Consider the following 115,925-nt stretch of genomic DNA (forward strand, 5'->3'; position numbering starts at 1 on the left):
TTGTGGCAGTTCCTGTTTGGCCTGTGCTTTGCAAAGTGTCCTGAATGGAGACACCATCACATGAAGCATCAGGAGAGTAACACTTGGGACACCAGTGCAGGCATTTCAGACAGCAGGATGCCAAATTTTCAGAAGAATAAGAAAATACATGTCCTGTTCTGCAGACAAACCCATTGTAAGACTGTTACCTCTGTTTGGCTTTCCAGAGAGAAAACTAGATCTCCAGACAGACTAAGCCCACGATGAATTTAAGTTTCTTGCTATGTATGGAAAGCAAAACTGACCTGATCACACACAGCTCAAAGTGCTGATCTTAGTGATATTCTCTTTTTCCAAGTACAGGCTATAGTTTGTTATATTTTTTTTTTTTTTCGCAGAATGTCAAATTATACACTTACTCACTGGTGTAAATAACACACACTGGAAAGAAAAACAAGAGAGAGGAAGAGACTCAGCTTGGAAAAAGAACCACCAATTTTCATTTCAAATGTAGCTGAACAGAAGACATGAGAGGGAATAGATTAATGATTACAACTGCTAAACCAGGACTTCACTATAAAGTTATCATGTCCAGATGTTGTTTTTGCCTTTGACAGGTTTTGAGGTTTTACTTACAAAAATACAGACATACATCTAGTCTAAGGGCATCTACATGCATTTAAAATGCCTGTAATACCATTAAGAAACTGACCTTTATGCATTGTGCACTCCCATTCACCTGCAAAATGAGGAATATGGTGATGGGGTTAAAAATGTTTGTTTAAACAAAGAATATATAGTTTACCAGTAGTATTAACATATGCATTCAGTTTATGCATTATAGTTTACAAGTAGTATTAACAGATGCATTCAGTGGTTATTCCAGGAACACTCTGCAGTAGTTTTTATACCTACAAATTGTAATAGTGCCCCAGATGATGAGTTCAAATCCATGCATAATTGGTGTATATTAGATGTGTATTGCTGACACTTCTTAATGTATGCTGTATCTTTTAAAAGTTCATTGCTGTTGGAAGCTTTTAAAAACAAAAGTCTCTTAAAAATGGACTTTTTCCCTTGAAAGTATTGCATATATCTGATTACTGTGCTGCCAAGCTGAAATACTCCCTCCATCTTCTATTCCAAAACAGATGGCAAATAACGAGCACCTTGGAATATTCTCCACTTACAGTACTCAGCTTGCGGTTAAGGACTTTCCAGCTTTCTGGGTTAGCACCACATCTCTAGAAAACTGCTAGGAAAAGGAGCACCAGCACAGCTGACATAATTCAGCCTCAAACCAACCTTCCCATACTTAATAGCTCCTCCTGTCCAGCTGAAACATCTCAGATTGAATTTGGCATAAGAGCAAAGGGATGTGTTTAGGAGCAGAAGACCCTAAAGTGGTCAGAGGTTCCAAAGGCAGTGGAAGCACTATAGCTGCTGAGACACTGAATGTAAAAAGGGATGGTCTTACCTTTTTTTCCCCCCAGTTCCCCACAATTCAGACATTTAGATTTAGTTACAACTCAACTGGGAGAGGAGACAAAGTGGCAAGATTTTTCTTAATGTTTCTGCAAGTTTACCAATGTTGCAATACTCCACAGTAAATGTCTACCCTGAAAAGATGTGCTAAGCAGTTTAACTCACTGAGTTTAATTGCTAAGCAGTTAAACTCACAATCCCTATTAATGAAACTGTTATTCTGTGACATATATAATTACTGATTAATTATCCCTTATTTTAACAAGTGTCTGTAGGCCAGAGGCTTTCTTTTTCAAACTAAAATTATTTTACAAAAAAATTTTCTTCAGAATGTTAAACAACTGAAGCTATACCTTCTTTAATGTCTTTTGTTAACCTTGCTTGTTTCTTTAGAAAAATAATAAACTACTGTCTCAATTCAACTTTTTAAATCATGCTATTTCCATGTCAGTTCAAAAGTATCAAACATATAATACACATTAATTTCAGCCTTCCTTAGATTTGCTTCTTAGAACAGTGGTGATGGGATACTCACTTCTCCTGTAGTCAGACTGCCACCATGGGTTAACTTTAACTCCAAACGCCAATTTCCAAAACTCTCCCCTTAGGCTAGCAGGGTGATACAACTTCAGCAAAGTTAGTTCTGGAGAAAAAATGAATTGCAGAGGCTTTGGAGGAATTGTCATTGTCTTGTTTAGAACAACATATAGGAATAAAATGAAACCATAACTTTGGTTTACAAAGTATAGCTTTTATTTTACAAACTGCTTAAATGAGTTTTCAAATATAGATTTTAAAAAGTCATGAGTGTTTCAATATATACATTCTGAAATAACATTATCACATTTACATTTGAAATACTTATTGCTAATATGCTAATATTTTTTGTATTTTACCAAGTGTTACCTATTAAGAACATTTTTAAGTGTTCAATAGTAATTAACCCATCATTGAAATACCATCTCTCAACATTCTCTAGTGCATATATGCTTTTGTAAGGATTCAGGAATTATTCTGATTTACAGGTTATGGAGAGCATAAATATGTCTGCCAGGCTGAAACAGGAACCATGCTTAACTTACACGAAAAAAAAACCCAAAAAACCAGTTAACCTACTGAAGTGGCACAAATAACTAAGAGAGAAGGTATTGATTCAGTCATAAAGGCTAACAAACTTATACACTTGGAGATTCAGTTTTAGTCTTCTCTTAGTCACAGCAAGAATGTGAAACACCAGAAAGTTAATGACTGCATGGCACACAGCATTCTGGTATAATCACAACAGTCTGGGGAATTCAAACAGATTGCAAAGGATTTCACATGGAACAAACTGTAATAAAGAAGATCCTTTAATGAAATGTAATTTTTGAGTCACTGAGTACATCAAGTAATTTTGAGGAGAATCTTCAGGGCACATCAGGCATTTCTTTATATGGTTCCTGAATGAGTGCCTCAAGAGGTGCCAAGATAGTTTTATTCTTATACAACCTGAATTTTAGCTTCTTTGCTGAAATTATCAGCAAAGGCACCAAACTGGAGGTGATTTCTCATCCTAAGCAAACTGTTCAGCCACAGCTTCTATCGAGTAAGGCCAATGAAGTCAGAAAATGGTTTCAACTCACCCACATAGCAGAATCTCACAAGTAGTGAGATTCTATTAATGATCTCCCAGTCCCTTGCTTTTTGCCCAGTGTCATTTTCAAACCAACCTTGCCACGTTTGTACCTTTCTACAACACCGCAATCTAAACTGGATAAATCAACCCTTCAAGAGTAGGAGTTCCTTTAACAGCTTCATACAGACTCTAATGTGGCACTGAATAGCAGTACATGCTTTGAAAATAGATTCAAAATGGGTTTTAATATATTTTTCACTTGTATTTTAGTTCTTCTCAATCTGAGTATCACTGATTTGCAATCACCATAAGAGAGCTGACTTATATGTACTTCTTGTTGCATCACTGCAAACACAGGATATTGCAAAAAAGGTACAGTTTTTCAGTGAAGCACTTTCATTTTCCAAAGTTAATTTACCTTTAAGTTGTGAGGCAGAAAGAAGGCAACGTAGGTTAAATGTGTTACATAGAAAATCTAACAATGACCAGAATGCAGTTTTAGAGACATGGAGGTTTAGAGTTGTGGAATTCTTAGAGCCCTACAAAGTAATTTCAGCAGAACCAGAAATGAATCTGACATGATGCAGCATAAAAACTGCAAGGATCTCATGAGTAATTTTCATGGGGGAAGGGTTCAGGTTGAAACATGCTGCCTGTTCAAACTTTCCAGAACAGAACATGGAGGATCTTAGTTCTTAAAAACGCCATCAGACAAACCATATCATCCGTGTGATCCACACAAAACCATTGTCTGCCAAAGCTCCAAACACATGAGCACGCAACAAAGGTCTCCAAAGGCTGGAATCAGTCTCTTCAGTCACTGAATGAAGATTCACTATCAGAACTGTCTTCTGCTTTGCCATCATCTCCCCAGGCAGGCACAGGGGCATCTGGGGTCCTGCAGGCAACAAAAACATTCTGTGCTGTAAATCCAGCTGAGAGCACAAGCAGCTCAGCACGTAACACCACTGTCCTTGCACGACAACTGCAGGCACTTTATTGCCACAACATTTAACACATCAACTGTTTATGGCTCACAAACTCACACCTTTGTGGTATTGCTTCACCTACAACTGGAAGGCAAACACTAGAAACTGTAACTCACTAGACATCAAAACTCTGTAGACACCAGTTTGAATGCACGCCTTTGATGCCATCAGAAATGATGACAGATCGTTAAGAAGTGGCAAACACTTGTAGAAAGAGTTGAAAGCAGGCAATAATGATTAATTCAATTTTTTTTTTCAATCTTCAGAGGTTGTTGGGCTGAAAGGAACATTCTGTACACCATTGAGCAGTGTAAATAGTACACGAAAAAAATAAGACAGGAAATGAACAATATTGTATCCAACTAAAACTACAGGGATAATTTAGTGAAGCAAAAAAGAATTACTCAGAGTGGAATTTGGCTAGAACATTGGGTTAAATTTGACATGCAAGAGCAGCCATGGGATTTTTATTGACTACAAATGATCAGACCTCTTGTATTTAGTTTTAAAGTGCATATTTAGGATGGATCTTAACACTGTGGCAAAATGTTTGCTTGGGGAATCTACTGGAAATGAAGGTGAGAGAAGCAAGCCATCTAAAGACTAATATTACTGCCTGAAGATGCTGGCTCTCCATGGGCTCTCCCTTCTAAGTATGTAATGAATTTGACATTCAAGCAATACAGAGCCTGATAAAGGCTGAAAGCAAGGTAGTAAATACAAACATAATTATACTTGGGGGAAAATGACATTCAGAGAACCTCACTTCCTGTATGACAGTTAACATCTCTTGGATAAAATACTGCATTTTAAAGTAAGCTGACAGTTGTATTAATCATCCTGTTCTTATTTATCTTGGGAGTATAGAATTTCTTTTCCAACATTAGTTCTGTTTAGTATAATTCCTCTGTTGGGAATCCCTTAGGTAACTTTAAAGTGTTCCTAAACATTTTTGGTGCAAAGATGAGAAGTGTGTGAAAGAACTGCAGAAGAGCCTTTTCCCTCCCTCCTGCACACCTCTAAAACAAATGAAGAAAGCATTTGCTTTCTCATGCAAATACCACTTCACAATATTATTCCTTGTTGCCATGGTAATGAGAAAACAGAAGAGCTGTGCAAAGACGTGATCTGCAGAGACCAGTGCAAAACCTCTCATTTATCAAGAAGAGGAAGATGATGCTGAATTCCTTTAGCTCATGAGAGCAGGACAAACTCTTCTGGAATGGAAGATAGGCAAAAGAGGAAGAAACAAAATAAGAAATAACAAAATAAGAAACAAAATAAGAAAAAAATTAAAGCTAGGTAAATTGGGAGCTTGATAGAACAGGCAGTTACCAAACGCTGTAAAAAGTTGAGAGGTGGAAAAGCCAAAAGGAGAGTGTAGAGATAATATTGTATCATTAGAATTAGCACACCTACAGCCACAAATAAGCCATGCTCAGCCAATGGCAAGGAGCTGGGGCAGTCTGCAGTAAGGGACTGAGCACACAGCCATGTATGTGTACATTTTCCTAATTTTCTCTGGGACTGAGTGAGCAGACCTAAGGAAGCTGAAGATCCAAGAAATGCAGTGTGAATGGCAAGACACATATGAAAGAAGAAGCCTACAGTATCATGACAAGCAAGAAAATTGAAAAGTCACCCCTGATAGCTTGTTTCACATTATGCACCTTGCCAAATAATTAGCTTTCTTTAACCAGTTTTCAAGCATTTTAAAGAAAATCTGACTAAGCATCACTGTTGCACAGATCTCTGAAGATGGATTTTGAGATCTAACCCCAAACATATTCTGTGAGCCTCAATCCACAGTAATAACATTTCTGTCTTAATGCAAAATAGGCAGTCCGAAAGCAGACACTTTTTAAAAAACAGATTTTGAAATTTTAACCTATTATCTTTTTGTTTTATCTACTATAAAAATCCACCCAAACATGAAGAAATAGCAGCATTTATAGAAAGGTATGGACTTGAAAGCACAGCAAAAAATACAATACTTCTAACACACATACAGAAAACCCATGTTTGCTAAACCTATCTCCAACTTACACAGGGTCTTTTTTTATGTCTTATTCAATTAGTAAAGAAAACAACTGAGGAATAACTACTTTAGGCTTATCGAGACTAGGAAGTAACTGGGAGCTAAAGTGACTCATGATATGATGATACTTCAGGTTTATTTTATTTAACAAGTAGCAAGTTTCAGAATAAGCCTTTACAAAATGTAAAAGGACTTAACTGGAAATGAAAAATGGACTTTTTAATACCCTGACAGTTTCTGAAAAGAATGCAAAAATACTTCAAACATTTTGGTGTCTATAATGTAAGAATGATAGCTAATACTTTAATCAGTTTAACAAATTCTGTGAAATAATACAGTAGAACTAAATTAATTGTCAACTGTAAAGTAAGACTGAAATTAACGTTTATGGCCAGACAAGAAGCTTTGAAAGTTACTATCTATTCTCAGTAGTCTTCACATCAGATTAAATCAATCAACAGCCAAAATTTTGAACTGCTGACTTCAATTTACGCTGTCGGTTTTGAAGTCAAGTTGTACACTACATCTGCTGAAGGAAACTGGAAACAACTGTGTTGTCCCTTAAGCAGTCAAAAAAATAAGACTGAGTTTGTTCTTACTACTCTACAATAATGACATTTTCTTATTGGAGTGTTGAAAACAAGTATCTGGGAAAAAAACACACAGGGCACTGCAAATGGCTACTGACCTTTTATTTGAGTCCTCATTGCTAAATGCACATTGTCAGATGCTAGCTTGTCACTGCTAAGCTCAGAACACCTTAAACAACCTTTTCTAAGCACATGTTTGTCCAAGTTTTTTAAACACATAGTTGCACTGCAGCCCTACTGGGAGTCACAAATTACTTACTCGAGAAGATCTGGATTTAGCCCCTCAGAAATCATTTTGTTTCGTATTGCCATTACAGGAACACCCTGTGTAGCAGAAGGAAGAATAATATAAAACTACTGGACACAAACAGGTGAGTTAAATAACACAGGTACTTTTAAACCACACTTTCATATAAATTTATGCATGTCGCTTGTCAAACAACAGCATGGAACATTAATCTCAGGTTCCATCAATATGAACCTAGAAGCAAGAAATGATTGAGATTAAAGGCCCTTTAAATCCATCTTATATTTATGGTAAAACATCTGGAGAAAGTTGCAGGGAGAGAAGAATCAAGACGGATAGATATATTTGCAATCTTGCACACAAAATTATGAAGCTGACATTATCTGCATGGGTAAGAACGTGGAGAAAGCACAAAGTAGCACAAAGAAAGCAGAGAAATTGTGCTAGGAAAGACTTGGGCATGCTGAAGGTATACCCAAGAGAGAGGAGAAAACCAGGGAAGTGCATCTGCTACCACTCCAGAAGGATCTCGTAAGGCAGTGCTAAAAGCTGGAGAAGTCTAAAAAGCATGGGGAAAAAGGCAAACAGGACATGGGAACAGAAGCACAATTTAAAAGTGAATTCTCTGAATACAGCTGCTTGTGCAGTCAGGCTTGAATCTTCTGTGACTTGTGGACAGATTTCAGCCAAATACGTACATGTTTAAAAACTTTGTTCCCTTCACTGCAAGTCCAGCTTCTGCACTTTATTTTATTCATCAACACCTAAACATCATCTTATCTTGGATCACATATCCAAGACCCACGTCCTCTCACGAGATACATTCCAACAAACTGCTCTTATGTTTCCACTATAGTTGCTCAAAGGCAACTTGTTGCTTTGCCATCTCCTGTTGGAAACCATCTGGATCACTCCATGCCAATACAGGATATGGGAAAAAACCCCAAACCATATGAGGATACAATTTCTGATTTGAAAGGGACAAAGTTACGGGTGGTCTATGAAATTCTAAATGAAAAGTGGTGTAGGGCTAGTATCTTTTGTCCAAAAGCAAGTAAAATAGTGCTAAAATAAAGGGCAGACATGACTAATGTTCCAGATAAAGATGTGATTCTAGTGACAGCTCCAAGGTATGAATCACAATGAAGCTTGTGCATGTGCATTGTGGAACAGCACACACACAGGTACATAGCTGTAGCAATCTATCAGAAATAATGCCAAAAAAGGTCATTCAAGCAGCTGCAATGTAATACCTTGAAATAAAAGAATATCTCATTACTTCACAACTGATGTGCATTACACAGGTGAATATTTTGAATATTTATTTGAGTATTTCATGACGGTTTAAAAATTCAGTTATTCTAGTAAAAATCTGGACACCAGGGATCGTGTGTCTACACACCATCTTCTACTAATGTACTAACTTTTCCCCTGCTTCACTGCTCTTAGGGTACTTTCCCCCACCTCAGAAGTCACTGCTGAGTTGTTTATGCATCAATTCAAACCAGGTGAAAACAGAATTGAGTCAGATCAGGCAGAATTCATATTTCATTTCAATCAAAGGGCATTTGGTATAGGACTTCTAAGAATAGGTTGGTTTTATGTTCACACTTGGTGTATGTTTTATTCTAACACTGTGTGCATTAAAATCTGCGAGAAAAAAGAAATCCTCTCAGTACCCTCATATATCACAGATCCACAACTAATCTGAAGTTTAATCAAAATGCTCTTTAGACTTCTTATCTGAAGGAAAACAATTAAGATTGTACCTATATCTGTTTATAATATAATCAGGGCATTACAATTACTTTATCTTTCATGCTTCCTAAATTTTAATCTGCAAATATGGTACTGCTTTTGTGTGATTTCTTGGAATATTGTTGTAAATTTTAAAAAGTAAGAATTTAGTATCCTCAACTGCACTCCACCAAAATGAGTTTGTCACAATTTCATGGAAGAGCTACTTTTACTTTAGAATGGTTCTCTTTTATACTACAAACATTGTGAGTAATAAATAATCAGCTCAAACAAATCTTCAGCTAGAAACTTAATTTGGGCAAATAAATGACGCTAACTGAAATACTTGACCGGACAAGGAGACAAGTTTGGCAAATACAAAAACACACATTAATTTGTAGTATGTTAGTTTGACTTTCCTACCACACTGTTTACAACTGGCAGTGGAGTCACCAGGAACTGCCAGTACACAGGAGAAATGTGGAAAGTGAGATCTCACTCCTCTAGCAGTCACAAAAAAAAAAAAAAAATTCAAAGTAATTAGACCATCCAGCACTTTCAAATACACTTTGAAGTCTGGCATTAAATCAATACAGTAACATAGTGTTCTACTCTCTGCTACTATCCCACTGCTAGGTTTTCCAAATGGTTTGTAATGAGCTACCCATAAAGTTCCAATTTGTGATTCAAGTGAAAAATAAGGTTTGGAACACCATTCAAGGGATGAAGCAGACCAATTGTAATAATTTCTCTGAAGACTGAGTGAAACCATGAAGTTAGTTTTAACATAAGCAACATTTTATTAATACTATGACATAGTAATACTTTCCAGAATTATAGTATGTATTTTAGAGGAAAATTTCCACTGACAAATTGAAAATAAATGGAAATAAACTCTTTGTTTCCAATCTCATTTTTATGTTTGTGGATGTGAAATGACCTCTTAAAAATATCACAAATAGTCTCCCATTCACTTTCTCATTCCTTCATTAGATTTCACACATGTTAATATTGAGATTACAACCATTTATTTCCTAATTATCTGTAGCACAGACCACAGATAAAGACGTTAACAAAACCTGCATCATGAATAACAGTAAACTGGAGTGAAACCAGATAATGAACCAATCCTTGTATCTCTATTTTGGTCCTTACAGAAATAGCAAGTACTCCTGTTCTGGACTATACTTGCAAAGCTGTATTTTGTACCCTACAGTAAAATCTGGCTGTAATCAGTCTGTATGCAGGGAATGACTCCAATTTGCCAGGACAACTCCACTCTCAGTGGCATCTTCTGTGCCTCCGGCTAATACCACTTTGCATTTACACATTTCACACCTTCAGTTCACAAGTCTACCAGCAGAATTCTGTAGAAAGATCTTGCCAGAAGCTGTCTGAGGGAATATATTATATTAATTCATTTATTAGAGAAGATGTGCTAGAATATTATGATGTTATCCTACCTTAAAGATTACTGTTGCAATATATGTTTTCAGATAGTTAAGGTTCACTTACCGCTGTGTGGTACATTCCACCAAAAAATAACATGCTAGCCAAAGAATGACATGAGAACTGACTTACCACTTGTACCATTTTCAGGTATCTGGCATATCTTGGATCCTTGGCCACAGTTGTGACATTTTCTGTTACTACCTCTGTTTTCTGCAACCCTTCTTCTTGTGTATTGTTCTGCTGTATGTGAAGAACAAACCCTTTAATGGTTAGGTGCAGACACCACAGCCATGGAGAGATTCCAAACAATAAAACTGGGTATTTTAAGATAAAGTGCAACTCTTCCTCATCAAGATTTTTCTGATCCACACTCACAAAATTAGACGTTTCCTAGATGTATGAAATCACAAATCCAGGTCTTTTGTTGTTCACTGTTACAAGACTGTCTTTCTACTTTTAGATACAATTTAAAGTTATTGAACAACACATAAAAAACCAAAAAGACCCTAATAATCCTGTTAAGATGCATTTAACAAAATATCACAGAATTAAATGTAAATGGTCTTTTAATAAAAAATATTTATAAGAAGTATACCTATAAATCTCCCCCAGCAGTCCAATGCCTTTTTTCCTCAAAATGTTTGATTCCCTGACAAAGGTTTCATACATATCATGTAACTTCTAAACTATACTTTTGAGTATGTATCATTACTCAAAGGATAATGTAACAAAATCAAAGATTCCTTGAAAGTATTTAATTTAAATGAAATGAAAAATGACAAGAAGTTCTAGTATTTTCAAAAGAACACAGAAAACTGTGTTTTTTCTACAAAACTAACCACCTGAAAGTGTGAAATATATGAACTTTATATACTTAAATATACTTTATATACTTCCATATCTGAGAGGAGGGACATTTTAAAGAAAATGAACTCATGGTGAGTCATTCTCTAATGTGGCTGGAACATGCAATGCTGTCCAGTGTCTCCCCTACTGCTGCCTGCAAATCAGAGTTGCAACCTTTGACAGGCAGGCAAAAGCAGCAGAGTGCTCCAGCTACTGCTTTTCCACAGCAACTTCCACCAAATAAGGGAATGAGCAGAGATGAGAATTGAGGATTCCATGAGAAGCAACTGTAAGGGCAAACCAGGAAAAGAACTGTATCTACAAATGGGCCTGAAAGCCTCACTTAGTTAAGTGATGATCATGGGATTCAAATGTCTGGGTTAAAAAATCAACCAACCACACACATTAAATTCCCCAAAATGACAAGAAGTTAGTTGCAGGGGTAGTATTTTAATGCTGATTGCTACTAATAAGCTGGCCTTTACTGTACATGGAGGATAATATACAGAAAACCTTCAATGTAATAAACTCTTTAGAATTAAGCATGCTAAAAATTCCAATTTGAGCTAAAAGCTCACATTCTGAAGAAAGGAGAAAAGAGTTGCAATGATGTGATTTGAATTGTTATTTTCATTCATGACCTTCCCAGCACCCTGATGCAATTCCTGTTCATATTTTAGTGTGAGTGAAGAAAAGGAAGGAGAAATTTAGCACAAGATTTGAGTTAGTTCTAATTATTTAAGTCACATAGTTAATAACGGGTTTAGCTTTTTTTGTTTTAAGTCACTTTTTAAAACAGTGCCAGTAGAGAAAAGCCTACTCTTAGACTTTTACAGTTGACTGCTCACTTCCAATAGAATTACTTCTTCTATCTCCTGCAGATAACATTAAAAACTTGACCTGGAGAGCTCTATTCCTCCAAGGTATGAGTTATGCTTCATTACTTACTCCAGGCTGAGGTGATCCAGCTGTCTGTTGATCTGTAGCAGCCTTTGCCACAGGACCATTTGTAACACTGTTCACATTTGCACTGGACACTTCAAATTTGACATCTTCTAGGCCAGGAATTGAGGATAACTGAATGCAAAAAACATCATCAAATAAGCAATAAGCACTTCATAAGACTACATGTACAACAAAATCTGCAGCACCCTGCTTACCATTTATTGTCCAGGTAGGTTTTATATTAGTAAAATTGTAACTTTCTGCCGCTAGTTTTGGTATTTTGATAGGGGGAAAAAATATTTCTATCCAGCTGCCTTCTACAATAAAAACTTTCACAGTTAACACAGGGCTGCAGAGCAGGAAAGGCTTCCACACCTTCCCAGCATTTTGCTACTGCATTTATCAACCACAAGAGAGCCATGCAATCTCTGCTACTTTCCCTACAGTGAAAGAAATCATGGCAAGAACAGCTCTATCACCTAACAGATGGGAGACCGGTTACAAATTTTTGGATTTTCTACATCTTTCACTTTTTTTAAGGAAATGATGTGAGTGGATATTAAACACACCACAAATCTATTTGAAGGAAATTCTATTTAACATGATTATGAAGAATTCTGCAAAAATCATCAATTCAGATCATTACTAAATATTTTGAAATAAATAAGAGCTAGCAAGCTCTGTTTGTATTATTATATTATTTTTCCCCACAAAGATCTTAATGAACGCTTTCAAAATATCCCAACCTTGCTCCCAGAAAAGCCAACTGAAATTGCCTCCATCATTATTGAAAGATGAACTTATTAAAATTTTATAGTGCCTGATTGATTTACTTTGGGATCTTGTTGGGTTTTTTTTTCCTAGTAAATGATATACTACATTTCCTATCTAAGGCCACAGATTATATCTTTTTGTTGTTTCAGCTAAAGAAGATAAACTAATTTACATTAGCTCAGATCCAGTTCAGGTCACATTTCAATATCAGAAGGATTTACAAGGCTTCTCTCTAGTTACTTATATCAGCTGAAGTCCTTACAGTCCAGTAACATACAAAGATACTTTTATTTTACAAAGGGGGAAAAAGTTTCCTTATTAGCATTTGTATGGCAAAAAGTGTTCCTTTCCTGTTCCATATCCTTAACAACCTCAAATTTTCCACTAGGTACTGTTGTTTCCTTTCTTCTGTATCAACTACATATTCAAATGTTACACAGTAGAAGTAGTAAGGCATTAACTAGGAGAGTTAAAGAGAGAATTTTTTTTTGATATCAGGCTCCTTCAAATCATTATGAAAACTTATTTGCTCAATTCAGACTCTAAAAAGGAAGCTAGTTCACATAATCTAGGAGGCTGTCAATATTACAAGATGAAGTCTATATCCATACAAACCTTTGCATCCAGAATATTGAGCGTGGTTTCAATTTGTTGGATACGGAGAGAGAGTGCTGACAATTTCTACAACAGAAAACAATTAGGATGTGAAAACACTCCCCTATGCACTTGGACATATAAAAGAGTTTTCAGCTAGTTAAAAAAAATCACTTTTATTAGCTTCTCCCTGCTGAAGGCAGAGTACAGCATAAATGAGATGATCACATTATTAAATGAATGAAGCAATGACAACTCTTTTTAGAACAGTAGCTACAGCAGTACAAACTTTAAATAATTTTACTCTGCAGTTGGTTTTCCCATATAATGACAGAAATGAAGACAGACTCTTTACAAAAGAAAGCCAAAGTAAATAGGGTATTACTTTGGGCAACTGGAGAATAATGGTAGACACATTGTACTCTCCCAGTTACTGAAAGATCTTTCTTCAAAACTTTTTCCAAATGTGGAAGATGAAAAGAGATAATGTCTGTGAATGTAACTGAGCAAATACAGAGAGAAAATCTGATAATTAATACAGCAGGTGATTCAATAGTCCTATACAGTCAAAATCCACAATGAATCAGAACTAATCAGACACTTTATATGCTCCAGGTGCACCTCAATCAAATTGTGACTTTTTTTAAAATACAACTTAAGTTTTTCTAAATTACTCCATAAGAACTGCCAGTCTTTTAACTAATCACTACCATACTCCACCAGACCTGTCCAAGTGAAGTTGGCTAGAGTGCTGGCTGGCAGATACGTACCATTCTGACAGTTTTCTGGCACCTTGGCAAGATTCTGCCTGGCTCTGAAGCAGAACTTTAACACCCTAAGAAAATGGCAGTTCTGCCAATATGCTAGAAAAAGCAGGAGACTGACAGGAGTTAGTCCTTTTGGATAGAGCACTGACTTGTTTACAGATGGTCCTTTGTTCACGAAGAGGAGTCAGCTCCTATTGGAAGGAACTATGTGTTCTACATTTAATTGGATAAGGGGGAGGAAAGATGTACAAAAGACAATTATGCAATTTTATGGGTCTATTTGACTAGACAAGAGCCAAGAAATTTAGAGTTAAGGATGGTGTCAGCTCTAATTTTGAGTTTCTTGGCTTCTGTTGACTTACACTGCGACCTTTCACATTAAAAACACTTCTGTACTTCATGAATACGAAAAACTTCTCAAGGAGTATATAAAGCAACTATTTAGTCCTTGAGTAACAGCACATTTTGGTTAACTAATAATTTTTTTACTAGGCAGACTTCACAGTGCTGCTGCGTGCTCAAGGTGGCTTTAAATACAGGTGTTCTGATTTCCACAGGGCCCACGGAAGAGGGAATTCTGATATCAGGTGACGACTGACTCTTGGACAACTGACAACAGCATCATCAGGCAGTCACACCGTCCCACCTATCAAGTTACAAGAAAAAACCTAGGAAAAATGACTTTTTTCCTCTGAAGCTCCATATATTCATGTAATAGCCAAATCTCATACTTGTCACGTGTCTGGCTCTAAACTTCACCAACAAATAACAGAATTTCTCAGATTACATGGCTTAGTCTAATTGGATTTGACTGCTGCTCTGGCTCAGCTGGCTAGAGCTGTACAGCATTCTTTGTTGAATAAACTAATGAAAAAATACAAAAAACCTCTAAAGACAGAAAGGTTACCCTCAAAGCCACATTAGAAAACACCCTTTTTACAAGGAGGACTCTTGTCCTGTTCAGTGGACAATTCTAATCTTGTTGGTCTGGTGTATTTCCATTGACTCTAAAGTCATCATATAAACTTACTAATCCTAAATGTTTTTATTTTTCTCTCTTTTTGCAGGAAACTGAAGTTAAAGGCTTCATGTTCTATACTAATCACTTGCCAAAAATGTCCTTTTTTCAACATAAAAACTATTTACATTCAGTGCTTAGCCTATGACTCTCTTAAATTAAAGGTGATAAAATCAGAAGTTAAGTTTTGATGGACCACAAGAACATGGCATCCTTCTTTCATAACAACATCAGAGCCAGAGATGAAGCTGCTCAGAATAAATTCCCTGTATCAAGAAGTTCAAAGACTGTTCCAACTGCAAAAGTTTAAGAAAACAGTGGATGGAGTGTGGCACAATCAGGAGTTCACATAGATCCCTTGGGGAAAAATTCTGTCTTAAGCACTTACTAAAGAGAAACCTTCAACAGAAAGCAGACTACATTTTTGGTTTACGCTACCAGTATTACTGCATCAAAAACGTTTAAATGAATGGTTCCCATTACTTGAAATTCTTTTAATTGTATCAAGGGCCAGCTGGGAAAATAATAAACATACCTCTTCACAAACAGTAGAAAAGCGATTGAGAAACTGCACTGTGTGAACCACAAACTGGTTTAGAAATGCTACAGTTCTTTTTTGCTGAATAGCAGGAACCTGCATTAAAAAAGGTAAGAAAATTAGGTTACACATCAATGACAAGTTTCACATTTGGATTGAAATATCTGTTAAAATGCACATTTTTAAGAAGATATTATTTGGAAATCTGTCTTAAGTGTGCCTGCTATGAATGCATACATACACAAACCATTTTCTAATACACATATGCACTCATACAAATCCTTCGCTACTAAAAATCTACTAACACAACAGCAGAGAATTTACAGGACACAGAAAAGGCAACAAGACCTAAGAAATGAAGGATTGTTATCTTAAAGAAAACACCTTCAGATGAAATGGTGAATATTCCTGAAAATCAGAAGGAAAAACAATCTTGGCCAGCCATACTAATACTCAGTTACAACTAATGCCATGATCAAAACTGAAGTGTAGTGATGTTGCTGTCTAAGTATTTAGTGGCTACCCTACTGGTTCTCATTTGCACGTCCAGACTACCCTAAAATGACCAAAAGTTATCCTCCAAATCAGTTTCAATGCTCACATACTTTTTAGACTAAAATGTAGAATCCTATGTTTGCCAACAAGAATGGTGAATGGTGGTCATACTGTAACACAGAGTTGGCATTTTTATTTAAACCATTACAGAAGAGTGGATTCAGGAATTTGTATGCAAAAGTTTCTGTATAAAATTTTAGTGCCTCAGGGTTAATAACCTTGGACAATTGCTTTAAGTCTTAACCTTCGCAAAGGAAATCAGCCTATGAAATTGCCATTGATTTAAGTGGAAGATTTACAAGGAATATTATTGGCAGCCAAGATTCTGCTGCACTTTTCTGGTGAATACAGTGACCCTCTGGTCTTCAGCTCTTCTTTAGCTGCTGATTTATCATTGCATTCAATACACAATTCACTATGGCCATCCTAAGACTTCCTGGCTTTTTGTGAGACTTTTGTTGCTACTATCTTGAGCCTTCAGCCTGTGCACTGTACAACAGCATCTGCTGAACTTCAATTCTGTGGTTCCAAAATTTGCTAAGCAGAAATTTGCATGTGCTTATGACTTCAGCAGAAATCTGTGGGGTGGCACAGAGCATGGAAGAAACACTGGGTGAACTGGAACTGTCCTGTCTTTACGCTCTCTATTGAGAAAACTAAGTTTAAAAAGAAAATTTCTGCAACATTTAAAGAAACTAATACGCAGCTTTGCACAGGATTTGCCTCCCAGATCGATGTTTGAGATGGCTTAGTCTTTAAATACGAAGTTATCGCAGAACTTGCAGGAAAACAGCTGGAGACACAGAGAAGGACGAGAGCTCGCTCGGCACCGGCTGCGAGGGCGGCGCCGTCCCCGCACGGGGAGCTCCCCTCGCCCGCTGCCACCGGGCCGGGCCGGAGCCGGGGGGACGCGGGGCTCGCCCAGCACCAGGGCCAGCGCAGCCGGGCAGGAGCAGCGGCAGCCCCGGAGCGCCGGGCGAGCGCAGCCCGTACCTTGGTGAGGTCAATGCCGGAGCCCACGATGGGCAGCCCGTCCTCGTCCATGCTGCCGGGCCGGGCCGGGCCGGGCCGGGCGCTGCCCCGCTCCGCAGCTCGGCCGCGCTCCGCAGCCTCGGCCCGGAAACAAACCCCGAGCGCCGCGGGGCGGGGCGCGCCCGCTGCCCGCGCTTCCTCCTGGGAAACGCAGTCCCGGAACGCTGCCCTCACGGCCGGCTGTGCCCCGGGATAAACCCCGGGGATAAAACCCGAGCTCCTGGGCTGCCTTCTTTGGCACCCGCTTTTTTTGCATTTTTTTTTTGCATTTTGCGATGCAAGTGGCGGCAGCCGCTGAGGGGCCCGGCCATGCCAGTGGGGGCCTGACACCCAGCTCTCCACAGGCCTCAGGACAGGGCCCTGCATGGTGGTGTTTGGAAAGTGTCGTCCCCGGCGGTTAAACGCCAAGGAAATAATGAGAAAAGCCAGTGAAGGAACTGTTCCTGTGCTCATACGCATAATTTGAGTGGGGAAGTGCCACACTTTGGATGTGGGGAGTCAAAATAAGGAGCCCTGAATGGCTCTGGGTTCTTCCAAAATAGACAAATTTGGGGTGATCTGGAGTCCTGTTTACAGCAGCAAATCCAAAGAGACTGTAGTGGATTCCCATATTTAGTGGAAATTTTCCATGGTTACATCTAAATACTGCTGCATTTTATGAATCCTCCTAAATTCAGGGCAGTTAAGAAACCATCATAGTCTTAGGCTGTCAGGTGGAAACTTCTCTTGTGATGAGATAATAAAGACACACTAATTACTGCAATACTTTGAAGACTCGATCCCAAATGTACTATGCTAATTTTGGCTTAAAATTTACCAGAATTCTCAGTTTACTTCCAAATCATCACACTTTTCCAAATTTGTAGAATACAAATCCATATAGAGAATCAATGGTAGCTGTACACAGAGCACAGTTCTGTTACTCCAGTTGCCATAAAATTCTCAATTATTTACTGAAGCAGCTTTTTTGCTTTATTACTTTCACAATGTATTTATTACTAACCTGCTGTCATATGCACATCATTATTACTCTCTTACTAAGATGGTATAACAAAGTTTTTTTGTCCATGCTAATTGAATTATTGAACATCTTCTGATTCATACTCTGCTTTGGAGCACTGACATATTGTTGGCTCAGTTTCTCACCTCTCTCAAAGGATGAGCAGCAGACTAACCTACAAAATTCAGTGGGTTTAGCTTTCAATCCCTAGCTTACAGGAGTTGTGCAAATTTGTGTTGGGCAACAGAGCTGTTTATTTGAGTTATTTTGCCACTAATTTGAGTTGTGTATAATTACCTTAAAATTCCAACTAAATTATATGCAAGAAGAATTAACCTCATTTATCATTAAGTGTCTATAATAAATTTTTTCCAGGCAATGGCACTGAAAATTAATGTAAATGCATAGCCAATCTTATCTGAATGTCTTGGTCTGTAAAGCTGGATAAGAAATCTCCCAAGAATATGCTATTTTATGAACTTTCTGGTACTTCCTGCTTTTAATTTGCACAAAAATACTGCACAGAAAAGTGCAACACAGCACTTTTTCCTCCCAGCTGGAGTTAGGAAATGCAGGGTATAAAAAGTGAAAAACAGAAAGGAGGAAATTATCCAAATTTCCCAAAACCTCTTAAAAAAGTTTACATTGAACTAACTTGTTCAGCTGTAAATTCAAATGCCTGAACTTCCAAGTAGAGGATTTATAAAATATAATCGAGTGTTAACATCCAGATTTATAGTGTGTATGATTTGAAAATGTATTTTTTACCAGCACCCATGCTGGATGATAAATGTCAGGCTGAGGAATAAGTACTGTACAGTATGTGACTGCTGGCAGTTTTACCCTATGCATGTGGACATATATATATACTGTCATTTAAAGGCCCTGTTCTGTAGCTCCACCTTCCAGTGAAGGAAAAGAGATTAAAGAGTGTTTGTTACCAAAATGAAGTTTGGTTGAACATTAGTACTTTGAAGATGTCAGCTTTCCAGATGCTGAGGCTAGCTTGGAGTGGAAAAGCTGTGTGTACAGAAAACTGATCAGAGCTGTATCTTCATCACTGGTAAAAAATATCTGACTTGTGATGAGGGTACACAGGAAAGTAAAGGCAAGAACACAGGTTTCAAAGCATTGAAACGGATCTGCTCCATGTATTGCACAGAATCAGAGCCTCAGGTCAACTGCAAAACAAAACTGCACAAGCTGAGAAAAACTGGGACGTGCTACTGAAGCTTACAATGTTCATATGCATCTCTAGTGCTTATATTCTGTTACAGGTCCCAGGACACCACATTCAGGTTAGAATCAGCCCAGAACTCAAATAGCTATACAACTGAGAGACAAGTTAAACAGAAACAAAAAGCTGATCCAAAAAAATTTCCAGACATGGTGACACCTGATCCTCCACAAGGGGCAATAGTTGTTTTTAATAAGGTGGTCCAATGAACAGCTGAAAAGATCAGTGTGGATTAACATTTCCTTGATTTCGCATGGAGTCTTCTAAAGCCATGCTTGCAAAGGGTATTCTAGTAAAATTTTCTCTATGAAACTGATATTGCCTCAATGATTTTTCTCTATTCTGAATTTAAGCAATGCCCCCCCCCCAATCTCAATAATCTGTAAGTGTGCCAGAATTTGTACAATTCTTGCAAACAGTTCTGAAAATTATCAACCCTTCACAGTTAAATAGACTAAGAAATACAAATGTTAGGTATTATGTAGGTTTCTTAAAAAAAAAAAAAGAAAATGGAAACTAAATTATATATGTTTTGCAGTTCTCTGAAAATAGTTTGTCAAGTTTCAGTTTTCCAAGTACTGTGCTGAGGCAATATGAGAGGATTAACTAATTATTTTGTTCTGTACAAAAGAACATGGAGAACATGCTAAAAACATTAACTGCTCATTTATTTATTTATTTATTTAAGTATTCATATTACTTCTTTCCAGTATAAAATGAAGAGCCTTGAACTTGGCAAGATCATTCCTGGGTAAACAGTTTTAAGTAGTCCTTAAATACAGAGTATGAAAAGAAAACATCCTGGTTTCTGAATTAACTACAGAACAAAAGAATTTCTGTTCTTTGCCCTCCTGGCTCTTAAGCAATTCTAAACCAAAAAAGTCTCACTCAAGAGTGCACCTGCACATACCCTTGCATATTGCCCTTGTCTGTATGGGTCCTGAGTATATTGGATATATTCTGCACAGGCAGGAGTTGTGTGAAATTTGCTCTGAGGACAGAAAACTGCATGTTTGTTTCAGTTCCACTACACACCAAAAGGATAACGGTGCCTCAGGCCAATCCTTCCTCCCAGAGCCACAAAGATTTTTAGCTACAAGTGAATTAAACCTCCCCTTAAGGCTGCTATCTCTGGTCAGACAATGGATAAACAGAGCACTGTTACCTTGAAATACCTGCTTATTTTGCAGTTTAGGCACACACCAGTCCACCAGAACTTATAAGGAACTTCATATTTATTTTAGGTAAATTTTGGTGCCAGCTGGAAAGCAAAAGTAAGTTCTCAAGGATAAAGGATTATGAGAAATATAATATGGCCTTAGGTTTCAAAAGGTGACTGTAACTTCACTTATTGATGTCCTACTTCTGAACTGCTTTTATGTGTCCCACATAAATAGGAACAACCAAATGAATATTTTAAAATCTAACTACAGCTAATGAGGAGGGCTACAATGCTGTAAGGAGCTGTTACACTAGTGAAACATCCTGACATCTCTTCACTTGCAAAAGTAGGCAAAAAAGATACTTAAGACAGGAGTTGTCTCTGTCTTCTTTTACTTCTGTTCTGGGTCTTGTGTGGGAATGACAGGAAAAATATGTTTCTAGAAAGCAGAATGCCTTTGATTTTGCTGTAAAAACTGGAAATAAAAGGCTGCAAGCAGAAAAAAAAAAACCTCACTATGCGTTTTGACAGGCCTAAAGTAAATCCCTCTGTTGTCTTTAGAGAAATAAAACTGCTTCAAATGATCATTCTGATTTTACCATTAGCTTCTTCACTGGTAGTGGTAACTAGTTTATTCAAAAACATCCAGGAACAACATTTCATCACAGTACACTACTGCATGTTTGTTCTTATAAGACAGTCATGGTTGGCAAAGTTAATATAGAGAGGTGTTCTTTCTGTAGGTACTCTGCACAATATCAGGTATTTGAGCTCTATTAACTGAGTGAGATTATCAGACTGACATGCTGGGACACAAAATCTCTTTATAAACTCCTGAAAAAATTCATTTCACACCAAATACCATGTTTAAAAAGTACATTTTATTCTAATAGAAATAACCAAGAAGTATGACAACCAGTTTTTCAAAAGCTCTTGTACTTGCAAGCTAAAAATCAAACACAAGTGATTTATATCTTGCTTGCTTCTTTCTTCTGTTGTCCAAGTGAAAACCATCACAAAGAGTAAATTTCTTTATTTTACTAGAAAAAAGGCATTATGCTGTCAAGCTTCATATTGAAGGCAAATGCTTATTTTACATTTCAGTAACCCAGAAGAAAATTTTATGGTCTCCTCCAACTGCACATAATGGAAGAGTTCTGTGCCACGTCAAACCAGATCCTACAGCTGCAGTTCCAGTAAGGATGGGCTATAAAAAATAAAGAGAGAGAGAAAAATATCAATACAACTTCCCTTATAAATGATTTCTAAACTGTAGATATCAAATTGCATAGACAAAAAAAACCCACCACAGATTAAGTACTCCTTAACAAATATAGTTAAAATACAACAGAAATTCTACTGAAAAATGTGAATCCCTGCTACATAGTTCCAGTAGCTGCTTACAACATTTAAGTAACATACAGCAAAATATTCCGTAATAACAAATAGTTTCAACTCTTTACATTAGCATAAACACTATTATTATAAAGGCACGATATCAAACTTAGAAACCTTTTACAATGAAATTACTTCTCTTATTTCAATGTATTCATAACTAGTATGTTTGGAGGTAATATTTTTACTATAGGAATTGCAAATACATACTGACTTCAGCAAAACTAAAATATTTCCTATGCTTTGCATTTCCATTAATGATTTAAAATATAATTGGTTAAAACCATAAAAATATACCACTAGGTGTTTTTAACCTCCTAAGAACTAGAAATATTGCCAGATTAATTAAATATCAGGTTAAAGGTGTTCTTCTTCCCCTTAGAACTGATATGGCAAACCAAGCTAAAACATATAGATCAAGCAGCTTATAAACTAGCAGTTTAAGTATGCACCAATTTTTTTTTTCTTTAGCATGAATGCCACAAACCAAAATAAAATAAAACGGGTACACCGGAACAGCAGTTCTGAATGGTTTGGGCTAGTTTTTAATTGGAGCTTTAAGTAACATGAATCTGATCTGAGGAGAACAGATGCAACTCCAGTCAAAAATTCACCTGGGGGTGTCCTAAATGATGAACCAGCAATTGAGTAGTTGTCTTTCCTGGATATCCAGTGGTTGCAAACAGATTTTCATTCGCTCGGGACCACCTATGAATAAAATGAATCCACCTATGAATAAAATGACTGTTCTTTCCAAATACCCCTGTCATAGTAGCAGAAGTGCACACAAAGTGGAGTTCTCTCCCTTGGGACTAACTGTGAAGATGTCACGTATTCTACTAACAGCAGAGAAACAGATTTAGTGAATTAACTTGTAAATGATTCCCTACCCACAGCCCCATATGCACAGTGTTGTAAAACAAACAAACAAAAAAGTATCACATGAATGCTACACATATATACTAAACGTGGGTCATTCACAAATTTCAGAAAGTTTATACACCCACTCCCCCTAAAAATTACTTAAGTGAGATACAACCAGGTTACTAAACTCACAACTGTTTCATAGATATAGACTTAAATAGATAAACCCCATAAAATCAAGACAACATTTATACCTGAATAATCTGGCTCGGTCAACATGGACAGGTCTCTTATCCTGTGGATAACTAAAACAGACATTCAAGGTAAAAAACTGCTCTGCAAACAACTACAGCTCATACTATAAGCACTAAAAGTACAGTGAAATACACACTGTCTACTCTCTGTGAAGCAGTTGAGGGAAAACCAGAGCATTCCTGCAGTTTTAATCTCATTTTGGAGTAGGAAAACTGAAGTAGTTGTCCAGTTTATTATGGATCAATAGTTACCTACTTATGACTTGGAATGAAATTTTAACAAACACATACAGTGAGAGGCAAACGGCAGTGAGATACTATCTCGAATGGACAAAAAGACAATGTAACATTTTTAACATAAAATATTGATAAAGAGGAAAAAAAGAATACCAGGGAATTGTTTGTATCAATATCATAACTGCTGATAATTGTTCATTTATTTAGCTTATTTATTGGGCCTACAAAGATGAGTAAGGGACTGGAGCATCTCTTACAAGGAAAGGCTGGAGGAGCTGTGCCTGTTCAGCCTCGAGAAGAGATGGCTGAGAGGGGACCTCATCAATGTCCATCAGTATCTGGAGGGGGGTGTCAAGGGGATGGAGCCAGGCTCTGCTCCCTGCTGCAAGCAATAGGATGAGAGGCAGTGGGCACAAACTGATGCAATGGAAGTTCCTGAACATGAGGAAGAAATTCTTTACTCTGCAAGTAACCGGGCACTGGAACAGTGTGCAGAGAGGGTGTGGAGTCTCCCTCACTGAAGATATTCACAATCCTGTGCCTTGTGCTCTAGGATGACCCTGCTTGAGCAGGTAGGTCAGACCAGCTGACACACAGTGGTCCCTTCCAGCCTGACCCATTTGTGATTCTGTAACAGCCATGCTTTATTAGCCAAGTACCTGCATTTCCTCATGAGGAGAATAAAGACACCTATGCCATGGGCATAAAAATACCTGGAGCGAGTGATATCCCAGATCAGCCAATCACTTCCAGCAACTGCTCCAATTTTAAAAGTATTTTTTAAACACCAGTCTGCTGACATCAGTGGTGTTTGTTCACACTCCAGGGAGAGAATGGCCTGCTGTGTAATCAGGTCATAGAATCGTATTGTCCCATTCTTCTCTGCCACCATCAGCTGTTAAAAGAAATTAATAGTATGTGGTAAACTTAGCATGCAATGGAAATTAATTTTTTTTCTACTCTATAGAAAACCTAGAATATATTCAAACAAATATTAATAATACTTAATATTACTTAATTAATAAATGAAGTACAATTCTTCACTTCATACCAGAAAACTTTCTCTTGGACACTCTGTAACCAATAAATAAAAACCACTTTATACTACTGCTACACTGTTATACATAATGATTACATTATATGATTTCTATGTGTCTATAGATATCTAGGTGTATAATTTTGGTGGTTAGAAACACCAGTTCACAGCCACCAAAGCACTGTGCTTTCATACAGCAAGAAGTTATTATTTTAACATTCAGCAGTTTCTGTTCTGAGCCCAAAGAACTGACTGACACACAGTGCAGTAAAAAAGAAAGGGTTCTCAAGCACTGGAACAGAGATGCCTGGGGAAGTGGTGGAGTCACCATCCCTGGAGGTGTTCAAGAAATGACTGTATATGGCACTTAGTACTGTGGTTTATTTGATGGTTATGATGGTGTTCAATCAAAGGTTGGACTTGAGGATCTTAGAGGTCTTTCCTAACCTAAATGATCCTATCATTCTAAGCAAAGTATTAATTAGTATGGCTGTAGAATCTGTAGAACCACTCTTACTGATATTGAACATCTCTTACTTCATCCTATATACAGTTAGCAACATATTTTATCTCAACTTTTTCCATTACAGCAGTACACTCAAGCAGTTGTTTTTTAAGTACTGTAGAAAGAGCTTCCTGATTCAATTATAGAATCATAGAAGGATTGGGTTGGAAGGGAACTTAAAAATCCTCTAATTCCAATCCTCTGACATGGGCAGGGACACTCCCTACAAGGCCAGATCGCTCAGGGCTCCATCCAGCCTGGTCTTGAACACTTTGGGCAACCCGTTCCAATGCCCAGATGATGACACGAGATTTTTGTTAATGAAGAGAAATGGTTTTCAGATACTCATGAACAATAATTAAGAAAGGCAAAGAAGCATAGAAAAATACTCCAGTAATACCAGTTTGTTTGGAAAAACAGAACTGTCACCAAAACATGCTTTCCTGCAAACTAAAGGTCATGGTGCAGTAAGCATTTTGACCTGCAATAAGCTTTTCAGCAAGAACTAAATCTATCAAGTTTTATGAGTGTTGGAATGGGCTTTTCTTTAAAAAAAAAAAAAAAAAAAAAAACAACCAAAAAATCCTGTGCCTGTCTCTGATAATGGTCACAGAAAAGACATGCTAATAATAACTAAGACTGGCATAACATTGCAGTATTTTTGGGAAAATCTATTAATTTTGTTGTGCTAAAAAGTTGCCCAGTAGCAAACAGCAGCTAACCCATTAAATTTTGATGCCACCTGAATCAACAGTTTTCTTAGTTAACAGTTTCCTTTCTTACTAAGGACAGATATTGATATTGGTGGAAAGTGTGATGAGATTAGAGATCCTCCTTCCCTACTGCTGTGTAAATATTTTGATATCTTATTTGACTGCTTTTCTCTGTTTTAAGTATGTGTTTTTGTGGTAACCAGAACAACCACATTTATCTGCTTAAGGCAGTTATTGATAGGCACAATAGTAGTAATAAATCCAAGACTGCAGGGACTAGACCATTAATGAAACTGGATACTTACCAGCTGATTAATCCTCCTCAGTACAGTAACAACATAAGTATAAAATCACAGCCTATTGATTTGATTTTTCAGAACATATTTCATACACTTCAAGCAAGAGCAACAACAAAAATGTCTCTTGTTAACTTCAAACAGATACTTTTCAAAGCTTGGCAAGTTCTATAAAGAGTCTGTATTATTGGTGAACTGTGTTACCATGACTGAGAAAACTTGAGCTCTTCTCTGGTAACTGTCAGTTAATATGCAATCAGCAGAATAGTTATCAACGAATGATGTACCTAATCAAGAAGGAATATTTCTGATGGGAGGAGTAAGGGACTGAGGGTAAAATGACAAGAATGGCAATGAGAATTAATTCACAGTCTCTTCACATTAGTAGATCCAACCAATATCCAGTTACAGTGTAAACTAGGTCCTCAAACTTTAATGTTACTACAGCATCAAAGATTCACACTTTAGGTGTGTCCCCCCTCCTGTTATTTTAAAGGTGGTGAGGGAGAAAACCACAACCTTAAAAGCCTCCTCAGGATGCCAGCAAACACTCATTCCAGAAGAACGTAAAACAAAATGGGCCTTCTCATTTCCTTCCAAATCCCAGACCCTGGGGAGAAAAGAAAGAAAGAAAGAAAAAAAAAAAGTAAAGTACTAAACTATTGCCATTTGACTGCAAATACATTAACTTCCAGTGCCTCAATATGTTCACAGAGGAAGTGACCGAATGAAATAGTGTTCATGCTGTATCACTTGAAGAAGTCATCGCAAGTGGCCAGTGCTGCAGATAGTGTATTTTAACACTGATGAGCAAGGCAGAGCCTCTGTTTAACTATTCAAATGATTTGACATTTTAAGTTATCTAGACATGAAATCTCAGTGAGATGTTCCCATTTTTTCATAAGTCAACACTACAGCCTTGTACTATACCATAAAGAGCAGTGGGGCAGTACAAAGCAGGAATGTCAGTGTTGGTTCAGTTGATACAAGCAACCTAAAATGAGGTACCAAACAACTTAAATCATCCATGTTGTCATGTAAAGGGCAAGACCCTTTATTAAACTATTTTGGCTGCCTAATATAACAGTTTCCAGTATTTCCTGGTAAGACAAGACTGAGTAATGGAAATATAAGAAACCAGAAATGAAGCTAAAGCAAACAGAAGGATCTATGGCAGAGGTAACACTAACCAGTAAAGGGTCCTGGAGAGCTTTCAACAGGTAAGTTGCATGTGCCAGTTTTACCTTTTCCTTTGGAAACACCTAAAATACATATCTGGCAGCTATAAAAAATTAAATAATCAGTATTTGGCCAATATGGATGGACAGGAAAGTGTAATGCTGAAACACCAAAACTAGGTTAGGTGATGGGTGCGTTTTCTTTGGATGTGTTCAATAAGAGTGGTAATGAGCCATGGAACTACTTTGTTTCTAAAATGCAACAAAACCAAAACTGAGACTTATTTCACCTCACAGCCACTGCTCACTTCCCTCTTTTCCTACAAAATCGATAGCTGAGTTGTAGGGACAAAGACATCACAGTTGTGAACATCAGTCTGAACCACAAGGCTACATGTTATTTATATACATTTGGACACTGAAACATACACATATATCCTTCCTCTCTGACATGCAAAACTTGAGAAACAGCCAATTTTTTAAGTAGTGTTCTGCCCAGTCTTTTGAGCTAGATGAGTGGCTACGTACTATTATTGTTTATTCTAGAGGATTTTTGCTGACTTCCTCCAGACTTTTTCAGTTTATATCTCACCAGGGTGCATAGAGCCTTATATTTAAGAGATTTAAAAAAACTCTTAACCAATACATCATAAGTCTAGACAAAATATATGGGAATAAAGTAAATATATTTAATGAACAATGTTGTTTTCTTATGCCAAACCACAACAGATCAAATATTTGTTCTCCCCGTAGAAAACACAGGGTCTCTAATCTTGAAGAATCAGTGTGCTTACTAAAAAAAGTCAAAACAAAAACCTGACAAGTGTTTAAAAAATGAAATATCTGCTTGATTAGGTAATTTAGAAACATACAATACTTTCTTCTACGGCCAAAAATTTTGCCTTGTAGATTTGTCCAAGTCAAATCAACACTCCCCATGTGTATTTACTGTGCAGGGAGAAAATTATGATACAAGAGAAGATGGTGAATCATTTTGGCAAAAGGAATATGCCATTATGTTTCCTTCCCTGAAGTGAGTGATGTTATTAGGTGTTGAGACAGAAATTTATGCTTTTTACCTCCATAACTTTGTTATTTATAAAGTTACCAAATTTGTAGGTTTTACTTTGTAAGAATGGCAGGACTGTTAGTAACAAACAGTATGGTGAGGAGAAGGTCTAAAAGCCTCTTTTATGTTTTCTTTATTGATACCAAAGATAATATTATTTGGTTTTGGGGAAAAAAAAAGCTATAACCCCAAAACACAAACCAGGCAATACATATCAAGATAGATCCTTGTCTGAATGCATCATGTCTATACAATTACATATGTGTTCAATTAACTCTTTTCAATATTTCTTTGTGAAAAAACCCAAGTAAAAAACGTGCAAATCCCAACAATTTAGCCAAACTGATTTTCAATTCCTAAATTACTCAGTAATCATAACCAAATCAGCTACAGATGCTGTCTCCCCATTTTGTCCACATTCCTATTATGTAAATCAATCCAAAAAGACTGAGGATTTTGTCTCCCATTCAAAGCTCTTGAAACTTTACTAATACTACCATGACTTTATACCAAACTAAAAGAACTGCCTGTTTTTCTCCAAACATCCTTATCTTTTTTAACCCTGCTATGTGTCACTCTCTTACTGCTTCTCTTCCAAGCAACTATCGTGGCATAGACTCGTCACTGAGCTTGTGGTATTTTTTTCTGATATTTAAAAAAAATCCACAAAAAATTTATTGGAGAAAAGTTTGAATAAACACAGTTAAAATAAGTGCCCAAGTTTGATTAATGTATAGTCTTAAAAATAACACCTAATCTTCTCAGTAAAATAATTATTTTTTAAGTAAATAAGGACTGAGAAATTATTTACTGCAGTATTCAGAAAACTTAAACCAACTCAAATCCAGACAGTTGCAAATGCTGTTAAAGAAAATTCTTGAGATACTAATACCTTTCTCTTGTCACTCCAATCCTATAACTAACAAACAAATGAAAACGGTAATTATCTTACAGCTTGAAGATATTAAAATTCCATTGACCCAATTATATTGTGTATGCATGAATTGAATATGGATGCATATGTGCAGCAATATCATCATACAGTGGACTTTTATTGCAGCTAGCAAAGTACCTCATTAGAGCTCTGAAAACTTGTGGCAATGGAGATGATCCTTATCTTCTAATTTTCTGAATTATGAATAATTCCAACTAGCAGAACCAACTGCTAATTGTTGCAATAGTGAATGAATTAAACCAGATTGCAATCTTCAGGCATTTCTCAAATCCCCAGAAGACTGAAGTAAAAATGGGAATTCTTCCAGCGAAAGATTTCTAACAATTTTAGTGAGTGGTGGGGGCTAGAAGAAACCTTCACATCTGATTTCCAACCATAAAGCATGATCAACTATACTTGATCCATTACTCAAAGATTACTCCTGTCCAACGTGGTTTTGTTGTTTTTTTTTTTTAATATCTAACTTAAATACATTTCTTTATATCTCCATCAGACATATTCCATGTGTGAGTAAAATCCTATCACTCTTGAAAAGCCTAGAGGACTATGGAGAAGGGCAAGATTCCTATTTGCACAAAGGTGAAGCTGTTCCTCACTGAGCACAAGGAGTGAGAAGGTCTCAGAAAAGCAACATGAAAGTTGCTTTAGAGTAGAGCATTAGGAAATACTGCAGAGAATACAACCAACACTGGCTTTCTCTAAGGTCTTCTGCCAACTCCATATGGATTTGGCTATCACAGATCTGGAGGGTACTAGGCAGGATATGAAAGGCTGAAGTGGAACTGTAGAGAGTCCTCCGTCTGGTCAGAACAAGAGAAAGGTGTAATATTTAAGTTTTTATGAAGTCTTTTCAGAGGAAATGTACAAACATTCCTTCAGAAAGCTGACCCATGTTCACCATTTTCTTTTGGTGGCCAAAAGAAATGTCACTGCTTCTAAAGAATTAGTGATTAGAGTATTTTTAGTGCAATTCTACTTCACAGCGGCAAAAAAGTTTTGAGTTGTGAGATCAAGGCCAATAAAGATCATGTCCAAGAAACAGGAAGTGCTGAGTGACACAGCAGCAATGTAAAAGTAAGAACTTTGGATATAACCAGTATCCAGCTTACTCTGTCTGTCCTCCAGCCAAAATGACTGAACTCCCCTCTGAGATGTCACAGTTGCAGCAGCTTGAGGCAAGACTATTTAGTGGATAAAAACTGAAAATCTCACTTCCCTAGAGGCTTCTGATGAACTTAAACCTAAACTTTCTCTTGAGTGAAAACCAGGGAAGACCTAACCATGCTTGTATATAGTCAGTACATAATAAAGTTTTAAAACAACTTTTCAGTAAGACTTAAAAGTGGAACTCAAGACTTGTAATAATTGTTCTAGAACTTTATTCCACAGGCATTAGCAGATTTTGTATCCTAAGAACAATTTCATGATAGAAATTCAGTACAGACAGAAGAATTATTCCTCTTCTTACATTACTACTGAAGCAAATTACAGAGTAAGTAAAGAATGATTTTGGTAAGTCCCAAGGAATGCATTTTCCATCAGTTTTGAAAGTGTAACCTTTAAATTCAATAGAAAAACTCTTCATGCCCCACATGCATGAATGGAAAAAATAAGAACTCAAGTAGCCAAAAAAAATCCTACTTATTTCCCATGGCTTTTAACCAAAGACTTTATGGTTTATGGCTTAAAATGTCTTTCATAGGTACTAAGCTGCAATCTTGTTAGTATACATTAATTGCATACATTTTATTTCCCTTTAAATTAGTATCAATTAGACAACTGGTTTTAAAACCGTTTTCTTTCATCCCAGGAAAGCTGAGCATTTCATAAAAGAAACAGGAAAAGGCCACAGAGTCAAACAGTTTTTTACTGAATAAGCCAAATATGAGTTTAGATTTAACAAAGAAATCAAGGATAGGAAATAAATGAGAAGAAGACACAGCTAAGTCATACATTTCTACTATTCATTCCTAATGATTTTGTTGGAAATACTGACTAGACATCTATGGAAAAACTGCCTGCTCATTAGAGTAGAGAAAGTCAAAGACGATGCTTTCCCAATTCTCTTACTGCCCTACTGCAATGACCTGAAAAACTTGCATAGCCCTCCTGATCTCTCCACCTGCACTGGAGAGGAAAGAGGAGCAGCTTGACAGATTCTTGCACACCACTAGAAGATGGGTGACCTTTTGACAAGGACAAACTCCTGCATCAAAAACCTTTACCCAGCAGGCTTCAAAGCATTCAACCATGCTTCCCTTATACTTTCAGCTATAAGCATCCAGACACCTGGGTTTGAAGCAGCTGTAATCATGGTATTTTGAGCTGCCACTACCATTGTATCAGGGTGGTGCTGTCTTCAGGCAATGTCATCCCACTCTTTGGTAAGGCTAATTCACTTGGGTAGATGGACAAGTTCACATACTGACTCTCACTGACTTTAAACTCAACCCACCCACTCGAATACATAGAGAAGGTCTGTACAATTCAGCACTGAGCTGTACATGTCTGCTCTCTCCTATTCTCATTTTATTCCTATCCCAGAAAGGGGAAAATAGTGTATGTAAATCCAAGGCAAAAGTTTTCTTCGTTTTGAATCTAGCTGATTCAAAATATTGCTTTGAAAAAAGACAAATCACAACAAAAAGCCAGTTCACAACCCAAGTTAACAAGAATAGTCCATTTCTTATCTTGTTAATGGACTAGTCTTGTTAGAGGCCCATGAAGGCACACAAAAATTAAAATATAAATACTTATTTATTTAAGTGGACATATAAAACATTCACAGATAGAAAAACTTCAATACTAGTTTTTCAATAGTGTTTTGAACAAAATGCATACCTGCAGGTGTGATCATCACTTACACTTGCAATTTCTTGACCTTCGTTGGGAGCAAAGACGAGATCATTAATGTAATCTGTGTGGCCATCAAATGTCTGCCAAGCAGAAAAGAGAAATACTTTTACCTTAGAGCTGACTGTTCCACCAATGTATTTAACAGACCTGCTAATGGAAAGATGTGTGTTAAGATAAAACAATAATTTTAATACAAAGTAAAAAAGTTTTTATCAATAACTGGATTTCTTTAAAGTATCTAACTCATGCTTAGATTCATACTGCAGGTGAAAAGATTCCTCCCACTACTCCTTGTATTAGCACAAAGGTCAGTTTGATGCTTTTGCTTGACAGAGATCTGTGAATCACACTAGAGCTTTTTATCATTTTTTCAACCACTGAATTTAGAAGGTCGAAGATAGTGAATCTCAGAAAGGAAGAGGAGAATCACCAGGCAATGAATGCATTATCTACCTACACTGAAGAACTCTGATTACTGGTAAGTAACTCTGATCTCTGAATCTCTCATTAAATACACCTATGGTGTTTTTGAAAGAAATCTCACAAAATTTTTAGCCAGGCAAATTTCCATGTGTCGATGTATCTGTTCCACCCTCTTCTATTCAGTCTCACTGATTAAGTCTCAAGGCACAGCTGCTTTTGTTTTGCCCAGCAAGGTATCATAAAATGAGACAAAAATATCCTCTTGATAACAGCATGAGACTGAGAGATTGCAGAGGAAAACAAGGTCGAATGAAAACAAGTTCCACAATTTTCTCAAAGAAAAACACACCACCTTTAAGTGTAGCTATTCTGAGGAACAAATGCAGAACAGATAAAAAAAAAAGAAAATCTCAAGCACGCACAATAACTAAATCCCCCTCTCTAAAAGTTTTAAGAATGCCTCATCAATTCAATACAGAAACATTTGCAGCAGCCAACTTATTTTTTTCCAATATTTTTTGCCTTTATTTTATTAAAGTCTAATGGATTATACTAGAACTAATAGGCCCTAAGATGATGCTAAACTATTTAGACAGAATGCCAAGTCTTTTGACAATTTTCAGCATTCTGAATTCAAATATCCTGCCTCATTTTACTTCTACAGTTCTGATGAAATATGCTTTTTATTAAGCAAAATTTGAAACAGGACAAGGAAGCCATAATTCATTTCCAAATGAAAACCTCAAAAGAAGAAAAAGGTTTCACGAAGATCCATCAGTCATATTTTACCTTTTGTTTTTTTGTTCTGGGCTTGATCCAACCCATAAATTTTGGATTAGTCGTGTCGACAGAGTAATGGAAAACTCAAGTGTGCTTCAAGTTCCTTGTTGATAATTACATCAAGACAGTTTTTCCATGGGGAAAACAGAGTAAGGTTACTCTGTCTATCCCTCCAGAAGCAACACGTACTAATTGTTTACTATAAAAGACAAAATGTTCAGAGATTACATTCTGAACGTAGTCACATACTTCCTTCAGCTTTGTTTCCATGGTCTGGACCTCTCCTGAAGATCCCATGTGTCACAAGTGTGCACCATATAATAGATCAAAATTTTCCACATGTTCGTCATGAGTTCAACCTCAGGTTTATGAAATAGGTTTTCTGAGGTATCAGTTAACTGTTAATAAGAGGCCACTGTATCGAACTTTACTGAAAGCCAGATCAGCATAGCTCACCCAGAATTTGTGAACATCTGGGATTTTGCATGTGCTTTAAATCAGAGTTAGGTGTTACTTTTCTTGGCAAGAAATCTAGAGTACCATAATTGTTCAGATATAAGAAATTAATTGATTGCCAGAAAGAGCTTTCCACACTTTATATCAAAAAATCCTAGAAGAGAGTCTCAAAGACAACTTTTACTGACATAAACACACTAGTCCACATTCTTTCTTTTTGTTAATGAGTTCCTCACTAATAGGTAAAAATATGTATTCTTAGCTGTTTTCTGATTATTTTAAACATTAGACCAAGCCTGACCCATATAAAATACATTATGTATTTTCACTTTTTCCTCAGCCAGAGTACATCCTTAATAAATTTTTTGGACAGCTAATTTCAGTGGTAGAGCTGGCATAAACAAAGCTAATAGCTTTACTGTTAAATTCAAGCCAACACTTCTCATTTGTATTGCATATGCACCAAACAATCATAGAATCATTAATGTTGGAAAAGACCTCTGAGATCACTGAGTCCAAACACGAATTTAACACTGCCAGGTCCATCCCTAAGCACCACATCTATAAGGTGAACACAGAGATCACACTGCTTCCCTGGGCAGCCTGTTCCAATGCTAGACCACCCTTTTACAGAATAATTTTTTCCTAATATCCAATCTGAACCTCCTCTGTCATGGCTTGGGGCTGCTTCCTCTTGTCCTATCACTTGTTGGCTGGGAGACTTGTTTGCTGACCTCCACCTGGCTACAGCCTCCTTTCAGGTGGTTGTAGAGGATGTAAGGTCCTTCCCAAGCCTTCTTTTCTCCAGGCTAAACAACCCCAGTTCCCTCAGCTGGACTTTCCCTCATAGGACTTTTGCTCCAGACCCCTCACCAGCTCCACTGCCTTCTCTAGACATGCTCCAGCACCTCAATGTCTTCCTTGTCCTGAGTGGCACAAAACCGAAGAGAGGATTCAAGGTGCCAAGTACAGAGGGATAAACACTTCCTTCCTCCTGCTGACCACACTATTTCTTGTGGCCTTATTAACCCAAAATAAATTACAAAATTAGAACTTAGATGTTGAATTTAGCTCACTAGAGTCTGTAGTACCAAATTTATCCCATTGTTTCATTATTTCAACTTATTATCGATCCATTAACTAATATTAAAGAAACTTTACATTCTGCTAAGTTAAAAGATTTAATTCACAACTTAACATTAAAGCTTTTTATCTGAAATTCACAAAACTGTAGATATTACAGAAACAGATAACTTTAATATGGAATGACAGACATCAACTCACAAGCAAAGAGCATAAAGAACCTTTAGAACTAATTTGTCAGAAATCCCACCAAGCTGACTAACTATGTCAGTTATCCCACTGCTCAGTGGCAAAATCGTGTATGATCAACACTAAAAGAAGGAAATTTAAAAGTATGAATGAAGCAACACAAAAAGCAATTTCTTTCAAGACATTTAGTAGCATCCATCTTTACTTCTTATGCCTTTATTCATTCTATTATCAGTATGGTCCCATAACTGACATCCACAATTCACTTAATTTCAGTATGTCAAATCTCATTGTCTTACTAATATAAATTAACACACCAAAAATAAAAGTCTATTTTTTTCTCCTTTATACCCAGTAAACCACTCTCATCAAAAGAGGCACTATCATATTCTAAAGCAGTAAAAGCCAAGGAATACTCTCTCCCCCTTTTTTTTTTTTAATTAGCTTTGCTTACTGTTAACTAAGACCTCACCAAAAATCTTTACACTGGATAGCACAGACATCTAATTAACAGTAGTACCTGGATTGGGACATTGCTTCAAAGGAAGAATTTTGAAGAAAATCAGAAGATCATGTAGGTGATAATTACAGAAATTCCCACTTTAAAGACAGAAAGGTATTTACAATACAATTATTACCCTAGAGATGATGGACCTAAAATCTCTCACAAGTGGAGTAGAAGGATAGTTAAAGATTAGACTTTACTAAAAACTAAATAATCTTTTAAAAATCACATTAGCTGCCCTTACCTTAAATTCATTCTTGTCCTGCAGGTCTGAAGTAAACAGCCTTAACTTCCTATCAGAAGCTGCAGTACAAAACCTACACTCAACAGACAAAATAAAGGCTTGTCAGTCAATCAATATTGCAATGGTTGCCTTTTAATCAATCAAAGATGCCTTTTCCTTCATCTTAAAAATGCAAAGAAAAAACAGATTTTGAAAAAAACCCAAAAGCATCTAACTCTTCTGCTTTGGCCACAAACAGAGCTATAACTGGAGCTTATCTGTAAAATAGTGTGCATCAAGTGCCAAGAAAATTATTCAGATATTTTTACGAAGCAAAATCTGGATCAATTACCAATCACCTAAAATATCCCTCATAAATGCTGCTGACACTTTCCTTGGAAGAAGTTAAGTGGTAAGGTACAAAAAACAGCCCTCATTATCAGTGTTTTAGAATGCTAAAATATAAAATTCATAAACCAATTTCTATGTAACATATTTTAACCCAAAAGACTGTATGAAAAGGGAGTAGTAAGCAGCTATGGTAATTTTGAAGAATCAAACGAACTACTGAGTACATTTTAATTCAGAAGTTTACACTTAATAGCTTTTGTGAGAGCCTTTGAGATGTAAATCTAGAAAATCTACAAAGTATCTAACCTACATTGAAACACAGCACATATGATGCAAATCAGTGCAAATAGCTTTATAAAGGGGGCCATTCAAATGATCTCAGATTTATTAAAGCTTGTAAAGAAATGGCTCCTCAGAGATGTACAAAGAAAGAAACTCTGAGGTCCATAAAAATAATGAAAAAATATTATTTACAGCTTGCTCAGTAGGGAGAGGGTCAAGGGTCACAACAAGGAGGACAAAAACCAAGCAAATGAACAAAAAAAGACTATAAGAATAAATTCTCTACTGAAGAATTCAGAGATTCATCACTGATTTCTAAGGAGTTAGATTTCACTCATAAGCTTTGAACAGTCCAATATTAAGGACTTATGGAAAACAGGTAAGAGACAAGGACTCACTGTAGTTTTTTATTGTTAAGTACCTTATCTGGGGAGGTATAGCATCAAGTCTAGTTTCAGGACTCCATGCTATGGCATCAACTCTGATTCCATGGTGAAATGTTCTTAGTGTCTTATATTGCATGCCTTCCACTTCTGCATCCTCCTCCTATAGAAATATTGTAGTTAGCTGATTCAGAATAAGGTCTTGGTGACTTCTAACAAATCAGATTGCTACAAAATGGAAGGGCTTTCAAAATTACACATATTGGGATCTTTTCAGATCATAACACCTGCAAAGTGAAAACCTGGATCATACAGAAAGCATGAACTTGAAATATTTAAGTACTTAGAAATACATTAAAGTATGAGTAAATTATGACTGATTGCAGTCTCAAGCCAGAGGCCAATGAAGAGCAGAAAAATCAGAACTGAGCTATGAAGATGCTGAGCTCATTCTCTGTACAGGCAGTATCTCCACAGATACAACTAAGGCCACTTAGAACAGCATGGCAATTTAATTTAGCACACACTGCAGTGAGAAGAAGCAATGGGAACAAAAGCAAACATGTAATTTCATCTGTCTTCTCTCTGAGTTGTTTTTACACCATGGAAAAATGCTGTCACTTCCAGAGCATCTCTTTTCAAACAGCAGGAGATAAAAAGGTGCCCTCTGTCATCTAATCCTAAATACAAGCTTGCTTATTCTTACCACTGGTCAGAACACCAGATAACAGGAAAAATGAAACAAGAGTTGGGATTATGGACTCTGTCAATAACCTGACCTCTAAAAAGCTTTTAAAAGTTTTCAGAACATCCCATGAAGCACCTCAAAGGATATTCCTACACAATTTTCTCTATGTGACAATTCTGCTGTAAGATAAAGAACCTCTCTGTATGCCCTCTACATAATGTAGAGGCCAAGATGAAGCCAGCTGAGGATGCATGAAATTACCCACAGTTTTTCAATGCTTCTCAACAGGAAGAAAGAATAACATTTTCCTCTCCTACTCTGAAATCCTCATTGACTCCACATGTGGAAGGGAAGGGAGGATATAAAAATTATAAAAAAACACCTTGTGTCAGTGGTTGTCAAAATTTTAATTACTTCCCTTTCAAGGCCTACACCAGAAACAAGGTAGTGAGCAACAGAAATGTCAGTATGTTTTTGTGGTTAGCACTAGGTGCTCTTCAGAAAATTTCCAACAGTGAGACCATGGGGAATAAATAATAATAATAATAATAATAATAATAATAATAATAATAATAATAATAATAATAATAATAATAATAATAATATCAGCTACACTATTAATCATAGTAGGCAAATTACAAAAATAATATTGTATAATAAAGAAGCCAGATAAAGGAAAAAAGCTTAGAAATTCCAAGCAATTGTCTTCAATTGATTGTCAAGCAGCTAGGCAAAAAAAGCCCCATCTAATGAAAAGCATTTTATCCAGTATAAAAATATATAATACTCAGGATTTTCCATTTTAAAATTTTTCACAATATAATTGTAAATAACTTGAAGGTAAGAAATTTTACTGTTTCCAACAGTCTGTGAGGGAGATCCAGTAAAAACAATTGTGAGAAGAAAAAAATTAGGTAAGTATTTCTACAGTTCATCCCTAAAAAGACATACCTACAATATTAGCACAGATATATTAGTATTTTACACACATATATACATATACATATATATATTTCTATTTTCCTGAAATACAAGTATCCTAGCCTTACTAGTGTAATAAACAAGTAAAATTCTCCCTTGTTTAGGAAAGGGAGAGGAGGAAACAGGAAAGTGACCAGAGTCTTCCTGCAGTAGAGGTGCTGGCAAAATCAGTTTCAGGGGCATCTAACAAAAACAACTAACCTGAAATCTGCAAGTCCCAACAACCACGTAATTGTTGCCACCATAAGCAATGAGGGAACATGAATCTCCGCTGTCAAATGGATTGAATTTTACCACGTGCACATAATCCTCACAATCCACAGTGTAAGAAGTGTTTCTTGTAGAATCTTGCTTCATTTTCAGTCAACTAAGTCAAGGTATCACAGAAGCGATGAAAGGACGAAAATCCACATTCCTACACAAAAATTTTAAAAAATTGCATGAGTAAAAAATGTAAAGTGTTTGTGGCAGAGCAAATAAACATTTCCTATAACATGTTCAAGAACACAGAAGCTGTATTTAAGCTTATTAATATAGCCTGTTTGTTTCATCAATCAAAATATTGACTACACTAACATACATTCAAAACTGTCTCTTACAGACTTCAGCAATAACTGCAGATCTTGTGCTACCCCTGGCAACCCAACATCAATACAAAAAACCAAGTAACTGCACACACTCCAGAAGAGTCACATAGAGCATTTTAGCATTTTCAACCAAATGAGAAGAAACAGTATGTTGCTACCTTCAAATTCTCTTTACTTCTCTACCTCTTTACAGACTGTGAGTCTAACTAAGAACCAAGTTAACCAAGGTTGCAAAACTGTAAATGAAAATACGGTTGTGCATTCAACCAGTTTTCATGAAAACCAGGTTTCTGTCCTAGAACACAAGAGGCCAAAACACACAATTGATTTCAGAATCAATTCCTTTTAGTCCCAGTACAGTTTTGACGTTAGTTTAAGTCTTTTTGGGAAATCAGACCTTTAACTACAGACCACGTGGCAAACCAACTTGAAATCTCACACCTTTGACAGATTTTGGAGCGTAAATGATTGGAAGGTCTCAGCATCCAAGACTGGATGTTTTGCTTGGGAGCCAGCCAGGTCTGACAGAGGCATCCCTCAAACACAGAGAGGCGCTCCATAGTTGTGTGCTTGTGTATTAATTCATACAATAGTCCGCTATATTACTGTAAACACTTTAGCCATATAACTTGGATAGCTTTGCTCCTAAAGCCAAATGCAAGTTTTAGTTCTATCAAAAGTTTTCTTCCTCCAAGGGTTCCCATGAACACAAGCCATTATAGAATCTTACAATGTCAAGGGGTTGGAATGGACTTTAAGATCATGTAGTCCCAAACCCTGCTGCCATGGGCAGGGATATCTTCCACTAGACAAGGCTGTCAATGCCTCATCCAACTGGCCCTGAACACTGCCAGGATTGGGACATTCACATCCTCCCCGGGCAACCTGTTCCAGTGGCTAACCATTCTCAGCGTAAAGAATTTCTTCCTCACATGTAACTAAAGTTTCCCCTCTTTCAGTTTGTACCCATTTCTCCTCGTCCTATCCCTACAGTTCCTGACAAAGTCTCTCTCCAGCTTTTCTGTAGTGCTGGAAGGTGCTGTGAGATCTCCACTCAAACTCTTCTCCAGTTGTTCTCCAGGCTGAACAACTCCAAGTTTCTCAGCCTGAATTATCGGCCACCAGACCAGCTGGAAAACACCCAGATTACCATTACCTTCATTTTTTAGGAAGCACGATTAGGGCAAACGGACCGCGTGGATGCGCGTTACCTCCTCGCATCCATGCGCATCCTTTGCCCTCCTACTCCCTCCTTTTCCCTTCGGGGCCCAGCTGCTGCTCCCCAGCCAAGCTGCCCGAGCTCCCCCGGGCCGGGGAGTGCCCCAAGCCCGCTTCACACGCACCTCGGCATCCCCGGCTTCCCGCACGGCCGCGCCGTTCCCCAGCAGCGCCCGCCCCGGCCGGCAGCAGCGGCAGCGGCGCGGCTGCTTCCGGGGCAGCGGCCCCGCGCCCATTGGGCCGCGCGGCGGATTTGAACGCGGCCGCCGCGCCCCAGCCTGGCCCGGCCCCAGGGGCAACAGCCGCGCTGAGGGCACCGCGCTGAGGGCACCGCGCTGAGGGCACCGCGCTCAGGGCACGGCAGCGCACTGAGGGCACCGCGCTCAGGGCACGGCAGCGCACTGAGGGCACCGCGCTCAGGGCACGGCACCGCGCTCAGGGCACCGCGCTCAGGGCACGGCAGCGCTCAGGGCACCGGGCTGAGGGCACCGCACTCAGGGCACGGCTGCGGGGCCTGGGGCGGCCCAGCCGGACCGCTCGGCTGCAATGGTAATGCCAAATCTGGCTTCTGGGTGTTAGGGGCGGCTCCGCAGGGGTTCGGGCTGTTTCGCTGGGAGCTGCAGGTATGGTTCCCCTTGGAAGGCTCGCAGGGTGGTGAGAAAGAAAAACTTTCGGAGAAGTTTTACTCTGCCCCACTTGACTTTCATCTTCATGGTGAGCCCCATGTGACGTTCACATTGTCAAGTGGGTTGTCCCTTTCAAGCGTTTTGGAGAAGTTGCTGTTGCAGTCGTGCTTGTTTCCCCATGTCTCCTGTCCTCCCTGCCCCTTGGCCACGCTTCCTCGTTTTGGTACAGTCGTGCCAATAAGCAAAAAACAAACGCGCTGTGGGCTCTGCCTCAGCTGTATGGGAAAAGGTGAAAGGTTGAGTTTTGTCTTTTGGAAGTAAGTGGGATGGTAATTGCTCCTGTAGTGTCACTGTAGTGTTAGGAAACTTTGTTTCAGAGAAGAACAAATTTAAAGGCAAGCTTCTGCTACATTGTCACGTACCTTGTCTTGACAAATGTAAGAAGCTGAGAGAGGCCAAAGCATGTAGTAGTCCAATTATTGCTAGAGAAACTAAAAACCCCCAAATTAAAAAAAAAAAGGGAAAAGACTGTATTGATAACAAAAAAGTGTTTAGAGTCTTACAAATATTACAAAGAGTCTTACAAACTCTTACAAACTCTTACAAATATTAAATCTCTTTTTTTCCAGGTTTAAAACATCCTTGTAGACAGTCATCCAAATGTATAGCAAATGCAGAAAGTACTGAAGACACTCTGAGGCTGCTTTTGGAGACAAAGATTCGTATTTGTGATAACATTCCTTTGTGTTGGCATAATCTACAAGGAAATTAAGGGCTTCATGAAGGCGTGACATGCATAAGCACTTTTAGCCCCTTATCTTCATAGTTGCTCTGTCACAGTAAGGCAAATCTGGTTTAGTTGGAAGAGTTTATTCTAGAAACTTGGTCTTTAGGAAGATACAACAGGGTTTGCATAGTTTGTAGGGACGTGAAGACCTGCATATTCCTCTGGCATAGTTATATTTGTTTTTCTCTTGATTATATCAATCTTCTAGTCTGGACAATGGTTACTTTCCAGCAAAAAATTTTACACTTGGTCAAGTGTTTCAGAAGACAATGGCCTTTATTTTCCAACTCTGAAAGGACTACTGTATGTGGAGCAGACTGCATGTTGATGGTGTTACAGCTGTCCATGGCTGAAGTCAATAAACAGGTTAGCATTCTTTTCAGTATGTTCTTGGTACTTGGCACACCTCAGACTTGTTTCCCTGGCTGCACTTAGTGCTTAGACGCCAACTTGAAATGACTTTTTGGTTGTTTCCTTAATGTTTGTTAAAACAAGATGTGTCTGAGGGCCAGATGCAGCAGGGCAAGAAAATGAATATGATCAAATGCACTATTGAAGCAGGCTTTAGAAAAAGGAGCTGCAAGACAAATGGGAGGGTGGAAGTGCTTTATGTGTATATTTGAGCTCTGGAGTTTAAACACTAGTGTATTTCTGCTGACCATGTCACTTTTGTTTATTTCCACCCTATGTTTCTTTTGTGCTATAGACCAGTGTGGGAGAACTATGGAATTTGGGGTGCATTTTTTTTTCCTGGGTGCTCCAAAAATATTTCTGAATGAATTTCTGTATGGACCTGTAAGTTGTGAGTGCGTGCCCAGTACCAGTAGGAATTTTATATGTGTGTACATGAAGTGTCAAGTGGTGAAGAGGAGATGTAACCCTAAAGTGTCTCTGAAAGAAGCATTATGGCTTGTCAGAGCTGGAGGATGTCTGAAACGTACCAGAAACAGTTGCAATGTACAATCAGGCCTTTGCCTGTGTCTCATCTAAGGAGAACTATTGCAATACTTGTTTTAATAACTTAAAGATACCTTTTTAGGTTAATTAACCTAATTATTGATGAAAACAATACTGACTGTTTTTGGAAGACTTATTTAAGTGGTGCATAGTAAGTCAAACATGTAGCACAAAGCTTTAGTGTAAGAGAACCAAAACAAACATACCAAATCAACAAACATACCAGAAACAAGGGAACCACATCAAAGTGAAATCCCTAAGCCAATAAAAACACAAACAAACAGAAAACCTGCTTCAGTTTGTGCATCAGAAAAAAATTTGGGGTCTAAAATGTGCAGACTGGGGGTATCTCTTGTCTAAACATCAAGTATAAAACTGGTTAAGTCATCCCCCATTGTTAGAAACTATACAGTAAGGATACTAGAATGCCAAGATACTAAATTTGTACTTGTTGGAATGTAATATATTCCAGCCAGGAGCCTGGTGTCCTCACAATACCTGTGTAGGTTAAAATGAGAAAATCAGTGTACATCAAAATTAACTCTTGGAAAACTGGTAAAAGACATTAATGGAAAACTACATATGGAGGTGATTGCTGTTTGTCATGTTTGTTGTGATTCTCAAGGGAAAACTGCAAACAGTTTTCCAAAGCCACCTCTTAAATAGGAACTAAAATGTGTTGTTCTACTGTATGCCAAAACTTACAGACATGAAAAGGTTATGGTTCATTGCTCCCTGTTTTCCTTACAGTAAGTTTTCTTCTTCCACTAGAGGTAATTAGTTTATTCTACCTTATCCTTTTTTCCCCTCTTTCAGATAATATTCCTCTCTTCCAGAAATATCTTTTCTTTCGGAGATGCTCTAACAAAAATTATAGCACTTATTTTCAACTAATTAATTTTGAAATGTTTAGCTTCTCCTTCAGATCTGAAGAAAGAACAAGTTTTCAAAACCCTGATATGTATTTTCTGATTATACTAGTTGGTCTAATAAGACAAACATTGGCTTCCATGTGCGGATTAAAATTATTTTAGCATTTGGATGTTCTGCTTCTGAAGCACAATTTCTTTAGATGGTATCCATTTTGAAGTTCACAATCTTAAAGCAAAATCTGTCTGGTTTATTTTGTCCAGCACTGAAGCTTCAAACTAAGATGCAGAGTATTAGTATTACAGTTGTAGGTATGTCCCTTGTTAGGTTTCTGATTTAAATACAGTAATTTTAGATTGTTAGCACCTGTAGAATGGAAATCTATTTTGGTAAAGTCAATTACTGCAATAAAAATAACTTCATTAACAGGCTATTGAGTGGCTATATTGAGAAAAACCCAACACAGCCAACCTATCACAAACAACCAAATTACACTTCTCTTCCTTTAGGAGCCTGGACAATTTTAATGGATTTGGTGTTTTAACTGGTACCTGTATTTGCAGTGGAAATGAAAAATAACAAAGCTTTTAGGAGAACTCTAGGAAAGTTTAAAACCGTCATAATCTATTAATCTTAAATTTCACCAGAATAAGGGTAGTAAAAACTGTGATAAACCCTGATCAAACAGCAGAGATGAAAGAAAAAAAATTTAAAATGTATGCTCTGAATCCCTCTGAAAATACTTTGGTTTGTGGCACAGTTGTAGCCATGTGGCATAAAGACAAGTGGCATAAGGTCTATGATAGGAGCAAATACCTTTCACCTAGATTGATTAGTACAGATCTAAAATCTAGGAACTTTTTCAAGAAGAACCTTCCTCAAGGTTTGAAATAGTACAAACAGTTTTCAAGATGAAGTTCAGCTGAGAGTAATTGCTTTAAGTTGATGGTTTGTACCTGTGGATCAGCAGGAGTAGAGGATGAGTTGTTAGGTCAGATAATCACCTGTCATTTTCAGACTATGGTTGTTTTAGCTACTGGGATGGGAAGCTGAAGTTTATAAAACAATTATTTTTCCAGAATCTGTGAGTTTAAGTTGTCAGACTTAAATGTGTTGTAAATCTCTTCTAGAATGAGAAGTTTGATACTGGAGGAAAAAATGCTTCGTTGTTGATTTTAGAAATATATTTTCCCTTTTGAAATCTGTGTTTCTCTATTTCTGATTTTGCATAAAAGCAGTTTTGGTATGTGTGTGTACATGAAATGTCAAATGGTGCAGAGGAGATGTAACCCTAAAGTGTCTCTGAAAGAAGCATTTAGTTTAGAAGGTTTAGTTCTGTTCTGTGCTTCCATGAGTGCATTTTGCATGCTGACTGAAGAATATTGTTCTGTTTGGTGTCTTGTATTTCTTCAAATGATTTCCCTAATTATCCTGTTTCCATGTTGGCAAATGAAGAAAAATGTGGAGTTTTACAGTTACTCTCTTAAACTGTTCTATCTGTCTCCCTTTTGGTAATGAGATACTCTTAACTAACTTTGTAGCAATTTTATGTGATATGTTGCTTGTAATATATTATGATGATGCTGCTAAGAGAGGTTGTCTTGGCCGTTCTACAGCATGATTAATTTTTCACAGAATCACAGAAGGGTTGAAGTTGGAAGGGAGCTCTGGAGGTCATCTTATCCAGCCTCCCTCAAGTAGGGCACTTGTTCAGGTGTCTTTCAAATTGACTGTGAGGATAGAGACTCCATAACCTCCCTGGACAACCTGTGCCAGTACTCAGGCATCCTCAGAGTAAAAAGGTGTTTCCTGATGTTCAGAGGGAGCCTTCTGTGTGCATTTCAGTTTGTGCCCATTGCCTCTGCTCCTACCACTGGGCACCTTAGCAAATCTCCTGGCTCCATCCTCTTTGCACCCTCCCTTCAGATATTTGTGTGCATTGAGGAAGTCTTCTCTGAGCATTCTTTTCTTCAGGCTAAACAGCCACAGCTTTCTCAGCCTTTCCTCATGTGTGAGGTGCTCCTGTCCCTTAATGATGTCTGTGGGTGCTACATGAACTTTGCTGGACTTCTCTCCAGTGTCTCCCTCACACTGAGGAGCCCAGAACTGGACACAGTACTTAAATCTGGTCTCACCAATGCTGAGTAGCCTTCTCTACAAGGGACAGGCTCTTCTTTAGAAAAGAATTTTGAGTAATAAATGTTTCCCTGGAATTTTTTTTTTTTAGAGGAAATTCCATATTGAGGCGGTTCTACCGTCTTTCCCATACCCTGTGTAATCAAATCCTATCTGTAAGGTAGTTTCATGTATTTTTGTTTTGCTTAACAACTGACGTTGTTTTAACTGTGTTAAAACTCTTGCTACATAAGTCTTGATGCATATTTCCTAGCTTATCAATAGGACTTTTTCTTCTCCCTCCCATCCCTCTCTCTGTAGTATTACAGGTATCTGTTTTGAGGGGTAAAAGAGGAAGCGAGGATGTGTGGAGTTGTTTTGTTTTTGTGGTTTTTTTTTTTGTTTGTTTTGTTTTGTTTGTTTCTAACCAGCAGGGTTCTAAATTTTCAGTCTTTTGTTTTTATTACCACTATAGTTGATAGGGTTGGCTTTAGAAAGTGCTGGTTTGTTGTTTGGGTGGGTACAGTTTTTGCTTTGCCTGTTCTGTGATTCTGCTGTTGCAACTACTATTGTACATATGGGTCAGTGGAACAGAAGTAGTACTCTTTAAATAGAGCATCTACTCTCTTGGGCCCTGGTAGTTTGTCCCTCAACACTCCCCCTTGCCCACAAAAAAAAGTGTTCAGTGCCCATGCCATTGTCATTTTATTTATTATTATTTTATAATATTGTAATTTCTCTAAGCTTGAGCTATTTACCTGTAGCTTTACTGCTTCTGCATTTTGCAGCCTCACAACTGTCTGATGTCCACGTGCTTGTGTTCACATGAACCAGTTTCTCAGTCTGTGCACAGCACCCTGAGCTTGATGGGAAACTTATTTAAAATGCTGTTTTTCCTACCCTAAGGTACTTTATGTACCACAGTTTGGGAACTCCTCAGCTGTGTGAGAGTGTAGGGAAGCAGGGAAGGCTGAGCGGGACTAGAGGTAACAAGAGTGCAGAATTGCCTAATGTCTTGGTTTGGAAAGACAGGTGTCTGCTAAGGAAGGCAGGAGCCTCCCCTGAATGGAAACTGTAAACCCCCTCCCTCCAAATGGTTATAAATTTGAAATTAAGGGGGCTTCCAGGCAAAGATATGGGAGCAGGAATAACATTTCTTTTATTAGGAAAGAAAATTAAAAAAAATAAACAATGTAGTAAATCAAAACAACACTGACAGAGTCAGAACACAACCTGCCAGCCTGTTGGTCGGGGGGTTGGCAGCAGTCCCATTGGAATTGTGGCTGCAGCCCTCCCGGAGTGTCAGGTGTGGTTCTCTTGGAGCAGGGGTCCTGTAGAAAAGGGTGTAGTCTTCCTCAGAAGATCCAGTGGAAAGGGCAGCTGTTCCTCTGGGAAATCCAGTGGAAATGCTATCCTTGGTATCCTTGGGATACCAAGATATCTATACCTGATATCTTGGTATCCCAAGATCTCAGATTATATCCAGTTGGGAATGCTTGGCTCCTCCCTCTGGGTAGAGCATCTCACAGTGGGATGCTGTAGTTCTTATCAGCCATGCAGTGACATTCAATAGCTGTTATCAGCAGATGCCTCCCCAGAGGGAGGAGTGGTTGTAGAAGAGATAAGGAAAAAACTGCCCAATTAACAGAGGACAACTGCCATACCTCTAACAGATGGTAAATAGAATATACATATGGCTTGGCAATCCAGGGAACCCAACTCAAGGACAAAGCCAGAAAACAATGCTGCAGTCTGGGAGTGTGCCTGGAAAGAATAGACCCAACACAGAGGTAGTGCTTAAAGCAGTCTTTTACACACACATTCCTAAAAGGGTTGGTGAGCCTTTGTTTGGGGAAGGTGGAAGCCAAAATTTTGATGCTGAAATGCACAGCTTTCTGGTTTTTGAAACAATTTGCTGTCAAAATAGATATTAATTTGCTATGTAGTTAGCACTAGAAAACTTTGAATATCTTCAAAATAGTAAAAAATGGTGTCTTTAAGCATGAAATGATGCTACTGGATTTCAGACATTCTAAAACCAGAGTCCCCAGGTAACTTAATATGATGTGTTACCAGGAGGTGAAGGTACTTTATAATACTTTATTGGTTCTATTCCTATGAAATGAAATACTTGCTCTGCCTGTAATAGAATGAAAGCATGGGACTTTTTGAACTTCCTTAAGCTATTAGCCAGTTGACAAATGCTTACTGCAAAACACCACAGTATTTTTAAAATTAATTTTAAAATCAGAGACTTGACAAAATGACTGTGTAAGTAATAGAATATGCCATCACAGTAAATGCTTGATCACAGAGGTTACTATCTGGAATGCAATATTTGGATTTAAAATATTTTTGTAGCACTAACATAAACCTTGCTAATCTCTGCAGGCCCTTGATCTGGTGAGGAAAGGTTTTGATTTATTAGATACCTTATGAAGTTGTACTTTAACTTGGTACTCCTGAAGGATTTTGATTCAAAAAGTGAGAAAACAACATTTTTTCCCCATCTGCTGCTGCTTTGATCTGTTTAAATTGAGTTATAATATGATTATATGTTTAATTTTTTGAGGGGCTGAAATGAAAATCAGGTGCTTTTCAGAAAACACATATGCAGTTTTAACATTCTGGTAATATGTGGAATAATATGCAAGTTCATAGCGCTGATTTCTCATAACCCATGCACAAATAAGAAGGCCAAAAAGTGCCCTGCAGCTAATATGCATGAGTGTTATTTAATTTTCTCTCCTTGTTCTTTGCCTAGGCAACATCAAAATAGTTGACTTTCAGGATTTTGGAATTGTGTATTGAGGTCTATTGAGAAAGTTGTACTAAATGTGTTAGAACCCAAAGGAAGGATCAGTTGGGTTGGAGCAATGTAAATTGTTAGAATTTCTTGTGTTTTCTTATTTCATGAGTTCTGTTGCTAATGGTGTTTATAAATAATTAATTTGCTTAATGTGGAAATGTCATGAAATAGAATTAAACCTTTGCTGTAGACAGGAGCCATCTGCCACTATGGACAGTGCAAAGCAGGGCTTATTACTTGGAAACAGGGCATTTATCTCATGTTACAGGGTGAAAACCACCTTTTTTTGCTGTCACATATTGGGGAGTGTTTTAGATATGAGAAGTGTGGACAAAAGTTTACAGCAGGAGCTGGGAACTGGTACTCAGTTTAAAGAGCAGGGTGTGGACAAAAATGAGGAGGACAAGTTGTGAAAGAGAAGGTGGTAAGAGCAAGTGGTTGGAGGAGATAGCAGAGGGGCACATGGAACAAAATCTGATATTTTTCACCAGAAGAATGTAGTCTATACTGCATAGTTAATGTTAATTACAGTAGTAGTAACAGAGGGATGTGCAGGCTTTAATGCATTTTTTAGAACTGTGTAGCAGCACTGTCAATGTTATGATAAAGTATGACTGTATTAGCACAAGAAAGAAAAGCTCCTTTTTTTAAACTCACATATGTTCTCCCAGTTTACTGCTTGAAACAAAGTAAGGGAGCCATATTTACTCCCTTTGGGAAGTAAATGCCTGCCATGCTGATAACTGTTTCTGCAAATACAGAACTTTATGCAAGAAGTAGTCCTGCAACATTCACTGTATTTTCTCATGAGTGAAGTTTAATGTACATGCGTGGTATTTTAAAGATCAGGAACAAATACTGACAGAATATAACAAAATTCAACTGTCAATGTGAAGCTGTAAGACTTGGTTTCTGATCAATTTAAATTATAATGATTTTCAAATATATGTTTGTTGGTTATATATTTGCAGCTTGCTTTAAATTTCTTTTCAAAACTATGCTGAATATGAAACTTTTTGTTTTTGCTTTTTTTGGTTCTGTTAGCACCTTGGAGACTTCACAGTATGTCTTAGTGATGTGTTGGAAACATGGAACTATTTGTTACATGACAAACTGGGGTTGTGTGAAAACATGAAAGAACCTGAAAATTATGGTGATGTGAAAAAAGCCTATCATGCCTTCTTAGCAAGAAGCAATATGTTAGATTTAATAGACATATATCAGAAGTGCTGTAGTCTTGGACTTTTAGCTGAAGATGAAAGCATATACCCTGTAAGTATTATGTTTGTTTGACCTCTTATGTTGTTTTGACATATTTTTGCTTCCAGTTATGGATTTATGACCCTTCTAATTATACCCTGGACCTCTGGATTATTCACAACTTTGGGGAAGTCCTTGAGTTCAAATTACTAAATTTTGTAAAGGGATTTTAAATTCACTCAAAAATTATTTCTCTATTGTCTGGCTGGATAGTGAAGTCCCACAACTCTTCTATGAATGACTACTTGCCATAAATTAGAATGAGAAATAAACTGCAGAGATTTGATAAAACTGGAGCAAAGCTTAGAAATTTACATGCCATGGAGTTTTGGTTGTATGTTGATGTGCAGCCAAAATATTTTTAATGATTACCCTTTTGAAAACACCATGCTCTTTAAACAAAACTTCTGTATAATATATGCATTTGCATGTTAAGGTTTTTTTTCAGAAGTTCCAGTTCAGCCACTCAGTTTCAGCTCTGTTGTAGTTTATTGCAGGTCTTTTGTTTATTTGGGAGTTTTAATGTGTTTTCTCTTCCTCCCACTTTTCATTGGGAAGATAGAGAACTTAGATGAGTTAATGAGCTCTTCCTGAACTTGGCATAACATATTAATGTTCTCCAAAGTGTAAGCAGTGGTTTTTTAGTGCAAGTGTATAACATAACTGTTTGAGATAATTTCTAAGTTAATTTTAATCTTGCACTTCATTTCTCTACCAGAACAATTGTACTTCAGAAGACTAAAACTAAAAGTAGACTGTAAGGGCTGTGCTGACTTCAAACACAAGCAAAGTGACTGGTTTACACCAGGTTTTACACCCACTTTTGCTCTCTAGTAATCTTCATATTTAAGTTTATTATGATCTTTTTATTAAAGGTTCAACTCTTGGAATTTATTTCTGGTGTAATGAATGCACAAGAAAATGGTTCTGTTCTTTCTACTCCTACACGAATCAACAGACAGGACAAGGAGCATGTGAAGGTAAAAATTATTTTTGTCTCTTGTAAAGTTCTGTATCCATTGAAAAGATGAAATATAGCATAGTTTTACTTTCCAGTGATTGTTATTCACATGTGGCTGGGTTGAAAAAAAAACCAACCTGCAGATCCAAATTCTGTATCACTTGAGTATATTGTAGGTGTGTGGGGGGCTATGTGCTGAAATTTATATTCTGGAGGGCAGTCCAGCATGACAGGCCCTTGATGTAGAACAAATTTTTCTACAAGTACACCATCACTCAAACATTGTTTTGACTGAACATTAAATAACTGAAGTACTCTCCTTTGATTTCATTTTATTAGCTTGTAGTCCCTTACATATGAAGAAATCTGAATAGCCACTGTAGTGGTAGCTGGAGCAAAGCAAACAAGGTTTGGCTGTCCCAATAGAGGACTTGAGGACTCTCTCCCTTTACCCTTTCAACCACCAAAATAAGAATCTCTGGGTACTTTCTAGCAGTGTTTGAAATGCTGTAGCTTTAGTCATGTCCAAACTTGCTTTTCTCGTAATAAATGGCAATTTCAAAGCAAACTTTGGGTATAACTCAAAATATTTCTGGACAAGGAAATATTTTCTGAATTGAGGTTTTCCCCTAAACAGCACTTCTACCACTAACACAGTGGCTTTCTTACTGCTTTGACTTCTGCAGTAAAAATATTCTTTGCTCTTTTTTCCTCCTCTGGGGACTGTCTTTGCAGACTATCACATGTACATGTTTGGTTTTGTAACATTTTTTGTTGTTTATGTACTGTGGTATGAGAAGATATTCCATAGCAGGTATAAATTTTCTCTTTATATGTTCTTCTGTTAATGGCCTCTTTTTTTATTTATTTTTTTCTTTGCTTCCAACAAAACTGCAAATTCTTCTGTTCTAGGGCTGTTGTTCTCACAGGGTCTTGAACAGTGCTGCAGTATTAGCAATTACCATGTTATATATTGGTTCTGTGGGTGGGGCTGGATCACAATTTTTGTTCAAACTCAGTCAGTGGAGTTTCTTTGATTGAAATTCCCTGGAAGCCAAAAGAAAACATTACTGAATCTGTTACAGAGCTGGCAACTGGTTTAAAATCTTAGTCTTTTTGAAGCTAGTGGCAAACTCTTATGTGGTTTAATGGTACTAGCATTTGCTTTGAGATAGAAAAGGGATGTCTGTGAGGAGGTTTCTAAACAGAGATTTATAACCAATTTTAATAACCCTCAAACACCTTGTGAATATTCAAGTACCAAATATGCAATTCTAACTTATTTATCATGTTTGTTTTCATCAAGACTCCCAGAATCCTCATGCATAAAGTAGCATTTTGAAATGATGCAAGGTGAATTAATATTCTTCCAAAAACTACATCAGTACATGTCTAATTAACTTTAAAATAAAATGAAACATTATTTTCAGCAGCAGGAGGACCAATTTGTGTGATGTTTTCTCATACAGGTGGCAGTCCTGGCAAAGAAGTCTGTCTGTTCATATTTAAGCCTTTTGGTGAATTCTAAGGATGATCTGGCATTGGCTCATATTTTAAATGTTCCTGACAGAGGACTTGGTAGAGAAGCTTTCACTAACATCAAACATGCTTCACAGGAGAGAAAAATGTCCATTTTTCTGGTATGTGTGTCAAAGGAATCTTCCTGGAAGTCAGGGCAAATAAATTAGATCTCTAAACAGAGAATATGGCTTTAATCTAATAAGCAACACTGATGTTTGCAAGCTGAGTCCAGTACCATCAAGAACAGGATTTTTAAGCTGAAAAGACCATGACAGGATTTTAAAGCCAAAAAGACAATAGAATCTGTGGGGAGAAACAGTTTCTTGTTTGGTCAGGGGATCTCAAGGTGGACAGTAAAAATAGTTTGTGTGTATCTCAAGAGTTCTAAAATGGCATCTTGCTTTAATTGTCAGCAAAGAACCATCTCAAAAATAGGTGAAATAAGGCAAATAAGAATTTTCTCCAAAGAACCACTGTAGTCCCTCATACGCAAAATAGTCATTGAATTTTGCATGCAGTGTAACCTCAGTGCAGACAACAGCAGTCTGAGTTTAAAAACAGTATGGGTATGTAGTCACTGAAGCAGCTGCATTCTCAAACTTGAATAAATATGGAAAAGTTGTGAAATCTCAGTTCCAGCTTTAATTATTTTAGCTCCCAATGCTCTGTTAACATTGTGTAAAAAGCTGTATGTGTTTGGTCTGGATTTACCATGTCTTCTTCACAGTTGCCAGAGGGGAAACTTCTCTGCTGTGTAAAGAAGTCATCTTTTCTGGCGTCTGTGTCTTGTAGAAATCCTGAAAATGAGAGTATTTTCCATTGGGAAGGCAAAGTCCTATGAATTGTGTACTTGATCCATAGGAAATCTTTAGCACAAAGACAGGAATACTGGCAGGTTTACTTTCTGTGCTAGAGTTATTCCAGTTTTTCTCTTTCCAGCCTTAAGAGCTTTATGATTTAGCTCTGTACTCTGAAATTAAAATTTGTGTGTAGAATTAACATTACTGCATCCGTGTCAAATTGGATTGTTATCCTTACTTTCACCTTCCTGGACAACTGCTAGGGGTTTTGTTCTTACTGTTGCCTTAAAATTTTGGGGTTGTACTCTAAGGTATGCTTTTGGCACATTTTTGTTGTCTTACAGCATATAAAAATATGTGGACACTTTCAGAATGACAGAAGCCTTAGCTGTCATCATTTCTGATAAGATTTGAATATACTTTATTTGCAGCTCTGAAAATTGTTATAAGCTGAAGTCAACGTTTATATGCTGATGTTAAAATTGTCCTTGGGTCATAGAGAGCCCTCTGAATATAAGAGCAGTTTTTGTGAGGCCAGCAGGAGCATTTGAATGGCCACAACAACAAAGAGTTTTGTATGATGATTTAATAAGTTTTTTGTCCTAAGCTTTCAAGATGTAAACATCAAATTAGTTTGGGTTATTTTACTTTGGTTTGTGTTTTTTTTTTAAATACTATTATTCAATTAAAGTATTGACCTTGAAAATATTGAGATGTACAGAGCATGTTTGATTTCAGAGAAATTATTTCTTCCCTGAAATCAAACTTCTAGTTGTTATCAGCCACTATAACTTCTAGTTATATCTTCTAGTTATTGCCAGCCAGCTTTTACACAGTTTGCAGACCTGTAGGAAAGGCTCATTTCAATGTATATACAGTCCATGTCTGTCTGTAGTTTGATATTTCTGGCTATTTCTCCTAATAGATGGCAACATCCTTTATCCGGACCATAGAACTTGGAGGAAGAGACTCTGCATCTTCTTTGTATGATCCTTTGAGAGCCCATGTAAAAGGGCTTTCCAACTTTGTTAATTTTATTGACAAGCTGCAAGAACTTGTTGGTGAAATCTTAAATACAAGGTAATAGATTTTTGTTCTGGTGAGACCCTCGTTTTCTTGGGCTTGAATAAAAAGAACAAAAGAAAATCAAATAATGTACTCAGTAAGGAATTCAGAGTAAATGTTTAAAGATTAAACCCTATTTGAAAATATGATTGAAAAGCAACTGGAGTAGGCTAATGAATTTTTGGGTTTTTTTAATTGAATTTTTATCAAATCTATGTATGTATGGTGGTTTGGTTACTTCCCTAGTTGTAAATGAGTTATGAATATTTCCAACTTGAGTCTGGTAAGTGCATAAACTGATATGTGCCTTACTTCTTGCTACTTAATTCCCTCCTTTTGGCCATTTCATTCTGTTTACCCTTCTGTAAAGGAGTCTTTATTGCTGCTAACAAATGACAGTGTTTCTTTTATTTTAGCTATATAAATGAAGCATAAGAATTATTTCTTAGGGAGCCTCTGGTGGAGTTGCTGATTTTGATTATGTTTGAAGAACCGAAGTTAGTCTTTTGGGCAGGTTTATAAATTTGTGATTAATTAGAGAAGTGTAAATGTAACACAGAGGTTTGAATTGGTAAGTACTGGCATTATTACAGAGAGAAGAGCTATTTTCTTAAGCTTCATCGAAAATAATTTTGTCATTTATAATCAGTAATTTTTCCATACAAAACTTTGGCAAATCAGCTATAAGAGTTCTGTCCTTGATACTAAAGAATTTTTTTTTTCAGGTTTTAGTTGAGTCTAATCCTCACAGTGGAAAACAAAATGTTACAAGTAAGCATTATTTAAGTTAATGTTCAGTTTCCAATGAAGCTGGAAGTGGGAAGTATTTCTGAAGTTGTTTTGCAGTTTTGTCTTTTTTATTCTGTTTTTTATTCTTTCATTTCAACATCCTGTATGCCAGAGACATACTGTCTGTGCTGTTGATTAAAGAAAACTATTTGCTCAACACATAGTATATGCTATTTTTCCTTTGTTTAAATCATATCTGGCACTGTATATTGATAAAAAATGAGAAATGGAAAAATATGCATATGCACGAGCTTTTTAGGATGAAAAGACTTTATCAGGTGAATACAGTTCAGAAAAGTGTAGCATAAAATGCTGCATCTTGTTAATTACTCTTCTGTTTAAAAGAGGATGTTTAAATGTGAGAAAAATCATAGTGAGATAGTTGCTGGGAGTTATCAGCTTCTCACTGGGTGACTTGTCCAGAGCTTGGAAATGCTTTTTAGCACTTAGATATTTATTGTGTAGCTTACCCTGCTGCACCTACTGTGCCATTTATTGTGGGGTATAAGTCTTGTTAAATTGGCTGTACATGTGTAAGTGTTGCTGTTTGTCTTGCTGACCAGGAGTGGAAGGTGGCTGTACTGTGCTGTTTGTAGCACCTCTCGTACTCCACATGGCCTTTATACTCTTGCAATGTAAAATATGTTTTTCATCTGTGTATCTATAGATATTTTCAAGTGTTTGCTGTGTCACATGGATGAGGACTGTCTGTGTGTCCTGCCTGTCATGTGCCAGTTGTTGGCAGTTCTAGAGGATCTGCTTCTGTGCAAAAAATTTCTTTCTAGTTCTGTTACTGCTGCAAAGTAAAGACCATTGGGAAGGAAAAGGCAGCAATGCAGCAGAACCCTGAGTTACCTAATCTGTAGAAGCCTGCTGAGAAATAAAAAAGCAAATTAGACAACCTGTCTGCAGCATTGCTCTTTCTCTGATGCAGAGATTAGCCAACCTGCAGTAACCAGGTCTCTGTATTGGCTATGCCACAAGAAAAGTGCTGTGTTTTTTACTTAATGATTAGAAATCTGTTCTTTTAGTTCAATTTTGTTACAGTGGATATCTATGAAACTTGTAATTGCACAAAATACAAAGTAGCCAAATAAATGGTGGGTCACTGTGGGATGCATATTGAAAAGAGGCTTTCTTCATCTGCCTCATTCCTTTGCTTTGGGAATCTAGAAACCAAATTGAAGATCTTGGACAGTGGTGGGAAGTGCTCAAGAATATTTTGAACTTAGGAGATATTGTGCAACCAAGTATCTGTTAACCTATGGAGAGTAACAAAAATGTTTCTCATCTCCCCATCATTCAGCTGAGAAAGTGAATGGTAGATTGGATGAACAAAGGGAAATCTTTCAAACAGAGTGGAAGTTTAATGAAACTATGATGGTTTGGTTCAAATATAGCACTCCTGGTAGCAGGAGAAATGGAAAGACAAAATGAAATTTGGTAGTTTCAAGGTGTATTCACTGAAGACAACATTCCTACAAATCTTTGGCATGTTAAATTGTTTGCCTGTCTTCATTCTCTAGATGTCTAATATTAGAAGACATCACTAATCTTTCAAGAATCAGTAGCATGAGTATTCGTAACATTGGGGGTGCTGTAAAACTTGTAATGCTAAAAACTATTTATAGATTTGTGTGTATAAGACTTGGACAATGTTAATACAGTAAATGGAGAACTTGGATGTTCTACTTTTTTACACCTGCTTCTTGACAAGGAGCATATCAGTGTTGTATTTGTCAGTGGAATGGATGATTATTAAACACCTTAAGATCTGAAAACTCTTTCCTGCTGGTATAAATGAAAAGCTGCACTTCCAATCCATCATTTCGGAAACCCTTTTCTTTTAGGCCAGAAGAACTCCTGAATTGACTTTTCCCAAGTTTGTTTAAAAAGCGTGACTTAAAATTGGAGTACAGAAACTCATTTGCCACGCTGGTTACTGTGCTTGATGGTTGGTACGGGGGCATGTGTGTACCTATACGTAGACGTTAAAATCCCCACTAATTTTGCAGAGTAGCAGAGTTGGGAGGTTGGCAGCTTGTTTTCCCCTCAGCTGGGCGCTGCCCTCGGCGCAGGCAGCGGCCGCTGGGTGTCACCATCGCCCAGCTCACACCGCAGCCGGGTCCCGCTCGCTCCGGAGCGGCTCCGCATCGCGGGCCCCTGCAGCCTCCGCAGCCCGCTGGAGCATCGCACAGCTCGCCTCCACCGTGTGGACTTGTGCTCTCTGCTTCCCCTCGACAGGGAAAATGCTGTTTCTTGTATGCTTCCTTTGGGAAGGTGATTGTATCTCGAGGTGCGGTAGTATTCAGGAATAGAAAACAAATTGGACTCTATCTAGGCTTGTCCTGAATGTTTGCGTTAATTGGACAGTGTTCAGACAGCCCTGGAAATTTGTGGTCCAAAGTTGCTGGAAAGTTGTGCAAGCATACGCAAAACATTGTATATAGGATTGCTTAAATTTAGGATTATAGAATAATTCAGGTTGGAAGGAACATCAGAAAGTTTTTGGTCCAACATCCCACTCAAAGCAGGGTCAATTATGGAGTCAGCTCAGGTTAATCAGGGCTTTATCCAGACAAGTTTTGTACAGTCTCCATCCTTGGAGGTTTTTAATCTCCCTCTTGGCAGCCTATTCCAACTGCTTTTGTCCTCACGGTGAAAAGTTGGGGGGTTTTTTTTCTTATATTGAGTTGGGACCTCTCTTCTTTCAGTTTATACCTATTGTCTTTTTTCACTGCCTGTCAACATGAGTCTGGCTCCATGTTCTTGCTTGCCACCCTGTAGGTATTGGAAAGCTGTTAGTAAATCCCCCTGAAGCCTTCTCTTCTGCAGCCTGAACAAGCTGTTCCCGAAGCTGCTTCTCACAGGGCATGTCTGCCTGACCAGCTTGGCAGCCCTCTGCTGAACTTGCTCCAGTTTATCAGTGTCTTTCCTGGACTGGGGGCCCAAAACTGGACACAGTATTCTAAATTTGGTCCAACGAGTGCTGATTAGAGAGGGATAATCACATTCCTCAGACTACTGGCTACGCTACTGTTGATGCAGCCAAGGATACTGTAGGCCTTCTTTGCTGCCAAGGCATGCTCCTGGCTTGCAGCTTGCTTGCTGAACATGCACCAAGGCTTTTTACACAGAGCTGCTCCCCAGCCTGTATCATTGCAAGGGGTTATTCCTTTCCAAGACTTTGCACGTCTTGTTGAATTTTATATGGTTCCTGTCAGCCTGTTCCTCTTGTCCGTTTAGGTATCTTTGCGTGGCAGCTCTGCCCTCAAGAGCATTGACTGTTCCATCCAATTTGGTGTCATCTGCAAACTTGATGAGCATGTTATTTTAGAGAGTCACTGCCAAAGATAATAGGAAAAAAAACAGGTTTCAGGATAGGCCCCTATGTTACTCCATTGTTACAACATGCTTGCTACCTTCTGAGCATGATGATCCAACCAGTTGTTAACTCCTCTACTTGTCCATCCATCCGACTGTAACATCAATACTCCTATGTTGAGAGTATTCCCTGACAGTATTGGTAAGCCTTGCTACAATCAAGGGAAATGGCACCCACCATTCTCCCCTGGTCTGCAAATCCAGTCATTTTGTTAAGGGGAAAAACAGATTGGTTAGGCATAATTTGCATTTGATAACTGTTTATAGTTACTGGCTGCCACCTAATCTTTCATATGCCCAGATATGTGTTCTTAGAAGACTTTGCATTATTTTCTCGAGGAACAAAGTGAGTCTGATGAACTTGTGGTCTCCCAGACTGTCCTTACAGGGTTTTTTAGGTGGTATTATTTTGGTTTTTTTTGCAATTATTTTCTTTTCTCCATTTGTCACCCTGGTCACCCTGACTTTTCAAAGATGATATAAGGTTCTCTTATGAGGGTGTTTGCCAGTTCTATTAAGGCTGTTGGATGCAATCCATTTGGTTCAATGTTCTTGAACATAGTACTGTCAAGTGAAGTCTGATTTGACATTTAACCACTGCTGGCAGCTCTTTTCTGAAAAATTACTCTAATCAGACTGTTGGTAAAGACTGAGGCAAAGAAGGCACAGAGTACTTCTGTTTTATCTGTGCCCACACTGTTACAAAATCTACCTTTCAGCAAAGGTCCCTCATTTTCTTTGTTCAGCAGGTGAAGCTCCTTTAACATTCCTTGTAATTGTCAACTTCAGCTGAGCTTTGGTTTTCCAGATAATCCCTAAATGCCCAGGTGATGTTTTTAAATCATTTGTAATCTGTCCCTTCTTCACCATTCTTTGTGAAGCCCTTTTGCATTCAAGCTCTGTCATCAGTTCACTGTTTAGCCAAGCTGGTCTGCTGATATTTCTGCATATTTTCCTAAGTGTTGTGATGGAATGGTCCTGTGCTCGTAATGTTATTATAGTGTAATATAATTTATGTTATTATGATTAATAACAGCTTGCCTGAGCGCCTTTGCCTTTTAGAACTTTCTCACAGGGAATTCAGTGGCTGCTCATCAAGACTTATTCTAGGAAGAATACTTGTTTACTTTTATAGCAACTTTGTCACCAGACTTGTGTAGCAAAGCTTGGGATGGAGAATATGAAGAGTCCTTCTAATTTCTTCCAATGAGCTGAACAAGAAATTTTAGCCAATACAGCAAAAGTAGCAGCAGCAAGATGGAAAAATATTCTGCAACAGGTTGCTTTTTTTGCTGTGTTTTTGTTATGGATATAATCTGAAGCTCCAAAGGCTCTAAGGAAGAGTCTTCATTTAATTTTGGTATCTGTCAGAAAATTAGATTAATAATCATATGCGCATTGCTGGAGGTGGAATTTTTGAGTACTGTGAGTGCTTTGATATAGTTTTTTTCCTTTACAGATATATTTAAAATCTATGATTTTATGTTGATAAACATAAAATCATATCTATGCTATGATTTGAAATCTTGAAATCTAAGTGAACATGAACTGCTAATTTTTTGAAAATTTATGCTTATAAGAAATAAGGCTTTAGATTTGCTTTAAAAGCACATCTACTGCTCTGTTAGAAATATTTGTATGGTATTTCTTCCTAGACACATTTTTTCCCATTCTTCTACCCAGGTAGATGGAGCTCTAGTTGGCATCTTTTTGCTTTGTGTTTGAGAATGGAATTACTGCTATAATATAGCAGTAATATTTCTATAGCTTTCTGTAGCTCTAAATAAAAAAATTGGAGAACTGAGCAGTTGTTGTCAAGTTTTAAGCATCTTTTAAATCCATAACAAGGAAAAAAGGCTGTGATCTCCTCCCACCCTATGATTACTGGGTGTTTGTGATTTCTTTTAAGATACTTGTTCCCACTACCTAAGTCAGATTGCTATATATTTGTCATCTATTTTTTACCTCTGTTGAAGTTGAATTGAATGAATGATAATGTTAACATTAGTATAATGGAATTTTGACATATTCTTTTCTGTTCTTGGAATAAATTTCAGGACTCTGTTCTGCTTTTTATCAGGTTTTGAATGTTGTCCATATCCTCAACAGTTTTTTCCTTGTTTTTGCTATTTTAAGCTTTTCCAAAAGAGATGTATTTTCAGAAAATAAATAAAAGTGCTCCTGCATCATAACTTTTCACACTATGGCCTGAGTTCTGCAGGGAGAGCTCTTGCCATTGTAATTTAGATTTTTGGTCAGCAGAGGAGCTTGTTTATATGACAAGCTCAGTAGGAACAAAACAGACAAAGTGTGCTATTAGTTTCTTATAAATTAGTTACTTCTACATAAGGAAAAATGGTTTGATAAGAAAAATGAGATAGAAAAAGATAAGGTTGGTACTCAGATGATGTAAGGCAAAAGGGGTTCTAGGGGGCACAAGATCTGTCAATATTTTTAGTAGAAGAAACTGGTGACAGAAGATCAGATTTGCCAGTGCCTGGGTACCAAGTGGAGTTTTTATATTGCACTATTTTTTTAAAAACTCTTTAGAAGCCCTGGTGCAAATAATGGATTTTTAACATATGATTCATTTTATCTATATGTAGACATTTGTTTTTCTCTAGCTATGAGACAGGTGAATTCTGCTTGAGCTGTCTACTGTTTTAGTGCTCAAAAAGCTGAAGAAGGTAAACCACTCCTTCTGTCAATTGGTCAAAAATAGTTTTGAATTTTCATGCTGATGGTCACATTTGGACTTGACTGGATACATTCATTTGACAATTGCCACTGTTCTACTGACTTCAGGCATCTGTGTTTAAACATTCTGTTGGATGGTGGAAGGTGGTTGTTTCTAAAGTGTTTGGGGTTTTCTTCCATTTATAATGACACTGGTGAATTTCCTTTGGTTATTTCTATCATAGAAAAAGAATTTGGTTTTCTGGTTGAGTTTTCTTTCAGTTCGTACCTTTTGAGCAAAGAAATGTTGCATGTGACTCTGAACAGAATCATATTACTAGCTTTTAAAAAAGTGTTCTTTTACAGCCTCTGCCATAGTGGCAACTGATGACAGTATTTGCTGACTGGATTTGATAAGAGTCCTCCTTCAGTTTAGACTGTGGATGGGATGATACTGAAGCACTTTATCCTAGAGTAGCTTATCTCAGTAACCTGTGATCTGAATGGAACATCACAGAAAACCTTTTAGCAGGAGCACTGACTAGAAGGGATAAGGTCTTTCCAATTGCCTTAGACAAATGGCATTGCTTTGTTTAATATATCAAGTTCATTCTTGAATTCAAATAGTTTTTTTGCTTCTCTTTCAGAATTAAAAAGAACAAAAGTTCTTTTTCTGCTGTAAAAATTATCTTAAGAGATGCCATGTAATTCCATATTTAAAACAAACCTTTGTGGTCCTTCTAACTGTTAGGAGCTGCAAAGTGGATAGCAGTTTCCAACTATATTTTATTCCTATAAAAATTTTTTTATATCAGATATTTTAAAGTTCATTCAAGTTCAACTGATCTTCTGAGTAATATAAATCTATGAAAGAGTAATAACAGAGCAATCTGTAATAGGGTGTCATCTTGGTAAAATAAACAAAACCCCAAACTCCCCAGGTGCTTTTTTACCACATTTTCCTTTTATCATCATGCTTTCAGTTAATCTTTTTGAACTTCACTAGAAACGGATCTAATAACTAGATTCACCATTTTATATCTATGAATATATATACACACAAATATATATATGTCCAATGACACAACACAACTTGTGTTCTGGTGTAAAATGGCATAATCTGTGGCAGGGCATTTCAGTGCTAATCCACACACATTGAATCAGCATTTTATGTCTTGGCCTGTTGATATAAATTCTAGTTGAAGTATAAATAAACTTTTCCTTGCTCCAGTTAGTACTCTGTATATCTGATAGGAGACTGGAGCTCTTTCCTGGAAAAGAAGGAATATGGGGAGAAGAAGAGATTAAATGAACTTTGTTTCTACTAGCAAATATCTTTAGTTGGCATTGGGCAATACAGGCAAAAAAATAACCTTTCACAAAAATATTTTCTGTTTATTTTTTCCCATTGAAAATCTATGACTCTATAATTGAGTTACATGCAGAGCAAAGCATTTAAATTAAGGGCATGCTTATGTTAATTAACTGTGCTGGTGCCCAGTACTAGTTGTATAATAATATTTTTTTCTTCCAGGATACATATGGGTATAAATGTGTGGAAATAATAAATTTATTGCTTATTTACAAGTAAGTTCAACATATCTGTAGACAGAAATAACTGAACCAGGTTTTCACAGGGAATTTTAGTCAATCCCTTCACCTGCTCATTAGTCTTGAAGTTCTAGGTTTAGTTCTCATTTAATACAATACTTTTCTCATTTGAAGATATGATTTTGGAAAATATAAGTTTAGGAATGAGGAAAACAGATCAGTCTGGCAAGAATCATCAGGAGACTTGGCTGCAGTTCCTATATGCATCTCTGAAACAGAACTCTTCTTCAACATTTCTCTCCCCTTACCTCTTAACAACTTGCAGTGGATTTCTTTTCCCCTCCCTTTGAACTTTTAATTCTTGTGTGGTTGAATTGTGGGGTTTGGAGAAGTGGTACAATAGATTTTTTTATATTTTTTAAACTGTCGTTTCCAAGATCTGGATGGGTCTTGACATGCCTACAGAGAGACTGGACATGGTAATTTTTCTTCTGGCCAAGTGCATACACTGTGCTTAAATTTTTTCAAAGCATAAGTTTTTCTGTTTAATGAAGCCTGCAAATCTAATGTGAATTGTATAATCTTTAGTCTGTAAAGTTGAAGTTGAGAATTGTGTGGAAATATTTGGTATTTTCCTGTTTAAAAAAACCCAACAACAATTCCCCCCCAAAGTTTCATGTTAACATCAGGTTTTTCAAGTTATTTAGAGGAGTCTTTTTCAGCCAGAATAAGCCAAAACAGTAAGATCTCTGGCCCAGTTCCCTCCATGTATTTTAAGTGGAAAACATACAAACAAACTATTTTTCCTCTGACTCAATTCCTATTTTTATCTAGTTCTGCCCAATTATTTTGTATTTTATATGAATGTAAACATGAAGAGTTTTATTTGATGAAGGTTCTCCCAACTAGAATTCTAAAATTTATCTTCAGGATTTAATGTCTACAAAATACATCTTCATTTGCAGTTGCAAGGTCTCCTTTTAGGGCAAGCTGGCAGGACCATGAAGGAAACCAGTAAGTTGGGAGGAAGCTGAAAACTGAGTCATATCACTCTTGTCTATATGATCTGAAGTAATGAAGCCATTGCTTTGGGGTATTGACAGAACTGTCACTTGCAGCATCATAAATGTACTAATGTACATAAATGTACTAAAAATTCTACTGTAGGTGCCAATAACAGCTCAAAACAGCTCATTTCTGCTTTGATGTGAACTGCAAACCTTATTTAGGAAAAAAAGAAGCTTTGGGGAAGAGATGCATTATTATATAGGAGAGCTGAGTGGTTCTTGTAATGCTTTATTTTCTTTGCCCAAGACAAAGCAATGGTAGAACATAGATGCTGTTTTGTTTAGGTACTGGAAAAAACTGTTAAGCTTTTAACTCAAGGAGCTTATTCTCTTTTTCACAAAATCTTAATTAAAGTAGTCAGACACCTGTGCTGAAGAAAGAGATTAATGGAGTGTGCCTTTATAGCTAATAGGGAAGTTCATGTGGTCTAATCACTATCTATTTGAATAAAACTGAAAGAAGATTGGGATTTTGAAGCACCTTCACAAAGCACAGAAACTCAAATCTAATGGGATATTAAACAGGAATGCATATTTGAGTGCAAAATTTTGTTTACACTTAAGAGTTTGAGCAAAACTGTACATACTAGGTTTAAAGAAAGTACTTTTCTTGGAACCTCTAAGGAGACATTAGTTTTGTATTGCAGCTCAGAGTATTACTAAATGCTGAATTCATTACCTTATAATTATTTTTTTTCTAGCAAACTATTGTGTTAAACAATACATCTATGCTGCTGTTTGATTTTGAAAGATCAAAGCTGCTCTCTCTGATGAGCAGGGAAGGCTGGCCATGTTCAGCATTAATAGGTGTACTCAAGTGTTGCCAAGATTAACGTGGAAATGACCCTGTGCCTATTTTCAGAATCGCAGGGGGGCGAATTCTGTCAACAGTGAAGATGCATTTGATAAAAGGCCGAAGCAATGGGGATCCTTTCTGTCAGGCAGTAGAGGAAGCTGTACAAGACTTGGATTTGAAGATTAAAAATATTATCGATTCACAACAGGAAACCTCAACTGCTAGCACTACTGGAGTCAGTCCAGCACGGGTAATGGGACTTCTTTTGTTCTCTTTACTGTTTAGCTTTATAAGAAAGCAAAAATATTTTGCCTGTTTTGGTTTTTTTTTTTTTTTGTTACATTTTTAAAAGACTATCTATAGAGTATAATCTTTTTCCTAACTGTGTAAAAGTAGTCATTTCCGCTACGCTGTGATTTTAAACTTGTTGAAAGACTTATACTTGAGGATTACACTGTGGATATCAAAGAACTGATTTACATAAACTAAATTTCTTACCTTAAAATTGCAAGTAAAATACTCTACAAAGCTTAATTTGGTTGTGCAATTATTATAAATTTAGATACTTATTAGTGTCAGATTTGCCATTAATTTCAAAGCAGTAAATCTATAACAAATTTCCAAACAAAAGAACCTCATGAAAGTAGAATTAAGATTTGAGAACATGTATCAGTAATTTTTTATTAAAAATACACAGTTTTTAATTAGCACAGCATCAAGTATTTCAAAGGGTAAGGCCTTCAAAGTAAGGTTAAATATGTAAGAAATCTAAAGCATGGTAAAATGTGGAGTGGGAAGGGAATTAAAGCCCCAAACAATCATGTGTAAGCTTTTCTCTTTTAGTGTTTCAAGACAGTAATGAAACTATTAATGACTTTGTTTTCATGGAAGGAATCAGGATATTTAAAGTTGTGTATGTCAGGTGTTGAGGGCATAATACAAGATTTCTGCTTTGTGTTTCATGTACTGTGAATCTACTCAGGTTTAGATTATAATCGTTTTGTGATGAAAAAATCGCCCAACTTTAATTATTTTATTTTATATAATTGATGTATAAGATATCTAATGTCATTTGTTTTTCTAGCAAATTAAAAAAAATTATAGACATCTTCAATGTGTTTAGAATTGTTAGGATGCTTTGTTTTGTGAAGTCATTGTATTTATGCCATGGTAGCAAAAGATTTTGAACAAATTTTAATCAAACCTTCAGTATCCTTTTTCTTTTCTAAGACAGGTAAAACCAGCCAGACCCTATTGGCTAGTTAAGCTGGTTTAAATGTGTGTTTCCACTGAGTATGTTGGATATATATTTCATCCTCATTTTCCTGTTTGCTATGAATATTTGTTCAGTGTATTGCTGTGTTTCCCTTTCATGTCCTTCTATTTGTTTCTCTTTCCCATATGCGAAAATTATAACTATCATCAGGTCTGTCTTTATTTAGCTACTTGTGTTACCCACAAAATTTTAAAAATCATGTAGATCATTATAAGCCAGGTAAAAGCATTTTATTAAAACCTCATTCTTCAGAGAAATTCACTGTTGCTTTTCCAAAATATTTATTTCTTACTGTTCTCCAGAAATTCATAGTCTGATGACTCTGTAGGAATGTTTAGCAGTATCCTTGTTGAGGCAGAAAATGGCAAAGATAGTTGTATCCTGATGATGTGGGGAGGACCTGCAGTGGAGAAGTTCATGAAGGGCTGTATCCCCTGGGAGGTATTCCACATTGAGAAGAAGAGGAAGAGTGTAAGGAAGAAGCAGCAGAAGGGACAAAGTGTTAGGAACTGGCTGCAATCCTCATTCCCCATCCCCCTGTGCCATTTGAGGGAAGGAGGTAGAAATGTTAAGAAGAAAGGGATCCCATTATGATTAAATGTCAGTAAATTAGATTAATTTCATAAAGTCAAATCTCTTTTGTTTATGATGTGTAAGTGAAGGATCTGTCCTCATGTTACTCCCATCAGCCTTTTTCAAGATTTTTTCCACTTCCTATTCTGTTTAGGAGGAGGAAGGATAGAGCAGCTTGGTGAGCACCTGGCAGCTAACCAGGGTCAACCAGCACAGTCCTTTGTGGGGCCTGAGGAATTAGAGATAAGGACAGTAGTTGAGAGAGGTAATGGGCAAATGTGGACTGAACATTGGTAGAGAACAGACTAACTGTGGGGAAACTTATTTTTTTGTAATTGTGGAGGGATGAGGGGTAGAATGTGTGTAAATTGTTTGCCTTTGTCATCATCGTGTTTTTTTTTGTTGTGGGGAATTCTTTTGGTTGATTTAAGTGAAGACTGTGAAAATAGTGATGAATTTGTTTTTAACAATTATCCTTAAGCATATGATTCAGAGAGTTGAAGTGGAAAAGGAGCTTAGACAAATGCTAAATAGTGATACCAAATGGCATATTTTAGTGGAACTTGTTGTGGAGGAACCACTTGGTGTGGATGTTACTTAAACATATGGAGGGGTAGATTGCCTTTTGTATGGAAAGAGAAAGAAAAATTGAAAGTCCAATAAGTTTTCCAAATTAATTCAACCTCTATTGGAAATTAGAGCATCTGTATTGTTCTATTAAGATCTCAGGACAGCAAACATTGATGCTTTGTTCTGATTCTTACATAGAGCTTGGGGGTTTTGTTTTGATTTCACTTAATAAGAAAGCCCCCTGATGCTTTAGTTATTCAGAAAAAAACGATCTATATTCAGTTCAAGTTTTGGTTTGATGGAATGTTAGGCTTTTATTCCTATGCAAGAGATTAAATAATTTCTTTGAGTGCAAATTTAAAATATGATCTTAAGTGTAGAGGTGAAAATTATGCCTCCAATACCTCCTGCTAAGGCTTATTCCTCATAAAATGTACCTGAAAAGTGTAACTTCATTAGAAAAATATTTGCATTTCTCCTGGCAGTGACAGTTTTCTTCCATCATTGCTCAGTTTTCCTGCAAATACCTGGTTTATAAGAATCTAGAGCTCCAGGAGAAGTTATTACTTTATGCAGCAGGAAGAACTATTTTATGTTGAAGCCTGCATGAGTGACTAATAGGAATTATGATTTATTTCTTCCTAAGAAAATTACTACTGTAAATGAAGTCTGGCTGTAACTATTTTATTTTAAAAAATAATTTGATTCATGATTAGGCTTATTTATAAGCATGATTTTTTTTATCTTACAGAGATCTTTTTGTTGTCTTACCTAGAATTCTTATTTTGCCTTGGACTTTTGTCCATGGTCAGTACAGAGAATAAGCCTCTGGTGTTGTACTTGAGATTTCTGAAAGTTATTTCTATAGATGTTTTTTTTCTTTGTGTATTATCAGTCAAGATGATGCCAAGTTTGTACTCCTTGCATTAGGACAAATTCACAATGGTACACATGACATTTAATAAAAATCTATGTTATGGTGATGTAATGACTGAAGAGGTTCAGAATAAATTTTGAGGAAATTAAATGGTACTGAAATAGGCCAATTCTATAAAGCCAAGTAACAACCATTTCTGTAATTGCTATTTCTAGCTATTGATTATAACTTATAGTAGCTGACAGACATGTGTTGCTATGGTTTCTTGAAAGCTACATACACTAATTGATGTAATCAAATAGAGAGAAAAATAGAATTTGATCTTTTCAAGACTGTGTTTTAAAAGCAGTTAACTGATTAGATAAATGCAGTTCATTGCTTATCTTGCCCTTCAGAATAAAGTCAAAGTATTCAGTGTTTCTGTGTATTTGTAAGAGTGCCTATAGTTTTTAAATAACTACCACTGTGTATTAAGCCCTAAATTTCTCTGTGGAATTCCTAGTACCTTCAAAGAAAAATATAGCAACTTTCAAGATATTTTAAGTCCCACAGTGGCTATGGATTTCTCCATCTGTACTGCTGACTGTTGCGTTGAGCACTTCCAGATGCGGATTGATTTTTTCTTTAAGGAATTCTCTATTCTTGTGGAAAATCGTGGGGAATTCACTCAAACAACAGGAAATTATGCCACGTACCTCTGTTGTCAAATCTTGATGGAAATCTCACTTTTAACCAACTACTTTAGCAGATTGTTAGTCAGAGTGGTTGGACGTCACCAGAATGTGTTTGTGTACCAGAAAATAGAAGGTTCACTTCTGCTGCACAGTTTCAGCACAGGTTTATATATTTTTCTATGTGATTTGCTCATCAGTGTGTACATGTAGCTGTCAGTGATCTAAACTCCACTAACTACTTGGGATGAGAAAAATTTTCCCATGGAGAAATTCTGCATAAATTCCCCTTACTGCAAAAGGGAAGGAGGGCATTCTCACACCTTGTGCTGATGTAGATTGATTTTGGAGCCGAACTATTGGCCTGGCTTGATGAACTTTGCTGTTTTATGTTCCTTTTTCATTTACTTTCAGCCAAAATTGCATTCCATAAATCATGGCACTGCATATTGTGGCAGAGATACTGTAAAAGTCTTGCTAGTTCTTCTGGATGAAGAAGCTGTCAGTCCTCCTACCCAGAACAAAGCAGATCTGTTGTGTGACAATGAAAGCTTAAATTTGTGTGGCATCACCTCTGTTTTGACACTCTTCAGGTTAGTATTAGGAGGTTGCTTTTGTTGTGTTACTTTGTTTGTGCCTTTTTTTTTAAGGATCTGAGTCTAACAAAGCATTGATGTTACTTACACAAAGCAAATAACCAATGTGCAGTCTGCTGTGAGATTAGGCGTAAAGGGGAAGCAACTTTAGAACAGTTTCACGTTTTCGAAAGCTTTCTAAGTCTTCATTTGTATTTATTTTCAAGATAGTTCTGTAACATGGGTTTTTTGATATAGTACATTTCTGGGCTGCACAAACTCTATGAAGGACACTGGAAACCCATTTCTGTGGGCAGTGACAAGGAAACTCACCTATCCATGCACTGATGATTTATTTGGTCACAGGTCATGAGGAATCATCAGTTGTTGAAAAAACAGGATTTGGTTACAAAGAATCATTGGTTACAAAGAGGATTCATGAACCAGAACAATAGTGTAGACAGTAACATGATGGAGCTATTTTGAAGCTATGTATTTTGGCAATTAAAATAGGACAACCATTGCAAGGCTGGCAGAAATTTTGCACCACAGACAGGTAGAAATAAACAAAATAAAGAATAAGATAAACAAACCAAATTTTATTTATGAAAAATTGGACAAAATGAGCTAAATAAATAATGAATTATTGTTAAGAACCTGTCCTCATATGCACATTGATATGCCATGACCTTAAACAGAGAAGTAATTACTTACATATGCATAGGTTAGTTCTTATTTCAAGACAAAAAACTTCCCCTTTATATGCATCATTAATTTTTTTCATTATAGGCATCAAATTTTTTCCTTGATGTATGTAACTACTTGCATAGTGACATGTAAGAGAGTGGAAACATTTTGTGTGAAATATGTGGAAAACTATATTGAATGTCAACCAGATGCTATTCAGGAGGGTGTAAGTAGAATGCTGGCTTAGAGGATCATCACTAGCATTAAAAATAATAATAATATTGTGTCTGCAGAACTACAATATTGGAAACACACTGCAAAATGAGTACCAGAAATTGGAACTGTAGGTTTGGTTTCTTTGTGCTCTTTTGAGGTGTCACAGTGTATGCTGTTCCTTAAGAAAGTAGAAAATAAGGTAAAGCTTGGCGAGTAAAGGTATTTGCCTTTCTGTTTCTGAGGAACTTTGTATGGCAACAGTTTTTATTAATGAATTGCTTTTACATATCCTAAATACTTCTCTTTTTGATATAGATCTCCAGCACGATCCAGTGGCTCTTCTCCAAAACCTCTTAGACAACATATTCTGAAATCTATGGATAAAAAAGTAATTAAGGTACTCTGTAGGAATTGCTATGCAAATGTAGAGGCATTGTAATAATAGTGATAAAATAATAGTAGCAGTGTTACAATTCAGCCAGGTATCTGAGATTTTCATCCCATAGCTAAAGAAATGTAATTGTGATGAAACTGTGGAAGTGGCCCAACTAGAGCAGTATTGTAATATGAATAGAAATATCTAAAACTCCAGAAGAGAGAGGCTTTAAACTTAGAAGTACTTCTTAATGAAGATTTCTTAGTGAAGGTGTACTGAATTAATCTCTCTTCATTTACCTATCTGTGTATTTCAGGTCCATAGAAATAAACCAAGCTCTCTGAAAACAGAGATAAAACTGAATACAGGCACCTCATTTTAGTTCTGATAAAATAGATATTGAAAAAGTGTAATAGTGATGGTTTCATTGTGGTTTTTCTTTTGATGCTTTTTATTTGTACCAATCTGAGGACATTTCTATAACATTGTTTTGTGAACAATAAAATAAAGATGATAATGTTTGCTTTTGTAGATGAAAAGGAACTTTACAGGAGCACATTGGTATTGTAAGGGGCTCTAGTCAAAAAAACAATATTTCTGAAAATTGCTGTCTTTCAGTGCACTGCATTTTTACAAAGTATTTTTCCTTAAAATAGGCAAACTTGAATGTTGAGACTATGAATGGAGACAGAGCTTGTCTTCTGCAGTATTTCAACAGAAAGCTAAATAAAAGTAGTGGCATAATATTTTTTACAGACTTAGCCCTGACAATATGTAAAAACACAAATCTAATTAGTATGTTTGGAAGAGGTGTTCTAAGCCATCAGAACTGGTTCTAGAACAGCACCATGGAAGATATCTTTCACTGGACATTAGATAAACTTGGACACATAGTGCATATCTAAGAAGTAGAAAGACATCAAAATGAAAAGCACTGTCAGTATTTTCAGCATGCATTTTAAATGTGCTCCAACTTCATTCTGAGTCCTTTTTTGTGGGTTGGGTCAATGACGAGCATTTTGGATACATGCACTAATTAGGGTGAAATTTAGTTTAAAACTTAGAGGGAATTATGAAAAATTTATTAAGGATCTTTATGTAAACAACATTTAAATTGCAGCTTTACTCATCAAATAGCAAAAATGTCATGATGTTTGTATAAAATGTTGAAATACATAATTCTCTTAACTTAATGAAACTTTTGTAATTGGCTACATGAACAGTTGTGTTTAATATCAATGTGCAAAAATTATTATCTAAAAGTAATTACCTATCACATTTAAGACATTTTCTGGTTTGATATGTTTTTAACAGAAACAAGCAAAAATACGAGTCAACTAAAATGGTTGTTTCTGAACAACTAACGACTTTTATAACTAAGACTGACTTCTCTGCCATTCATTTTTGATTTCCACCCTCTCACATAAAATCCTACTTCTTTCTTAAAATGTTGATATTGCATTTTATTTTATTTTTTTTTCTCTCTCCAATGATTTCTACAGTTTCTTTTGCATGTTTCTACTCCTCCATATTCTAAGTCTGTATTTTTCTCTTCTCTTTCTGTACCTTCTTTGCGGCTGCACACGTCAACAAACAAAACTTCATGTATCAACAATACAGAGATTGAGTGACCTAAGTGTCCCTTTTGTCAAAATTGGGATCTTCTGTTAATTCTACACTATCCTGTGGATACTCAGCTCTTGATCTTGAGGTGGTAGGTCTGTCTTTCCTGGTGTATTTCTGTAACACTGAAGAAGATTTTTTACATGCTTTATTTTCACTCCATGGCATTTCTGGAATATTTTCCCCTATATCTACTCAAGCGTAATTTACTACGTGTTCATTTTACTTTTTGATGTGCTGCTGTATGTTTTTCTTGGACTTGATAGTTGCAACTTTAGCCCACGTTCATTCACCGAGATTACTGTTCAGAAGATTGTTACCAAAGTGATTAGACACTAGATGCCATCCTATTGTTTCTATCTCAGTCTGTTCCTTTAAGTTGTGGTACATATAAGCTACTTGTTTTAGCCTGTCTGAATCCACTTGTTATTTGATTTGCTCCTTTGGTCTGTCCTTGCTTATATTCAGCCTGCAGTACCAGTCTTTGTTGTTCATTTGTTAATTTTCATCTGAACCCTTTTAGCTTTTATACTGTTTCTTATGGCTGAAGGGATTTCCTTTAGATATCTGCAGAACTCATTATACTCCTTTCAAACCTTTTTCAGTACCTTTAAATCAACCTCTCCCCACATCTTAGTAGTGCTTTTTGTTGAGGTAAATGCCCATTACAGTGACTAATTTTAGTTCCTTTCACTGTGAATCCATATATTTCTTGTCGAGGATTGTGATGTCTCTTGGCAGAAATAAATTTTGCTCTGTACTTACTGTACAGCACCTAGCACAAAGAATTCCTTCTCCATAGCTGTAGATCTCAAGTGCTGTAGTAATATTTACCACCTTGTTACACTGAGTGTCAGTCTCCCTTATTATTCCATGCAAACATCTTGAAATGAGTACAGGTTGCTTGTTAAATTCACAGTTACAAATTTTGTTATGCATAGTGTATTCATGTCAGCAAATGATTCAGGAGATACTCAAAAAAAAATCTGGTAAGGGAGTAGCAATATAATGTTTCTTCTCAATATCTGTGATCCTTCAGAGAAGTTTCTTTTGCCATATGTGTGATGGTAACTTAAGTTCCAAAAGACTGCCCAAAATGTCTCTTTACCATGCTGCCTCTGATAGGTGTTAGGTGGTTAGCCTACAGTATAAGCTAAGGATGTCTTATTAGGACTTATCCCATAAAAGTTACCTTTTCAATGATATTTGAGAAGGGAAGAAAAACTCAGTAGTGGTGATTAGTTTGGTTGTATGCTGAGTCCCTATATCTAAATGAAGAAATTTAGGCAAATTTAGAAAGAAAAAAGAGAAATACCTTAATTAAAAATGAAATTTTAATGAAGCAAGAGATAAAATTTGTTTTGTTCTCTTTCCTTAAGAGGAACTGAGTTCTCAACTTCTGTGGAATTATGTGGAGGAATGCAGATTGATAATATTTAGACCTAGGGCACATCATCACTATGTGTTTTAATATCTAAAAATAAGGACAGTGGATAAAATAAACAGGTAGCTATGAACTGGAATTGGTGTTCAGAAATAAAATAAATCTTGTGGATGTTTCCATTGTGCCAAAACAAATTCTTGGCAACAGTGAATGACAAAGAAATATTTTTTGTCTTTCAATCCTCATTAAATACTGGAAGAAACACAGAAATACAACCTAACTATATTGGCATTTGTTGGGAAGCAAAGCTGTTGCTCTTATTGCTTGATGAGAAAGAAGTCTGTGGAAACAAGCATGTTGCATTGTTTCATTTCCTCTAGCAGAAGTAGGTAAGAATAAGAATATGAAACTTGGTTTTTCCTTTGGGAACCAATTTAGTTTCTAGTTTATCTGTTGTTTAAGTGAAATGTCTTCTAATGAATAGTATTTTGTAGAAGGAGTCTTTAATTCAGAAAGGTCTGTGGAACATGTATTGAGTTATGTCACTTGTCAGCTGTCCTTGTTATGTCACTTGTCTGCTTTATTGAAATACATAAGAAGCTTAATTGGACAGGAGAGAGTTGTTTTACCTGAAAAGGATTCATCCAGCCTTATGTCTGCTTTTTTGAATCATATTTCTATTTATGTGAAATGAGTAGAAACCTGTTGTTGACTAGTTTTTTTGTAGATTTCAATGGGTTATTAAAAGCTCTGGTTAGTGGTGTGAGAGGGGAATGAACAGGCTGTTAGAATAACCTGCTTTGTTTAGGTTGAGGAGCAACTTAGGACAACAAAAATGTTGCATAATAAGATTTTCATCTTTTTTTTGCACTGCAATATATTGAGACTTTCAAGTTGTAGGTGAAATCCTGTTCCTGAACTAATGGGATTGAGTGGAACTGAGAACTTCAGAACTGAGAACTGAAGAATCAAAGTTATTAGGCTGTAAGCATGCAATATATGAGAGTGCAACAGTTCTTTTTTTGTAAAGTTAAGATTGTTTTGGCCTTTTGATATATTGTTTTAGAAAGCCTGCTGCATTGTTAGCAGACTTACCCTGAAACAGCTGCAAGGACTTTCAGTAGTTTGGTGCGGTTTATTTCTTAATGTAACCGGAGACAACCTTTCCTATATGAGGCACTATTTCCCTCCAGTTGGGAACATGGCTGCAGATCTAGTTTTAAGAAGAATTTGTGGCTTAAGAACTCTAACAAATCTTGGCATGCTTGAAGCTCATTGTAATTTTACTGTGTATAGAAATCCTTCCAAGAAAAAAGCAAAAATCCTGGTCTGCCTTTCTCATGTGACTTTTTCATGTCTCTATAAAATGACTTAATATCTAGCTTCATGCACTGCTGTTATTTTTCATAGCTTAGTTCTCTAAATGCTGTTACTTGAGAGAATTGTTTTGCCTATTTGTGATTCCAGTACAAATAAACTGTGACTTGGAAAACTATTAACAGGAAGTAATCAAGAGTTTTTTTGTATGCCCACTGTAATTGTGAACAGAAGAGTCATAGTAATAGAGAAAACAATCTTCTTCAGGTAGTAGTCTCATCTATTGTTGCAAGAAATGTTTGTTTCCTTAGTGCAATGTAAGTATGGAGAACACCAAAGCTGATTGCTGGTTTAGCAGAGGAGGGAAGTAAATAGAATGAAAAGGTTACATGTTCAGCACAAAATCTGAGGAAAGACTTGGTGTCAGTTGATAAACCACATTTGTGTAGAAAATACCATTTTTATTTCTACAAGACCCCTAAACTACTTTGTTTAGTGTCCATAGCTGTGAGTTTTGTTTGAAAGCCACTAATGAGGTGATTTGGGGTTTATGTTCTCAAAACAGTAGCAGGTTATTTTGGGATAGCAAAAGGCTGGTACAATATCGTGCTAAAAAAAAATTGATTGTTGCAGTACAATAAAAGCCTTCTACTACCTGAGATATCAAGGATATTTTTTAATAACATGCCTTGGCTTGACAAAGATATAATTTATTATTTTGTTACTTGTCACTTTTTACTCCTTTCCCTTTTCCAACTTCCTCTTTCAACTTACCTTGAATATTTTTTTTCTCAAAGGACAAGGGTAAGGATGGAGAAAATAAATTTTCTTTCTATCTTTTTTTCCCTTCCTTTCTAGTTGTTTGGCTAGAAAATAAAAACATGTGTTTGTTGTTACTGATGTAGGTTTTCAAATTCTATTATGCCATTCCAGTGCATAAAAACCAAATCTCAACATTCTTAGTGACTAAATATTGGCAGTACTGTCTGTATGCAGATGCTGGAAGGAGATCTGGAACAGATTATAATCTAACTTTTAGAAATAAATAGAGCATGCACCATTAATATTTCACATAAAAGCAAATGTTTTATATGGGCATCTTGAACAACTGAAAGCTTTCTCTAGATACAGATGTTAAGGTGGGAGAATATACTACTTTGTCTGCTTATTAGGACTTCTAATTGACCTACCTGTGCTGAAACAGTTGTAAATTCTATCCTACTTTCTCCCAGCTGAAGAGTGGTAACAGTGAACCTTTTTTTCTGAAATGGAGCAGAACATTTCTTTGTATGGCGATAAGAGCAACATCTTTCTTGTGAAGAGGAGAAGAAATAGTAAGGCTGAGTTCATTGTGTGCCATTTTTGTGTGTGCTGAGTGTGTGCAGCTACTCTGCACACTGATCTCCCAACATTTTTTTCTCTCCCAGAGCTGTGGGTCATTGGCATGGTGCTCTTAAAACAGTGAATTTTAGGGAATTCAATATAAAAGAACTCTAAGGGCCTTTTTTCTATGAGCTTTTTTAAGCTGTTGACAGGTTTTATTGTGTGCTTCAAGTAAATTTTAGGTTGATCTTTCTTCTTAAAAACATTCCAGTGAAGCTCTACTTTCTAATTCAGCGATAGACTTGTGCTCCTTTGTGCTGCCTTCAGGCTGTTAAAATGTGCTTATTGCTACTTCAACCAATGTAATACAGTATGGAACTGTAGTATATTTCTTTATACTAGTGGATATATGTTCCTAGACTAGTTGAGAAGTTTGACTGCTTCAAAAAAGGTGTCTTACACTATATATACACCCTCTAGATTAGTTCTAGCATCCACAATCTGATTTGGTAGGGCTTTGTGTCCTGTTTGCAAATGCCTGACTGGTATGTGATGCAATAGACATATTTCAAGCTTCAGTGAAGTTGAAACACAGATGGGTTTATGTTGTGAGTTTTTCAGTGTTTGAGCTTGACTTCTGTCTATTGACTCCACATATTTTATCCCTACAAACTGAATCAGTGAACTGAAAGATGGGAGTGGTAAAAAGAAATGCTGTTGTTTATAAAAAAATAATTGCATTTATTGTTGGTTATAGAATGGGAACTGTCAGGCTTTCTTGCTCAAATTTTATGTTCTTCATGCTGTATTTATTATAGGTTAATCAACTTTGCAAAATTGTAGCTTATTTGCCTCTTGCAATATGAATGTGATAGAAAGCCGTTCAAGTTGTATAATTTTTGATGTGTGTCATTTACTGAACAATAATTGAGAATTGAGGAATTTGTAAAGGATTAAAATGAAGCTTTTTCAAGAACATATCAAGTACTGGAAAATATTTTTCATTAATATTACAGTAACCTGAAGCTGAAAGGAAATGGAAGTCCTGTATCTCCTTAATATTGTAATTGTACAATATGATGTTCACTAAATTTAGACAGCTGCTCTATCCTTCAAAACACATTCTGAAAAGAGTAAAATGACATATACAGTCTGTAGAGAGGAAGAGGCGGTGCAGACTCTGATCTCTACTCTCAAGTGGCCAGCAATAGGACACAAGGGAATGGCATGAAGCTTTTTGAGGGGTTTAGGTTGGAAATAAGGAAAAAGATGTTCACCTGAATGTTGATTGGGCACTAGAACAGGCTCCTCAGGGTAATGGTCGGACTTCCAAGCCTGACAGAATTCAAGTGTTTGGACAATGCTCTCTGGCATGTGGTGTGATTCTCAGGGTGTCCTGTGCAGGGCCAGGAGCTGTACTTGATGGTTCTTGTGGGTCCCTTCAAACTCAGCATATTCTATAATTCTACTTACAGTCAGTGAGATGAGGCATAATCTTGAAGCATACAAACCTTGTAAATGTCTTTGTATGTAGTCTTCTTTTGTGGTAAATATTTTAAAGTACAAAGTAGATTAACACTAGGAAGACATTTGAGTTTTTGAGAGTCAGGCTTGCTAGTTTGCCCTGTTAAATCTCCTTTTCTTTCCCAGTCTGTTATCTGGCCCAAATAAATTGCAGTCTGAGAGTGATAGACAACAGGGAAGACTTGGTCTTTTTGACTCTTGAAGGGAATACTGAGGATTAAAGTAAAACTATGTATGTCCAGGTGTATTGAACCAGAAAGAACAACTATATTTTGGTAAATAAATGAGGTATTTTTTTACCAAATTCTCAGTGTATTCACTTGGCCAACAGCAGTACCATGAAGAGATATCTGGGTTGCATCTCAGTGATAAATTCAAGTCTGTTACCCTATATGTAGGAAAGCAGGATCTGATCGAAAGTGGCATCAATTGTTACTGAATTTTGTGGATGACTTCCTCTGGGAAAGGAGGTTTCTGGGAACATTATTCTCTTTCTCTGTCTAAATCTGAGAATTTAAGTTAGAAGAAAAGTATATCTCTAAGGGTCAAATCTGAACTGCAAGGTTTAATCTTGCTTGTGCTAAGAAGAAGAGTAGACTTGCATAATGCAAACCTTTTAATCAGAAAAGTGTCTGTAAACCTCCTATTCAACAAATCACTCCTGCCATCTATTTATGTAGTAATATTTATTTTGTAACAGTGCTTATTACTTGTTCTTTTCCCTGATGCTTTTACTGAAGCACCTGTTCAGCTCAAATTGATTTAAATTTGCCTGTGCTTGGTGTGATGGAATTATTAGCTAAAAATCCAGTTGTATTGTAATTATCTGCTCTGTGCTATGTTTTTCAATATAATTCATATAATCCAGTGCACTTTCAAATGGAAGTGAGGGCAGAATTTGTCTTGCAGAACCTATACCATTTATGGTCAGTTGTACAGAAAATATAATGCTTGACCTGAAATTCTCAGCTGATGTGAAGCTGTAACTTAAGAATAAGCTGAGGAAATTTTACCTGGGACTTGAGCTAAATGGGTATGTTTTGGCAAATGAGGAGTTAGACATTGGCATTCAGTGGTGAAATGGCTTTGTTTTGTGAATAAATGGGATATCTGAAATAGTACTTGGTATTTTCATATAGAAGTACAGATGATGAGCTGCAGAAGTATGGAAATTGACTGTAGTAGCTGCAACACCTACTCAAAACAGCCCTATCAGAAGACAGGGCTAACTTAAGACAGAAAACTTTAATTTGAAGATCTAAGAGTTAATGTGTACCTTTCTGAAAGAGCTGAAAAAAATAGTTTTGAATTATTTTAGTACTTTTAATAGAATAATAAATGCTTATTCTTGAAAGCTCTTATGCTTTGTAAATTAATATCTAATTTTCCTCTTTAATGTGAGCATATCCATTTTTCTGGTATTTAATGTGAAAAGAATGGTAAAGCTCATTATTATACAAGTCTTGGCTGGTGTTGTCTTTCACTTTTTTAAATTATAGAAGCTAATAGCAGATTGGTATTTGCAGATGAAGCAATCTTCAATTAAATCCCAGTTTGCCTGTACATATAAAAATGATTTGAGTGAAATGAATGGTCAGCATTCCTGTGCAATTCCAACCTGCAAACATCCTGTACCAAATCAACATTTAAAAGCTGGAAAGCCCACAGGTAAGCTGTGGTAGGATTGAATAAATAAATGTGATGGGTAATACTTTAAATGCTATCCAAAAAGCCTTTAGTATAATTCAAATATTTTCAAGAAAAGGAACAAAAATGTTTCATTGTTCTCCATGTCTCATATGCCAGTTAAATCTTTTTGCAATCAAATTGTAGTGCCAATGCTTTGAAAATAGAAATGTTTGAAAAGTGTGTTGATGCTATCTTGCAATAAAAAAGTGATATATGTTGCATATATGACATATTTGTTCTTATTCTACAAAAGTAAGCCAAGTGCAATTTATATTTTTGCCATTAAAAGGGGGGAAAATTTGTTTTACTGCACTACAAGCTATATAATATATAAAATTTCTATGCCCTTTAACCCTCTCTTCCAATATCTTAAAGTTATAAATCCACTTCCCTAAGTTAGTTCTTACATGTTTTTGAGCAATATAATTTTAAATTGGCAATGGACTTACGAGCACATAGCAAATTTAATAGCAATGACAAGCATAGCTTTGTTTTATTGGTAATACATTATTTTTGATTAAAAAAAATAACATGGCAGTCCTTATAGAAAAAGGATGTGTGTTCCCAGGTAACTTTTTATTTCCTCACATATGTTTTTGATATTCTTACATGACAGAAGGTCCAAATTCATGTCTTGATGTACCAGGGCTTGGAACTATTTCTGAAAGTGTTCACCAGACTAGAAGTTATACAGAAATGGGAAAGCTGAGTTGTCAGCCAAGGAACAAGAGCTCTGAGAATGAACAGATGGATTTGAATAATGACAAAATAATCTGTGACAAGGAAAGTGAACCATCTTTGCAGAAAAATACTAAAAGACTTAAGACTTCAAGCAGCTCTAAGAAGGAATTGGACAGCAAAATTGGTGGAAAAAGAAAACAGACCAAAACTGCAAGTAAGAATAAGTTGATTGCTGGTCAGGCAAAATTAACTCGCTTTTTTCAACTCTAAGTTGTTTTTTTTCCACATACATGTATGTTGACAGATGTAAAATTTTGCAAGAAAACAGGTGAAATTTATGAATTACTTCCTTTCATATGTAAATAATTGAAAGTAGCTTGTATATTATAGTAGACAATTGCTTACAAGTCTGGATGATGCTGAAGTATTTTATTTTTTAATAACAGTACATTGTTAATGATTACACTGGTATTTTTGGTAATGAATTCTGTATCCCTCTACAATGCAATGGGAAATGATTTTTGGATGTGTATGCACAGTTACACTAAAACTCAGTAGCTCCAAATTACATTAAATTCAGAATAAAATGCTTAATCTTCAGAGAGGGTGGTGGGGATAAGTAGTTTTCACACTTGCCAACAAGGTCGATAGACTCTTCCCAGCATACACCTGAGGACTACAGGAGAGAAAAAGAGCTTGAAAGTTTAAATCATCAAAGAACCAGAATTCTTATGGCTTCTGGAAATATTAATTTAACAAATGCTCCCTCCCCCATGCAACAAATCATAACAGTCATGGAGTCTTTAAATGAATCTCTACCAAATTGCTATATTGACGTTGCAGTGTACTTTACCAGAGTGAAGTAATTTTCTGTGTAAAAATAAAATATATTTACTCTCAAAATCTCTTCTTCCAATAGGTAATTTAGCTGAATTTTCTTCATCTGTGGTCTCTCTTTCCTGTATTGACTCACTATTTTGAATTTCATTGTCAGCTGGAAAAGCTATGGCTCCCTTCAGTGCAGGATAAGGTAGTTGCTTTCTTCCCAAGTTGATTGGCATAACATGATTGAAGAAATCATGCCTGGAACCTCTGTCCTGTTTTGAGGGAAGACAAGAGGTTTATCTTTATTTTGTTTCTTATGTTCCAACAGCGCAGTTATTTTATGTTTCAAAATCATACCTTAATAGTAATGACCTGTATTGCATCCTCGGCCAAAATGGTGTAATGGACATAATTAAATAATGAGTCCCACGTTTGGCAAAGTTAAAAACCTGTTGCTGCATATAGGGACATCATCAAAAATACATATAGGTTTCTTCTTATCCCTACCCCCCCACCCCCAACCCCCATCCTCCAAGTTTTGGCTGCTGTCTGTGAAAATCAGATTTAATTCAACTGTCCAAGTTACACATTTAGAATCTTGGCATTAGATATATAGAATTGAATTTTTTTTCTTGACTATGTTATGTTGAACTGGTATTTTTATATAATTACCTGGTCATTGATTTAAATTGTTGCACTTGTTTTCTAAAGGGGTATAAATGAATTTCAATTTTACAATTAAGCCAAAATTTAAAACTGAACTCACCAAAAACTTCGTGTTTCCAGCATTCTTATCATTGAAGACACTGCTGTCTTCAGTATTGTGGTACTTCAGCAAAGGTATAGCTCCTCTGTTCATACCTTTATCTCCATTTTGTAGAGTTTTTCCTAGATTTAATGCAGCAAGCAACATATCTTCATCCTCTACCTCTTGCAGAGACTTTGAAACAGAGAGTAGAAAACCTTGAGAAAAAAGAGAGAGAAGGGAGAGAATTAGGATATATGATGAGATGCACATTTTTTAGTTATTTAACGCTTGCATATAGGTTTGCACTTCTCAAATTCTAAGAAATCTTTTCCAGAGGTAAATAATTATGTTTTCCATTTCTGGAATGGCACACTTTATATATTTTACAGGTTGAATGGAAACTACTTCAATGGCTGATGAGTTCATGCTTTTAAAATGACTCATATCAAGGAGTAACCTTTTCTATAATCCTCCTAATCCCATCTGTTTAGAACTAAAACATTTCTTTGTCATACCTAATTTGTTTCTTTGTATGTTTTTAGAACAGATTAGTTTCTTTTGGTGGATCAATATGACAAAGTTCACAGAAAAAATGATGTCCATTGGAGTTGTTTATAAAGCCTTACCTCTGGTTAAGGCAATTTAAGAAGAGGAACTAATCTACATAAGTAAAAGGGATTGTTTGATGCATCATAGTTGTGAAACTGGATTCACAGAAGAGCTGAAATTCTGGAAATTTGATGATGGCTGAGACTGCTACCATGTTAAAGTTGAAATAATTAATTTGTATTTTGATGTCTGTTATGTCAGGTTGCATTATACCAAAGAGCTAATGGCTAGAAATATTTATTTGTACCTAATTAACTATGTTTGTGTTTTCTTACTGAAAGTGGACCTTTCTCTGCTACAAATATAGTCAAATATGCTTGCTAAGAATTTCAAGAGAAAACTTCAGTTTTTCATTTAAAATGTCTTTGAAATGTATTTTTTATGCTGTGGAAGAAAATATAAATGTTTCTGCATACTACTGTTGCATTGTTGTTGTGTGGGGCTGGTTTTTTTTTGTTGTTGTTGGCTGTTTTTGTTTGGCTTGGGGTTTTTTGCCTTATCTGGAAAGCAAATAGGGCCAGCTGAAATTTAGCTAATCTGTTAATGCTGGTGATAGAAACCACACATTCATTGGCCGTGTACCTCTTAGCCAGTGCTTCATGTTTCATCCTTTAGCTTAGTGCAGGGGACCATGCTGCTATTCAAGGCAAAGCACCAGGAAATTGGCCACTATTCCCTGCTGAACTTCCTGGAAAAGTACCTGCCTTGCCAAAGTAACTTTTTGATAAGACATTTCATGGGAAAATACGTCATGCCAGACTAAGCAGATTTTGACTAAGAAACATTTTTGGTGTACCCTCTTTTCTCCAAATGAGAAAAGTTCATTTCTAGGCAAAGCATCTCTCACAAGCAGAATTGTTGCTTCTCATTATTTTCATTTTCTTGCTATGGAGCCTGTACTTGCCTGTGGCTAATTGAAGTGTTTTCTTTCCTTTGACTTTAACTGTCTGGCTACAGAGGAGACAAATTTGAGAGCTGATCGTATGTGGTTTAATACTTATCCAATAATTTTTATTTTTCCCTCACGTTAAGTATTTGTACAGTTTTGTTCAATTAATAAAGCAGAAGCCATGTATGCTTTCTTGCAGGTACTTTTCATTTAACTCAGCCTTGACAGAACAGGAGTGCTTTGGAGCTGTGGTGGCAGCAAGCTGTTCTTTTTCATATGTTGGTATACCAATTAAGAGTTGGAAAACAAGCTATCAGCCCAGTAATTGTGTAGATGGCAGGAGCTTCTGCTCCTCTGGAGCTCTTCTGACACCCACAGGTGTGCAGCATCTCACACGGGGCTCACTTTCTAATGCTTCTGTCATTTAATACAAAGCACAGCTCCAAGGAGTACAACTGACCTGGATCATTCAGGTTGTCTGTCTACAGTGTCTGGCTGGTTTTCTACTGTGAGACACAAGCTGATATCAGTGAAGGAATATGCTTGTCAGGGCAAACTTATGCTACTTGTCCCAGGATCTTCTACTGCTTCTTGAAGTATTTGTTAATTTTTAAGGTTTGAAGATCCAAGGTGATTGTGAATGATAATGAGTAGAAGCTTCTAACTAGGCTGCCAAGAAATCTAGAGCACATGTCTGTAGATTCAATGACTTATCAACTGCTCTGAACAGGCAGAAAACATTTGTACACCTGCAGATATGCAATGTGTGTTTTGTATACAGCTCTTCATAATGCCTTGGGGAATCCTAGCACTCTGACATCGACGCTTTAATTTCTTCCTCCTGCAACTTAGAATTTTAGTAAAAATGTGAAATGTTTTAATACATCACCTTCCATGTTTTACTGTTATTTGGACTTAAAAAAATATAAATAGTATTATTAACCCAGTAGTGCTTTCAGAACAATAACCATTACTTAGAGAAATACTTCTTGCTTCTACTTTGTTACAACAAAATATGAACTCTTAACATCAGAAATCTTATGTGGTATCTGTAAGTAAATAAAATCTAGCTGATAACATACTCGGACTTTCTCTATATTCATTTTGAATTCTAGGAATGGGTTACAAAACAATTGCAATAGTTTCACTTGGTCTTGTAACTACTGTAATTGCTGTGTACAAGTGCTTGAACCCAATTCCTAGTAGAAGGAAGAATAAATGACTGAAGAATAAATGAAGCAGGTATGTAATGTATAAATTAAATTATTTTCTATTATCAGAATTGAGAAACTTCACAATACAAGAGGTACTATTTAAGTAATCTCAATAAATCATTTTAGTCAATCTTAAAATAGCACAAAACCAATTGGTCAATGTTAATTTGCCCAGTGGCTTACTACTTCTGATTTTAAAAGGTGATTTGTTTGTTTTATTTTTAGTCTGGATCTTGTACATTTTATACAAACAGCTGTATTTTAGTCTGATTTGTGGAAATACTAATCCCTTCTTGTGTGTTGTTCTATCTAAATACCTCAGTGTTTTAGTTCCAAACCCTTCCCACCAAACCAAACAAGCAGGTGTTAAAGTGGAGATTCTCTGTGCTAAAAATGGACAGAGCGTGTCAGCAGTTCACAAGGCAGATAAGAGGTAATTAGCACACTTCATTATTGACTGTAGGAAATTAAGACTCTTGCCTAGCACTGGTTTTTTGTTCCTCCTGCTGAATTGGTAGTCACCTGGAATCAGTAAATTGATTCAGCATGAAATAGGCACAATGTTGCATATAAGATATCAGCTCTGGACTTGTGCAGGAGCACAGCTCTAAATATTTGGAGAACCTAAAAGTCATCTTCTATAAATGTGTCAGGAGAATGTACAAGAAAAGGGTGGGGTGAAACCCCGCAAACTAAATTATTTTTACCAAATTTCTGCCCAAGATCTGAGGTATCCATTTCAGTCCTCTGTTGAATTACAGTCTGTGTATTTATAGAATGAAATGTTACATTTGTTTGTGTTACAAATTAATTTCACAGTTGGAAAGACTTTAAAAATATTTTCTGCTGTTTGTTTTGAAAAGCATTTCAGAATTTCATTTGAAGGAAGTACATAAAAATGTGAATATTTCTTAAGGAATTGTGCAGCAGCAGCAGAGAACAATTTATGCATAGTTTCTTCTAGCGAAGTTAGTGATAAACATATTGGTCACTGTGTCTGTCCTTTCTTAGAATTATTTCTATTATATAAAATGGTCTGTCCTTGTATGAAAGATTTGCCAATACACTAGGTTTAGAATTAACTGATTCACTGTTTAAAAACAAATTAAATCCCCCTGAAATATATCCCTGCCTCCCTAAGTTTCTTCTTCTGAAGAACCTTTTGCAAAGTAGTCCATGTGTAAGTCTATTAAGGATGCCCAATTAATCAATGAAGTGGAAAGAGGAAAAGAGGGAGATTGCTCAAGCCATAGTAGCTTCTTAATTAAGAAAAAACCAGTGGTGATAGTGAAATATTCTATTCTCATGTAAAAATCTGCATTTCTAAGAGAAATGCCTGTGGACAAGGTGCACTCAATTATTCTGTAACCAACAGCAGGAACTTCCTTATGAGAACAATAAAGAGGATAAAAAAGACTGGGCCCCTTTGCTTTGCAGGCATATGAGAGGATTTCAGCCAAGAAAAAAAATACAGGAAAAAGCAGGAGGTGCAACTGCAATTTAGAGCTTCATTTGAGCACAGGATATCTGTGAGAGGCTTTGAAGCTGGCTATCCAGTGCAAGCCTGCTAAAATTCCTGTGATTTCTACTCTTCACCACTACTGTTCATATGGTTTTGATAGTGCTGAGGGGAGTAATTTATTTTGCATAACTGACATGAAGGCAGGAAAACTTTTTTAGGAATATTGATTCTTGACATCTCTTTACCAATGGTGCAGGAACCATTGGTGGGTTAAGCCCCCTGAAGGGCAGTGAATGCTCTTGCTGGTGCACAGTGATGGTAAGACTGACCACAGCTGGCATTTGAGAGGATCGGAGCAGCAGTTCTTCTCTTTGCTATTATCTGAAAGGGGTCTGGGTAAGGTAAATGAATGTTATTACCAATATTGTTCCTATTATCCATGAATCCCATTGATGATGTAGTTATGTCTTACACATGTCAGTCCAGGTTCTCTTACTGAGCTGGATCCTCTGTCAGTTTGTGTGATAAGATGCAGCTCTCATGTAGATAGAGGAATGAATCCAGCTCTGCTCAATTTCTTTTTAGCAGGGCCATTGTTCAGTAAATTGGCACTTCATCAAAATCAAAATGATTTACTGTTTTTCACCTGGGGTTTTTTACCAAAAATGTTAATTTTTTTTTGTTTAGGTTTGGTGGGTTTTTTTGTTTTGTTTATTTTTATTTTTACATTTCAGTCTCTTTTAAACTCAATTGCATTTTCATCTGAATTGTTTCTACTAATGCTTTTTTCTTATGACAGAGTATAAGCCTCAGTTGTTTGGAATTTTGGTAGTTATGGAACAATAATGCTGCATTATGAGTCCATGAAATATTTTTACACTCTTTTGGATGTCAGGTACATTTTTGAGATATGCTATTTTGTAAGGTATTCCTTAAATAAACAGAGGAGTCAGAGGTGTTTACACACAGAAATGCTCTAGTATAGTTTTCACATGGTAAACTGAGCCACATACCTAAGGTGTGGGACTGGGTTTCTCCTTGTGAATTCTGGAAAAAGAATCCGTTATCTTTTAATTCTGTAATTGTGAAGTAAAATTTAAAACCTACAAGGACCCACCAGGTATTCTCTCTCTGGTTTGCCATACCAGTCTGGGATTTTGGCTCTTCTACTGTTTACTCTAACAACAAGGGGTTGGAACCAGATAATCTTTGAGGTCCTTTCCAAACTAAACCATTCTGTGATGCTACTCCTGCCATTCATATGGTATTAGCACAATGGTGCAGAGAATGGTACAATATGTGTGTTCCCTTAATTCTTGCAATGCTTGTGGTTGTTGTCCAAGGACTGGGAGTCACGTTATGATTTAGTGACTCGTATCCTTGAACTTATTTTCTTTATTATCTATGCTAACAATCTAACCAAATTGTACCTGCTTCTGTTATATCAATTCCAGTCATGTCTTTTTCATCCCAAGTATGTGAACTTTGTGTATGATTGAAACATCTGTCTCGCAGACTCTGAGGAAGAGGAATTGCAGGCTGTTAATCATACAGTTTCTACTGCGTATTACCTTTGTCTGCAGAAGAGACTGTGCTACCATTGATACTCAAAAGTACAGCCAGATACTTATAAAAGCTCTCAAGAGTTCCTGCACAGAATGGCAGTCACACTGGAGATTCTGATGGCAGCTGTCCAGGAGAAATCAACTAAGTTTCTGGACATACCACGTCCCTCTATGCCAGCATGCCTGGTAATTCCCATAAATGAGGACCTGTTAGAGTCAGCCAAATTACTCTGGCAGATGTCGTCTTCTTTGGTGTTGACAATCCAGATGGGTGGATTGTTGTTATCCAGTCTTTCTGCAGGCTTTGAACAAGTCTGTGTACACTGGCGCCAGGACTGCTAGCCATGGCAGCAGTCCCCTGGACAGACGAGCATCAAGGTCTACAAAGAACAATGCCACAAGGTAAAGAATTACACCAGATGTTATTTAATTAGAAGCAAAACCAACCTGCTTTAAATTATCTTACTCTAGCTATGATCTGGTGTTGTTTTAATCAGACATATCTTTTATAGCACTGCTGTCAATGAAATATCAATCATAATTTGCATTGATATAGAATCATGAAAGGTTTACCTTAGCCAGAGTTTTGTATTTTACAAGACTCAGTTATTTCCAAGCAAAAAATTAAAATGGTTAGATATCCCTATGTTTAGCACTTGTTTTACATGCCCCATATTTTGACTATTAAGTGTCATTTTCTCAAAGGTAATCAACAAGAACTACCTTCTTTGATAAGTGTAGTGCTGCAATAACCTTTTCCAAACATTATGACTTCATCTTGGTCATTCATTTAGTAGACAGGTTTTGGTTAGAAGTATTATTTGCAGCTGAAATTATTCTGTCTCACCATTTTGGAGGATGCTGTCTGCCATTCATATCTGATCCTCTGAAATCTATCAGCACACTTCCCATATCATACTCTGTTCTCACTTCTGCTGGCACTGTCTGCTGTGGACACTTGTGAGTAATTTTTAAGTGAGCAAAGGTTCCTGCCCTTTATGCTCTACCTACCAGTATGAGGCAGCTGAGTACTTATGATAGTTCTATGCAAGATGATGATTTTTATAGGTGGAAGTGCTAGATGTATGCAAAGAATAGAACTAATGAGGATTACAGCTTCAGCCAGAAGACTTCTTGCTACTTTGCGTGGAACCTTCTAGATCTATTGTGTTTTGCCAGTGTCGTTGTACTTAGGATCTGAATGTTCCTTACTATGGATTGAAGACTTGTTTACAGTATCACACTGCAAACCAGCTAGCCCTTCAAAATAATGGGACTATTGAGGGAAAAAAAAAAAAACAAACCATCCCACCACTGTCTTAATTATATAGGGATATATTATATAGTTACAGTCTTGAAATCTCATGTATGTTTTTTACATAAGTTTTTCTTGACCGAAACATGAGGCAGAGATTACATTTACCTATTGCTTACCCATGCCAAATTAAAAATGTGTGAACTTGAGCTACTAATAATTTCATACATTTTGTGCATGAATATTGGTGTTTATTGAATCTTCAGCTGTTAGCTATTTTTCTGAACTGCTAAGATTTGATTCAGTTGAGCTAGTTTACAACTTGTAAGATATTACTAATATGTGGTCACAATCAAGTTTGGTGACCACTACCTGTTGGTTCAGAGTTCCCATCTATAATTGCAAACATTAATTTTAAATAAACATGTTAGGCAATTTCTGGCAAGGAACAATCAGGTTTCAGGATTGGATTTTATGTAAAATTATAAATTTCTTCCTACTGGAAGGACAACAGAGCAAGTCACACACATTCCAGGAGACATTTGGAGTGCAGTGATGATGACTTGACACAAGCTGACTTAAGGCCTGATGAGGCAAAGCACTCTAATGGACTTGGTGCTAAAAATTAGGAACTGAGTATGAAGATTGTCTTAGGTCTGTGCAGTGACCATAAAATTATGGTGTTCAGGGCCCTGGAAGAAAAGAACAGGGCAAATAAGATCACAACTTTGAATTTCAGAGGAATAAACTTTGCTCTAGTTAGAGTTCTGCTTGGGACAAACCCATGTGATAGTCTGGATGAGAAGAGGGATCCAGAATTGCTGAATTCATTTTTACACCACAGGGGAGTATGTTTGCTAAATTCAGATTTTCCTAAACATTAGTATGCCATAAGTTTAACTTTCATTTATATCTCCTGTTTCAGCAGATAAATATTTAACTTGCATTGTCTACCTGATTTATTACTTCATCTAGAAGATGATCTATATTATTCAACAAAAACAATTCAGGGTGTAAAAGTGAGTAGAAACAAGTTTAATAACATTATCTGCAAGTGATTAGAATGAATTGGTTTTCTTTCTGATCTTTTGTAGTAAAAATTATTCTATTATTATATTATTCATTGAATGAATAAATGTCTGAGTTTAACATTTAGCATAAGTATTTTTAACTTGAAGTGATAATCTTTTACTTTGTCTTGCAAGTACAAAAATCTGTCTTGCAATATCACCACTTTCTGCACAAATAGTTTTAACCATTGACAACTTTTCTCAGTATTTATATTTGTGGGTTCTAATTAATACACATTTTTCATGTTTATTTAAAAATGTAATTGCATTAACATACTTTGTAACTATATTTAATAAAGCCATAGAACATTACAGAAAATGTAACATAAGACTTTTGACTGTGGAAGCATTATATTTGTTAGTGAGAAATGCAGTGCCACCTATTTAGCCATATATTCATTGGTGGAAAGTGGTGAAGAGCATCTTTAAAATTTATTTCATATTTAATGAATGTGCAACAAGTTCATATTTATTACATACTGTGGAGTTGTTGAGCATGAATAGAAACAGAAGTTGAAGAAAATAAAGAGAGTTTAATTCATATGGTATAGTTCTATGCTTCTGGGCAATTTTGTCTGAAGAATATGCCATAATTGACTTTTGAATGTGACTTTATTTCTGATTTATGTATAATATGTAATATTGTCTCTAAACCGAATATTTTTTTTTCTCAAAGTCATGGGGTAATATGTTAAAAACTTTGTGTTAAGATATGAAAATGTCCAGGTTAGTTGCCAAGCTGTTTTATTTACCTCCTCCTTGCATATGTAAGTTGAAAGAGGAAAAAAAGGTTTCTAAGCATTATTGTGATACTTTGATAGTAAGCTGCTGCTCAAGCACAATTACGTATTAGTCCTTTTCTGGCACTCTCCTTGCACTATTATTTCTGATTACATAATCTCTTGAGTATTTTTGTAGATGAAGTCACAGATAATCCAAAAAACCAACAGTGTTTTTATGTTAGGAAAATGTGTCAGTTGCAATCATCTAGATTTTTTCCTGTTGTTGAATTTTCTTTCATAAACAGGCAAACATTTCTAGAATGGTAAGGAAATTGTTTATCATCAGCATCCTAAAATGGGTACAAAAGCTAAACAGTTACATATGACATTGATTATATTGAATAAGATAATCCCTGCAGTATTTTCCACATAATGATTATGCAAAATCATGCTTCCGATGACTTAATTGCAGTTCTTTACATAATTTTTCATTAGAAATAATCAAGCTCTACATTTTGCTAGGTATTGTCATTAACTTTACATATTTTTGTGAGAGCTGTAGTGCTTAATGAAAAATTGGTTTTAATTATCAAGAGAAGCTGAGTAACATTTCCTTCCAATTTTAAACACTAGCTTCTTTCTTCTTATAATTTAGAGATGAAGCTTGTCAAATCAGGTTGCATTTTATCAAGCAGAAGAGATGACTGAAGTTAAACTCACAATTAGACCTAGACATATACCTGCTCTAGGAAACAGAAGAATTTGACCATCAGGTATTGAACTAGAATAGTGAAAAGCTAGAGAAATAGTAGAGACTGTTAATGTTAAAAGTAATTGTGAATTATAGTTTAAAATACAAATATAAGAAATTTATATGAATTATGAATTTCATGGTTTACTTTGAAAAGCATGATAAATGTTGAATTAAATCTGCACATGAAAATGCAATGTTTTGTAACCTGTGTGTCTGTGCCAAGATTTACAATAATTTGCAAACATCGGGGGTCTCTGTCATAGAGAAATTTCGTGTGTTGGAGGCTGAGATCTTAGGGTCTCACAAAGGTCAAATCCATGACATACATAAGTGGGGTCATAGAATGCATTCCCTATATACCATCTGCTATAAAACAATTGTTTTAAGGATTAAAAGGTCTGAATGCATCTTTCTTCTATTCCTTGGTCAAAAAGCCAACAGAATATCTAATTAGTAGTAGTCCAAAATACTTCATAGATAGAAAATGAATATACATCTAAAATACTTCTTGTACTGACCAGCAATAGCTTTTCATTAAAGTAGAACCATCTGTGTACAAGTTCATGTATTAAAAAACATAATAACATTAGTTTTCTTTGAGTATTCTGGGACTGAAAAATGAGTCTCATTGAGATTTTTTGCCCTGACCTTTCTAGCTTAGACAGACAATGAAATATCTCATCTTGCATGTTAAAATGTCACAGGCTTAATAAACGAGTATTATTGGCATGTGATGGAATAGAACTCGGGCTAGAGTCAGTGTGTTTGGGGGGAAATTCATATGGAGAAATGGCATGTAGTTTATGAAATTAGTAACAGCAGTTATTGGAATCCCCAAATGCTGAGCACATTAGTGTTGACAAAGGGTGTCCAAAGGTAGATAATGCAGTCAAAGGTCAGTAATAAATTTTGTAATGTTGCATCTCCTGTGTCTGGCAATACTGGGTCTTGGAGACAGCTGGCTACTTTTCTAAAAGATGAGTGAGATACCAGGTAAGTGTGTAAGTGTTGATTGTAATTGTGAGCACTCTGGTTTGTAGGAAAGGATTGTGTTCACTACTCTGGGCACGAGAACACATGTCCTTGGGGGCTTCCACAGGGAAGGCCTAGAAGATCACTTGTGCCAGCTGCTGCTGAGTGAAAGCATCAAGTCAGGAGCTTGTAAGGTTAGTTTGTGCTTTAGAGAGGCTCGTAGACCTTGCTGATGAGGAGAGGCTATACTGTGAAGTAAATGTAGGTTTTTCCCTTTCAAGCTGATCATATGCTTTGTCCTATTTGAAGAGTGCTTATATTTTTTTTTTCTTGTTTGACTAAGAGTTTTTCTTTTAATTTCTGCTAATTTTTTTCTGTTCATCTCTTAAGTCCTTTCTTGATGGGACCCTTGCATGCTGAGCAAACAGAACCTCTCTGTACTTACTGATAGTATTTTGTGCCTGCATATCTATGTTATTTTTGCAGGTGCAAAGAAGGCCTTGGCTTCTTTCTTCTTCACCTTTGAAAAAAATTCTCCTCCTCCTTAATTTTTCTGTAATCTTTTCTTATGAACACCGCTTGCTTTTAAATGGTGTACCTTTCCCTAATATTTCTGGTTAGTCTGTAAATTAAAATCAAGAATGCTGGAACTGTATCTTCTTTAATGATACTTGGCAGAACCTAGGAAAGAAATGCACTTTTCAAATTGACATTGAGTTGAAAATGCAAGATAAGTCTGGAAGTTCATGGAATTGAACTCAGGAAGTTCATGGCCCTTTGCTTTTGGGACTAAGTGAGATATCAATGCTTTCTTTGATAGATAAATCAAAGATTAATCAGAGGTCCATATAAACAGCTATGGTAAATGACATGCTTTCTGTTCCTGATTTTCCAATTAGGAAGGAGATTTCATTTGCAAATCATTTTTAGCATTGAAGATAAAAGTAAATGCAGAAATATTTTTTTTCTTTATTTTGCCATATAAAGCTTGGGTCAGCATGAACTATGTCACATAGTTTTTCATGTGGTGCTTGATATTCACAAAACTAATGAGAAATCAACCCTCTGCAGTCTGTGCAATCCCTGTATTTGTTTGGTGAGGTGTCCCAATGGCTGCACTAAAGCAAGAAGCTGAACTGCACAGTAACTGCCTGACAATCCTCTTTTAGCAGGACTGTCTGCATATTCACCCACTGGAAAATGTATCCTGTAAACAGAGAAATACCTGCAAAGGCAATTAGGTGCATGCACAACAGATCTGAGAGTGTGACTGCAGCCCAGTATTTGATTTTTTTGTATATAGGCAAAACTCCTTGGAGTGAATAGAGGCTATATTTTTAAATTTTAGCAGTAATAACTAGAACTCTGCTGTTTTTTCATTTGCCATAGGTAGGTATGCAAGAGGTATTACATTTGATTTTGTTTCTGGCATACAACATACAAAATTGCATTTCCAGATGCTAAGAACCATTCTTTCACTTCTACGGCCCAGTCTTTCTTAATGTCTATTGTCACTTTTTCATTAGTGTAAGCAAGCATGTTCCACTGCTTGTGTATTGTTTATTCCTAGGACTGGGATGTTCTCTTCAATACAGCATTCTTGCATTTTTCATAAGAAGCATTGTAGTCTTAAGGTTTCCTGATAATTTCTGGCAGTTTTGTTTGGATTTTTTTCTCTGTATGTGTAATAAAGCTTGTAAAATTCTCTGTGTTATTTCTGTATCTGTTCTAGTAATTTGCCATTATTCTACCGTATTTCAAATTCACTTTCAAAAGTGTTAAAATAGGGGTTAGGTTGTTTTAATTTTAGGCTAGTGCAGAAACACTGGGTTTTATAGTTGCCCATATATACAATACCTATTTTTAAGTTAAACAGGTTACAAATACTAAGATAGTTTTAAGATTATGAATTAAAATAGGTTAAAAAGGGATATGGGGGAATAATTTTGAAAAGAAGAAATACTATGAAATTATAGAATGCATTTTATTCTTTTGAAATTCATTTGTCTATCACATAATGTATCTGAAGTCCTTGAAAATATTATGCTTTTGGAGAATTATGCCTTTTAAACTAATAAGGCAATGAGTAATTCAGTAGTAGGAGCTTAAACTATGAGTGGCAAAGTTTAAAAGAGGAGCTGTGCCTGCATTTAGCTAGTAAGAGAAGCTTTCAGGTAAATAATGTAATTTAATTATGTTATTCTTTACTTCCCTGAGGTGTAAAATGGTGTGGGTGAGGTAAATAAGGTAATTGGATTTTGTGTAATTTACTCATGGGGTTCATTTGTCACTTTGAGAGGTGAAATGTGTTACTTGAGCACTAAATAAAAGAATCAAAATCAGGTCTGTCTGAAGCATTTGCAGACATACAATTATCGCTTTTTAACTAGAACACTTGCTATAGTGTGATCTTTCATGTAAAATACATGTAAACACAGCCATAAAAATAATTTTTGTTAAGAATTTTTTCTGTATTTGTGCTAAGTGCTTCTGAAAGTGAGAAACTACAGTAGCAGAAATACCATTTATGAAAGGAATGACAAAGAACTGCTGCAAATGAGATTGTAAATAATCACATTTGCTTCATCCTGTTTAGAGAATAAAAAGTGAAGCAGATTTATAACAACAAAACACTTAACCCCATTTCTAACTCTCCTGGCAACAGTAGAACCAGTGATTAACTCTGGTAGCTCCTGCCTTTTGCAGCAGTGCTGCTGTGTTAACACTCCATGTTACAAGGATTACACTGTTCTATTGCCATCAAGGTCCCTAAAAATGTTTTTTGATGTCGGTGTATATTGGCTTATCAACTGCTGTTTTGTGGCTGGGACAGGTAGTATAGTACAGTGGTATTGCCAGCAGCATTATAACAAGCCTTTTTCTATTCCAGTTTAATAATTTCCTATGTAATCAGAGAAATTTAGTAGAGTGATGGTGAATGGTAGTTCTTGTCACTGGCATTTAATTTTACCCTCAAAAGAAGAAAATTGCATTAATGTAATACTAGCTAAGACTGATTTGAAGAAAACACTATTATTTAGCAGAAGGCTGGGGAACAAGTATTTCTCTCTGGCACCCACCATCCTGTTCAGTTCGTAGGTTTATATCTGTCTGGCTCCAGAAACTGATGAGAAGTGAGCACATTTGCACTGCATATTTTACATGTGCCTCACTAGACCTAAGTAATTTATTCACCTGTAGATTATTCACTGAGAAATGTACTTGTCGTTTGACATTGTATCTAAATAGAAACTGAATGCATTACCTAACCTTGTCTGATCTGAAAATAGTGGGGAAAAGGCAGAAAATTAGTGGGATGCTAGTCTTTTACCTGTGGCATAAAGGTCAGTTGATCTGCATGCTGTTTAGTCTTGTTGGAATATCTTTTACGTTTCACTGAGTGAAAATAGTACCCCAGATCAGAGTTCTTGTTCTAGCTGTCAGCAGATCTCATGTGCTTGTTTTTCCTTGCCAGGTGGCCTGGAGCGGACATCCAATGTAATGTCACCCACACTGGGCTGCCCTTTAATGCTCTCGGTTGCCTCCGTGCATTCCAAATGTTCTGTTGCATAAAGGACATCTCCACTGCCTCATCTTCATGGCTTGTCCTTTCTAAAGAGCCTGTTTCCATCTGTTTCAACACTGTGGATGTATGAGCCGCTACACTATGTCTCCATGAGCACAGAAATATCGAGGTCCTGCAACGGCACACAGAGCTCTTAATTTCTTGTGTTTATTCCCAATTCAACAGGTATCAGGTATTCTGGCTGATTTCCCAGAACTTGTTGCTCACAATAAGGCTAATACTTTAAAGTGATTGAGTCTTAAAAATAATAGAAATCTATTTAGAAAGGGAAAACATTTGTTGTGTTCTACTGATACCCATTCAAGTAAATAAAAGGTACGTTAATGCTGTGAAGCAGTGTGCTTTATGAAAGAATGCTAATGCTCTTTTCCAACGATTATATCATAGCTATTCAGTATGACAATAGCTTTAGGCATAAGATAAAACTTTGAGTGCCATTAGCTTAAACTAATGTGCAAAGATGTTTATGGCACTGCTGGAAATACTGCATTGAATTGCACTTGTTTCCTAGGTTTATATTGGGCTAAAAGAAGTCATTAGCAATTTGCATTTTGAGAGCATTTGTTGGTACAATATGGTGGTGTGAGTCACCAGAAGCTTAGTGGCACAAAGAATTGCAGCCTGAAGGCAAAAATAATAATAGTTGGCCTAGAGTACTGCCTCTCATTTAGCATATTATAGTCATTGCCTTTTTATGTCTTGTTTTTTCCAAATAGGAATTTAGTGCTGGTAAAAGGTACTGAGTCAGTTCTGAAACTTTTCCTCTGTCCTTGAACAGCACAGGCAGCAGAACTGTGACCTTCTGCCCACAGTTCAGCCCTATATCTTGAATATGGCTTTAGGTAGGTGATAAATGCACATCTGCTTCTGGGCTGGGTTACAAGTCAAAGTTGTCATGTATTCCCATAGTAAATAGGATCAAGTGATGCCTCTACTGCTGCTGTGTCAGAGTCCACTTTTCCAATTTCTGTTGCTTTAATGGGCTAAATGGACTGGTATGATCATGGTGGCAATATTGGCAGGTGGCTAAATAAAGTTAGTCCTCCGTTAACCCTGAGTTCCTTTATGTGACAAGGTACCATTTTAAGGAGACTGGGCATATCTCCATTTTTTGACTTAGTGTTTGCATTTGTAGGCAGCCTTAACTGGGAATATGAGAAGTGTAACTTCAACTTTCTGTTATACACAGGTCTTTCCCTAGAGTTCACTATGTATCTAGTTTTTCACATGAGATTATTTAAAAGAAAGCAAGCATTAATTTGGAAGTGAAGAAGTGAAAGACTGTGATTTCATTTATAGGGAGAAAAAAAAAAATTAGGGTCCATCCTATGGAAATATAGTTTTGGTAAATTGAGTAAGTTACAATACTTTGGCCAAATACAGATAAAAATTCTTTTGGCAAAGTTATAAGTTTTGATTATCCTACACTGAAATGATGCAACGTCCCCATATATTATGATTTTTTTCTGGATGGGGAATACTCAGTATAAATATATTACTTATGTATTTATAATATCTATATAAAATATTTGTATTCTATATATAATATATATGTAATAGTATAAATAATGAGAGCCTGATTTAGCATAATCAGTATAGATGTGAACCTGATTTAGCAGCTGATAGTTCACAATCTTGAATCTAGATAAAGTTGCATCTAGAGTTTTGTTTACTGAAAGCTGTTACATATGAATATATTTCAGGTTCATGTCTTGTGAAAAACTGAAAGGATATCCCCCACACTGATTTCAACCTCTCAGATCTTTCTACTCTAAACTTCATAAACTCTTATTCTACCCAGTGTTCATAACACTATCATGGTTAGTTCTTCTTTTCCTGGAGACTTCTTGTGCTTGTAGCCAAATAGAGCATGAAATAAGGAATATGTCAGCCTTTTTACCTTAGCCTAAACACTTTAAAGCATGTTATTTTAACATTTCTTATAACATGCTTATGTGCTGATTTCTTTTAAAAACTATTTTAATTTGTTAAACAAGAAAACAAAAATTGTGACCCAACCGCCAAAAACACAACCTTTACTACATCAGCCTGAATCAGTGTAGCTTGGGTAGGCCAGAGCTGCTTAAATCTAAATTTAGACTGGATCAAAACTGGGCACCAAATCTTGTTTAAAAGTGCTCAAGTATAGTCCAAAAATATGTCTTTGGAACTTGAGTAAATTCACAGTACTTGGAAGCATAAATAATTACTTCTACTGAAGTTACTATGACTTTTAAATATATTATTTTTACAAGAAAGAATATGAATGTCTCTGTAGCTACTTGCTGCTGCTATGTACTGGTGAGTTTGGATGACTGTCAAAAATGTAGAAAGTTACTAGAAGTCTAAGAAAGAAAAAAGCATTCTTAAAATACTGAGTTTTTCAGATGAATAGCTGCTGAAACAGAAAATCCACACCAGTTTTTTTGTAGGTTCTAAATGTGACTTATGAGTGTGAGACTACTTGATCTCAGTGATGAAACTACTTTTCTTCATGGACTTTTTGCTTCTTATCACTTAAGTTTATTTGTCATGGTGGCATGATAGCAAAAAAAATGAGCATTTTATTTATTTGATGAAGATGAGAAATGTATTTAATTTGGTAATTGAGAGTAAGAAGTTTATTTTCTTTCCCCCTTTTTTTTTTGTTGAGATCTAAACTTTTTTCCTATTTAACAATAAGGAGCTAGTCAGAAGAGCTGACATTTGCACGGAGTATGGCTATTTTGTCCTCAGTAGAATAATATATTTGTTTTCTTGCAGTAATGTGGATTTCAGTGTGATGGAAAAACACTGAAAAAGATTGTAGGGGAAGGATTGTCTGAGATTTTGAATTTTTTGTGCCAGAAACATTAATATCTCTTTTCCAGATGAATGCATAGTTATGACAAATAATAAATAATATATTTAGCCATATATTGTGCCAAAATGATTCAAATAACTCTAGTTAGAATGGAAACCCAACTATTAGATTTAGTTTCTTGCATTATTTTATAATTCTGACTCATTACATCCTCCTTTTTTAAATTTTGGATGCAGGCATTAGAGGTCTGCCTTGTCTGCCCATAATAACCTTTGCTAAGAAAATGTCTTAAAATTTAAAGAATCGATTAAAGCAGCAAACAATTCCAGATACAGTAAGAATTATTCATGCGTGTATATATATATATATATAAAGAGTGAAATTTTTTAACTGAAATCTTGACTTTTATGAAAATTTACTAAGGAACTTGCAGTTGGGGAAGTATTTGAAAGCTTTTTAAAATTGACCATCATAAGGAAAAAAGACTACCTTAGAAAGTTTCTTGTAGAGTTTCTGTGTATGACTTTGTCAGAGCAGTTCTTTGTTTCTGCTGAGAGCCACCTGCTTCTACTGCCTGATTTGGTTTTGGATGGTGGCATGGGAATTTGGGTCCCAAGGCAGGAGGCAGGATCTGCAATTAAAATACATGTAAAAAAGAATTATATGGAAATGCCAATTAAATAATGGAAAGCAGGTAATGGGTTTGAAAAACAGAGTTCATTTTTTTCAATCAGCCTTTTTTGCTTTTAGAATTTAGGAAGCAACTTCCCCTCTGAACAGCTAAGTCAGCAAGAAGGAGCTCGTGCTTTGGAACCCTTCAGCTGGTGGGTGTATGTAGCTACCAAGGTGGAATTTTCCTGAGAGAAGCAAAATTATTTAAAGTCACTGAAGTTTTATTGTATCTCATTTACAATCAGCAAATTGAAAAAAAATAAAAAGATTGTCAGGAAAAGAGGATTATAAGGCCACGTGACCCCCTCAAATAGTATCTAGTACAGTGTGACAGCCAAGTACAGTCCTTGCTATTAAGAAGCAGAAGAAAGTTAAAAGACTTTAAATCAAGCCTCAGATTCTGCCTGCATCTGTCAGGGTCTTTATAAACTCTGGCAGCACCTTTGGGCTTGGTGATAATGGAAATATACCTGCAGAACCACCAAAACTGATCTAATTTTGGGAGGTTCATATAATATTGACCTATCCAAAACCAGGCACAGACAGCACAGAGAGGTGATGTTTCTCTCAGGGATAAAGAGTAGAGTTTCACCCCAAAGTTTCACCCTGATCTTTAGCTGTTGTCAGAGTCAGTGAATTAAGTCTTAAGAGATTGAAATTGCCCCAGCTGTGACATAACTCAGCTCAACAAGGCCGAGGAGTTCTTTTCTTGATTTGGCATTCAACTACTACAATAATGGCACCTTGGACTCCAATAGGCTCTAAAAAGGCAACCTGTCAGGTTTGTCACTAATCTCAATTTTTAGTTTCTTTTGACAGAAAATGTTGCTCTTCTCTTCTTATCAGATTGATTCCTCTTGAATAGGTTAGACCGAGTGAGGATGTTGCTCAGTCATGCAGCTGATTCCATCAGGTTTGTGCAATATCAACTGCATTAAATATACATTCAGGAATGAAAAATTCCAATTGTGGTTTGTATTAGGGCTCTAGGAGCCCAAGAAATAGGCAGATAAATTCTTTACATGCCCTTTGGTGACATGATTTTGTTCTTGGTATTTGAGTTTGTCTGAAATAAGTGTTCACTTATTCCCACTTTTTGCCCTCCCTTTTTGTTATTAAATGTTTCTTTGTAGTTTAGCCAATGGCCCTTGACTATTCAGAGATGGTACAAACTTTGTAATCATCTCTCACGAGGGAAAGTGAATTTCTCTTCTATAAAATGATTTACCTACCCACTCAATCAATTCGAAAACTTCATTTTCCTTTGTATAGAATATAAGATCTGTGTTTGTTAACAACTCACCATTCCCAGTTTGTTATATATTTCTTTAGAGAACTGTCACTTAGGTAGTAACCCTTTGCATGTTTACCCTTGTTGTATACATGTAATAAATTTTGAAGGCTTCACAAAGGAGTTTGTGTAAATAATGCTTTTTAAAAGATGTTAAGTGTCATTGTCAGTGTTAGTATTTCCAAGTGTGTAAAGTTTGACAAAGAGATTAAATTACTTCATTCTCCTAAGATGGCTAACATCTTTTATTTCCTCCAAGGTTTTAGGATGACTTCATTCTTCACCATGTCAAATTATGTTTTTAGTCTGGGCAGAAAAACAGTCTATAATAACACTTTTTTCTTTACTGAAAAACTGAAATATTTCTTGATTGGTATTTATATTGTTCTTATCCAAGATTTTTATTTTCCTGGGTTTTTTGGTTTGGCAGTTTGGGTTTTCTTTTTTTTTTTTTTTTTTTTTTTTTTGTTTTGTTTGTTTGTTTTGTTTTGTTTTGTTTTGTAATTTGTTTTTTTGATGCTAGCATTTTCTGGGCAGCAGAAAACCTCCAGTTTCCAATTAAATATCCTTGTATGTTTTACTGTTTTAAGAGAAATTAATACAACTTTTAGGACACAGAAAAGTAAGACAGATTTGTAGCTGTCAGTAGAAATTATTCGCAAGCAAAAGTTAAGGAAAATAAAATAACTTTAGTAAATTAACTTAAATTTAAGAAATCTGTACTTTGATGTTGTCTGATTGCTATTCCCATGTTCTACTAGCTAACTGAAAGCTTTATATAATTTCCACTAACACTGGAGTCTCAGCTCATATTGTTTGGTCCTTAGCTGGATTTCTAATTTCTTTTCAATTTTAGTCAGAAACCCTGTTGGCTTTTTAAGAGATTTGCAATCTGTAGCAGTCATATTGTACAGAACAAGAGGAAGAGTCTGTGCTTGGTCTTCTGTTTAACAGGAAGGCTGTCTTCAACAGAAGTGCTCCACTGCTATTGCTTTTGCAACATATCATTACAATCAGTATCATTTGTTCCATGCTTTTTCAGCATCTGTGAAGCAGCAGCTGGTTACTGCTTTCTTCATCACCAAAGTGCTTTCAAGGACATTGGACTAGAAACTTCCAGGAGAATTTTATTAATTTGCAAACACGGGAATACGAGTATTGCAATGTTGGTTTTAAATGTAGGTCAAGTAAGATGTTAAAAACTACTGAGAAAGGCTCATCCACAGTGGGAATGTGTATGTTAATCCAAATATGAAGCATCCTCTTGGAAGCAATGGAATATTCTTCTTGTCATTTTGATGATTCTCCATTATTTTGATAGTTTTAGTTTTCTTCTTTATAATTACCTTTTATTTTGCTAGGGATACCAGAAATAATATTGGTTCCTTTAAATCTTTGTGTTGACATAAAATATCAACATTTGATACACTTCACTCTGGGGATTTACAGGGATCTATCACAAGTAGATGTTCTTTAAATGAACATCTTGGCACATTTTAGCCACCTATAATTCTTCTGCAATATTGAACACCTACAAATCATATTAATTGGTATTAATTGGTAACTCCCCATCTACATTTCTGTGAAGTTTGACAATAAACCTAAAAAGATGTGGACATTCCCATTTAGAAGGCATCATGCTGTTGGCATTTCCTTTGCTTATTTGTTCTTATGTTAGAGTGGGATTCAATTTTTATGGCAAAGCTATCAAGATAGATATCATGAAGAGGCAGTTGCTGTCTTAACTAATCAGCAATCTTTTTAATAATCCAGCATAAAATTGGGGAAGTTCAGATACAAAATGGTCAGAAGTTAATGCTTTAAAATAGCTAAGAAACTGTAATAGAGACTTTATGGGACAGAGGAATGTTAGATTATCTCAGTGTTTTGTCATATTCTTCATTTAGCTAAGCCAAACCCATTGCAGGTAGTGTTGGATAACACCATCAAATGTAGCAAAATTGCTTTGAACATACTGTAAGATGACATCTCTGTGCAAATTGTTAGACCTAGAAATTAAAAATAATTCTTGCTTTCATAGTTCTTTTAGAATGAGTGAGGCTGGTCATTTTGGAAAGAGGCACAGCAAACTTTGCTGTTGGGGTTTGTCCACCTACCCATTTCTTGCTAAAGTATCAATACTTCTATTGCACTTCATTTGGTGAATATAAATTCAAATCAATAATTAGCTACTATAACTGCTAATTAGCTACTATAATTTTTAAAGAAACCTCATTTGTTCTCTTCTGTTGTTACCTAAGCATAGATTCATTGAGGTGGGATGGATCAACTTTCTTGTTCAAAGCAGAATCATCTACAGCACAGTGTTTTGGAGGTCAAGCCCATTTGCAGGTGGGCTTCAACATCTCCAAGGATGAAGACTTTACAACTTCTATGGGCAAGCTGTTCTTGTGTTCAACTCTCTTACATTTAAAAAGGGGTTTTTCTATGAGATATATTTCCTTTATTTTATGGTGCCTCTTTAACTTTCAATGGTTACTGCTGAAAATTGCCTGGCTCAGTCTTCTGTAGTGCCTTGCATCTGAGATTTATACACATTCTCTGTTGAATCTTTCTTCTTATGGATAAATGATCCTAGCTTTCTCACTCTTTCTTCCTATGTCAAAAATTGGAAATTATTTTTATTTACTTGAGGAAACTGCTTTATATATTTTAAATACAATTCTAAAGTTTATTCTAATATTCTAAATACAATTCTAAAGTTTACAACTTCCTTATTGTCGTATTTTTGTTATTCCTGATAATTTTATTATAGATATACTGATCCTAAAATCATCACATTCTTCCCATTTCCCAATTAAAATGTCTTCTAGGACCTCTGCATGTTATTTTAGTATGTAAAGTGTCTCTAATAATCAAATATTTCTCATTACAGTTTAAAAATGAAAAAAATTACAGTAAGTGTCTGCAGTTGTGTAACATTTAAGGTGCAGTGGTTGTAATTATTACTGTGGAATACTAAAGTACATTTATTTCAAAGGTATTTTGATTTCTGCCATCAGGAGGTGTGTGTCCTTGTACATAAACAGCACTAGAAAAACCTTAGCTCACCCTGTTCATACAATCATTTCCTTTTGGTTGACAGACTGTTCTTCACTCCCTTAAAATGGCCAAAAAACATTTTCTCTCTCTGCCCTTTCCAGGAAGTTGGCATTACCTTGGAAAATAAATAATAAAAATCTCCAATTTAACCTTTCTGAACTGCAAAACCACTGACAGTAGCTACCTATGTTTTTTCTGAACTTCTTTTTTTCAGTAACACAAGATTCCTAATTAGTCTTCCTTCTTCAAAATTCTTTCCCCTGAATTAATTTGTAACTTCTAAGGATAAATACTTTCCAGTTGCAAAGTTGCACTAATATTTAGTCTTCTCTATGCACTGTCTTTCAGTAAAGGTCAGTGAGGGACAAGAAATGTGACTTCAAATGAAACAGATCAGTAAAATTATTTTCATGGAGCTTACATAGAGTAACAAGTGCTAAATGTTAAAGTTTTTTGCTCTACTTCGGGTTCTTTCTCACTTGGAGGCATCTCACTCTGGTCAAGCATCTTAGAATCCCATCCTGCAGAAATGTGTGTAAGGCTTTGAGTTTCTTTTGTGCAAAATTTTACACAAATGAAAACAGCGAAAAGAATCATTGAAGTATGACTTAAAAGAATCATAATTTCATACAAATAGCAGGATATAAAAGTAAGTAATAAAACACTTTAAAATATATCAAGGTGCCAATCAAGTACTCAGGATGAGGGATACAGCATCCTCACTGTTTATTCAGATTGATTTGAAAGTGAAGAGACATGAATTCCATTTAGATGTTAAGAAGAACTTCACTGTGAGAGTGGTGAGGCACTGGAACAGGTTGTCCAGAGAAGTTGTGGATGTCCCATGCCTGGAAGGGTTCAAGGTCAGGCTGGATTGGGCCCTGATCTACCTGGTTTAGTGGAAGGTATCTCTGCCCTTGTACAGGAGCCAGATCATCTTTAAGGTCCCTTCCAACCCAAACCATTCTAGGATTAGCTGTGGAAATAGAGGGTTTTTTTCCTATCTTATTTGTTGGTCCCATGTGCTCTTCTTATTATTAACTTTTAGGTAACCTTTTCATTTATCAAATACAGTTTCACTTAGAAACCCACTTAAGTTAATGGTTAAAATCCTAAAATCCCTTCTCCCCTTCCCTTTTCACATTCCCTATGTGTTCATGAGCTTAGTGATTATGGGAAATGTTATGTTATCCATATAACATTTTCATTAACTGCATGACAGGTCTTGCACCAATCATATTGAGCCAAAATCTATGATTTATAATCAGTAAATTTCTTGACTATCGTGAGACTTTTGCTTAGTTTAAGACCTTCAGAATTTGGTCTGTAGTTTTCTCTGTACTAAAGGAACTTGATCATGTTTTCATGAAATAAATCTAGTATTTTTTTTCTATTGGTTTCTCCCTTCCAGGATCTCATTTCCTCTAAGACATCTGGCATGTAAAGTTGGCTGACAGGAATGTTGCCTGGTGCATGAGCCTTGGAATGTTAGCACTCTAAAGCTCAGTGCCATATCATGAGTGTGTTTTTCATAATGTTGGGAAGGATAAGTTTCCAGTTTATTCTTGTGCACAGACTCAGGAATTTTCTTTTGACAGTGCCTTCACCAGTTTTTATATGTAGGAACTAAACCTGTATCTGGTATTGTACAGAGAGCCACGATGTGTTTGATTAACCAGTCTCAAAACAAGACATCAAAGCTGAAAAGCTTGATTTCTCTCTGAATTGAATGCCATGAATGCATTCACAAGAATTTTAGATGTTTTTTCCCCAACTTGTTTTTTTACTTATCTGTTACAAGGTTGATGGACTGTAAAAATATTTGCTTTACAAGAATAGTCATGCTCTATGTCTTTCTAGTAAAACAAACAAAACCAAACACCAGTCAACCTGAAACCATTCTTTGGCTCCACTAATACAAGGGGTTTTAACTGATCATACTTTATTTTGGATGGGGCTTTTGGGCAGGCTTATAGCTGAATTACTGTTAGTTTTTTAATATAAGGAATGTATAATTGAATTATTCTGAGCTGTTCTCATCTACTGCACAAAACATATGAGTGGTATTATTCCATTAGTCAGAATTGCATCACATTTGAGCTGTCATACACTCAGCTATACTGAAGTCAGGGAGCTGCAGCTTCTCTCCAAACCTTCTTAAAGTTCTGTGTCTGTCACTTTAAACCATCAGGTGAGTGCCAAATTCAACTAAGCTCATTGAATATACTGAGGCTAAAACTGCAGCAAGAAGTTAGAGAAGCAAAGCTAAGGAGAGCAAACAGGGGTGGTGGGAGCTAGAAGAGGAATAAAAAGGCAGGGCTGAAAGCAAGGAAGCAAAAAAGACTTTGTTAAAATCAAGGCTTAGATAAACCAAATGCACACTGCATAAATTTCCTTAGAGATAGCCTGGTCAGTCATCCATGGCAAATGTTCCCTATGCTTCAGTTTCTCAGTCTGTTTTCTCCTTGGTGTCACTGCTCCTCTTTCTTGCTCAGATCAGGCTGAAGCTTTCTCATTTGTAGGTTTCCATTCGGCATATTTGATTTTCCTTTCCCGTCTGGTTTTCCTTAATTCTGTATTATACAAAAAATTTCTCTTTTGGCTGCTTTACATCTGTGGAATTCCAAGGGGAGAAACCAGATTTTTTTTTTTCTAGTAAATAACAATATAACAGTGAAATACTCTATTAACTGCCCTACTCACTGTAAACATTTCTCCAGTGGCACTGTAATAAATGTGTATAAACTCCTAGGATTTCCATTGCTATGGAGGTAGGGAACTTGGCTTGGTTTTTGTGTTATTGAAAGATAAGTCACCAAAAACATGCATTTTTTAAGAAAGAAATTACTTTAGAGAGCCAAACATTTTGCAGACTGTGTGTAGCCCTGAGTCTATGCTGAGAATTTTCTCCAGAGACAGAACCTAAAATAATATAGCCATAGAAAGGGTACTGCATGAATCTGAAATCTATGCCTCCTTCAAATTTCAGCTATTGGTCTTGCACAAAGGAAATAGGTTTAGATTACATCTGACAAACAAAAACCTTTCTGTGTCACATACATTTACAGTTTAGAGGAACATTAAAAAAAAATATAAGTAGATTATTTCTAATTTCCAGTAAATTATGTTGCATAATTCTGTGTGCATAAAGGATTTAAAAATTTACACCAGAAGCAGATTTCAACATTTTCCTTGAAGAATTAAAAAGAAATGTGCAGAATCTTGAATTTTGAACTCAAGTTTATGAATATCTGTGATATTTTGCTAATTTTTTTAATAATTTATCTGTGCTCTATAGGTTCATTGATATCACTTGCCTGTCAGACAATGCAGTTAATGGAAGGCAACAGTCTTTTTATGTGTTTCATTTATTCTGTCATCTTTTTCCAAGACTTGAAAGAACCCAAGCATTTCATGTTTTCTTGTTTGTCATGTTTCCTAGACCAGTGGTTATTTTTGCTTCGCTTTGGTACTTTCCATTCAAGACCATTTATGGACTTTGATGCAAAAGCTGAGCACAGCATTCTGGTGAAAGCCTTAATGCTTCTGAAGTTGCTGTATTTTATTTCTGTTTTCTAATCTTCCTCCCCTAGTTTTGAACGTGGACTTTACTAGGAATTGGCTCCATTGGAATGAAATCAATAGTTAAGTAAGTTTAGTTTGCTAAAGGTGAAGAATACTTCTCCTTGCTTAATGTAATTTATGTGCAAAAATATAACAGCCTTCTTCATTTTTATTCTTTACTGTGGTGTTTTTGTATTAGGATGTGACAAATTCGTCTCTAGGGGATTGTAATTTTGAATCTATAGCATGATGTTACATGAGTGATAAGGTGTTCTAAATTGCTCTATGAGAAGCCCTGTTTTGATTTCTCAGTCATAGGTTTTGTGCTAATAGGGAGATGAAGCATTGTTATTTAAAATAGCTCATAATATCTATGGCAGGATAAATTTGACACTTCCAGAGGACTTTTTTCTAAACTGTCTAAGAGCCAGGCCTGAAAACTAGAATTTTCGAGTTACACCTAGCTGTTCATTTGCACTCATTCACCACAGTAGAGAAAGAAATTTCTTGAAAACCCCTCTTACTTTTTTTCTATAGTGAATCAAGCAGATGCTAAGCTAAAGTTAGCAGAAACCAGAAATCAGTTGCTCAGTGTTTCATGATGTCTAAAATTCTATAGAGATAGGTGGATATATTTGTTTATATAGATAACCAAATTTAGATGTTTTATCCCAAAGCTGTAACTGGGTCAGCTGGCATTCTTTTTCCAAATTTCTGCCCTGGATGAACTCTTCTGCATCCTCTAGAACAATGAAATGAGAAGTTTGAAAGAAGTGTTTACTCCTTAAAATGCTGCTTTGCTAATATGCAAAAGTCACACTTGATCTTCAAAACAAAAGATTTTTTACACGGACAAGTTTAAATTCTTGAAATATTTCATACCATATTTTCCAAGTATAAGTTGGCAGTCATCTGGAAACTGGGACTATAATTTCTTAGTTATAAATTTGATCTTCTTCAGATTTTCAATTTAAGGTGAGATGAATGGCCTTAAAATGAAAGAGGGTAGATTTAGATTTGATTTTAGGAAGTTCTTTCCTGTGAGGGTGGTGAGGCCCTGACACTTGTTGCCCAAAGAATCTGTGTATATGCCCTGTCCTTGAAAGTGTTCAAGGCCAGACTGGATGGGGCTTTGAGCATCCTTGTGTAATAGAAGGCGTCTCTGCATGTGGCAGGGTGGTTGGGACTAAATGATTTATAAGGTCCCTTCCAACCCAAAGCGTTTCATGATTCTGTGAATGTTTCCCTTCTGTCAATAATGATATGCTTCCATACTCTTACTGCTTTCTTCTTGACCCAGTATGGAAACAGATGTCTTTACTATGCCTTTAAAATAAGTAAAATCTTGGTCCTCTTCTGAGCAGAGAGCATGACAAATAATTATGTGATTTAGTGTATTGACTTTTCTGTATTCAAAAACTGCCCAAATCTCATTTGATTAAGCATAAAAATACTCTGTGAATGTCATTAGGAATATCAATGAATATTCACGTTTTAATTGCCTCTATTTGGTTTTGATAAGTCATTTTTGAATTGCCTGTTAGTCTTTCCTCTTATCTGAATAAAGTTTTATTCTCCAGAGACTGAAGGAATTGTATTCACTATATGATTTCATTTAAGAATTCTCTTTTTAAGTTGAAGTTGAAAACTTTAACCAGCTGGTAAATTAGAGTGTACTTGTTACAGCTTGCTTGTCTGAAGATCTTGCTTCCCTTATAATACAAGATTCTTAAATCTTACTGGCCAGATGGTGGTCAGAAGAAGGGTCTCTCTTAGCAATTCATAAAGTATTGGTTTATTTTCTTGAACTGTCTCAGGATTTTTGTCTCTTTTGAAGTTTTTGCCATTTTGACAGCATAGTCTCTGTTGTGCAACCCTACTGGCAAAAAAAGGGTTGAGAAACATGTAGCCATTGCTGATTTCTCCTAATTCAATATCACTTGATTACTTTCATGATCTCAATTCCTGTTTTGATCCCATCTAGACGTAAATTTCTTAAGTGATAGAGACAAAATCCCTTTACTATTTCTCTTGGTAGATGAATTTCTATCTATGTTTTTTCAGGAAACCAATGAGACTCTGTTTTGACAGAAGAATAATAAAAATAAACATGTTATTGATAGGTATATAGTTCAGATTGCAGTAGAAACTAGTGCATGGCAAGTGTTGGCAGTGGTTGTAGAAAACTGCATTTGTTTTAATTTACAGGCCTGTTCAGAAGGGCTCTGATATCTGAGGATGGTACTATGTGGTTTCAGTATGATTTCTATGCTGATGTTAAAATAGCAGCTTACTGTCCTTCACCTTCTGAATTTGCAGTCTGGTAGATTCCAATGGCTGAGACTTTCATACTTAATTTGTACAGCATTATAAGTGAGATAAATATATTATATATATATATATATGTACACACATACCTGATATGTTTATCTAACACTATGTTCAAATGAATGCAATAGCTTAATTTTTTTTTTGGGTTACTCTGAAAAGCTTGGGTTGACTTTATGTATGTGTTTTAACATACAGATTAATTTCTTTGGCAAACAAAGAGTTTAAAACAGTGATCAGCAATGATTAAAGGCAAACCTAAAGACATAAGCAACAGATTTAAATGAGTGAATTGGCATTGTCCCATGGTATATAAATATAGATAATCTCTTTGTAGCTAGATAAGGACATTTTATAAATGCTTGTATAAGTGCTTGACAGCACTTCCCCTTGGTGTCAGTTCCTTTCTCATCAGGTCTATCATACACTTGATGCTCTGTTTTCTGACTCTAGAATAATAGAATGGCTGCAGCAAATTATTTGGTTTTACCAGTGAATATAAAACCAGTGCTGGAATTCTTGAGTGCTGCTCTTGATTTTGTTTTGAATTATCTGATTTTTAGCAAATTAGCTAGAATTCATTCTTTTGCTTTTGTTTGATGCAAAAAGAAGATAATTCTGCTTAATTTTCTCCTGAAAAACACTGTGATAAGTTCCAGAAGTAAAAAGAATTATTCCTCAATGAACTCATAACATAATTTATCTGTACTAGTTACTGTCAACTTTTTTATTATGTTCAAATTATATGGCATATCACCTTGATAATGTGTTCAGACTTCAGTAATCTGAGGTACCACACAACAGATTTCTAAACTGAGAGTATTAGAGGGGCTTTTGTCATAGATTATTATATATTTTCTATTATGTTTTAGCTTTTACATTTTTGCATTTGTCCTTTCAGTTCCCTGAAACTTTTTAGGTTAAAATTTTGCAGATTTATTCTCTTCCTGAGCAGTATCTGTAGTTGTGTGAACATTCTAAAATTTGGCAAACAACAGACATTTCTGGATAAGGGGGGCAAGCTCCATAGGAAAGAATCTGCTGTATTATAAATTACCATGGATTCTTTCTAGCCAAAAATTGAAAAAAAATTTTAGAATAGAAGAGACATTCCAAATAAGAATTGCATTTGTTTGTTCCACTGTTTGCACTGATAGATTAAATAACCTTTTCAAATTGTATATTGCACATTAAGTCAGCTTTTTGTGCAGCTGGAGGATCTCTCATCTGCACAAGCATGTGCTGCATATATCTAATGATTCTTGCTTTCTCTAAAGCTTGAGAGAGTTTAAGAAACTGATATAACAAGTTAGGAAGAAATCACAAGATACTGGAAAAGTACTGTGTTGTCATGGATTAATTCTGATTTTTTTAATCAAGGTCCCAAGGACAATTTACCTGTATCTAACACTATTGTGCTGACTGATATTGGGAAGTTATTCTCTGTAATCCATAACAAAATAAAAACAGTGTGAATAATTTATCACATTTGGGAATGTAAGAGGTATAATGAAGGAGGTTTATAAAATATTCTTTGGAAATTTTCAGCTTTAAGTAAATAAGTTACTGTGTTTATTTGCTGCTGGGAAGCTTGAAGAAATAGAAAGCACTGCAAGGAGGAGACAAAGTTTCTTGCTCATGGCCTAGGTTTACTCTCACACAAGAAGGCATATAGTGTGAAAAATATTTTCTGAGAGATTCTCTGGATGGATAATTACTAGAATGTGAAGAATGGGAAAGAATGTTTAGCACTGATACTTTTTGTATAAAGAAACTTGTTTGCACACAACACAACAGTTGAAAAAGGAGCAGGGAGTAAAAAGGAAAGTGCTTCCAGTACTGATGAATGCTCAAGATAATTCCAGCAAAGATTGTTTTAGGACAGGATATAATAATTGCCATTTTCTGAAGCAATAGTTTATCAAGATACTGGAAAGTTACTTTCAGATGAAAATTCAATCACACATTTACAGAATGTTCTTTCCTTACAGTCTAGAGCTTCCTCACAAGGGAAAGAAGAGAGGCAGGCACTGAGGTTTAGGCTGGATATCAGGAAAAGTTTATCACCCAGAGGGTGGTTGGGCACTGGAACTGGCTCCCCAGGGAAGTGGTCATTGGAGTTCAAAAAGCATTTGGTCAGTGCTGTCAGGCACATGATGTGATTCTTGGTGCTGTCCTGTGCAGGGCCAGGAGCTGCACTTTGATGACCTTTCCAATTCAGAATATTGTATGATTCTATATTGTATTAGCTTAATGTGATTGTATATACACTTTCTAGGAAGCTGACCCCAACAAATGGTGGCGGCGGCTCCTCAGTCAACAATGTTACCTGAAAAGTAAAGATCTGCTTGCATAAAGAAAACAGAAGGTGTAAGGAAATTAAAAATCTTCATGGTGCTAGGAGCCACTGAATAACCTTACTCTTTGAGAATGCTCCTTCAAAAATCAAAGAAAAAATATGTTGATTTGGGTTTGTTTTTTTTTTTTTTTTTTGCAAAGGAATAGAAGAAAGTAAAAGAAAGGAGAAAAGTAAGAAGCATAAATGGAAACTAGCCAAAGAAAATCTAGTCAAGGGAGTTTTACTCTGGCAGGGGAACAAGTTTGAGCTATATGAAATATAGGAAGCCTGAAGTTTATAATTTTTAATTTATCTGAAAGACATATAGTAATTTAAAATCCTTAAATGAAATACAGTTTAAATGTATCACATATTAAATATTGTTGAAGAATGTCAGTGAAGGAAGAAAAAAGGAGAGAAATTGAAAAAGAATAAAACTCATTGCAAAGCCTTCTGTTGAAGTAGCAAGAGGCATATCATGAGCTCATAAAGGAAAAATATAATATATCTATATTAATAAACTTACAGGGAAAATATTTGTGGAGTAAGAATTTTAATAATTGTACCAATATCACTTTCATTTTTGAGAAAGGGTTTTTTTAAATGGACCTCCTTATGGTATATATTTATGTACTGTTTAAAATAACTTACTGAGTCTTGGCCCAAGTCTTGGATGGCATTTCATCCTGGTAATTCTGTTACTGCGCTGGAGCTTAGAATAAGTAAGTTTAAAGAACCAGTCTTCTTCCTTTTAGAAAGGAAGTAGAAATGCAGAAAGACTAAAAGAGAAATCATTCAAACCAGAGAATTTCTTTATTTAGTGCCCAGGAAAGTTCCAGTCTGTCTCAGAATAGAATGGTTAGAAAGAAGATTGACTTTATCCTCAAAATTATTCAGAAGTATTCAGAGCTGGACTTGCTGGACTCTGGCATTCTACAGGGTATAAAAACACAAGCTGTAAACTTGGAAAATTTAAAAAGGAGAACCTGGATGAGTGGTTACCTCTGAGGGCAGTAGAAGTATCCGTATTTGAACGTGAGGTCTAAGTTTGTAAGGTGCTAGTGAAATTCCTTGAATCACTGGAGGCCTTAGATACAGTTAGCAGGCTGCAAGTTCAGCCTTAAATTATTTTGATTTTGAGATTCAAAACAGCATGGATGGTGAGATAGGTAGAGCAAAAAGTGAGATGAAGTATAGGAAGGCATATTTTAATATTAACTGGTGCAGTGGTTCTGGCTGGCATGGCAGAGAATATGTAATATTTGAATGAAGTTGAAAAGATGGGTAAAATAAGATAAATGCTGTTTAAACAAAACATGAGCAGCAGGAAATATGTTTGATAGTAAGATTTATTTGCATAAAAGGCTACTTGAAGTGTTTTGTCTGAAGTCAATTGCTTATTTATTGATTAAAAAACGACAACAGAATGTGTTTAAAGCAGTACAGGATTGTTTTCAGCATGTTAAATTACCAAGAAATTTACTGACTGATTTGGCTCTAGAAGTTATGTGTACAAAAAAGTATTTGAAGCTGGGAAGTACCAACAATGATAACAATATCCAGACGAAAATCTGCAGGAAAGGCAATGATATAAAACATTATTTGGAAAGTAAGGTTTTGAAGAATGTGAAATGAAGAAAACTCTCCCCCTTGTACAGTATGAGTACAAATTCTTGTGGGGATTCTGCAGCCAGGTAGTTTTAATAAAAACCATATGAATTCAAACACAGGTAAGAGACTGATTCTCTGTAAATTGATTTAGAATAAAAATGATAGATGTGACAGAAACTTAAAAATGTATCTGAAATACTAAAGCCTAGAAAAAAACTGAAAAAAAAATTTGGCAACTTCTCTGTGGAAACAACTGGTTTTCCCTGCTCTATCTGATTTTGAACCCAAAATATCTTCAAGTGATTGTAGTTATGTTGTGTGCCATGAGCGACTGAGGGCATGCTTAAAGGTGTAGCACTGGGCATCCCAAAAATTCTGGCATTGTGGCTTTGCCTTCTCCCCCTGCAGATTTTAAGCTAATTGAGGGATGTGCACAATCAATGGGAGATCTGATTTCATTCCACATTTAGCCTGATGGCATTCAAACCTTTATCTCTCAGCATGCCCAAATCAGTAGACTTTATCGGCTTTTTTTGTTGCAAGGGCTGGGAAGACATTTGCCACTTTTCCTATTCCATCAGGTCACCATGTAGCAAGAATAGGTGGTATATGGAACAGAAGGAAAAAGCAAACAAAAAGAGTGAGAACATTACTTAGTGGAGAGAGCACATGCTGAGAAGCAAGTCCTGGAGAGCTTGGAGTCTGATGCAAAGACAGTGCATTTTAATTGAAATGGTTGTTTTATTAAAGATTAAGTCCAAGCACTCCCCAAACAAACAAAACCAGCCCAGTGGTAATCTGAAAATCCAGCTTTAATCTTTGTTTTATCTCAGTTTGACTAACACTTCTCTTCCTGATCTGTTCAATTTCTTCTCAGTGTTTTGGTTGTCAAAATACAGAGATGACAAATGACTTCTTTGCAGAACGCCGGCAGAAAATCTGTGTACGGCTGATGCATCGAGCAACATGTGGGGAATGTTAATAGCTCTGTCACCCTCTCAGTTGGGAAAACACTGCTCAGAGGTAACTCTTTTTCACAGAGATGATACATTGGCTTAAAACCACTCCTAATCCACTTCATATTTTTACTTGTTATATCTCTTGTACACACTTTTTAGATAAAAGTTGTAAGAGCCAAAATTTAGGCAATAATATAAGAATAAAGGGTATTTAAAACCAAGTAAAGCTGGATGAAAATACAGGTAAAGGTACACATAGCTTAATGAAGTTGTCCATGTATATAAAAAAAAAAATCAGTTTAGTTCTCTCTAGTATTCAGTATAAACTTTGCACTAATGAAATAAGACCGTCTACCATGACATTATTAGCTGCTGTTGTTGATAGTCCTAATTTTCACTAAGCTTCCACAAGTCCTGTTAGCCTTCATGTAGCAATGGTTTTCTAGACTGATTGTTTTTTTCTTTAGTTGTGATTCAAAACCTGTTTCAAGTTAGGGCAATAAATAAGATGACTTCCAAGTCAATTTCCAGGTTTGGTTAATATGCAACAATTCTTAGATCAAAATACCTACAAATTTAATTCTCTGTGTCTGAGGAAGCACACAACTGAAGAAAGAGGCTGAACACAGAAGTTTTTATTTTTTCTGAACTGTTACTAATTTCTTGTACATTTCTTCAATCTGTGTTCTTATTTTGCTTGTGTTAGCATAGCCCATCATCCAGGTGTATTTATCAACAAGCTGTTCATGTAAGATTAAAAACCTGTGGTAATGCACTACATATGATTAACAACTTTTAAAACCTGTGATTAAGATGAAAAATAATGGATTTTTACACTTTTCCTTGTCTGCATTGCCAAACTCTCCAATTGTGATCTCTTTTGATTGAATCTTGTCATGAGAATGTAAGAATGAAAATGTGTTGAATTTTGCTGAGTAATTATTTTTAAACCAAAATCTCCCTAAATTGCTCAAGTATTAGGATAAACCAGTGTCTATTAAGCATTATTGCCTGTAAATGTTTAAATACAGAGAATTTTGTATGAAGGGTATCCCTTCAGGGATTGTGCACTTAGAGATCGTGCATTTGGAATCTGGAATGTATACTATGGCAGCAAGATAAAAACACAAGGAGTTGGAGTAAAGATAGAATGGGGTAACCAATCCAGGAAACTGTTTTGCCCTTTAGCCTAAATCAATATCTAGGGAAAAATGCTAGAACAAGGCAACACGCAGTGAAACTCCTATCCTCCACTGATTCACAATTTTCGGACTTCCCAGACCAGAGGCATTTTTTGTCAGTTTTTGCCATGTTAAGGCTGTTCTCAAGACTTCCAGCACCAGAGTTCACTGGCAGAGAGGATCATTTCCCAGAACTAAAGTAGATGGAATTATGAAGCACTTCAGCCAAATGGAGATACACAAGTGTTTGGGACCACATGGGGTACATAGGACGGTGGTAAGGGAGCTGCACTGTGGTGTTGTGAGGCTGTTCTCAATCATATTGAAAAGATTAAGGAAAGTGTGTGAGTTTAGTGGCTGAAAAAGGCAAATAGTGCACCCATCTGAGAAGGCTATGAGCTGTGGACATTCACATTGAAGGACAAGTTGATAACTGGGAATGGTCAGCATAGATTTACCATCATCATGCCTGATCAATCTGATTACCTTAATATCATCTATAAACTCAGTTCTTACTGTCTACCCCTTCTCCTGCTCATTTAGGGAAAGGCTGAACACTCAGGGTGCTGGAACAGATTGCATCAAGGTTTCACATATGGTGCCACCTCCACTATCAACCGGGCATTCCTGCTGATGTCCCTCCACTGCTTTTTTTATCAGCAGTGTGCAGGTATGAAGAACTTGCCTCTCTTTCCATGGCAGTTTAGTGTTTAAAGAACTTTGGATGAGTTTGGATGAGTAAATTTCCTAAATTTACACACATTTAGGAAATACCAGATGGCCATGTTTTTCCTTGACTAGGTTCTTGTCCTTTTTTAAAAAAAGAACTCCTAATAGATTTCTGAAACTTACCTCACAACAATCTTCCTTTTCCTGCAAGATGCCATATTTATCATATAGTATTTATTCACCTACCCACAGATTCTGTTCTCAAGAACAGA

At 36.2% G+C, this 115,925-nt stretch overlaps 4 protein-coding genes across 6 annotated transcripts; 1 reads left to right on the top strand and 3 right to left on the bottom strand.

Annotated features, from left to right (window-relative positions):
* Positions 1 to 2,194: 2,194 nt before the first annotated feature.
* WASHC3 (WASH complex subunit 3) lies at positions 2,195 to 17,276 on the bottom strand. Of its 2 annotated transcripts, none has more exons than XM_036401408.2 (7): positions 17,163 to 17,276; positions 15,612 to 15,710; positions 13,313 to 13,378; positions 11,927 to 12,055; positions 10,262 to 10,369; positions 6,956 to 7,020; positions 2,195 to 3,977 (listed from the first exon to the last, which is right to left on the bottom strand). In XM_036401408.2, the coding sequence occupies exons 1-7, from the start codon at positions 17,211 to 17,213 to the stop codon at positions 3,893 to 3,895; spliced, it is 603 nt and encodes a 200-aa protein (XP_036257301.1). In that variant the 5' UTR covers positions 17,214 to 17,276; the 3' UTR covers positions 2,195 to 3,892. The 2 variants fall into 2 exon arrangements, with proteins under 2 accessions (XP_036257301.1, XP_036257300.1); XM_036401407.1 differs by having other exon boundaries at positions 10,262 to 10,372.
* Positions 17,277 to 21,461: 4,185 nt separating this feature from the next.
* On the bottom strand, positions 21,462 to 40,310 carry NUP37 (nucleoporin 37). The gene is made up of 10 exons (XM_036401630.2): positions 40,233 to 40,310; positions 38,504 to 38,717; positions 36,672 to 36,796; positions 35,639 to 35,711; positions 31,944 to 32,038; positions 26,420 to 26,510; positions 24,064 to 24,245; positions 23,114 to 23,164; positions 22,610 to 22,703; positions 21,462 to 21,807 (listed from the first exon to the last, which is right to left on the bottom strand). The coding sequence occupies exons 2-10, from the start codon at positions 38,657 to 38,659 to the stop codon at positions 21,694 to 21,696; spliced, it is 981 nt and encodes a 326-aa protein (XP_036257523.1). The 5' UTR covers positions 38,660 to 38,717; positions 40,233 to 40,310; the 3' UTR covers positions 21,462 to 21,693.
* Positions 40,311 to 41,341: 1,031 nt separating this feature from the next.
* PARPBP (PARP1 binding protein) lies at positions 41,342 to 82,765 on the top strand. 2 transcript variants are annotated; one of them, XM_036401727.2, is made up of 10 exons: positions 41,342 to 41,886; positions 49,316 to 49,543; positions 50,407 to 50,511; positions 51,962 to 52,132; positions 53,739 to 53,893; positions 64,208 to 64,391; positions 68,523 to 68,701; positions 69,902 to 69,983; positions 78,660 to 78,801; positions 79,439 to 82,765. In XM_036401727.2, exons 1-10 carry the CDS (start codon positions 41,737 to 41,739, stop codon positions 79,771 to 79,773), a joined length of 1,731 nt encoding a protein of 576 aa, XP_036257620.1. In that variant the 5' UTR covers positions 41,342 to 41,736; the 3' UTR covers positions 79,774 to 82,765. The 2 variants fall into 2 exon arrangements, with proteins under 2 accessions (XP_036257620.1, XP_054370960.1); XM_054514985.1 differs by having other exon boundaries at positions 79,469 to 82,765.
* On the bottom strand, positions 80,121 to 81,346 carry PMCH (pro-melanin concentrating hormone). The gene is made up of 3 exons (XM_036401728.2): positions 81,095 to 81,346; positions 80,399 to 80,600; positions 80,121 to 80,179 (listed from the first exon to the last, which is right to left on the bottom strand). The coding sequence occupies exons 1-3, from the start codon at positions 81,344 to 81,346 to the stop codon at positions 80,130 to 80,132; spliced, it is 504 nt and encodes a 167-aa protein (XP_036257621.1). The 3' UTR covers positions 80,121 to 80,129.
* Positions 82,766 to 115,925: the final 33,160 nt, after the last annotated feature.

This window comes from Molothrus ater, chromosome 5 (genome assembly GCF_012460135.2).
Source record: "Molothrus ater isolate BHLD 08-10-18 breed brown headed cowbird chromosome 5, BPBGC_Mater_1.1, whole genome shotgun sequence".
Lineage (NCBI taxonomy): Eukaryota > Metazoa > Chordata > Aves > Passeriformes > Icteridae > Molothrus > Molothrus ater.

Coding starts and splice junctions, on each gene's coding strand:
- WASHC3 (XM_036401407.1), bottom strand. CDS start 17,213: ATGGACGAGGACGGGCTGCCCATCGTGGGCTCCGGCATTGACCTCACC. Junction 13,379..15,611: donor TTTCTACTGTTTGTGAAGAG/GTATGTTTATTA, acceptor TTTCTGTTGTAG/AAATTGTCAGCACTCTCTCT. Junction 10,373..11,926: donor CTGGATCACCTCAGCCTGGA/GTAAGTAATGAA, acceptor CTTCACATACAG/CAGAACAATACACAAGAAGA.
- NUP37 (XM_036401630.2), bottom strand. CDS start 38,659: ATGAAGCAAGATTCTACAAGAAACACTTCTTACACTGTGGATTGTGAG. Junction 35,712..36,671: donor GCTATACCTCCCCAGATAAG/GTACTTAACAAT, acceptor TGTTGAGTGTAG/GTTTTGTACTGCAGCTTCTG. Junction 24,246..26,419: donor ATCCTGAGGAGGCTTTTAAG/GTTGTGGTTTTC, acceptor TTCTTTTAACAG/CTGATGGTGGCAGAGAAGAA.
- PARPBP (XM_036401727.2), top strand. CDS start 41,737: ATGGTTACTTTCCAGCAAAAAATTTTACACTTGGTCAAGTGTTTCAGA. Junction 41,887..49,315: donor TGGCTGAAGTCAATAAACAG/GTTAGCATTCTT, acceptor TGGTTCTGTTAG/CACCTTGGAGACTTCACAGT. Junction 78,802..79,438: donor AAAAGCTGGAAAGCCCACAG/GTAAGCTGTGGT, acceptor CTTACATGACAG/AAGGTCCAAATTCATGTCTT.
- PMCH (XM_036401728.2), bottom strand. CDS start 81,346: ATGTGCATCTCATCATATATCCTAATTCTCTCCCTTCTCTCTCTTTTT. Junction 80,601..81,094: donor CTGGAAACACGAAGTTTTTG/GTGAGTTCAGTT, acceptor CCCTCAAAACAG/GACAGAGGTTCCAGGCATGA. Junction 80,180..80,398: donor TGGAAGAAGAGATTTTGAGA/GTAAATATATTT, acceptor TCTCTCCTGTAG/TCCTCAGGTGTATGCTGGGA.